Source organism: Somniosus microcephalus, chromosome 21, assembly GCF_052327205.1.
Source record: "Somniosus microcephalus isolate GS21.2 chromosome 21, FLI_Smic_1.0, whole genome shotgun sequence".
Taxonomy (NCBI): domain Eukaryota; kingdom Metazoa; phylum Chordata; class Chondrichthyes; order Squaliformes; family Somniosidae; genus Somniosus; species Somniosus microcephalus.
In genome coordinates, this window is record NC_141007.1 from 81,146,062 (window position 1) to 81,277,535 (window position 131,474).

Below are 131,474 nucleotides of genomic sequence, written 5' to 3' on the forward strand. Positions count from 1 at the left end.
AGGAGAAGGAGAAGGTGAAGTCTGGAGGGTGAAGCAGAAGAAGTAGAAGAAGGAGAATGAGAAGGTGAAGTCTGGAGGGTGAATCAGAAGAAGCAGAAGAAGTAGAAGGAGAAGTTGAAGTCTGGAGGGTGAATCAGAAGAAGTAGAAGAAGGAGAAGGCGAAGGTGAAGTCTGGAGGGTGAATCAGATGAAGCAGAAGAAGGAGAAGGAGAAGGTGAAGTCTGGAGGGTGAAGCAGAAGAAGAAGAAGAAGGAGAAGGAGAAGGTGAAGTCTGGAGGGTGAATCAGAAGAAGTAAAAGAAGGAGAAGGAGAAGGTGAAGTCAGGAGGGTGAAGCAGAAGAAGCAGAAGAAGGAGAAGGAGATAGTGAAGTCTGGAGGGTGAAGCAGAAGAAGCAGAAGAAGGAGAAGGTGAAGGTGAAGTCTGGAGGGTGAATCAGAAGAAGCAGAAGAAGGAGAAGGAGAAGGTGAAGACTGGAGGGTGAATCAGAAGAGGTAGAAGCAGGAGAAGGAGAAGGTGAAGTCTGGAGGGTGAATTAGAAGAAGTAGAAGAAGGAGAAGGAGAAGGCGAAGTCTGGAGGGTGAATCAGAAGAAGGAGAAGAAGGAGAAGGAGAAGGTGAAGTCTGGAGGGTGAATCAGAAGAGGTAGAAGAAGGAGAAGGAGAAGGTGAAGTATGGAGGGTGAATCAGAAGAAGCAGAAGAAGGAGAAGGAGAAGGTGAAGTCTGGAGGGTGAATCAGAAGAAGCAGAAGAAGGAGAAGGAGAAGATGAAGTCTGAAGGGTGAATCAGAAGAAGTAGATGAAGGAGAAGGAGAAGGTGAAGTCTGGAGGGTGAATCAGAAGAAGCAGAAGAAGGAGAAGGAGAAGGTGAAGTCTGGAGGGTGAATCAGAAGAAGCAGAAGAAGGAGAAGGAGAAGGTGAAGTCTGGAGGGTGAATCAGAAGAAGCAGAATAAGGAGATGGAGAAGGTGAAGTCTGGAGGGTGAATCAGAAGAAGCAGAAGAAGGAGAAGGAGAAGGTGATGTCTGGAGGGTGAATCAGAAGAAGAAGAAGAAGAAGGAGAAGGTGATGTCTGGAGGGTGAAGCAGAAGAAGTAGAAGAAGGAGAAGGAGAAGGTGAAGTCAGGAGGGTGAATCAGAAGAAGTAGAAGAAGGAGAAGGAGAAGGTGAAGTCAGGAGGGTGAATCAGAAGAAGCAGAAGAAGGAGAAGGAGAAGGTGAAGTCTGGAGGGTGAATCAGAAGAAGCAGAATAAGGAGATGGAGAAGGTGAAGTCTGGAGGGTGAATCAGAAGAAGCAGAAGAAGGAGAAGGAGAAGGTGAAGTCTGGAGGGTGAATCAGAAGAAGTAGAAGAAGGAGAAGGAGAAGGTGAAGTCAGGAGGGTGAATCAGAAGAAGTAGAAGAAGGAGAAGGAGAAGGTGAAGTCAGGAGGGTGAATCAGAAGAAGCAGAAGAAGGAGAAGGAGAAGGTGAAGTCTGGAGGGTGAATCAGAAGAATCAGAAGAAGGAGAAGGAGAAGGTGAAGTCTGGAGGGTGAATCAGAAGAAGCAGAAGAAAGAGAAGGAGAAGGTGGAGTCTGGAGGGTGAAGCAGAAGAAGCAGAAGAAGGAGAAGGAGAAGGTGAAGACTGGAGGGTGAATCAGAAGAAGTAGAAGAAGGAGAAGGAGAAGGTGAAGTCTGGAGGGTGTATCAGAAGAAGTAGAAGAAGGAGAAGGAGAAGGTGAAGTCTGGAGGGTGAATCAGAAGAAGCAGAAGAAGGAGAAGGAGAAGGTGAAGTCTGGAGGGTGAATCAGAAGAAGTAGAAGAAGGAGAAGGAGAAGGCGAAGTCTGTAGGGTGAATCAGAAGAAGCAGAAGAAGGAGAAGGAGAAGGTGAAGTCTGGAGGGTGAATCAGAAGAAGCAGTAGAAGGAGAAGGAGAAGATGAAGTCTGGAGGGTGAATCAGAAGAAGCAGAAGAAGGAGAAGGAGAAGGTGAAGTCTGGAGTGTGAATCAGATGAAGCAGAAGAAGGAGAAGGAGAAGGTGAAGTCTGGAGGGTGAAGCAGAAGAAGCAGAAGAAGGAGAAGGAGAAGGTGAAGTCTGGAGGGTGAATCAGAAGAAGCAGAATAAGGAGATGGAGAAGGTGAAGTCAGGAGGGTGAATCAGAAGAAGCAGAAGAAGGAGAAGGAGAAGGTGAAGTCTGGAGGGTGAACCAGAAGAAGAAGAAGAAGAAGGAGAAGGTGAAGTCTGGAGGGTGAAGCAGAAGAAGTAGAAGAAGGAGAAGGAGAAGGTGAAGTCAGGAGGGTGAATCAGAAGAAGTAGAAGAAGGAGAAGGAGAAGGTGAAGTCAGGAGGGTGAATCAGAAGAAGCAGAAGAAGGAGAAGGAGAAGGTGAAGTCTGGAGGGTGAATCAGAAGAAGCAGAAGAAGGAGATGGAGTTGGAGAAGTCTGGAGGGTGAATCAGAAGAAGCAGAAGAAGGAGAAGGAGAAGGTGAAGTCTGGAGGGTGAATCATCAGAAGAAGAAGAAGGAGAAGGAGAAGGTGAAGTCTGGAGGGTGAAGCAGAAGAAGTAGAAGAAGGAGAAGGAGAAGGTGAAGTCAGGAGGGTGAATCAGAAGACGTAGAAGAAGGAGAAGGAGAAGGTGAAGTCAGGAGGGTGAATCAGAAGAAGCAGAAGAAGGAGAAGGAGAAGGTGAAGTCTGGAGGGTGAACCAGAAGAATCAGAAGAAGGAGAAGGAGAAGGTGAAGTCTGGAGGGTGTATCAGAAGAAGCAGAAGAAAGAGAAGGAGAAGGTGAAGTCTGGAGGGTGAAGCAGAAGAAGCAGAAGAAGGAGAAGGAGAAGGTGAAGACTGGAGGGTGAATCAGAAGAAGTAGAAGAAGGAGAAGGAGAAGGTGAAGTCTGGAGGGTGTATCAGAAGAAGTAGAAGAAGGAGAAGGAGAAGGTGAAGTCTGGAGGGTGAATCAGAAGAAGCAGAAGAAGGAGAAGGAGAAGGTGAAGTCTGGAGGGTGAATCAGAAGAAGTAGAAGAAGGAGAAGGAGAAGGCGAAGTCTGGAGGGTGAATCAGAAGAAGCAGAAGAAGGAGAAGGAGAAGGTGAAGTCTGGAGGGTGAATCAGAAGAAGCAGTAGAAGGAGAAGGAGAAGATGAAGTCTGGAGGGTGAATCAGAAGAAGCAGAAGAAGGAGAAGGAGAAGGTGAAGTCTGGAGGGTGAATCAGATGAAGCAGAAGAAGGAGAAGGAGAAGGTGAAGTCTGGAGGGTGAAGCAGAAGAAGCAGAAGAAGGAGAAGGAGAAGGTGAAGTCTGGAGGGTGAATCAGAAGAAGTAGAAGAAGGAGAAGGAGAAGGTGAAGTCTGGAGGGTGAATCAGAAGAAGCAGAAGAAGTAGAAGGAGAAGGTGAAGTCAGGAGGGTGAATCAGAAGAAGCAGAAGAAGGAGAAGGAGAAGGTGAAGTCCGGAGGGTGAATCAGAAGAAGCAGAAGAAGGAGAAGGAGAAGGTTAAGACTGGAGGGTGAATCAGAAGAAGTAGAAGAAGGAGAAGGAGAAGGTGAAGTCTGGAGGGTGAATCAGAAGAAGTTGAAGAAGGAGAAGGAGAAGGCGAAGTCTGGAGGGTGAATCAGAAGAAGCAGAAGAAGGAGAAGGAGAAGGTGAAGTCTGGAGGGTGAATCAGAAGAAGTAGAAGAAGGAGAAGATGAACTCTGGAGGGTGAATCAGAAGAAGCAGAAGAAGGAGAAGGAGAAGGTGAAGTCTGGAGGGTGAATCAGAAGAAGCAGAAGAAGGAGAAGGAGAAGGTGAAGTCTGGAGGGTGAATCAGAAGAAGTAGAAGAAGGAGAAGGAGAAGGTGAAGTCTGGAGTGTGAATCAGAAGAAGTAGAAGAATGAGAAGGAGAAGGTGAAGTCTGGAGGGTGAATCAGAAGAAGCAGAAGAAGGAGAAGGAGAAGGTGAAGTCTGGAGGGTGAATCAGAAGAAGCAGAAGAAGGAGAAGGAGAAGGTGAAGTCAGGAGGGTGAATCAGAAGAAGCAGAAGAAGGAGAAGGAGAAGGTGAAGTCTGGAGGGTGAATCAGAAGAAGCAGAATAAGGAGATGGAGAAGGTGAAGTCTGGAGGGTGAATCAGAAGAAGCAGAAGAAGGAGAAGGAGAAGGTGAAGTCTGGAGGGTGAATCAGAAGAAGTAGAAGAAGGAGAAGGAGAAGGTGAAGTCAGGAGGGTGAATCAGAAGAAGTAGAAGAAGGAGAAGGAGAAGGTGAAGTCAGGAGGGTGAATCAGAAGAAGCAGAAGAAGGAGAAGGAGAAGGTGAAGTCTGGAGGGTGAATCAGAAGAATCAGAAGAAGGAGAAGGAGAAGGTGAAGTCAGGAGGGTGAAGCAGAAGAAGCAGAAGAAGGAGAAGGAGAAGGTGAAGTCTGGAGGGTGAAGCAGAAGAAGCAGAAGAAGGAGAAGGAGAAGGTGAAGTCTGGAGGGTGAATCAGAAGAAGCAGAAGAAGGAGAAGGAGAAGGTGAAGACTGGAGGGTGAATCAGAAGAGGTAGAAGAAGGAGAAGGAGAAGGTGAAGTCTGGAGGGTGAATTAGAAGAAGTAGAAGAAGGAGAAGGAGAAGGCGAAGTCTGGAGGGTGAATCAGAAGAAGTAGAAGAAGGAGAAGGAGAAGGTGAAGTCTGGAGGGTGAATCAGAAGAGGTAGAAGAAGGAGAAGGAGAAGGTGAAGTATGGAGGGTGAATCAGAAGAAGCAGAAGAAGGAGAAGGAGAAGGTGAAGTCTGGAGGGTGAATCAGAAGAAGCAGAAGAAGGAGAAGGAGAAGATGAAGTCTGGAGGGTGAATCAGAAGAAGTAGATGAAGGAGAAGGAGAAGGTGAAGTCTGGAGGGTGAATCAGAAGAAGCAGAAGAAGGAGAAGGAGAAGGTGAAGTCTGGAGGGTGAATCAGAAGAAGCAGAAGAAGGACAAGGAGAAGGTGAAGTCTGGAGGGTGAATCAGAAGAAGCAGAATAAGGAGATGGAGAAGGTGAAGTCTGGAGGGTGAATCAGAAGAAGCAGAAGAAGGAGAAGGAGATGGTGAAGTCTGGAGGGTGAATCAGAAGAAGAAGAAGAAGGAGAAGGAGAAGGTGAAGTCTGGAGGGTGAAGCAGAAGAAGTAGAAGAAGGAGAAGGAGAAGGTGAAGTCAGGAGGGTGAATCAGAAGAAGTAGAAGAAGGAGAAGGAGAAGGTGAAGTCAGGAGGGTGAATCAGAAGAAGCAGAAGAAGGAGAAGGAGAAGGTGAAGTCTGGAGGGTGAATCAGAAGAAGCAGAGTAAGGAGATGGGGAAGGTGAAGTCTGGAGTGTGAATCAGAAGAAGCAGAAGAAGGAGAAGGAGAAGGTGAAGTCTGGAGGGTGAATCAGAAGAAGAAGAAGAAGGAGAAGGAGAAGGTGAAGTCTGGAGGGTGAAGCAGAAGAAGTAAAAGAAGGAGAAGGAGAAGGTGAAGTCAGGAGGGTGAATCAGAAGAAGTAGAAGAAGGAGAAGGAGAAGGTGAAGTCAGGAGGGTGAATCAGAAGAAGTAGGAGAAGGAGAAGGTGAAGTCTGGAGGGTGAATCAGAAGAAGTAGAAGAAGGAGAAGGAGAAGGTGAAGTCTGGAAGGTGAATCAGAAGAAGCAGAAGAAGGAGAAGGAGAAGGTGAAGTCTGGAGGGTGAATCAGAAGAAGTAGAAGAAGGAGAAGGAGAAGGCGAAGTCTGGAGGGTGAATCAGAAGAAGCAGAAGAAGGAGAAGGAGAAGGTGAAGTCTGGAGGGTGAATCAGAAGAAGCAGTAGAAGGAGAAGGAGAAGATGAAGTCTGGAGGGTGAATCAGAAGAAGCAGAAGAAGGAGAAGGAGAAGGTGAAGTCTGGAGGGTGAATCAGATGAAGCAGAAGAAGGAGAAGGAGAAGGTGAAGTCTGGAGGGTGAAGCAGAAGAAGCAGAAGAAGGAGAAGGAGAAGGTGAAGTCTGGAGGGTGAATCAGAAGAAGTAGAAGAAGGAGAAGGAGAAGGTGAAGTCTGGAGGGTGAATCAGAAGAAGCAGAAGAAGTAGAAGGAGAAGGTGAAGTCTGGAGGGTGAATCAGAAGAAGTAGAAGAAGGAGAAGGAGAATGTGAAGTCTGGAGGGTGATTCAGAAGAAGCAGAAGAAGGAGAAGGAGAAGGTGAAGTCAGGAGGGTGAATCAGAAGAAGCAGAAGAAGGAGAAGGAGAAGGTGAAGTCCGGAGGGTGAATCAGAAGAAGCAGAAGAAGGAGAAGGAGAAGGTTAAGACTGGAGGGTGAATCAGAAGAAGTAGAAGAAGGAGAAGGAGAAGGTGAAGTCTGGAGGGTGAATCAGAAGAAGTTGAAGAAGGAGAAGGAGAAGGCGAAGTCTGGAGGGTGAATCAGAAGAAGCAGAAGAAGGAGAAGGAGAAGGTGAAGTCTGGAGCGTGAATCAGAAGAAGCAGAAGAAGGAGAAGATGAACTCTGGAGGGTGAATCAGAAGAAGCAGAAGAAGGAGAAGGAGAAGGTGAAGTCTGGAGGGTGAATCAGAAGAAGCAGAAGAAGGAGAAGGAGAAGGTGAAGTCTAGAGGGTGAATCAGAAGAAGTAGAAGAAGGAGAAGGAGAAGGTGAAGTCTGGAGTCTGAATCAGAAGAAGTAGAAGAATGAGAAGGAGAAGGTGAAGTCTGGAGGGTGAATCAGAAGAAGCAGAAGAAGGAGAAGGAGAAGGTGAAGTCTGGAGGGTGAATCAGAAGAAGCAGAAGAAGGAGAAGGAGAAGATGAGATCTGGAGGGTGAAGCAGAAGAAGTAGAAGAAGGAGAAGGAGAAGGTGAAGTCTGGCGGGTGAATCAGAAGAAGCAGAAGAAGGAGAAGGAGAAGTTGAAGTCTGGAGGGTGAATCAGAAGAAGCAGAAGAAGGAGAAGGAGAAGGTGAAGTCTGGAGTGTGAATCAGAAGAAGCAGAATAAGGAGAAGGAGAAGGTGAAGTCTGGAGGGTGAAGCAGAAGAAGCAGAAGAAGGAGAAGGAGAAGGTGAAGTCTGGAGGGTGAATCAGAAGAAGCAGAAGAAGGAGAAGGAGAAGGTGAAGACTGGAGGGTGAATCAGAAGAAGGAGAAGAAGGAGAAGGAGAAGGTGAAGTCAGGAGGGTGAAGCAGAAGAAGCAGAAGAAGGAGAAGGAGAAGGTGAAGTCTGGAGGGTGAAGCAGAAGAAGCAGAAGAAGGAGAAGGAGAAGGTGAAGTCTGGAGGGTGAATCAGAAGAAGTAGAAGAAGGAGAAGGAGAAGGTGAAGTCTGGAGGGTGAATCAGAAGAGGTAGAAGAAGGAGAAGGAGAAGGTGAAGTATGGAGGGTGAATCAGAAGAAGCAGAAGAAGGAGAAGGAGAAGGTGAAGTCTGGAGGGTGAATCAGAAGAAGCAGAAGAAGGAGAAGGAGAAGATGAAGTCTGGAGGGTGAATCAGAAGAAGCAGAAGAAGGAGAAGGAGATGGTGAAGTCTGGAGGGTGAATCAGAAGAAGAAGAAGAAGGAGAAGGAGAAGGTGAAGTCTGGAGGGTGAATCAGAAGAAGAAGAAGAAGGAGAAGGAGAAGGTGAAGTCTGGAGGGTGAAGCAGAAGAAGTAGAAGAAGGAGAAGGAGAAGGTGAAGTCAGGAGGGTGAATCAGAAGAAGTAGAAGTAGGAGAAGGAGAAGGTGAAGTCAGGAGGGTGAATCAGAAGAAGCAGAAGAAGGAGAAGGAGAAGGCGAAGTCTGGAGGGTGAATCAGAAGAAGTAGAAGAAGGAGAAGGAGAAGGTGAAGTCTGGAGGGTGAATCAGAAGAGGTAGAAGAAGGAGAAGGAGAAGGTGAAGTATGGAGGGTGAATCAGAAGAAGCAGAAGAAGGAGAAGGAGAAGGTGAAGTCTGGAGGGTGAATCAGAAGAAGCAGAAGAAGGAGAAGGAGAAGATGAAGTCTGGAGGGTGAATCAGAAGAAGTAGATGAAGGAGAAGGAGAAGGTGAAGTCTGGAGGGTGAATCAGAAGAAGCAGAAGAAGGAGAAGGAGAAGGTGAAGTCTGGAGGGTGAATCAGAAGAAGCAGAAGAAGGAGAAGGAGAAGGTGAAGTCTGGAGGGTGAATCAGAAGAAGCAGAATAAGGAGATGGAGAAGGTGAAGTCTGGAGGGTGAATCAGAAGAAGCAGAAGAAGGAGAAGGAGATGGTGAAGTCTGGAGGGTGAATCAGAAGAAGAAGAAGAAGGAGAAGGAGAAGGTGAAGTCTGGAGGGTGAATCAGAAGAAGAAGAAGAAGGAGAAGGAGAAGGTGAAGTCTGGAGGGTGAAGCAGAAGAAGTAGAAGAAGGAGAAGGAGAAGGTGAAGTCAGGAGGGTGAATCAGAAGAAGTAGAAGTAGGAGAAGGAGAAGGTGAAGTCAGGAGGGTGAATCAGAAGAAGCAGAAGAAGGAGAAGGAGAAGGTGAAGTCTGGAAGGTGAATCAGAAGAAGCAGAAGAAGGAGAAGGAGAAGGTGAAGTCTGGAGGGTGAATCAGAAGAAGTAGAAGAAGGAGAAGGAGAAGGCGAAGTCTGGAGGGTGAATCAGAAGAAGCAGAAGAAGGAGAAGGAGAAGGTGAAGTCTGGAGGGTGAATCAGAAGAAGCAGTAGAAGGAGAAGGAGAAGATGAAGTCTGGAGGGCGAATCAGAAGAAGCAGAAGAAGGAGAAGGAGAAGGTGAAGTCTGGAGGGTGATTCAGATGAAGCAGAAGAAGGAGAAGGAGAAGGTGAAGTCTGGAGGGTGAAGCAGAAGAAGCAGAAGAAGGAGAAGGAGAAGGTGAAGTCTGGAGGGTGAATCAGAAGAAGTAGAAGAAGGAGAAGGAGAAGGTGAAGTCTGGAGGGTGAATCAGAAGAAGCAGAAGAAGTAGAAGGAGAAGGTGAAGTCTGGAGGGTGAATCAGAAGAAGCAGAAGAAGGAGAAGGAGAAGGTGAAGTCTGGAGGGTGAATCAGAAGAAGTAGAAGAAGGAGAAGGAGAAGGTGAAGTCTGGAGGGTGAATCAGAAGAAGCAGAAGAAGTAGAAGGAGAAGGTGAAGTCTGGAGGGTGAATCAGAAGAAGTAGAAGAAGGAGAAGGAGAATGTGAAGTCTGGAGGGTGATTCAGAAGAAGCAGAAGAAGGAGAAGGAGAAGGTGAAGTCAGGAGGGTGAATCAGAAGAAGCAGAAGAAGGAGAAGGAGAAGGTGAAGTCCGGAGGGTGAATCAGAAGAAGCAGAAGAAGGAGAAGGAGAAGGTTAAGACTGGAGGGTGAATCAGAAGAAGTAGAAGAAGGAGAAGGAGAAGGTGAAGTCTGGAGGGTGAATCAGAAGAAGTTGAAGAAGGAGAAGGAGAAGGCGAAGTCTGGAGGGTGAATCAGAAGAAGCAGAAGAAGGAGAAGGAGAAGGTGAAGTCTGGAGCGTGAATCAGAAGAAGCAGAAGAAGGAGAAGATGAACTCTGGAGGGTGAATCAGAAGAAGCAGAAGAAGGAGAAGGAGAAGGTGAAGTCTGGAGGGTGAATCAGAAGAAGCAGAAGAAGGAGAAGGAGAAGGTGAAGTCTAGAGGGTGAATCAGAAGAAGTAGAAGAAGGAGAAGGAGAAGGTGAAGTCTGGAGTCTGAATCAGAAGAAGTAGAAGAATGAGAAGGAGAAGGTGAAGTCTGGAGGGTGAATCAGAAGAAGCAGAAGAAGGAGAAGGAGAAGGTGAAGTCTGGAGGGTGAATCAGAAGAAGCAGAAGAAGGAGAAGGAGAAGATGAAGTCTGGAGGGTGAAGCAGAAGAAGTAGAAGAAGGAGAAGGAGAAGGTGAAGTCTGGCGGGTGAATCAGAAGAAGCAGAAGAAGGAGAAGGAGAAGTTGAAGTCTGGAGGGTGAATCAGAAGAAGCAGAAGAAGGAGAAGGAGAAGGTGAAGTCTGGAGTGTGAATCAGAAGAAGCAGAATAAGGAGAAGGAGAAGGTGAAGTCTGGAGGGTGAAGCAGAAGAAGCAGAAGAAGGAGAAGGAGAAGGTGAAGTCTGGAGGGTGAATCAGAAGAAGCAGAAGAAGGAGAAGGAGAAGGTGAAGACTGGAGGGTGAATCAGAAGAAGGAGAAGAAGGAGAAGGAGAAGGTGAAGTCAGGAGGGTGAAGCAGAAGAAGCAGAAGAAGGAGAAGGAGAAGGTGAAGTCTGGAGGGTGAAGCAGAAGAAGCAGAAGAAGGAGAAGGAGAAGGTGAAGTCTGGAGGGTGAATCAGAAGAAGCAGAAGAAGGAGAAGGAGAAGGTGAAGACTGGAGGGTGAATCAGAAGAGGTAGAAGAAGGAGAAGGAGAAGGTGAAGTCTGGAGGGTGAATTAGAAGAAGTAGAAGAAGGAGAAGGAGAAGGCGAAGTCTGGAGGGTGAATCAGAAGAAGTAGAAGAAGGAGAAGGAGAAGGTGAAGTCTGGAGGGTGAATCAGAAGAGGTAGAAGAAGGAGAAGGAGAAGGTGAAGTATGGAGGGTGAATCAGAAGAAGCAGAAGAAGGAGAAGGAGAAGGTGAAGTCTGGAGGGTGAATCAGAAGAAGCAGAAGAAGGAGAAGGAGAAGATGAAGTCTGGAGGGTGAATCAGAAGAAGTAGATGAAGGAGAAGGAGAAGGTGAAGTCTGGAGGGTGAATCAGAAGAAGCAGAAGAAGGAGAAGGAGAAGGTGAAGTCTGGAGGGTGAATCAGAAGAAGCAGAAGAAGGAGAAGGAGAAGGTGAAGTCTGGAGGGTGAATCAGAAGAAGCAGAATAAGGAGATGGAGAAGGTGAAGTCTGGAGGGTGAATCAGAAGAAGCAGAAGAAGGAGAAGGAGATGGTGAAGTCTGGAGGGTGAATCAGAAGAAGAAGAAGAAGGAGAAGGAGAAGGTGAAGTCTGGAGGGTGAATCAGAAGAAGAAGAAGAAGGAGAAGGAGAAGGTGAAGTCTGGAGGGTGAAGCAGAAGAAGTAGAAGAAGGAGAAGGAGAAGGTGAAGTCAGGAGGGTGAATCAGAAGAAGTAGAAGTAGGAGAAGGAGAAGGTGAAGTCAGGAGGGTGAATCAGAAGGAGCAGAAGAAGGAGAAGGAGAAGGTGAAGTCTGGAAGGTGAATCAGAAGAAGCAGAAGAAGGAGAAGGAGAAGGTGAAGTCTGGAGGGTGAATCAGAAGAAGTAGAAGAAGGAGAAGGAGAAGGCGAAGTCTGGAGGGTGAATCAGAAGAAGCAGAAGAAGGAGAAGGAGAAGGTGAAGTCTGGAGGGTGAATCAGAAGAAGCAGTAGAAGGAGAAGGAGAAGATGAAGTCTGGAGGGCGAATCAGAAGAAGCAGAAGAAGGAGAAGGAGAAGGTGAAGTCTGGAGGGTGATTCAGATGAAGCAGAAGAAGGAGAAGGAGAAGGTGAAGTCTGGAGGGTGAAGCAGAAGAAGCAGAAGAAGGAGAAGGAGAAGGTGAAGTCTGGAGGGTGAATCAGAAGAAGTAGAAGAAGGAGAAGGAGAAGGTGAAGTCTGGAGGGTGAATCAGAAGAAGCAGAAGAAGTAGAAGGAGAAGGTGAAGTCTGGAGGGTGAATCAGAAGAAGTAGAAGAAGGAGAAGGAGAAGGTGAAGTCTGGAGGGTGAATCAGAAGAAGCAGAAGAAGGAGAAGGAGAAGGTGAAGTCAGGAGGGTGAATCAGAAGAAGCAGAAGAAGGAGAAGGAGAAGGTGAAGTCCGGAGGGTGAATCAGAAGAAGCAGAAGAAGGAGAAGGAGAAGGTTAAGACTGGAGGGTGAATCAGAAGAAGTAGAAGAAGGAGAAGGAGAAGGTGAAGTCTGGAGGGTGAATCAGAAGAAGTTGAAGAAGGAGAAGGAGAAGGTGAAGTCTGGAGGGTGAATCAGAAGAAGCAGAAGAAGGAGAAGGAGAAGGTGAAGTCTGGAGGGTGAATCAGAAGAAGCAGAAGAAGGAGAAGATGAACTCTGGAGGGTGAATCAGAAGAAGCAGAAGAAGGAGAAGGAGAAGGTGAAGTCTGGAGGGTGAATCAGAAGAAGCAGAAGAAGGAGAAGGAGAAGGTGAAGTCTGGAATGTGAATCAGAAGAAGTAGAAGAAGGAGAAGGAGAAGGTGAAGTCTGGAGGGTGAATCAGAAGAAGCAGAAGAAGGAGAAGGAGAAGGTGAAGTCTGGAGGGTGAATCAGAAGAAGCAGAAGAAGGAGAAGGAGAAGGTGAAGTCTGGAGGGTGAATCAGAAGAAGTAGAAGAAGGAGAAGGAGAAGGTGAAGTCTGGAGTGTGAATCAGAAGAAGTAGAAGAAGGAGAAGGAGAAGGTGAAGTCTGGAGGGTGAATCAGAAGAAGCAGAAGAAGGAGAAGGAGAAGGTGAAGTCTGGAGGGTGAATCAGAAGAAGCAGAAGAAGGAGAAGGAGAAGATGAAGTCTGGAGGGTGAAGCAGAAGAAGTAGAAGAAGGAGAAGGAGAAGGTGAAGTCTGGCGGGTGAATCAGAAGAAGCAGAAGAAGGAGAAGGAGAAGTGGAATTCTGGAGGGTGAATCAGAAGAAGCAGAAGAAGGAGAAGGAGAAGGTGAAGCCTGGAGTGTGAATCAGAAGAAGCAGAATAAGGAGAAGGAGAAGGTGAAGTCTGGAGGGTGAATCAGAAGAAGCAGAAGAAGGAGAAGGAGAAGGTGAAGTCTCGAGGGTGAATCAGAAGAAGTAGAAGAAGGAGAAGGAGAAGGTGAAGTCAGGAGGGTGAATCAGAAGAAGCAGAAGGAGAAGGTGAAGTCTGGAGGGTGAATCAGAAGAATCAGAAGAAGGAGAAGGAGAAGGTGAAGTCTGGAGGGTGAATCAGAAGAAGCAGAAGAAAGAGAAGGAGAAGGTGAAGTCTGGAGGGTGAAGCAGAAGAAGCAGAAGAAGGAGAAGGAGAAGCTGAAGACTGGAGGGTGAATCAGAAGATGTAGAAGAAGGAGAAGGAGAAGGTGAAGTCTGGAGGGTGAATCAGAAGAAGTAGAAGAAGGAGAAGGAGAAGGTGAAGTCTGGAGGGTGAATCAGAAGAAGCAGAAGAAGGAGAAGGAGAAGGTTAAGACTGGAGGGTGAATCAGAAGAAGTAGAAGAAGGAGAAGGAGAAGATGAAGTCTGGAGGGTGAATCAGAAGAAGTTGAAGAAGGAGAAGGAGAAGGCGAAGTCTGGAGGGTGAATCAGAAGAAGCAGAAGAAGGAGAAGGAGAAGGTGAAGTCTGGAGGGTGAATCAGAAGAAGCAGAAGAAGGAGAAGATGAACTCTGGAGGGTGAATCAGAAGAAGCAGAAGAAGGAGAAGGAGAAGGTGAAGTCTGGAGGGTGAATCAGAAGAAGCAGAAGAAGGAGAAGGAGAAGGTGAAGTCTGGAGGGTGAATCAGAAGAAGTAGAAGAAGGAGAAGGAGAAGGTGAAGTCTGGAGTGTGAATCAGAAGAAGTAGAAGAAGGAGAAGGAGAAGGTGAAGTCTGGAGGGTGAATCAGAAGAAGCAGAAGAAGGAGAAGGAGAAGTGGAATTCTGGAGGGTGAATCAGAAGAAGCAGAAGAAGGAGAAGGAGAAGGTGAAGCCTGGAATGTGAATCAGAAGAAGCAGAATAAGGAGAAGGAGAAGGTGAAGTCTGGAGGGTGAATCAGAAGAAGCAGAAGAAGGAGAAGGAGAAGGTGAAGTCTCGAAGGTGAATCAGAAGAAGTAGAAGAAGGAGAAGGAGAAGGTGAAGTCAGGAGGGTGAATCAGAAGAAGCAGAAGAAGGAGAAGGAGAAGGTGAAGTCTGGAGGGTGAATCAGAAGAAGTAGAAGAAGGAGAAGGCGAAGGTGAAGTCTGGAGGGTGAATCAGATGAAGCAGAAGAAGGAGAAGGAGAAGGTGAAGTCTGGAGGGTGAAGCAGAAGAAGAAGAAGAAGGAGAAGGAGAAGGTGAAGTCTGGAGGGTGAATCAGAAGAAGTAGAAGAAGGAGAAGGAGAAGGTGAAGTCAGGAGGGTGAAGCAGAAGAAGCAGAAGAAGGAGAAGGAGAAGGTGAAGTCTGGAGGGTGAAGCAGAAGAAGCAGAAGGAGAAGGAGAAGGTGAAGTCTGGAGGGTGAATCAGAAGAAGCAGAAGAAGGAGAAGGAGAAGGTGAAGACTGGAGGGTGAATCAGAAGAGGTAGAAGAAGGAGAAGGAGAAGGTGAAGTCTGGAGGGTGAATTAGAAGAAGTAGAAGAAGGAGAAGGAGAAGGCGAAGTCTGGAGGGTGAATCAGAAGAAGTAGAAGAAGGAGAAGGAGAAGGTGAAGTCTGGAGGGTGAATCAGAAGAGGTAGAAGAAGGAAAAGGAGAAGGTGAAGTATGGAGGGTGAATCAGAAGAAGCAGAAGAAGGAGAAGGAGAAGGTGAAGTCTGGAGGGTGAATCAGAAGAAGCAGAAGAAGGAGAAGGAGAAGATGAAGTCTGGAGGGTGAATCAGAAGAAGTAGAAGAAGGAGAAGGAGAAGGTGAAGTCTGGAGGGTGAATCAGAAGAAGCAGAAGAAGGAGAAGGAGAAGGTGAAGTCTGGAGGGTGAATCAGAAGAAGCAGAAGAAGGAGAAGGAGAAGGTGAAGTCTGGAGGGTGAATCAGAAGAAGCAGAATAAGGAGATGGAGAAGGTGATGTCTGGAGGGTGAATCAGAAGAAGCAGAAGAAGGAGAAGGAGAAGGTGAAGTCTGGAGGGTGAATCAGAAGAAGAAGAAGAAGGAGAAGGAGAAGTTGAAGTCTGGAGGGTGAAGCAGAAGAAGTAGAAGAAGGAGAAGGAGAAGGTGAAGTCAGGAGGGTGAATCAGAAGAAGTAGAAGAAGGAGAAGGAGAAGGTGAAGTCAGGAGGGTGAATCAGAAGAAGCAGAAGAAGGAGAAGGAGAAGGTGAAGTCTGGAGGGTGAATCAGAAGAAGCAGAATAAGGAGATGGAGAAGGTGAAGTCTGGAGGGTGAATCAGAAGAAGCAGAAGAAGGAGAAGGAGAAGGTGAAGTCTGGAGGGTGAAGCAGAAGAAGAAGAAGAAGGAGAAGGAGAAGGTGAAGTCTGGAGGGTGAATCAGAAGAAGCAGAAGAAGGAGAAGATGAACTCTGGAGGGTGAATCAGAAGAAGCAGAAGAAGGAGAAGGAGAAGGTGAATTCTGGAGGGTGAATCAGAAGAAGCAGAAGAAGGAGAAGGAGAAGGTGAAGTCTGGAGGGTGAATCAGAAGACGCAGAAGAAGGAGAAGGAGAAGGTGAAGTCTGGAGGGTGAATCAGAAGAAGCAGAAGAAGGAGAAGGAGAAGGTGAAGTCTGGAGGGTGAATCAGAAGAAGTAGAAGAAGGAGAAGAGAAGGTGAAGTCTGGAGTGTGAATCAGAAGAAGTAGAAGAAGGAGAAGGAGAAGGTGAAGTCTGGAGGGTGAATCAGAAGAAGCAGAAGAAGGAGAAGGAGAAGGTGAAGTCTGGAGGGTGAATCAGAAGAAGCAGAAGAAGGAGAAGGAGAAGATGAAGTCTGGAGGGTGAAGCAGAAGAAGTAGAAGAAGGAGAAGGAGAAGGTGAGGTCTGGCGGGTGAATCAGAAGAAGCAGAAGAAGGAGAAGGAGAAGTGGAATTCTGGAGGGTGAATCAGAAGAAGCAGAAGAAGGAGAAGGAGAAGGTGAAGCCTGGAGTGTGAATCAGAAGAAGCAGAATAAGGAGAAGGAGAAGGTGAAGTCTGGAGGGTGAATCAGAAGAAGCAGAAGAAGGAGAAGGAGAAGGTGAAGTCTCGAGGGTGAATCAGAAGAAGTAGAAGAAGGAGAAGGAGAAGGTGAAGTCAGGAGGGTGAATCAGAAGAAGCAGAAGAAGGAGAAGGAGAAGGTGAAGTCTGGAGGGTGAATCAGAAGAAGTAGAAGAAGGAGAAGGCGAAGGTGAAGTCTGGAGGGTGAATCAGATGAAGCAGAAGAAGGAGAAGGAGAAGGTGAAGTCTGGAGGGTGAAGCAGAAGAAGAAGAAGAAGGAGAAGGAGAAGGTGAAGTCTGGAGGGTGAATCAGAAGAAGTAGAAGAAGGAGAAGGAGAAGGTGAAGTCAGGAGGGTGAAGCAGAAGAAGCAGAAGAAGGAGAAGGAGAAGGTGAAGTCTGGAGGGTGAAGCAGAAGAAGCAGAAGGAGAAGGTGAAGTCTGGAGGGTGAATCAGAAGATGCAGAAGAAGGAGAAGGAGAAGGTGAAGACTGGAGGGTGAATCAGAAGAGGTAGAAGAAGGAGAAGGAGAAGGTGAAGTCTGGAGGGTGAATTAGAAGAAGTAGAAGAAGGAGAAGGAGAAGGCGAAGTCTGGAGGGTGAATCAGAAGAAGTAGAAGAAGGAGAAGGAGAAGGTGAAGTCTGGAGGGTGAATCAGAAGAGGTAGAAGAAGGAGAAGGAGAAGGTGAAGTAAGGAGGGTGAATCAGAAGAAGCAGAAGAAGGAGAAGGAGAAGGTGAAGTCTGGAGGGTGAATCAGAAGAAGCAGAAGAAGGAGAAGGAGAAGATGAAGTCTGGAGGGTGAATCAGAAGAAGTAGAAGAAGGAGAAGGAGACGGTGAAGTCTGGAGGGTGAATCAGAAGAAGCAGAAGAAGGAGAAGGAGAAGGTGAAGTCTGGAGGGTGAATCAGAAGAAGCAGAAGAAGGAGAAGGAGAAGGTGAAGTCTGGAGGGTGAATCAGAAGAAGCAGAATAAGGAGATGGAGAAGGTGATGTCTGGAGGGTGAATCAGAAGAAGCAGAAGAAGGAGAAGGAGAAGGTGAAGTCTGGAGGGTGAATCAGAAGAAGAAGAAGAAGGAGAAGGAGAAGGTGAAGTCTGGAGGGTGAAGCAGAAGAAGTAGAAGAAGGAGAAGGAGAAGGTGAAGTCAGGAGGGTGAATCAGAAGAAGTAGAAGAAGGAGAAGGAGAAGGTGAAGTCAGGAGGGTGAATCAGAAGAAGCAGAAGAAGGAGAAGGAGAAGGTGAAGTCTGGAGGGTGAATCAGAAGAAGCAGAACAAGGAGATGGAGAAGGTGAAGTCTGGAGGGTGAATCAGAAGAAGCAGAAGAAGGAGAAGGAGAAGGTGAAGTCTGGAGGATGAATCAGAAGAAGAAGAAGAAGGAGAAGGAGAAGGTGAAGTCTGGAGGGTGAAGCAGAAGAAGTAGAAAAAGGAGAAGGAGAAGGTGAAGTCAGGAGGGTGAATCAGAAGAAGTAGAAGAAGGAGAAGGAGAAGGTGAAGTCAGGAGGGTGAATCAGAAGAAGCAGAAGAAGGAGAAGGAGAAGGTGAAGTCTGGAGGGTGAATCAGAAGAAGAAGAAGAAGGAGAAGGAGAAGGTGCAGTCTGGAGGGTGAATCAGAAGAAGCAGTAGAAGGAGAAGGAGAAGATGAAGTCTGGAGGGTGAATCAGAAGAAGCAGAAGAAGGAGAAGGAGAAGGTGAAGTCTGGAGGGTGAATCAGATGAAGCAGAAGAAGGAGAAGGAGAAGGTGAAGTCTGGAGGGTGAAGCAGAAGAAGCAGAAGAAGGAGAAGGAGAAGGTTAAGTCTGGAGGGTGAATCAGAAGAAGTAGAAGAAGGAGAAGGAGAAGGTGAAGTCTGGAGGGTGAATCAGAAGAAGCAGAAGAAGTAGAAGGAGAAGGTGAAGTCTGGAGGGTGAATCAGAAGAAGTAGAAGAAGGAGAAGGAGAAGGTGAAGACTGGAGGGTGAATCAGAAGAGGTAAAAGAAGGAGAAGGAGAAGGTGAAGTCTGGAGGGTGAATTAGAAGAAGTAGAAGAAGGAGAAGGAGAAGGCGAAGTCTGGAGGGTGAATCAGAAGAAGTAGAAGAAGGAGAAGGAGAAGGTGAAGTCTGGAGGGTGAATCAGAAGAGGTAGAAGAAGGAGAAGGAGAAGGTGAAGTATGGAGGGTGAATCAGAAGAAGCAGAAGAAGGAGAAGGAGAAGGTGAAGTCTGGAGGGTGAATCAGAAGAAGCAGAAGAAGGAGAAGGAGAAGATGAAGTCTGGAGGGTGAATCAGAAGAAGTAGATGAAGGAGAAGGAGAAGGTGAAGTCTGGAGGGTGAATCAGAAGAAGCAGAAGAAGGAGAAGGAGAAGGTGAAGTCTGGAGGGTGAATCAGAAGAAGCAGAATAAGGAGATGGAGAAGGTGAAGTCTGGAGGGTGAATCAGAAGAAGCAGAAGAAGGAGAAGGAGATGGTGAAGTCTGGAGGGTGAATCAGAAGAAGAAGAAGAAGGAGAAGGAGAAGGTGAAGTCTGGAGGGTGAAGCAGAAGAAGTAGAAGAAGGAGAAGGAGAAGGTGAAGTCAGGAGGGTGAATCAGAAGAAGTAGAAGAAGGAGAAGGAGAAGGTGAAGTCAGGAGGGTGAATCAGAAGAAGCAGAAGAAGGAGAAGGAGAAGGTGAAGTCTGGAGGGTGAATCAGAAGAAGCAGAATAAGGAGATGGAGAAGGTGAAGTCTGGAGTGTGAATCAGAAGAAGCAGAAGAAGGAAAAGGAGAAGGTGAAGTCTGGAGGGTGAATCAGAAGAAGAAGAAGAAGGAGAAGGAGAAGGTGAAGTCTGGAGGGTGAAGCAGAAGAAGTAGAAGAAGGAGAAGGTGAAGGTGAAGTCAGGAGGGTGAATCAGAAGAAGTAGAAGTAGGAGAAGGAGAAGGTGAAGTCAGGAGGGTGAATCAGAAGAAGCAGAAGAAGGAGAAGGAGAAGGTGAAGTCTGGAAGGTGAATCAGAAGAAGCAGAAGAAGGAGAAGGAGAAGGTGATGTCTGGAGGGTGAATCAGAAGAAGCAGAAGAAGGAGAAGGAGAAGGTGAAGTATGGAGGGTGAATCAGATGAAGCAGAAGAAGGAGAAGGAGAAGGTGAAGTCTGGAGGGTGAAGCAGAAGAAGCAGAAGAAGGAGAAGGAGAAGGTGAAGTCTGGAGGGTGAATCAGAAGAAGTAGAAGAAGGAGAAGGAGAAGGTGAAGTCTGGAGGGTGAATCAGAAGAAGCAGAAAAGTAGAAGGAGAAGGTGAAGTCTGGAGGGTGAATCAGAAGAAGTAGAAGAAGGAGAAGGAGAAGGTGAAGTCTGGAGGGTGATTCAGAAGAAGTAGAAGAAGGAGAAGGAGAAGGTGAAGTCAGGAGGGTGAATCAGAAGAAGCAGAAGAAGGAGAAGGAGAAGGTGAAGTCCGGAGGGTGAATCAGAAGAAGCAGAAGAAGGAGAAGGAGAAGGTTAAGACTGGAGGGTGAATCAGAAGAAGTAGAAGAAGGAGAAGGAGAAGGTGAAGTCTGGAGGGTGAATCAGAAGAAGTTGAAGAAGGAGAAGGAGAAGGCGAAGTCTGGAGGGTGAATCAGAAGAAGCAGAAGAAGGAGAAGGAGAAGGTGAAGTCTGGAGGGTGAATCAGAAGAAGCAGAAGAAGGAGAAGATGAACTCTGGAGGGTGAATCAGAAGAAGCAGAAGAAGGAGAAGGAGAAGGTGAAGTCTGGAGGGTGAATCAGAAGAAGTAGAAGAAGGAGAAGGAGAAGGTAAAGTCTGGAGTGTGAATCAGAAGAAGTAGAAGAAGGAGAAGGAGAAGGTGAAGTCTGGAGGGTGAATCAGAAGAAGCAGAAGAAGGAGAAGGAGAAGGTGAAGTCTGGAGGGTGAATCAGAAGAAGCAGAAGAAGGAGAAGGAGAAGGTGAAGTCTGGAGGGTGAATCAGAAGAAGTAGAAGAAGGAGAAGGAGAAGGTGACGTCTGGAGTGTGAATCAGAAGAAGTAGAAGAAGGAGAAGGAGAAGGTGAAGTCTGGAGGGTGAATCAGAAGAAGCAGAAGAAGGAGAAGGAGAAGGTGAAGTCTGGAGGGTGAATCAGAAGAAGCAGAAGAAGGAGAAGGAGAAGATGAAGTCTGGAGGGTGAAGCAGAAGAAGTATAAGAAGGAGAAGGAGAAGGTGAAGTCTGGCGGGTGAATCAGAAGAAGCAGAAGAAGGTGAAGGAGAAGTGGAATTCTGGAGGGTGAATCAGAAGAAGCAGAAGAAGGAGAAGGAGAAGGTGAAGCCTGGAGTGTGAATCAGAAGAAGCAGAATAAGGAGAAGGAGAAGGTGAAGTCTGGAGGGTGAATCAGAAGAAGCAGAAGAAGGAGAAGGAGAAGGTGAAGTCTCGAGGGTGAATCAGAAGAAGTAGAAGAAGGAGAAGGAGAAGGTGAAGTCAGGAGGGTGAATCAGAAGAAGCAGAAGAAGGAGAAGGAGAAGGTGAAGTCTGGAGGGTGAATCAGAAGAATCAGAAGAAGGAGAAGGAGAAGGTGAAGTCTGGAGGGTGAATCAGAAGAAGCAGAAGAAAGAGAAGGAGAAGGTGAAGTCTGGAGGGTGAAGCAGAAGAAGCAGAAGAAGGAGAAGGAGAAGCTGAAGACTGGAGGGTGAATCAGAAGATGTAGAAGAAGGAGAAGGAGAAGGTGAAGTCTGGAGGGTGAATCAGAAGAAGTAGAAGAAGGAGAAGGAGAAGGTGAAGTCTGGAGGGTGAATCAGAAGAAGCAGAAGAAGGAGAAGGAGAAGGTTAAGACTGGAGGGTGAATCAGAAGAAGTAGAAGAAGGAGAAGGAGAAGATGAAGTCTGGAGGGTGAATCAGAAGAAGTTGAAGAAGGAGAAGGAGAAGCCGAAGTCTGGAGGGTGAATCAGAAGAAGCAGAAGAAGGAGAAGGAGAAGGTGAAGTCTGGAGGGTGAATCAGAAGAAGCAGAAGAAGGAGAAGATGAACTCTGGAGGGTGAATCAGAAGAAGCAGAAGAAGGAGAAGGAGAAGGTGAAGTCTGGAGGGTGAATCAGAAGAAGCAGAAGAAGGAGAAGGAGAAGGTGAAGTCTGGAGGGTGAATCAGAAGAAGTAGAAGAAGGAGAAGGAGAAGTTGAAGTCTGGAGTGTGAATCAGAAGAAGTAGAAGAAGGAGAAGGAGAAGGTGAAGTCTGGAGGGTGAATCAGAAGAAGCAGAAGAAGGAGAAGGAGAAGGTGAAGTCTGGAGGGTGAATCAGAAGAAGCAGAAGAAGGAGAAGGAGAAGGTGAAGTCTGGAGGGTGAATCAGAAGAAGTAGAAGAAGGAGAAGGAGAAGGTGAAGTCTGGAGTGTGAATCAGAAGAAGTAGAAGAAGGAGAAGGAGAAGGTGAAGTCTGGAGGGTGAATCAGAAGAAGCAGAAGAAGGAGAAGGAGAAGATGAAGTCTGGAGGGTGAAGCAGAAGAAGTAGAAGAAGGAGAAGGAGAAGGTGAAGTCTGGCGGGTGAATCAGAAGAAGCAGAAGAAGGAGAAGGAGAAGTGGAATTCTGGAGGGTGAATCAGAAGAAGCAGAAGAAGGAGAAGGAGAAGGTGAAGCCTGGAGTGTGAATCAGAAGAAGCAGAATAAGGAGAAGGAGAAGGTGAAGTCTGGAGGGTGAATCAGAAGAAGCAGAAGAAGGAGAAGGAGAAGGTGAAGTCTCGAGGGTGCATCAGAAGAAGTAGAAGAAGGAGAAGGAGAAGGTGAAGTCAGGAGGGTGAATCAGAAGAAGCAGAAGAAGGAGAAGGAGAAGGTGAAGTCTGGAGGGTGAATCAGAAGAAGTAGAAGAAGGAGAAAGCGAAGGTGAAGTCTGGAGGGTGAATCAGATGAAGCAGAAGAAGGAGAAGGAGAAGGTGAAGTCTGGAGGGTGAAGCAGAAGAAGCAGAAGAAGGAGAAAGAGAAGTTGAAGTCTGGAGGGTGAAGCAGAAGAAGCAGAAGGAGAAGGAGAAGGTGAAGTCTGTAGGGTGAATCAGAAGAAGCAGAAGAAGGAGAAGGAGAAGGTGAAGACTGGAGGGTGAATCAGAAGAGGTAGAAGAAGGAGAAGGAGAAGGTGAAGTCTGGAGGGTGAATTAGAAGAAGTAGAAGAAGGAGAAGGAGAAGGCGAAGTCTGGAGGGTGAATCAGAAGAAGTAGAAGAAGGAGAAGGAGAAGGTGAAGTCTGGAGGGTGAATCAGAAGAGGTAGAAGAAGGAGAAGGAGAAGGTGAAGTATGGAGGGTGAATCAGAAGAAGCAGAAGAAGGAGAAGGAGAAGGTGAAGTCTGGAGGGTGAATCAGAAGAAGCAGAAGAAGGAGAAGGAGAAGATGAAGTCTGGAGGGTGAATCAGAAGAAGTAGAAGAAGGAGAAGGAGAAGGTGAAGTCTGGAGGGTGAATCAGAAGAAGCAGAAGAAGGAGAAGGAGAAGGTGAAGTCTGGAGGGTGAATCAGAAGAAGAAGAAGAAGGAGAAGGAGAAGGTGAAGTCTGGAGGGTGAAGCAGAAGAAGTAGAAGAAGGAGAAGGAGAAGGTGAAGTCAGGAGGGTGAATCAGAAGAAGTAGAAGAAGGAGAAGGAGAAGGTGAAGTCAGGAGGGTGAATCAGAAGAAGCAGAAGAAGGAGAAGGAGAAGGTGAAGTCTGGAGGGTGAATCAGAAGAAGCAGAATAAGGAGATGGAGAAGGTGAAGTCTGGAGGGTGAATCAGAAGAAGCAGAAGAAGGAGAAGGAGAAGGTGAAGTCTGGAGGGTGAATCAGAAGAAGCAGAAGAAGGAGAAGGAGAAGGTGAAGCCTGGAGGTGAATCAGAAGAAGCAGAAGAAGGAGAAGGTGAGGTCTGGAGGGTGAATCAGAAGAAGCAGAAGAAGGAGAAGGAGAAGGTGAAGTCTGGAGGGTGAATCAGAAGAAGCAGAAGAAGGAGAAGGAGAAGGTGAAGTCTGGAGGGTGAATCAGAAGAAGCAGAAGAAGGAGAAGGAGAAGGTGAAGTCAGGAGGGTGAATCAGAAGAAGCAGAAGAAGGAGAAGGAGAAGGTGAAGTTAGGAGGGTGAATCAGAAGAAGCAGAAGAAGGAGAAGGAGAAGGTGAAGTCAGGGGGGTGAAGCAGAAGAAGTAGAAGAAGGAGAAGGAGAAGGTGAAGTCAGGAGGGTGAAGCAGAAGAAGCAGAAGAAGGAGAAGGAGAAGGTGAAGTCTGGAGGGCGCAGCAGAAGAAGCAGAAGAAGGAGAAGGAGAAGGTGAAGTCTGGAGGGTGAAGCAGAAGAAGCAGAAGAAGGAGAAGGAGAAGGTGAAGTCTGGAGGGTGAATCAGAAGAAGTAGAAGAAGGAGAATAAGAAGGTGAAGTCAGGAGGGTGAAGCAGAAGAAGCAGAAGAAGGAGAAGGAGAAGGTGAAGTCTGGAGGGTGAAGCAGAAGAAGCAGAAGAAGGAGAAGGAGAAGGTGAAGTCTGGAGGGTGAATCAGAAGAAGCAGAAGAAGGAGAAGGAGAAGGTGAAGTCTGGAGGGTGAATCAGAAGAAGCAGAAGAAGGAGAAGGAGAAGGTGAAGTCTGGAGGGTGAATCAGAAGAAGCAGAAGAAGTAGAAGGAGAAGTTGAATTCTGGAGGGTGAATCAGAAGAAGTAGAAGAAGGAGAAGGCGAAGGTGAAGTCTGGAGGGTGAATCAGATGAAGCAGAAGAAGGAGAAGGAGAAGGTGAAGTCTGGAGGGTGAAGCAGAAGAAGAAGAAGAAGGAGAAGGAGAAGGGGAAGTCTGGAGGGTGAATCAGAAGAAGTAGAAGAAGGAGAAGGAGAAGGTGAAGTCTGGAGGGTGAAGCAGAAGAAGCAGAAGAAGGAGAAGGAGAAGGTGAAGTCTGGAGGGTGAATCAGAAGAAACAGAAGAAGGAGAAGGAGAAGGTGAAGACTGGAGGGTGAATCAGACGAGGTAGAAGAAGGAGAAGGAGAAGGTGAAGTCTGGAGGGTGAATTAGAAGAAGTAGAAGAAGGAGAAGGAGAAGGCGAAGTCTGGAGGGTGAATCAGAAGAAGTAGAAGAAGGAGAAGGAGAAGGTGAAGTCTGGAGGGTGAATCAGAAGAGGTAGAAGAAGGAGAAGGAGAAGGTGAAGTATGGAGGGTGAATCAGAAGAAGCAGAAGAAGCAGAAGGAGAAGGTGAAGTCTGGAGGGTGAATCAGAAGAAGCAGAAGAAGGAGAAGGAGAAGATGAAGTCTGCAGGGTGAATCAGAAGAAGTAGAAGAAGGAGAAGGAGAAGGTGAAGTCTGGAGGGTGAATCAGAAGAAGCAGAAGAAGGAGAAGGAGAAGGTGAAGTCTGGAGGGTGAATCAGAAGAAGCAGAAGAAGGAGAAGGAGAAGGTGAAGTCTGGAGGGTGAATCAGAAGAAGCAGAATAAGGAGATGGAGAAGGTGAAGTCTGGAGGGTGAATCAGAAGAAGCAGAAGAAGGAGAAGGAAAAGGTGAAGTCTGGAGGGTGAATCAGAAGAAGAAGAAGAAGGAGAAGGAGAAGGTGAAGTCTGGAGGGTGAAGCAGAAGAAGTAGAAGAAGGAGAAGGAGATGGTGAAGTCAGGAGGGTGAATCAGAAGAAGTAGAAGAAGGAGAAGGAGAAGGTGAAGTCAGGGGGGTGAATCAGAAGAAGCAGAAGAAGGAGAAGGAGAAGGTGAAGTCTGGAGGGTGAATCAGAAGAAGCAGAATAAGGAGATGGAGAAGGTGAAGTCTGGAGGGTGAATCAGATGAAGCAGAAGAAGGAGAAGGAGAAGGTGAATTCTGGAGGGTGAATCAGAAGAAGAAGAAGAAGGAGAAGGAGAAGGTGAAGTCTGGAGGGTGAATCAGAAGAAGCAGAAGAAGGAGAAGGAGAAGGTGAAGTCTGGAGGGTGAATCAGAAGAAGTAGAAGAAGGAGAAGGAGAAGGTGAAGTCTGGAGTGTGAATCAGAAGAAGTAGAAGAAGGAGAAGGAGAAGGTGAAGTCTGGAGGGTGAATCAGAAGAAGCAGAAGAAGGAGAAGGAGAAGGTGAAGTCTGGAGGGTGAATCAGAAGAAGCAGAAGAAGGAGAAGGAGAAGGTGAAGTCTGGAGGGTGAATCAGAAGAAGTAGAAGAAGGAGAAGGAGAAGGTGAAGTCTGGAGTGTGAATCAGAAGAAGTAGAAGAAGGAGAAGGAGAAGGTGAAGTCTGGAGGGTGAATCAGAAGAAGCAGAAGAAGGAGAAGGAGAAGGTGAAGTCTGGAGGGTGAATCAGAAGAAGCAGAAGAAGGAGAAGGAGAAGATGAAGTCTGGAGGGTGAAGCAGAAGAAGTATAAGAAGGAGAAGGAGAAGGTGAAGTCTGGCGGGTGAATCAGAAGAAGCAGAAGAAGGAGAAGGAGAAGTGGAATTCTGGAGGGTGAATCAGAAGAAGCAGAAGAAGGAGAAGGAGAAGGTGAAGCCTGGAGTGTGAATCAGAAGAAGCAGAATAAGGAGAAGGAGAAGGTGAAGTCTGAAGGGTGAATCAGAAGAAGCAGAAGAAGGAGAAGGAGAAGGTGAAGTCTCGAGGGTGAATCAGAAGAAGTAGAAGAAGGAGAAGGAGAAGGTGAAGTCAGGAGGGTGAATCAGAAGAAGCAGAAGAAGGAGAAGGAGAAGGTGAAGTCTGGAGGGTGAATCAGAAGAATCAGAAGAAGGAGAAGGAGAAGGTGAAGTCTGGAGGGTGAATCAGAAGAAGCAGAAGAAAGAGAAGGAGAAGGTGAAGTCTGGAGGGTGAAGCAGAAGAAGCAGAAGAAGGAGAAGGAGAAGCTGAAGACTGGAGGGTGAATCAGAAGATGTAGAAGAAGGAGAAGGAGAAGGTGAAGTCTGGAGGGTGAATCAGAAGAAGTAGAAGAAGGAGAAGGAGAAGGAGAAGTCTGGAGGGTGAATCAGAAGAAGCAGAAGAAGGAGAAGGAGAAGGTTAAGACTGGAGGGTGAATCAGAAGAAGTAGAAAAAGGAGAAGGAGAAGATGAAGTCTGGAGGGTGAATCAGAAGAAGTTGAAGAAGGAGAAGGAGAAGGCGAAGTCTGGAGGGTGAATCAGAAGAAGCAGAAGAAGGAGAAGGAGAAGGTGAAGTCTGGAGGGTGAATCAGAAGAAGCAGAAGAAGGAGAAGATGAACTCTGGAGGGTGAATCAGAAGAAGCAGAAGAAGGAGAAGGAGAAGGTGAAGTCTGGAGGGTGAATCAGAAGAAGCAGAAGAAGGAGAAGGAGAAGGTGAAGTCTGGAGGGTGAATCAGAAGAAGTAGAAGAAGGAGAAGGAGAAGTTGAAGTCTGGAGTGTGAATCAGAAGAAGTAGAAGAAGGAGAAGGAGAAGGTGAAGTCTGGAGGGTGAATCAGAAGAAGCAGAAGAAGGAGAAGGAGAAGGTGAAGTCTGGAGGGTGAATCAGAAGAAGCAGAAGAAGGAGAAGGAGAAGGTGAAGTCTGGAGGGTGAATCAGAAGAAGTAGAAGAAGGAGAAGGAGAAGGTGAAGTCTGGAGTGTGAATCAGAAGAAGTAGAAGAAGGAGAAGGAGAAGGTGAAGTCTGGAGGGTGAATCAGAAGAAGCAGAAGAGGGAGAAGGAGAAGATGAAGTCTGGAGGGTGAAGCAGAAGAAGTAGAAGAAGGAGAAGGAGAAGGTGAAGTCTGGCGGGTGAATCAGAAGAAGCAGAAGAAGGAGAAGGAGAAGTGGAATTCTGGAGGGTGAATCAGAAGAAGCAGAAGAAGGAGAAGGAGAAGGTGAAGCCTGGAGTGTGAATCAGAAGAAGCAGAATAAGGAGAAGGAGAAGGTGAAGTCTGGAGGGTGAATCAGAAGAAGCAGAAGAAGGAGAAGGAGAAGGTGAAGTCTCGAGGGTGAATCAGAAGAAGTAGAAGAAGGAGAAGGAGAAGGTGAAGTCAGGAGGGTGAATCAGAAGAAGCAGAAGAAGGAGAAGGAGAAGGTGAAGTCTGGAGGGTGAATCAGAAGAAGTAGAAGAAGGAGAAAGCGAAGGTGAAGTCTGGAGGGTGAATCAGATGAAGCAGAAGAAGGAGAAGGAGAAGGTGAAGTCTGGAGGGTGAAGCAGAAGAAGAAGAAGAAGGAGAAGGAGAAGGTGAAGTCTGGAGGGTGAATCAGAAGAAGTAGAAGAAGGAGAAGGAGAAGGTGAAGTCAGGAGGGTGAAGCAGAAGAAGCAGAAGAAGGAGAAGGAGAAGGTGAAGTCTGGAGGGTGAAGCAGAAGAAGCAGAAGGAGAAGGAGAAGGTGAAGTCTGGAGGGTGAATCAGAAGAAGCAGAAGAAGGAGAAGGAGAAGGTGAAGACTGGAGGGTGAATCAGAAGAGGTAGAAGAAGGAGAAGGAGAAGGTGAAGTCTGGAGGGTGAATTAGAAGAAGTAGAAGAAGGAGAAGGAGAAGGCGAAGTCTGGAGGGTGAATCAGAAGAAGTAGAAGAAGGAGAAGGAGAAGGTGAAGTCTGGAGGGTGAATCAGAAGAGGTAGAAGAAGGAGAAGGAGAAGGTGAAGTATGGAGGGTGAATCAGAAGAAGCAGAAGAAGGAGAAGGAGAAGGTGAAGTCTGGAGGGTGAATCAGAAGAAGCAGAAGAAGGAGAAGGAGAAGATGAAGTCTGGAGGGTGAATCAGAAGAAGTAGAAGAAGGAGAAGGAGAAGGTGAAGTCTGGAGGGTGAATCAGAAGAAGCAGAAGAAGGAGAAGGAGAAGGTGAAGTCTGGAGGGTGAATCAGAAGAAGCAGAAGAAGGAGAAGGAGAAGGTGAAGTCTGGAGGGTGAATCAGAAGAAGCAGAATAAGGAGATGGAGAAGGTGATGTCTGGAGGGTGAATCAGAAGAAGCAGAAGAAGGAGAAGGAGAAGGTGAAGTCTGGAGGGTGAATCAGAAGAAGAAGAAGAAGGAGAAGGAGAAGGTGAAGTCTGGAGGGTGAAGCAGAAGAAGTAGAAGAAGGAGAAGGAGAAGGTGAAGTCAGGAGGGTGAATCAGAAGAAGTAGAAGAAGGAGAAGGAGAAGGTGAAGTCAGGAGGGTGAATCAGAAGAAGCAGAAGAAGGAGAAGGAGAAGGTGAAGTCTGGAGGGTGAATCAGAAGAAGCAGAATAAGGAGATGGAGAAGGTGAAGTCTGGAGGGTGAATCAGAAGAAGCAGAAGAAGGAGAAGGAGAAGGTGAAGTCTGGAGGGTGAATCAGAAGAAGCAGAAGAAGGAGAAGGAGAAGGTGAAGTCTGGAGGTGAATCAGAAGAAGCAGAAGAAGGAGAAGGAGAAGGTGAGGTCTGGAGGGTGAATCAGAAGAAGCAGAAGAAGGAGAAGGAGAAGGTGAAGTCTGGAGGGTGAATCAGAAGAAGCAGAAGAAGGAGAAGGAGAAGGTGAAGTCTGGAGGGTGAATCAGAAGAAGCAGAAGAAGGAGAAGGAGAAGGTGAAGTCAGGAGGGTGAATCAGAAGAAGCAGAAGAAGGAGAAGGAGAAGGTGAAGTTAGGAGGGTGAATCAGAAGAAGCAGAAGAAGGAGAAGGAGAAGGTGAAGTCAGGGGGGTGAAGCAGAAGAAGTAGAAGAAGGAGAAGGAGAAGGTGAAGTCAGGAGGGTGAAGCAGAAGAAGCAGAAGAAGGAGAAGGAGAAGGTGAAGTCTGGAGGGCGCAGCAGAAGAAGCAGAAGAAGGAGAAGGAGAAGGTGAAGTCTGGAGGGTGAAGCAGAAGAAGCAGAAGAAGGAGAAGGAGAAGGTGAAGTCTGGAGGGTGAATCAGAAGAAGTAGAAGAAGGAGAATAAGAAGGTGAAGTCAGGAGGGTGAAGCAGAAGAAGCAGAAGAAGGAGAAGGAGAAGGTGAAGTCTGGAGGGTGAAGCAGAAGAAGCAGAAGAAGGAGAAGGAGAAGGTGAAGTCTGGAGGGTGAATCAGAAGAAGCAGAAGAAGGAGAAGGAGAAGGTGAAGTCTGGAGGGTGAATCAGAAGAAGCAGAAGAAGGAGAAGGAGAAGGTGAAGTCTGGAGGGTGAATCAGAAGAAGCAGAAGAAGTAGAAGGTGAAGTTGAAGTCTGGAGGGTGAATCAGAAGAAGTAGAAGAAGGAGAAGGCGAAGGTGAAGTCTGGAGGGTGAATCAGATGAAGCAGAAGAAGGAGAAGGAGAAGGTGAAGTCTGGAGGGTGAAGCAGAAGAAGAAGAAGAAGGAGAAGGAGAAGGGGAAGTCTGGAGGGTGAATCAGAAGAAGTAGAAGAAGGAGAAGGAGAAGGTGAAGTCTGGAGGGTGAAGCAGAAGAAGCAGAAGAAGGAGAAGGAGAAGGTGAAGTCTGGAGGGTGAATCAGAAGAAGCAGAAGAAGGAGAAGGAGAAGGTGAAGACTGGAGGGTGAATCAGAAGAGGTAGAAGAAGGAGAAGGAGAAGGTGAAGTCTGGAGGGTGAATTAGAAGAAGTAGAAGAAGGAGAAGGAGAAGGCGAAGTCTGGAGGGTGAATCAGAAGAAGTAGAAGAAGGAGAAGGAGAAGGTGAAGTCTGGAGGGTGAATCAGAAGAGGTAGAAGAAGGAGAAGGAGAAGGTGAAGTATGGAGGGTGAATCTGAAGAAGCAGAAGAAGCAGAAGGAGAAGGTGAAGTCTGGAGGGTGAATCAGAAGAAGCAGAAGAAGGAGAAGGAGAAGATGAAGTCTGCAGGGTGAATCAGAAGAAGTAGAAGAAGGAGAAGGAGAAGGTGAAGTCTGGAGGGTGAATCAGAAGAAGCAGAAGAAGGAGAAGGAGAAGGTGAAGTCTGGAGGGTGAATCAGAAGAAGCAGAAGAAGAAGAAGGAGAAGGTGAAGTCTGGAGGGTGAATCAGACGAAGCAGAATAAGGAGATGGAGAAGGTGAAGTCTGGAGGGTGAATCAGAAGAAGCAGAAGAAGGAGAAGGAGAAGGTGAAGTCTGGAGGGTGAATCAGAAGAAGAAGAAGAAGGAGAAGGAGAAGGTGAAGTCTGGAGGGTGAAGCAGAAGAAGTAGAAGAAGGAGAAGGAGATGGTGAAGTCAGGAGGGTGAATCAGAAGAAGTAGAAGAAGGAGAAGGAGAAGGTGATGTCAGGGGGGTGAATCAGAAGAAGCAGAAGAAGGAGAAGGAGAAGGTGAAGTCTGGAGGGTGAATCAGAAGAAGCAGAATAAGGAGATGGAGAAGGTGAAGTCTGGAGGGTGAATCAGATGAAGCAGAAGAAGGAGAAGGAGAAGGTGAAGTCTGGAGGGTGAATCAGAAGAAGAAGAAGAAGGAGAAGGAGAAGGTGAAGTCTGGATGGTGAAGCAGAAGAAGTAGAAGAAGGAGCAGGAGAAGGTGAAGTCAGGAGGGTGAATCAGAAGAAGTAGAAGAAGGAGAAGGAGAAGGTGAGGTCAGGAGGGTGAATCAGAAGAAGCAGAAGAAGGAGAAGGAGAAGGTGATGTCTGGAGGGTGAATCAGAAGAATCAGAAGAAGGAGAAGGAGAAGGTGAAGTCTGGAGGGTGAATCAGAAGAAGCAGAAGAAAGAGAAGGAGAAGGTGAAGTCTGGAGGGTGAAGCAGAAGAAGCAGAAGAAGGAGAAGGAGAAGGTGAAGACTGGAGGGTGAATCAGAAGACGTAGAAGAAGGAGAAGGAGAAGGTGAAGTCTGGAGGGTGAATCAGAAGAAGTAGAAGAAGGAGAAGGAGAAGGTGAAGTCTGGAGGGTGAATCAGAAGAAGCAGAAGAAGGAGAAGGAGAAGGTGAAGTCTGGAGGGTGAATCAGAAATAGTAGAAGAAGGAGAAGGAGAAGGCGAAGTCTGGAGGGTGAATCAGAAGAAGCAGAAGAAGGAGAAGGAGAAGGTGAAGTCTGGAGGGTGAATCAGAAGAAGCAGTAGAAGGAGAAGGAGAAGATGAAGTCTGGAGGGTGAATCAGAAGAAGCAGAAGAAGGAGAAGGAGAAGGTGAAGTCTGGAGGGTGAATCAGATGAAGCAGAAGAAGGAGAAGGAGAAGGTGAAGTCTGGAGGGTGAAGCAAAAGAAGCAGAAGAAGGAGAAGGAGAAGGTGAAGTCTGGAGGGTGAATCAGAAGAAGTAGAAGAAGGAGAAGGAGAAGGTGAAGTCTGGATGGTGAATCAGAAGAAGCAGAAGAAGTAGAAGGAGAAGGTGAGGTCTGGAGGGTGAATCAGAAGAAGCAGAAGAAGGAGAAGGAGAAGGTGAAGTCTGGAGGGTGAATCAGAAGAAGCAGAAGAAGGAGAAGGAGAAGGTGAAGTCTGGAGGGTGAATCAGAAGAAGCAGAAGAAGGAGAAGGAGAAGGTGAAGTCAGGAGGGTGAACCAGAAGAAGCAGAAGAAGGAGAAGGAGAAGGTGAAGTTAGGAGGGTGAATCAGAAGAAGCAGAAGAAGGAGAAGCAGAAGGTGAAGTCAGGGGGGTGAAGCAGAAGAAGTAGAAGAAGGAGAAGGAGAAGGTGAAGTCAGGAGGGTGAAGCAGAAGAAGCAGAAGAAGGAGAAGGAGAAGGTGAAGTCTGGAGGGCGCAGCAGAAGCAGCAGAAGAAGGAGAAGGAGAAGGTGAAGTCTGGAGGGTGAAGCAGAAGAAGCAGAAGAAGGAGAAGGAGAAGGTGAAGTCTGGAGGGCGCAGCAGAAGCAGCAGAAGAAGGAGAAGGAGAAGGTGAAGTCTGGAGGGTGAATCAGAAGAAGCAGAAGAAGGAGAAGGAGAAGATGAAGTCTGGAGGGTGAAGCAGAAGAAGTAGAAGAAGGAGAAGGAGAAGGTGAAGTCTGGCGGGTGAATCAGAAGAAGCAGAAGAAGGAGAAGGAGAAGTGGAATTCTGGAGGGTGAATCAGAAGAAGCAGAAGAAGTAGAAGGAGAAGGTGAAGCCTGGAGTGTGAATCAGAAGAAGCAGAATAAGGAGAAGGAGAAGGTGAAGTCAGGAGGGTGAATCAGAAGAAGCAGAAGAAGGAGAAGGAGAAGGTGAAGTCTGGAGGGTGAATCAGAAGAATCAGAAGAAGGAGAAGGATAAGGTGAAGTCTGGAGGGTGAATCAGAAGAAGCAGAAGAAAGAGAAGGAGAAGGTGAAGTCTGGAGGGTGAATCAGAAGAAGTAGAAGAAGGAGAAGGAGAAGGTGAAGTCTGGAGGGTGAATCAGAAGAAGCAGAAGAAGTAGAAGGAGAAGGTGAAGTCTGGAGGGTGAATCAGAAGAAGTAGAAGAAGGAGAAGGAGAAGGTGAAGTCTGGAGGGTGAAGCAGAAGAAGCAGAAGAAGGAGAAGGAGAAGGTGAAGTCAGGAGGGTGAATCAGAAGAAGCAGAAGAAGGAGAACGAGAAGATGAAGTCTGGAGGGTGAATCAGAAGAAGCAGAGAAGAAGGAGAAGGAGAAGGTGAAGACTGGAGGGTGAATCAGAAGAAGTAGAAGAAGGAGAAGGAGAAGGTGAAGTCTGGAGGGTGAATCAGAAGAAGTAGAAGAAGGAGAAGGAGAAGGCGAAGTCTGGAGGGTGAATCAGAAGAAGCAGAAGAAGGAGAAGGAGAAGGTGAAGTCTGGAGGGTGAATCAGAAGAAGCAGAAGAAGGAGAAGGAGAAGATGAACTCTGGAGGGTGAATCAGAAGAAGCAGAAGAAGGAGAAGGAGAAGGTGAAGTCTGGAGGGTGAATCAGAAGAAGCAGAAGAAGGAGAAGGAGAAGGTGAAGTCTGGAGGGTGAATCAGAAGAAGTAGAAGAAGGAGAAGGAGAAGGTGAAGTCTGGAGTGTGAATCAGAAGAAGTAGAAGAAGGAGAAGGAGAAGGTGAAGTCAGGAGGGTGAATCAGAAGAAGCAGAAGAAGGAGAAGGAGAAGATGAAGTCTGGAGGGTGAATCAGAAGAAGCAGAAGAAGGAGAAGGAGAAGGTGAAGACTGGAGGGTGAATCAGAAGAAGTAGAAGAAGGAGAAGGAGAAGGTGAAGTCTGGAGGGTGAATCAGAAGAAGTAGAAAAAGGAGAAGGAGAAGGCGAAGTCTGGAGGGTGAATCAGAAGAAGCAGAAGAAGGAGAAGGAGAAGGTGAAGTCTGGAGGGTGAATCAGAAGAAGCAGAAGAAGGAGAAGGAGAAGATGAACTCTGGAGGGTGAATCAGAAGAAGCAGAAGAAGGAGAAGGAGAAGGTGAAGTCTGGAGGGTGAATCAGAAGAAGCAGAAGAAGGAGAAGGAGAAGGTGAAGTCTGGAGGGTGAATCAGAAGAAGTAGAAGAAGGAGAAGGAGAAGGTGAAGTCTGGAGTGTGAATCAGAAGAAGTAGAAGAAGGAGAAGGAGAAGGTGAAGTCTGGAGGGTGAATCAGAAGAAGCAGAAGAAGGAGAAGGAGAAGGTGAAGTCTGGAGGGTGAATCAGAAGAAGCAGAAGAAGGAGAAGGAGAAGATGAAGTCTGGAGGGTGAAGCAGAAGAAGTAGAAGAAGGAGAAGGAGAAGGTGAAGCCTGGAGTGTGAATCAGAAGAAGCAGAATAAGGAGAAGGAGAAGGTGAAGTCTGGAGGGTGAATCAGAAGAAGCAGAAGAAGGAGAAGGAGAAGGTGAAGTCTCGAGGGTGAATCAGAAGAAGTAGAAGAAGGAGAAGGAGAAGGTGAAGTCAGGAGGGTGAATCAGAAGAAGCAGAAGAAGGAGAAGGAGAAGGTGAAGTCTGGAGGGTGAATCAGAAGAATCAGAAGAAGGAGAAGGATAAGGTGAAGTCTGGAGGGTGAATCAGAAGAAGCAGAAGAAAGAGAAGGAGAAGGTGAAGTCTGGAGGGGGAAGCAGAAGAAGCAGAAGAAGGAGAAGGAGAAGCTGAAGTCTGGAGGGTGAATCAGAAGAAGCAGAAGAAGGAGAAGGAGAAGGTGAAGCCTGGAGTGTGAATCAGAAGAAGCAGAATAAGGAGAAGGAGAAGGTGAAGTCTGGAGGGTGAATCAGAAGAAGCAGAAGAAGGAGAAGGAGAAGGTGAAGTCTCGAGGGTGAATCAGAAGAAGTAGAAGAAGCAGAAGGAGAAGGTGAAGTCAGGAGGGTGAATCAGAAGAAGCAGAAGAAGGAGAAGGAGAAGGTGAAGTCTGGAGGGTGAATCAGAAGAATCAGAAGAAGTAGAAGGATAAGGTGAAGTCTGGAGGGTGAATCAGAAGAAGCAGAAGAAAGAGAAGGAGAAGGTGAAGTCTGGAGGGTGAAGCAGAAGAAGCAGAAGAAGGAGAAGGAGAAGCTGAAGACTGGAGGGTGAATCAGAAGATGTAGAAGAAGGAGAATGAGAAGGTGAAGTCTGGAGGGTGAATCAGAAGAAGTAGAAGAAGGAGAAGGAGAAGGTGAAGTCTGGAGGGTGAATCAGAAGAAGCAGAAGAAGGAGAAGGAGAAGGTGAAGTCTGGAGGTGAATCAGAAGAAGCAGAAGAAGGAGAAGGAGAAGGTGAAGTCTGGAGGGTGAATCAGAAGAAGCAGAAGAAGGAGAAGGAGAAGGTGAAGTCTGGAGGGTGAATCAGATGAAGCAGAAGAAGGAGAAGGAGAAGGTGAAGTCAGGAGGGTGAATCAGAAGAAGCAGAAGAAGGAGAAGGAGAAGGTGAAGTTAGGAGGGTGAATCAGAAGAAGCAGAAGAAGGAGAAGGAGAAGCTGAAGTCAGGGGGGTAAAGCAGAAGAAGTAGAAGAAGGAGAAGGAGAAGGTGAAGTCAGGAGGGTGAAGCAGAAGAAGCAGAAGAAGGAGAAGGAGAAGGTGAAGTCTGGAGGGCGCAGCAGAAGAAGCAGAAGAAGGAGAAGGAGAAGGTGAAGTCTGGAGGGTGAAGCAGAAGAAGCAGAAGAAGGAGAAGGAGAAGGTGAAGTCTGGAGGGTGAATCAGAAGAAGTAGAAGAAGGAGAATGAGAAGGTGAAGTCAGGAGGGTGAAGCAGAAGAAGCAGAAGAAGGAGAAGGAGAAGGTGAAGTCTGGAGGGTGAAGCAGAAGAAGCTGAAGAAGGAGAAGGAGAAGGTGAAGTCTGGAGGGTGAATCAGAAGAAGCAGAAGAAGGAGAAGGAGAAGGTGAAGTCTGGAGGGTGAATCAGAAGAAGCAGAAGAAGGAGAAGGAGAAGGTGAAGTCTGGAGGGTGAATCAGAAGAAGCAGAAGAAGTAGAAGGAGAAGTTGAAGTCTGGAGGGTGAATCAGAAGAAGTAGAAGAAGGAGAAGGCGAAGGTGAAGTCTGGAGGGTGAATCAGATGAAGCAGAAGAAGGAGAAGGAGAAGGTGAAGTCTGGAGGGTGAAGCAGAAGAAGAAGAAGAAGGAGAAGGAGAAGGTGAAGTCTGGAGGGTGAATCAGAAGAAGTAGAAGAAGGAGAAGGAGAAGGTGAAGTCAGGAGGGTGAAGCAGAAGAAGCAGAAGAAGGAGAAGGAGAAGGTGAAGTCTGGAGGGTGAAGCAGAAGAAGCAGAAGAAGGAGAACGAGAAGGTGAAGTCTGGAGGGTGAATCAGAAGAAGCAGAAGAAGGAGAAGGAGAAGGTGAAGACTGGAGGGTGAATCAGAAGAGGTAGAAGAAGGAGAAGGAGAAGGTGAAGTCTGGAGGGTGAATTAGAAGAAGTAGAAGAAGGAGAAGGAGAAGGCGAAGTCTGGAGGGTGAATCAGAAGAAGTAGAAGAAGGAGAAGGAGAAGGTGAAGTCAGGAGGGTGAATCAGAAGAGGAAGAAGAAGGAGAAGGAGAAGGTGAAGTATGGAGGGTGAATCAGAAGAAGCAGAAGAAGGAGAAGGAGAAGGTGAAGTCTGGAGGGTTAATCAGAAGAAGCAGAAGAAGGAGAAGGAGAAGATGAAGTCTGGAGGGTGAATCAGAAGAAGTAGAAGAAGGAGAAGGAGAAGCTGAAGACTGGAGGGTGAATCAGAAGATGTAGAAGAAGGAGAAGGAGAAGGTGAAGTCTGGAGGGTGAATCAGAAGAAGTAGAAGAAGGAGAAGGAGAAGGTGAAGTCTGGAGGGTGAAGCAGAAGAAGCTGAAGAAGGAGAAGGAGAAGGTGAAGTCTGGAGGGTGAATCAGAAGAAGCAGAAGAAGGAGAAGGAGAAGTTGAAGTCTGGAGGGTGAATCAGAAGAAGTAGAAGAAGGAGAAGGCGAAGGTGAAGTCTGGAGGGTGAATCAGATGAAGCAGAAGAAGGAGAAGGAGAAGGTGAAGTCTGGAGGGTGAAGCAGAAGAAGAAGAAGAAGGAGAAGGAGAAGGTGAAGTCTGGAGGGTGAATCAGAAGAAGTAGAAGAAGGAGAAGGAGAAGGTGAAGTCAGGAGGGTGAAGCAGAAGAAGAAGAAGAAGGAGAAGGAGAAGGTGAAGTCTGGAGGGTGAATCAGAAGAAGTAGAAGAAAGAGAAGGAGAAGGTGAAGTCAGGAGGGTGAAGCAGAAGAAGCAGAAGAAGGAGAAGGAGAAGGTGAAGTCTGGAGGGCGCAGCAGAAGAAGCAGAAGAAGGAGAAGGAGAAGGTGAAGTCTGGAGGGTGAAGCAGAAGAAGCAGAAGAAGGAGAAGGAGAAGGTGAAGTCTGGAGGGTGAATCAGAAGAAGTAGAAGAAGGAGAATGAGAAGGTGAAGTCAGGAGGGTGAAGCAGAAGAAGCAGAAGAAGGAGAAGGAGAAGGTGAAGTCTGGAGGGTGAAGCAGAAGAAGCTGAAGAAGGAGAAGGAGAAGGTGAAGTCTGGAGGGTGAATCAGAAGAAGCAGAAGAAGGAGAAGGAGAAGGTGAAGTCTGGAGGGTGAATCAGAAGAAGCAGAAGAAGGAGAAGGAGAAGGTGAAGTCTGGAGGGTGAATCAGAAGAAGCAGAAGAAGTAGAAGGAGAAGTTGAAGTCTGGAGGGTGAATCAGAAGAAGTAGAAGAAGGAGAAGGCGAAGGTGAAGTCTGGAGGGTGAATCAGATGAAGCAGAAGAAGGAGAAGGAGAAGGTGAAGTCTGGAGGGTGAAGCAGAAGAAGAAGAAGAAGGAGAAGGAGAAGGTGAAGTCTGGAGGGTGAATCAGAAGAAGTAGAAGAAGGAGAAGGAGAAGGTGAAGTCAGGAGGGTGAAGCAGAAGAAGAAGAAGAAGGAGAAGGAGAAGGTGAAGTCTGGAGGGTGAATCAGAAGAAGTAGAAGAAGGAGAAGGAGAAGGTGAAGTCAGGAGGGTGAAGCAGAAGAAGCAGAAGAAGGAGAAGGAGAAGGTGAAGTCTGGAGGGTGAAGCAGAAGAAGCAGAAGAAGGAGAACGAGAAGGTGAAGTCTGGAGGGTGAATCAGAAGAAGCAGAAGAAGGAGAAGGAGAAGGTGAAGACTGGAGGGTGAATCAGAAGAGGTAGAAGAAGGAGAAGGAGAAGGTGAAGTCTGGAGGGTGAATTAGAAGAAGTAGAAGAAGGAGAAGGAGAAGGCGAAGTCTGGAGGGTGAATCAGAAGAAGTAGAAGAAGGAGAAGGAGAAGGTGAAGTCAGGAGGGTGAATCAGAAGAGGTAGAAGAAGGAGAAGGAGAAGGTGAAGTATGGAGGGTGAATCAGAAGAAGCAGAAGAAGGAGAAGGAGAAGGTGAAGTCTGGAGGGTTAATCAGAAGAAGCAGAAGAAGGAGAATTAGAAGGTGAAGTCTGGAGGGTGAATCAGAAGAAGCAGAAGAAGGAGAAGGAGAAGGTGAAGTCTGGAGGGTGAATCAGAAGAAGCAGAAGAAGGAGAAGGAGAAGGTGAAGTCTGGAGGGTGAAGCAGAAGAAGTAGAAGAAGGAGAAGGAGAAGGTGAAGTCAGGAGGGTGAATCAGAAGCAGTAGAAGAAGGAGAAGGAGAAGGTGAAGTCAGGAGGGTGAATCAGAAGAAGCAGAAGAAGGAGAAGGAGAAGGTGAAGTCTGGAGGGTGAATCAGAAGAAGTAGAAGAAGGAGAAGGAGAAGGTGAAGTCTGGAGGGTGAATCAGAAGAAGCAGAAGAAGGAGAAGGAGAAGGTGAAGTCTGGAGGTGAATCAGAAGAAGCAGAAGAAGGAGAAGGAGAAGGTGAAGTCTGGAGGGTGAATCAGAAGAAGCAGAAGAAGGAGAAGGAGAAGGTGAAGTCTGGAGGGTGAATCAGATGAAGCAGAAGAAGGAGAAGGAGAAGGTGAAGTCAGGAGAGTGAATCAGAAGAAGCAGAAGAAGGAGAAGGAGAAGGTGAAGTTAGGAGGGTGAATCAGAAGAAGCAGAAGAAGGAGAAGGAGAAGCTGAAGTCAGGGGGGTGAAGCAGAAGAAGTAGAAGAAAGAGAAGGAGAAGGTGAAGTCAGGAGGGTGAAGCAGAAGAAGCAGAAGAAGGAGAAGGAGAAGGTGAAGTCTGGAGGGCGCAGCAGAAGAAGCAGAAGAAGGAGAAGGAGAAGGTGAAGTCTGGAGGGTGAAGCAGAAGAAGCAGAAGAAGGAGAAGGAGAAGGTGAAGTCTGGAGGGTGAATCAGAAGAAGTAGAAGAAGGAGAATGAGAAGGTGAAGTCAGGAGGGTGAAGCAGAAGAAGCAGAAGAAGGAGAAGGAGAAGGTGAAGTCTGGAGGGTGAAGCAGAAGAAGCTGAAGAAGGAGAAGGAGAAGGTGAAGTCTGGAGGGTGAATCAGAAGAAGCAGAAGAAGGAGAAGGAGAAGGTGAAGTCTGGAGGGTGAATCAGAAGAAGCAGAAGAAGGAGAAGGAGAAGGTGAAGTCTGGAGGGTGAATCAGAAGAAGCAGAAGAAGTAGAAGGAGAAGTTGAAGTCTGGAGGGTGAATCAGAAGAAGTAGAAGAAGGAGAAGGCGAAGGTGAAGTCTGGAGGGTGAATCAGATGAAGCAGAAGAAGGAGAAGGAGAAGGTGAAGTCTGGAGGGTGAAGCAGAAGAAGAAGAAGAAGGAGAAGGAGAAGGTGAAGTCTGGAGGGTGAATCAGAAGAAGTAGAAGAAGGAGAAGGAGAAGGTGAAGTCAGGAGGGTGAAGCAGAAGAAGCAGAAGAAGGAGAAGGAGAAGGTGAAGTCTGGAGGGTGAAGCAGAAGAAGCAGAAGAAGGAGAACGAGAAGGTGAAGTCTGGAGGGTGAATCAGAAGAAGCAGAAGAAGGAGAAGGAGAAGGTGAAGACTGGAGGGTGAATCAGAAGAGGTAGAAGAAGGAGAAGGAGAAGGTGAAGTCTGGAGGGTGAATTAGAAGAAGTAGAAGAAGGAGAAGGAGAAGGCGAAGTCTGGAGGGTGAATCAGAAGAAGTAGAAGAAGGAGAAGGAGAAGGTGAAGTCAGGAGGGTGAATCAGAAGAGGTAGAAGAAGGAGAAGGAGAAGGTGAAGTATGGAGGGTGAATCAGAAGAAGCAGAAGAAGGAGAAGGAGAAGGTGAAGTCTGGAGGGTTAATCAGAAGAAGCAGAAGAAGGAGAAGGAGAAGATGAAGTCTGGAGGGTGAATCAGAAGAAGTAGAAGAAGGAGAATTAGAAGGTGAAGTCTGGAGGGTGAATCAGAAGAAGCAGAAGAAGGAGAAGGAGAAGGTGAAGTCTGGAGGGTGAATCAGAAGAAGCAGAAGAAGGAGAAGGAGAAGGTGAAGTCTGGAGGGTGAAGCAGAAGAAGTAGAAGAAGGAGAAGGAGATGGTGAAGTCAGGAGGGTGAATCAGAAGAAGTAGAAGAAGGAGAAGGAGAAGGTGAAGTCAGGAGGGTGAATCAGAAGAAGCAGAAGAAGGAGAAGGAGAAGGTGAAGTCTGGAGGGTGAATCAGAAGAAGCAGAATAAGGAGATGGAGAAGGTGAAGTCTGGAGGGTGAATCAGAAGAAGCAGAAGAAGGAGAAGGAGAAGATGAAGTCTGGAGGGTGAATCAGAAGAAGTAGAAGAAGGAGAAGGAGAAGGTGAAGTCTGGAGGGTGAATCAGAAGAAGCAGAAGAAGGAGAAGGAGAAGGTGAAGTCTGGAGGGTGAAGCAGAAGAAGTAGAAGAAGGAGAAGGAGAAGGTGAAGTCAGGAGGGTGAATCAGAAGAAGTAGAAGAAGGAGAAGGAGAAGGTGAAGTCAGGAGGGTGAATCAGAAGAAGCAGAAGAAGGAGAAGGAGAAGGTGAAGTCTGGAGGGTGAATCAGAAGAAGCAGAATAAGGAGATGGAGAAGGTGAAGTCTGGAGGGTGAATCAGAAGAAGCAGAAGAAGGAGAAGGAGAAGGTGAAGTCTGGAGGGTGAATCAGAAGAAGAAGTAGAAGGAGAAGGAGAAGGTGAAGTCTGGAGGGTGAAGCAGAAGAAGTAGAAGAAGGAGAAGGAGAAGGTGAAGTCAGGAGGGTGAATCAGAAGAAGTAGAAGAAGGAGAAGGAGAAGGTGAAGTCAGGAGGGTGAATCAGAAGAAGCAGAAGAAGGAGAAGGAGAAGGTGAAGTCTGGAGGGTGAATCAGAAGAAGAAGAAGAAGGAGAAGGAGAAGGTGAAGTCTGGAGGGTGAATCAGAAGAAGCAGTAGAAGGAGAAGGAGAAGATGAAGTCTGGAGGGTGAATCAGAAGAAGCAGAAGAAGGAGAAGGAGAAGGTGAAGTCTGGAGGGTGAATCAGATGAAGCAGAAGAAGGAGAAGGAGAAGGTGAAGTCTGGAGGGTGAAGCAGAAGAAGCAGAAGAAGGAGAAGGAGAAGGTGAAGTCTGGAGGGTGAATCAGAAGAAGTAGAAGAAGGAGAAGGAGAAGGTGAAGTCTGGAGGGTGAATCAGAAGAAGCAGAAGAAGTAGAAGGAGAAGGTGAAGTCTGGAGGGTGAATCAGAAGAAGTAGAAGAAGGAGAAGGAGAAGGTGAAGTCTGGAGGGTGAAGCAGAAGAAGCAGAAGAAGGAGAAGGAGAAGGTGAAGTCAGGAGGGTGAATCAGATGAAGCAGAAGAAGGAGAAGGAGAAGGTGAAGTCTGGAGGGTGAATCAGAAGAAGCAGAAGAAGGAGAAGGAGAAGGTGAAGACTGGAGGGTGAATCAGAAGATGTAGAAGAAGGAGAAAGAGAAGGTGAAGTCTGGAGGGTGAATCAGAAGAAGTAGAAGAAGGAGAAGGGGAAGGCGAAGTCTGGAGGGTGAATCAGAAGAAGCAGAAGAAGGAGAAGGAGAAGGTGAAGTCTGGAGGGTGAATCAGAAGAAGCAGAAGAAGGAGAAGGAGAAGATGAACTCTGGAGGGTGAATCAGAAGAAGCAGAAGAAGGAGAAGGAGAAGGTGAAGTCTGGAGGGTGAATCAGAAGAAGCAGAAGAAGGAGAAGGAGAAGGTGAAGTCTGGAGGGTGAATCAGAAGAAGCAGAAGAAGGAGAAGGAGAAGGTGAAGTCTGGAGGGTGAAGCAGAAGAAGTAGAAGAAGGAGAAGGAGAAGGTGAAGTCAGGAGGGTGAATCAGAAGAAGTAGAAGAAGGAGAAGGAGAAGGTGAAGTCAGGAGGGTGAATCAGAAGAAGCAGAAGAAGGAGAAGGAGAAGGTGAAGTCTGGAGGGTGAATCAGAAGAAGCAGAATAAGGAGATGGAGAAGGTGAAGTCTGGAGGGTGAATCAGAAGAAGCAGAAGAAGGAGAAGGAGAAGATGAAGTCTGGAGGGTGAATCAGAAGAAGTAGAAGAAGGAGAAGGAGAAGGTGAAGTCTGGAGGGTGAATCAGAAGAAGCAGAAGAAGGAGAAGGAGAAGGTGAAGTCTGGAGGGTGAATCAGAAGAAGCAGAAGAAGGAGAAGGAGAAGGTGAAGTCTGGAGGGTGAAGCAGAAGAAGTAGAAGAAGGAGAAGGAGAAGGTGAAGTCAGGAGGGTGAATCAGAAGAAGTAGAAGAAGGAGAAGGAGAAGGTGAAGTCAGGAGGGTGAATCAGAAGAAGCAGAAGAAGGAGAAGGAGAAGGTGAAGTCTGGAGGGTGAATCAGAAGAAGCAGAATAAGGAGATGGAGAAGGTGAAGTCTGGAGGGTGAATCAGAAGAAGCAGAAGAAGGAGAAGGAGAAGGTGAAGTCTGGAGGGTGAATCAGAAGAAGAAGGAGAAGGAGAAGGAGAAGGTGAAGTCTGGAGGGTGAAGCAGAAGAAGTAGAAGAAGTTGAAGGAGAAGGTGAAGTCAGGAGGGTGAATCAGAAGAAGCAGAAGAAGGAGAAGGAGAAGGTGAAGTCTGGAGGGTGAATCAGATGAAGCAGAAGAAGGAGAAGGAGAAGGTGAAGTCTGGAGGGTGAAGCAGAAGAAGCAGAAGAAGGAGAAGGAGAAGGTGAAGTCTGGAGGGTGAATCAGAAGAAGTAGAAGAAGGAGAAGGAGAAGGTGAAGTCTGGAGGGTGAATCAGAAGAAGCAGAAGAAGTAGAAGGAGAAGGTGAAGTCTGGAGGGTGAATCAGAAGAAGTAGAAGAAGGAGAAGGAGAAGGTGAAGTCTGGAGGGTGAAGCAGAAGAAGCAGAAGAAGGAGAAGGAGAAGGTGAAGTCAGGAGGGTGAATCAGATGAAGCAGAAGAAGGAGAAGGAGAAGGTGAAGTCTGGAGGGTGAATCAGAAGAAGCAGAAGAAGGAGAAGGAGAAGGTGAAGACTGGAGGGTGAATCAGAAGAAGTAGAAGAAGGAGAAAGAGAAGGTGAAGTCTGGAGGGTGAATCAGAAGAAGTAGAAGAAGGAGAAGGAGAAGGCGAAGTCTGGAGGGTGAATCAGAAGAAGCAGAAGAAGGAGAAGGAGAAGGTGAAGTCTGGAGGGTGAATCAGAAGAAGCAGAAGAAGGAGAAGGAGAAGATGAACTCTGGAGGGTGAATCAGAAGAAGCAGAAGAAGGAGAAGGAGAAGGTGAAGTCTGGAGGGTGAATCAGAAGAAGCAGAAGAAGGAGAAGGAGAAGGTGAAGTCTGGAGGGTGAATCAGAAGAAGTAGAAGAAGGAGAAGGAGAAGGTGAAGTCTGGAGTGTGAATCAGAAGAAGTAGAAGAAGGAGAAGGAGAAGGTGAAGTCTGGAGGGTGAATCAGAAGAAGCAGAAGAAGGAGAAGGAGAAGGTGAAGTCTGGAGGGTGAATCAGAAGAAGCAGAAGAAGGAGAAGGAGAAGATGAAGTCTGGAGGGTGAAGCAGAAGAAGTAGAAGAAGGAGAAGGAGAAGGTGAAGTCTGGCGGGTGAATCAGAAGAAGCAGAAGAAGGAGAAGGAGAAGTGGAATTCTGGAGGGTGAATCAGAAGAAGCAGAAGAAGGAGAAGGAGAAGGTGAAGCCTGGAGTGTGAATCAGAAGAAGCAGAATAAGGAGAAGGAGAAGGTGAAGTCTGGAGGGTGAATCAGAAGATGCAGAAGAAGGAGAAGGAGAAGGTGAAGTCTCGAGGGTGAATCAGAAGAAGTAGAAGAAGGAGAAGGAGAAGGTGAAGTCAGGAGGGTGAATCAGAAGAAGCAGAAGAAGGAGAAGGAGAAGGTGAAGTCTGGAGGGTGAATCAGAAGAATCAGAAGAAGGAGAAGGATAAGGTGAAGTCTGGAGGGTGAATCAGAAGAAGCAGAAGAAAGAGAAGGAGAAGGTGAAGTCTGGAGGGTGAAGCAGAAGAAGCAGAAGAAGGAGAAGGAGAAGGTGAAGACTGGAGGGTGAATCAGAAGATGTAGAAGAAGGAGAAGGAGAAGGTGAAGTCTGGAGGGTGAATCAGAAGAAGTAGAAGAAGGAGAAGGAGAAGGTGAAGTCTGGAGGGTGAATCAGAAGAAGCAGAAGAAGGAGAAGGAGAAGGTGAAGTCTGGAGGTGAATCAGAAGAAGCAGAAGAAGGAGAAGGAGAAGGTGAGGTCTGGAGGGTGAATCAGAAGATGCAGAAGAAGGAGATGGAGAAGGTGAATGTCTGGAGGGTGAATCAGAATAAGCAGAAGAAGGAGAAGGAGAAGGTGAAGTCAGGAGGGTGAATCAGAAGAAGCAGAAGAAGGAGAAGGAGTAGGTGAAGTTAGGAGGGTGAATCAGAAGAAGCAGAAGAAGGAGAAGGAGAAGGTGAAGTCAGGGGGGTGAAGCAGAAGAAGTAGAAGAAGGAGAAGGAGAAGGTGAAGTCAGGAGGGTGAAGCAGAAGAAGCAGAAGAAGGAGAAGGAGAAGGTGAAGTCTGGAGGGCGCAGCAGAAGAAGCAGAAGAAGGAGAAGGAGAAGGTGAAGTCTGGAGGGTGAAGCAGAAGAAGCAGAAGAAGGAGAAGGAGAAGGTGAAGTCTGGAGGGTGAATCAGAAGAAGTAGAAGAAGGAGAATAAGAAGGTGAAGTCAGGAGGGTGAAGCAGAAGAAGCAGAAGAAGGAGAAGGAGAAGGTGAAGTCTAGAGGGTGAAGCAGAAGAAGCAGAAGAAGGAGAAGGAGAAGGTAAAGTCTGGAGGGTGAATCAGAAGAAGCAGAAGAAGGAGAAGGAGAAGGTGAAGTCTGGAGGGTGAATCAGAAGAAGCAGAAGAAGGAGAAGGAGAAGGTGAAGTCTGGAGGGTGAATCAGAAGAAGCAGAAGAAGTAGAAGGAGAAGTTGAAGTCTGGAGGGTGAATCAGAAGAAGTAGAAGAAGGAGAAGGCGAAGGTGAAGTCTGGAGGGTGAATCAGATGAAGCAGAAGAAGGAGAAGGAGAAGGTGAAGTCTGGAGGGTGAAGCAGAAGAAGAAGAAGAAGGAGAAGGAGAAGGGGAAGTCTGGAGGGTGAATCAGAAGAAGTAGAAGAAGGAGAAGGAGAAGGTGAAGTCTGGAGGGTGAATTAGAAGAAGTAGAAGAAGGAGAAGGAGAAGGCGAAGTCTGGAGGGTGAATCAGAAGAAGTAGAAGAAGGAGAAGGAGAAGGTGAAGTCTGGAGGGTGAATCAGAAGAGGTAGAAGAAGGAGAAGGAGAAGGTGAAGTATGGAGGGTGAATCAGAAGAAGCAGAAGAAGCAGAAGGAGAAGGTGAAGTCTGGAGGGTGAATCAGAAGAAGCAGAAGAAGGAGAAGGAGAAGATGAAGTCTACAGGGTGAATCAGAAGAAGTAGAAGAAGGAGAAGGAGAAGGTGAAGTCTGGAGGGTGAATCAGAAGAAGCAGAAGAAGGAGAAGGAGAAGGTGAAGTCTGGAGGGTGAATCAGAAGAAGCAGAAGAAGGAGAAGGAGAAGGTGAAGTCTGGAGGGTGAATCAGAAGAAGCAGAATAAGGAGATGGAGAAGGTGAAGTCTGGAGGGTGAATCAGAAGATGCAGAAGAAGGAGAAGGAGAAGGTGAAGTCTGGAGGGTGAATCAGAAGAAGAAGAAGAAGGAGAAGGAGAAGGTGAAGTCTGGAGGGTGAAGCAGAAGAAGTAGAAGAAGGAGAAGGAGAAGGTGAAGTCAGGAGGGTGAATCAGAAGAAGTAGAAGAAGGAGAAGGAGAAGGTGAAGTCAGGAGGGTGAATCAGAAGAAGCAGAAGAAGGAGAAGGAGAAGGTGAAGTCAGGGGGGTGAAGCAGAAGAAGTAGAAGAAGGAGAAGGAGAAGGTGAAGTCAGGAGGGTGAAGCAGAAGAAGCAGAAGAAGGAGAAGGAGAAGGTGAAGTCTGGAGGGCGCAGCAGAAGCAGCAGAAGAAGGAGAAGGAGAAGGTGAAGTCTGGAGGGTGAAGCAGAAGAAGCAGAAGAAGGAGAAGGAGAAGGTGAAGTCTGGAGGGTGAATCAGAAGAAGTAGAAGAAGGAGAATGAGAAGGTGAAGTCAGGAGGGTGAATCAGAAGAAGCAGAAGAAGGAGAAGGAGAAGATGAAGTCTGGAGGGTGAAGCAGAAGAAGTAGAAGAAGGAGAAGGAGAAGGTTAAGTCTGGCGGGTGAATCAGAAGAAGCAGAAGAAGGAGAAGGAGAAGTGGAATTCTGGAGGGTGAATCAGAAGAAGCAGAAGAAGGAGAAGGAGAAGGTGAAGACTGGAGTGTGAATCAGAAGAAGCAGAATAAGGAGAAGGAGAAGGTGAAGTCAGGAGGGTGAATCAGAAGAAGCAGAAGAAGGAGAAGGAGAAGGTGAAGTCTGGAGGGTGAATCAGAAGAATCAGAAGAAGGAGAAGGATAAGGTGAAGTCTGGAGGGTGAATCAGAAGAAGCAGAAGAAAGAGAAGGAGAAGGTGAAGTCTGGAGGGTGAATCAGAAGAAGTAGAAGAAGGAGAAGGAGAAGGTGAAGTCTGGAGGGTGAATCAGAAGAAGCAGAAGAAGTAGAAGGAGATGGTGAAGTCTGGAGGGTGAATCAGAAGAAGTAGAAGAAGGAGAAGGAGAAGGTGAAGTCTGGAGGGTGAAGCAGAAGAAGCAGAAGAAGGAGAAGGAGAAGGTGAAGTCTGGAGGGTGAGTCAGAAGAAGCAGAAGAAGGAGAAGGAGAAGGTGAAGTCTGGAGGGTGAATCAGAAGAAGTAGAAGAAGGAGAAGGAGAAGGTGAAGTCTGGAGTGTGAATCAGAAGAAGTAGAAGAAGGAGAAGGAGAAGGTGAAGTCTGGAGGGTGAATCAGAAGAAGCAGAAGAAGGAGAAGGAGAAGGTGAAGTCTGGAGGGTGAATCAGAAGAAGCAGAAGAAGGAGAAGGAGAAGATGAAGTCTGGAGGGTGAAGCAGAAGAAGTAGAAGAAGGAGAAGGAGAAGGTGAAGTCTGGCGGGTGAATCAGAAGAAGCAGAAGAAGGAGAAGGAGAAGTGGAATTCTGGAGGGTGAATCAGAAGAAGCAGAAGAAGGAGAAGGAGAAGGTGAAGCCTGGAGTGTGAATCAGAAGAAGCAGAATAAGGAGAAGGAGAAGGTGAAGTCTGGAGGGTGAATCAGAAGATGCAGAAGAAGGAGAAGGAGAAGGTGAAGTCTCGAGGGTGAATCAGAAGAAGTAGAAGAAGGAGAAGGAGAAGGTGAAGTCAGGAGGGTGAATCAGAAGAAGCAGAAGAAGGAGAAGGAGAAGGTGAAGTCTGGAGGGTGAAGCAGAAGAAGCAGAAGAAGGAGAAGGAGAAGGTGAAGTCTGGAGGGTGAATCAGAAGAAGCAGAAGAAGGAGAAGGAGAAGGTGAAGACTGGAGGGTGAATCAGAAGAGGTAGAAGAAGGAGAAGGAGAAGGTGAAGTCTGGAGGGTGAATTAGAAGAAGTAGAAGAAGGAGAAGGAGAAGGCGAAGTCTGGAGGGTTAATCAGAAGAAGTAGAAGAAGGAGAAGGAGAAGGTGAAGTCTGGAGGGTGAATCAGAAGAGGTAGAAGAAGGAGAAGGAGAAGGTGAAGTATGGAGGGTGAATCAGAAGAAGCAGAAGAAGGAGAAGGAGAAGGTGAAGTCTGGAGGGTGAATCAGAAGAAGCAGAAGAAGGAGAAGGAGAAGGTGAAGTCTGGAGGGTGAAGCAGAAGAAGCAGAAGAAGGAGAAGGAGAAGGTGAAGTCTGGAGGGTGAATCAGAAGAAGCAGAAGAAGGAGAAGGAGAAGGTGAAGACTGGAGGGTGAATCAGAAGAGGTAGAAGAAGGAGAAGGAGAAGGTGAAGTCTGGAGGGTGAATTAGAAGAAGTAGAAGAAGGAGAAGGAGAAGGCGAAGTCTGGAGGGTGAATCAGAAGAAGTAGAAGAAGGAGAAGGAGAAGGTGAAGTCTGGAGGGTGAATCAGAAGAGGTAGAAGAAGGAGAAGGAGAAGGTGAAGTATGGAGGGTGAATCAGAAGAAGCAGAAGAAGGAGAAGGAGAAGGTGAAGTCTGGAGGGTGAATCAGAAGAAGCAGAAGAAGGAGAAGGAGAAGATGAAGTCTGGAGGGTGAATCAGAAGAAGTAGAAGAAGGAGAAGGAGAAGGTGAAGTCTGGAGGGTGAATCAGAAGAAGCAGAAGAAGGAGAAGGAGAAGGTGAAGTCTGGAGGGTGAATCAGAAGAAGCAGAAGAAGGAGAAGGAGAAGGTGAAGTCTGGAGGGTGAATCAGAAGAAGCAGAATAAGGAGATGGAGAAGGTGAAGTCTGGAGGGTGAATCAGAAGAAGCAGAAGAAGGAGAAGGAGAAGGTTAAGTCTGGAGGGTGAATCAGAAGAAGAAGAAGAAGGAGAAGGAGAAGGTGAAGTCTGGAGGGTGAAGCAGAAGAAGTAGAAGAAGGAGAAGGAGAAGTTGAAGTCAGGAGGGTGAATCAGAAGAAGTAGAAGAAGGAGAAGGAGAAGGTGAAGTCAGGAGGGTGAATCAGAAGAAGCAGAAGAAGGAGAAGGAGAAGGTGAAGTCTGGAGGGTGAATCAGAAGAAGCAGAATAAGGAGATGGAGAAGGTGAAGTCTGGAGGGTGAATCAGAAGAAGCAGAAGAAGGAGAAGGAGAAGGTGAAGTCTGGAGCGTGAATCAGAAGAAGAAGAAGAAGGAGAAGGAGAAGGTGAAGTCTGGAGGGTGAAGCAGAAGAAGTAGAAGAAGGAGAAGGAGAAGGTGAAGTCAGGAGGGTGAATCAGAAGAAGTAGAACAAGGAGAAGGAGAAGGTGAAGGCAGGAGGGTGAATCAGAAGAAGCAGAAGAAGGAGAATGAGAAGGTGAAGTCTGGAGGGTGAATCAGAAGAAGAAGAAGAAGGAGAAGGAGAAGGTGAAGTCTGGAGGGTGAATCAGAAGAAGCAGTAGAAGGAGAAGGAGAAGATGAAATCTGGAGGGTGAATCAGAAGAAGCAGAAGAAGGAGAAGGAGAAGGTGAAGTCTGGAGGGTGAATCAGATGAAGCAGAAGAAGGAGAAGGAGAAGGTGAAGTCTGGAGGGTGAAGCAGAAGAAGCAGAAGAAGGAGAAGGAGAAGATGAAGTCTACAGGGTGAATCAGAAGAAGTAGAAGAAGGAGAAGGAGAAGGTGAAGTCTGGAGGGTGAATCAGAAGAAGCCGAAGAAGGAGAAGGAGAAGGTGAAGTCTGGAGGGTGAATCAGAAGAAGCAGAAGAAGGAGAAGGAGAAGGTGAAGTCTGGAGGGTGAATCAGAAGAAGCAGAATAAGGAGATGGAGAAGGTGAAGTCTGGAGGGAGAATCAGAAGATGCAGAAGAAGGAGAAGGAGAAGGTGAAGTCTGGAGGGTGAATCAGAAGAAGAAGAAGAAGGAGAAGGAGAAGGTGAAGTCTGGAGGGTGAAGCAGAAGAAGTAGAAGAAGGAGAAGGAGAAGGTGAAGTCAGGAGGGTGAATCAGAAGAAGTAGAAGAAGGAGAAGGAGAAGGTGAAGTCAGGAGGGTGAATCAGAAGAAGCAGAAGAAGGAGAAGGAGAAGGTGAAGTCAGGGGGGTGAAGCAGAAGAAGTAGAAGAAGGAGAAGGAGAAGGTGAAGTCAGGAGGGTGAAGCAGAAGAAGCAGAAGAAGGAGAAGGAGAAGGTGAAGTCTGGAGGGCGCAGCAGAAGCAGCAGAAGAAGGAGAAGGAGAAGGTGAAGTCTGGAGGGTGAAGCAGAAGAAGCAGAAGAAGGAGAAGGAGAAGGTGAAGTCTGGAGGGTGAATCAGAAGAAGTAGAAGAAGGAGAATGAGAAGGTGAAGTCAGGAGGGTGAATCAGAAGAAGCAGAAGAAGGAGAAGGAGAAGATGAAGTCTGGAGGGTGAAGCAGAAGAAGTAGAAGAAGGAGAAGGAGAAGGTTAAGTCTGGCGGGTGAATCAGAAGAAGCAGAAGAAGGAGAAGGAGAAGTGGAATTCTGGAGGGTGAATCAGAAGAAGCAGAAGAAGGAGAAGGAGAAGGTGAAGACTGGAGTGTGAATCAGAAGAAGCAGAATAAGGAGAAGGAGAAGGTGAAGTCAGGAGGGTGAATCAGAAGAAGCAGAAGAAGGAGAAGGAGAAGGTGAAGTCTGGAGGGTGAATCAGAAGAATCAGAAGAAGGAGAAGGATAAGGTGAAGTCTGGAGGGTGAATCAGAAGAAGCAGAAGAAAGAGAAGGAGAAGGTGAAGTCTGGAGGGTGAATCAGAAGAAGTAGAAGAAGGAGAAGGAGAAGGTGAAGTCTGGAGGGTGAATCAGAAGAAGCAGAAGAAGTAGAAGGAGATGGTGAAGTCTGGAGGGTGAATCAGAAGAAGTAGAAGAAGGAGAAGGAGAAGGTGAAGTCTGGAGGGTGAAGCAGAAGAAGCAGAAGAAGGAGAAGGAGAAGGTGAAGTCTGGAGGGTGAATCAGATGAAGCAGAAGAAGGAGAAGGAGAAGGTGAAGTCTGGAGGGTGAATCAGAAGAAGTAGAAGAAGGAGAAGTAGAAGGTGAAGTCTGGAGTGTGAATCAGAAGAAGTAGAAGAAGGAGAAGGAGAAGGTGAAGTCTGGAGGGTGAATCAGAAGAAGCAGAAGAAGGAGAAGGAGAAGGTGAAGTCTGGAGGGTGAATCAGAAGAAGCAGAAGCAGGAGAAGGAGAAGATGAAGTCTGGAGGGTGAAGCAGAAGAAGTAGAAGAAGGAGAAGGAGAAGGTGAAGTCTGGCGGGTGAATCAGAAGAAGCAGAAGAAGGAGAAGGAGAAGTGGAATTCTGGAGGGTGAATCAGAAGAAGCAGAAGAAGGAGAAGGAGAAGGTGAAGCCTGGAGTGTGAATCAGAAGAAGCAGAATAAGGAGAAGGAGAAGGTGAAGTCTGGAGGGTGAATCAGAAGATGCAGAAGAAGGAGAAGGAGAAGGTGAAGTCTCGAGGGTGAATCAGAAGAAGTAGAAGAAGGAGAAGGAGAAGGTGAAGTCAGGAGGGTGAATCAGAAGAAGCAGAAGAAGGAGAAGGAGAAGGTGAAGTCTGGAGGGTGAATCAGAAGAATCAGAAGAAGGAGAAGGATAAGGTGAAGTCTGGAGGGTGAATCAGAAGAAGCAGAAGAAAGAGAAGGAGAAGGTGAAGTCTGGAGGGTGAAGCAGAAGAAGCAGAAGAAGGAGAAGGAGAAGGTGAAGACTGGAGGGTGAATCAGAAGATTTAGAAGAAGGAGAAGGAGAAGGTGAAGTCTGGAGGGTGAATCAGAAGAAGTAGAAGAAGGAGAAGGAGAAGGTGAAGTCTGGAGGGTGAATCAGAAGAAGCAGAAGAAGGAGAAGGAGAAGGTGAAGTCTGGAGGTGAATCAGAAGAAGCAGAAGAAGGAGAAGGAGAAGGTGAGGTCTGGAGGGTGAATCAGAAGAAGCAGAAGAAGGAGAAGGAGAAGGTGAATGTCTGGAGGGTGAATCAGAAGAAGCAGAAGAAGGAGAAGGAGAAGGTGAAGTCAGGAGGGTGAATCAGAAGAAGCAGAAGAAGGAGAAGGAGAAGGTGAAGTTAGGAGGGTGAATCAGAAGAAGCAGAAGAAGGAGAAGGAGAAGGTGAAGTCAGGGGGGTGAAGCAGAAGAAGTAGAAGAAGGAGAAGGAGAAGGTGAAGTCAGGAGGGTGAAGCAGAAGAAGCAGAAGAAGGAGAAGGAGAAGGTGAAGTCTGGAGGGCGCAGCAGAAGAAGCAGAAGAAGGAGAAGGAGAAGGTGAAGTCTGGAGGGTGAAGCAGAAGAAGCAGAAGAAGGAGAAGGAGAAGGTGAAGTCTGGAGGGTGAATCAGAAGAAGTAGAAGAAGGAGAATAAGAAGGTGAAGTCAGGAGGGTGAAGCAGAAGAAGCAGAAGAAGGAGAAGGAGAAGGTGAAGTCTAGAGGGTGAAGCAGAAGAAGCAGAAGAAGGAGAAGGAGAAGGTAAAGTCTGGAGGGTGAATCAGAAGAAGCAGAAGAAGGAGAATGAGAAGGTGAAGTCTGGAGGGTGAATCAGAAGAAGCAGAAGAAGGAGAAGGAGAAGGTGAAGTCTGGAGGGTGAATCAGAAGAAGCAGAAGAGTAGAAGGAGAAGTTGAAGTCTGGAGGGTGAATCAGAAGAAGTAGAAGAAGGAGAAGGCGAAGGTGAAGTCTGGAGGGTGAATCAGATGAAGCAGAAGAAGGAGAAGGAGAAGGTGAAGTCTGGAGGGTGAAGCAGAAGAAGAAGAAGAAGGAGAAGGAGAAGGGGAAGTCTGGAGGGTGAATCAGAAGAAGTAGAAGAAGGAGAAGGAGAAGGTGAAGTCTGGAGGGTGAATTAGAAGAAGTAGAAGAAGGAGAAGGTGAAGGCGAAGTCTGGAGGGTGAATCAGAAGAAGTAGAAGAAGGAGAAGGAGAAGGTGTAGTCTGGAGGGTGAATCAGAAGAGCTAGAAGAAGGAGAAGGAGAAGATGAAGTATGGAGGGTGAATCAGAAGAAGCAGAAGAAGCAGAAGGAGAAGGTGAAGTCTGGAGGGTGAATCAGAAGAAGCAGAAGAAGGAGAAGGAGAAGATGAAGTCTGCAGGGTGAATCAGAAGAAGTAGAAGAAGGAGAAGGAGAAGGTGAAGTCTGGAGGGTGAATCAGAAGAAGCAGAAGAAGGAGAAGGAGAAGGTGAAGTCTGGAGGGTGAATCAGAAGAAGCAGAAGAAGGAGAAGGAGAAGGTGAAGTCTGGAGGGTGAATCAGAAGAAGCAGAATAAGGAGATGGAGAAGGTGAAGTCTGGAGGGTGAATCAGAAGAAGCAGAAGAAGGAGAAGGAGAAGGTGAAGTCTGGAGGGTGAATCAGAAGAAGAAGAAGAAGGAGAAGGAGAAGGTGAAGTCTGGAGGGTGAAGCAGAAGAAGTAGAAGAAGGAGAAGGAGAAGGTGAAGTCAGGAGGGTGAATCAGAAGAAGTAGAAGAAGGAGAAGGAGAAGGTGAAGTCAGGAGGGTGAATCAGAAGAAGCAGAAGAAGGAGAAGGAGAAGGTGAAGTCACGGGGGTGAAGCAGAAGAAGTAGAAGAAGGAGAAGGAGAAGGTGAAGTTCAGGAGGGTGGAGCAGAAGAAGCAGAAGAAGGAGAAGGAGAAGGTGAAGTCTGGAGGGCGCAGCAGAAGCAGCAGAAGAAGGAGAAGGAGAAGGTGAAGTCTGGAGGGTGAAGCAGAAGAAGCAGAAGAAGGAGAAGGAGAAGGTGAAGTCTGGAGGGTGAATCAGAAGAAGTAGAAGAAGGAGAATGAGAAGGTGAAGTCAGGAGGGTGAATCAGAAGAAGCAGAAGAAGGAGAAGGAGAAGATGAAGTCTGGAGGGTGAAGCAGAAGAAGTAGAAGAAGGAGAAGGAGAAGGTGAAGTCTGGCGGGTGAATCAGAAGAAGCAGAAGAAGGAGAAGGAGAAGTGGAATTCTGGAGGGTGAATCAGAAGAAGCAGAAGAAGGAGAAGGAGAAGGTGAAGCCTGGAGTGTGAATCAGAAGAAGCAGAATAAGGAGAAGGAGAAGGTGAAGTCAGGAGGGTGAATCAGAAGAAGCAGAAGAAGGAGAAGGAGAAGGTGAAGTCTGGAGGGTGAATCAGAAGAATCAGAAGAAGGAGAAGGATAAGGTGAAGTCTGGAGGGTGAATCAGAAGAAGCAGAAGAAAGAGAAGGAGAAGGTGAAGTCTGGAGGGTGAAGCAGAAGAAGTAGAAGAAGGAGAAGGAGAAGGTGAAGTCAGGAGGGTGAATCAGAAGAAGTAGAAGAAGGAGAAGGAGAAGGTGAAGTCAGGAGGGTGAATCAGAAGAAGCAGAAGAAGGAGAAGGAGAAGGTGAAGTCACGGGGGTGAAGCAGAAGAAGTAGAAGAAGGAGAAGGAGAAGGTGAAGTTCAGGAGGGTGGAGCAGAAGAAGCAGAAGAAGGAGAAGGAGAAGGTGAAGTCTGGAGGGCGCAGCAGAAGCAGCAGAAGAAGGAGAAGGAGAAGGTGAAGTCTGGAGGGTGAAGCAGAAGAAGCAGAAGAAGGAGAAGGAGAAGGTGAAGTCTGGAGGGTGAATCAGAAGAAGTAGAAGAAGGAGAATGAGAAGGTGAAGTCAGGAGGGTGAATCAGAAGAAGCAGAAGAAGGAGAAGGAGAAGATGAAGTCTGGAGGGTGAAGCAGAAGAAGTAGAAGAAGGAGAAGGAGAAGGTGAAGTCTGGCGGGTGAATCAGAAGAAGCAGAAGAAGGAGAAGGAGAAGTGGAATTCTGGAGGGTGAATCAGAAGAAGCAGAAGAAGGAGAAGGAGAAGGTGAAGCCTGGAGTGTGAATCAGAAGAAGCAGAATAAGGAGAAGGAGAAGGTGAAGTCAGGAGGGTGAATCAGAAGAAGCAGAAGAAGGAGAAGGAGAAGGTGAAGTCTGGAGGGTGAATCAGAAGAATCAGAAGAAGGAGAAGGATAAGGTGAAGTCTGGAGGGTGAATCAGAAGAAGCAGAAGAAAGAGAAGGAGAAGGTGAAGTCTGGAGGGTGAATCAGAAGAAGTAGAAGAAGGAGAAGGAGAAGGTGAAGTCTGGAGGGTGAATCAGAAGAAGCAGAAGAAGTAGAAGGAGAAGGTGAAGACTGGAGGGTGAATCAGAAGAAGTAGAAGAAGGAGAAGGAGAAGGTGAAGTCTGGAGGGTGAATCAGAAGAAGCAGAAGAAGGAGAAGGAGAAGGTGAAGTCTGGAGGGTGAATCAGAAGAAGCAGAAGAAGTAGAAGGAGAAGTTGAAGTCTGGAGGGTGAATCAGATGAAGCAGAAGAAGGAGAAGGAGAAGGAGAAGGTGAAGTCTGGAGGGTGAATCAGAAGAAGCAGAAGAAGTAGAAGGAGAAGTTGAAGTCTGGAGGGTGAATCAGAAGAAGTAGAAGAAGGAGAAGGCGAAGGTGAAGTCTGGAGGGTGAATCAGATGAAGCAGAAGAAGGAGAAGGAGAAGGTGAAGTCTGGAGGGTGAAGCTGAAGAAGAAGAAGAAGGAGAAGGAGAAGGTGAAGTCTGGAGGGTGAATCAGAAGAAGTAGAAGAAGGAGAAGAAGAAGGTGAAGTCAGGAGGGTGAAGCAGAAGAAGCAGAAGAAGGAGAAGGAGAAGGTGAAGTCTGGAGGGTGAAGCAGAAGAAGCAGAAGAAGGAGAAGGAGAAGGTGAAGTCTGGAGGGTGAATCAGAAGAAGCAGAAGAAGGAGAAGGAGAAGGTGAAGACTGGAGGGTGAATCAGAAGAGGTAGAAGAAGGAGAAGGAGAAGGTGAAGTCTGGAGGGTGAATTAGAAGAAGTAGAAGAAGGAGAAGGAGAAGGCGAAGTCTGGAGGGTGAATCAGAAGAAGTAGAAGAAGGAGAAGGAGAAGGTGAAGTCTGGAGGGTGAATCAGAAGAGGTAGAAGAAGGAGAAGGAGAAGGTGAAGTATGGAGGGTGAATCAGAAGAAGCAGAAGAAGGAGAAGGAGAAGGTGAAGTCTGGAGGGTGAATCAGAAGAAGCAGAAGAAGGAGAAGGAGAAGATGAAGTCTGGAGGGTGAATCAGAAGAAGTAGAAGAAGGAGAAGGAGAAGGTGAAGTCTGGAGGGTGAATCAGAAGAAGCAGAAGAAGGAGAAGGAGAAGGTGAAGTCTGGAGGGTGAATCAGAAGAAGCAGAAGAAGGAGAAGGAGAAGGTGAAGTCTGGAGGGTGAATCAGAAGAAGCAGAATAAGGAGATGGAGAAGGTGAAGTCTGGAGGGTGAATCAGAAGAAGCAGAAGGAGGAGAAGGAGAAGGTGAAGTCTGGAGGGTGAATCAGAAGAAGAAGAAGAAGGAGAAGGAGAAGGTGAAGTCTGGAGGGTGAAGCAGAAGAAGTAGAAGAAGGAGAAGGAGAAGTTGAAGTCAGGAGGGTGAATCAGAAGAAGTAGAAGAAGGAGAAGGAGAAGGTGAAGTCAGGAGGGTGAATCAGAAGAAGCAGAAGAAGGAGAAGGAGAAGGTGAAGTCTGGAGGGTGAATCAGAAGAAGCAGAATAAGGAGATGGAGAAGGTGAAGTCTGGAGGGTGAATCAGAAGAAGCAGAAGAAGGAGAAGGAGAAGGTGAAGTCTGGAGCGTGAATCAGAAGAAGAAGAAGAAGGAGAAGGAGAAGGTGAAGTCTGGAGGGTGAAGCAGAAGAAGTAGAAGAAGGAGAAGGAGAAGGTGAAGTCAGGAGGGTGAATCAGAAGAAGTAGAAGAAGGAGAAGGAGAAGGTGAAGGCAGGAGGGTGAATCAGAAGAAGCAGAAGAAGGAGAAGGAGAAGGTGAAGTCTGGAGGGTGAATCAGAAGAAGAAGAAGAAGGAGAAGGAGAAGGTGAAGTCTGGAGGGTGAATCAGAAGAAGCAGTAGAAGGAGAAGGAGAAGATGAAATCTGGAGGGTGAATCAGAAGAAGCAGAAGAAGGAGAAGGAGAAGGTGAAGTCTGGAGGGTGAATCAGATGAAGCAGAAGAAGGAGAAGGAGAAGGTGAAGTCTGGAGGGTGAAGCAGAAGAAGCAGAAGAAGGAGAAGGAGAAGGTGAAGTCTGGAGGGTGAATCAGAAGAAGTAGAAGAAGGAGAAGGAGAAGGTGAAGTCTGGAGGGTGAATCAGAAGAAGCAGAAGAAGTAGAAGGAGAAGGTGAAGTCTGGAGGGTGAATCAGAAGAAGTAGAAGTAGGAGAAGGAGAAGGTGAAGTCTGGAGGGTGAAGCAGTAGAAGCAGAAGAAGGAGAAGGAGAAGGTGAAGTCAGGAGGGTGAATCAGAAGAAGCAGAAGAAGGAGAAGGAGAAGGTGAAGTCTGGAGGGTGAATCAGAAGAAGCAGAAGAAGGAGAAGGAGAAGGTGAAGACTGGAGGGTGAATCAGAAGAAGTAGAAGAAGGAGAAGGAGAAGGTGAAGTCTGGAGGGTGAATCAGAAGAAGTAGAAGAAGGAGAAGGAGAAGGCGAAGTCTGGAGGGTGAATCAGAAGAAGTAGAAGAAGGAGAAGGAGAAGGTGAAGTCTGGAGGGTGAATGAGAAGAAGCAGAAGAAGGAGAAGGAGAAGATGAACTCTGGAGGGTGAATCAGAAGAAGGAGAAGGAGAAGGTGAAGTCTGGAGGGTGAATCAGAAGAAGCAGAAGAAGGAGAAGGAGAAGGTGAAGTATGGAGGGTGAATCAGAAGAAGTAGAAGAAGGAGAAGGAGAAGGTGAAGTCTGGAGTGTGAATCAGAAGAAGTAGAAGAAGGAGAAGGAGAAGGTGAAGTCTGGAGGGTGAATCAGAAGAAGCAGAAGAAGGAGAAGGAGAAGGTGAAGTCTGGAGGGTGAATCAGAAGAAGCAGAAGAAGGAGAAGGAGAAGATGAAGTCTGGAGGGTGAAGCAGAAGAAGTAGAAGAAGGAGAAGGAGAAGGTGAAGTCTGGCGGGTGAATCAGAAGAAGCAGAAGAAGGAGAAGGAGAAGTGGAATACTGGAGGGTGAATCAGAAGAAGCAGAAGAAGGAGAAGGAGAAGGTGAAGCCTGGAGTGTGAATCAGAAGAAGCAGAATAAGGAGAAGGAGAAGGTGAAGTCTGGAGGGTGAATCAGAAGAAGCAGAAGAAGGAGAAGGAGAAGGTGAAGTCTCGAGGGTGAATCAGAAGAAGTAGAAGAAGGAGAAGGAGAAGGTGAAGTCTGGAGGGTGAATCAGAAGAATCAGAAGAAGGAGAAGGATAAGGTGAAGTCTGGAGGGTGAATCAGAAGAAGCAGAAGAAAGAGAAGGAGAAGGTGAAGTCTGGAGGGTGAAGCAGAAGAAGCAGAAGAAGGAGAAGGAGAAGGTGAAGACTGGAGGGTGAATCAGAAGAAGTAGAAGAAGGAGAAGGAGAAGGTGAAGTCTGGAGGGTGAATCAGAAGAAGTAGAAGAAGGAGAAGGAGAAGGCGAAGTCTGGAGGGTGAATCAGAAGAAGTAGAAGAAGGAGAAGGAGAAGGTGAAGTCTGGAGGGTGAATCAGAAGAAGCAGTAGAAGGAGAAGGAGAAGATGAAGTCTGGAGGGTGAATCAGAAGAAGCAGAAGAAGGAGAAGGAGAAGGTGAAGTCTGGAGGGTGAATCAGATGAAGCAGAAGAAGGAGAAGGAGAAGGTGAAGTCTGGAGGGTGAAGCAGAAGAAGCAGAAGAAGGAGAAGGAGAAGGTGAAGTCTGGAGGGTGAATCAGAAGAAGTAGAAGAAGGAGAAGGAGAAGGTGAAGTCTGGAGGGTGAATCAGAAGAAGCAGAAGAAGTAGAAGGAGAAGGTGAAGTCTGGAGGGTGAATCAGAAGAAGTAGAAGAAGGAGAAGGAGAAGGTGAAGTCTGGAGGGTGAAGCAGAAGAAGCAGAAGAAGGAGAAGGAGAAGGTGAAGTCAGGAGGGTGAATCAGAAGAAGCAGAAGAAGGAGAAGGAGAAGGTGAAGTCTGGAGGGTGAATCAGAAGAAGCAGAAGAAGGAGAAGGAGAAGGTGAAGACTGGAGGGTGAATCAGAAGAAGTAGAAGAAGGAGAAGGAGAAGGTGAAGTCTGGAGGGTGAATCAGAAGAAGTAGAAGAAGGAGAAGGAGAAGGCGAAGTCTGGAGGGTGAATCAGAAGAAGTAGAAGAAGGAGAAGGAGAAGGTGAAGTCTGGAGGGTGAATGAGAAGAAGCAGAAGAAGGAGAAGGAGAAGATGAACTCTGGAGGGTGAATCAGAAGAAGCAGAAGAAGGAGAAGGAGAAGGTGAAGTCTGGAGGGTGAATCAGAAGAAGCAGAAGAAGGAGAAGGTGAAGTCTGGAGGGTGAATCAGAAGAAGTAGAAGAAGGAGAAGGAGAAGGTGAAGTCTGGAGTGTGAATCAGAAGAAGTAGAAGAAGGAGAAGGAGAAGGTGAAGTCTGGAGGGTGAATCAGAAGAAGCAGAAGAAGGAGAAGGAGAAGGTGAAGTCTGGAGGGTGAATCAGAAGAAGCAGAAGAAGGATAAGGAGAAGATGAAGTCTGGAGGGTGAAGCAGAAGAAGTAGAAGAAGGAGAAGGAGAAGGTGAAGTCTGTCGGGTGAATCAGAAGAAGCAGAAGAAGGAGAAGGAGAAGTGGAATTCTGGAGGGTGAATCAGAAGAAGCAGAAGAAGGAGAAGGAGAAGGTGAAGCCTGGAGTGTGAATCAGAAGAAGCAGAATAAGGAGAAGGAGAAGGTGAAGTCTGGAGGGTGAATCAGAAGAAGCAGAAGAAGGAGAAGGAGAAGGTGAAGTCTCGAGGGTGAATCAGAAGAAGTAGAAGAAGGAGAAGGAGAAGGTGAAGTCTGGAGGGTGAATCAGAAGAATCAGAAGAAGGAGAAGGATAAGGTGAAGTCTGGAGGGTGAATCAGAAGAAGCAGAAGAAAGAGAAGGAGAAGGTGAAGTCTGGAGGGTGAAGCAGAAGAAGCAGAAGAAGGAGAAGGAGAAGGTGAAGACTGGAGGGTGAATCAGAAGAAGTAGAAGAAGGAGAAGGAGAAGGTGAAGTCTGGAGGGTGAATCAGAAGAAGTAGAAGAAGGAGAAGGAGAAGGCGAAGTCTGGAGGGTGAATCAGAAGAAGTAGAAGAAGGAGAAGGAGAAGGTGAAGTCTGGAGGGTGAATCAGAAGAAGCAGAAGAAGGAGAAGGAGAAGATGAACTCTGGAGGGTGAATCAGAAGAAGCAGAAGAAGGAGAAGGAGAAGGTGAAGTCTGGAGGGTGAATCAGAAGAAGCAGAAGAAGGAGAAGGAGAAGGTGAAGTCTGGAGGGTGAATCAGAAGAAGTAGAAGAAGGAGAAGGAGAAGGTGAAGTCTGGAGTGTGAATCAGAAGAAGTAGAAGAAGGAGAAGGAGAAGGTGAAGTCTGGAGGGTGAATCAGAAGAAGCAGAAGAAGGAGATGGAGAAGGTGAAGTCTGGAGGGTGAATCAGAAGAAGCAGAAGAAGGAGAAGGAGAAGATGAAGTCTGGAGGGTGAAGCAGAAGAAGTAGAAGAAGGAGAAGGAGAAGGTGAAGTCTGGCGGGTGAATCAGAAGAAGCAGAAGAAGGAGAAGGAGAAGTGGAATTCTGGAGGGTGAATCAGAGGAAGCAGAAGAAGGAGAAGGAGAAGGTGAAGCCTGGAGTGTGAATCAGAAGAAGCAGAATAAGGAGAAGGAGAAGGTGAAGTCTGGAGGGTGAATCAGAAGAAGCAGAAGAAGGAGAAGGAGAAGGTGAAGTCTCGAGGGTGAATCAGAAGAAGTAGAAGAAGGAGAAGGAGAAGGTGAAGTCTGGAGGGTGAATCAGAAGAATCAGAAGAAGGAGAAGGATAAGGTGAAGTCTGGAGGGTGAATCAGAAAAAGCAGAAGAAAGAGAAGGAGAAGGTGAAGTCTGGAGGGTGAAGCAGAAGAAGCAGAAGAAGGAGAAGGAGAAGGTGAAGACTGGAGGGTGAATCAGAAGATGTAGAAGAAGGAGAAGGAGAAGGTGAAGTCTGGAGGGTGAATCAGAAGAAGTAGAAGAAGGAGAAGGAGAAGGTGAAGTCTGGAGGGTGAATCAGAAGAAGCAGAAGAAGGAGAAGGAGAAGGTGAAGTCTGGAGGAGAATCAGAAGAAGCAGAAGAAGGAGAAGGAGAAGGTGAGGTCTGGAGGGTGAATCAGAAGAAGCAGAAGAAGGAGAAGGAGAAGGTGAAGTCTGGAGGGTGAATCAGAAGAAGCAGAAGAAGGAGAAGGAGAAGGTGAAGTCTGGAGGGTGAATTAGAAGAAGCAGAAGAAGGAGAAGGAGAAGGTGAAGTCAGGAGGGTGAATCAGAAGAAGCAGAAGAAGGAGAAGGAGAAGGTGAAGTTAGGAGGGTGAATCAGAAGAAGCAGAAGAAGGAGAAGGAGAAGGTGAAGTCAGGGGGGTGAAGCAGAAGAAGTAGAAGAAGGAGAAGGAGAAGGTGAAGTCAGGAGGGTGAAGCAGAAGAAGCAGAAGAAGGAGAAGGAGAAGGTGAAGTCTGGAGGGCGCAGCAGAAGAAGCAGAAGAAGAAGAAGGAGAAGGTGAAGTCTGGAGGGTGAAGCAGAAGAAGCAGAAGAAGGAGAAGGAGAAGGTGAAGTCTGGAGGGTGAATCAGAAGAAGTAGAAGAAGGAGAATAAGAAGGTGAAGTCAGGAGGGTGAAGCAGAAGAAGCAGAAGAAGGAGAAGGAGAAGGTGAAGTCTGGAGGGTGAAGCAGAAGAAGCAGAAGAAGGAGAAGGAGAAGGTAAAGTCTGGAGGGTGAATCAGAAGAAGCAGAAGAAGGAGAAGGAGAAGGTGAAGTCTGGAGGGTGAATCAGAAGAAGCAGAAGAAGGAGAAGGAGAAGGTGAAGTCTGGAGGGTGAATCAGAAGAAGCAGAAGAAGTAGAAGGAGAAGTTGAAGTCTGGAGGGTGAATCAGAAGAAGTAGAAGAAGGAGAAGGCGAAGGTGAAGTCTGGAGGGTGAATCAGATGAAGCAGAAGAAGGAGAAGGAGAAGGTGAAGTCTGGAGGGTGAAGCAGAAGAAGAAGAAGAAGGAGAAGGAGAAGGGGAAGTCTGGAGGGTGAATCAGAAGAAGTAGAAGAAGGAGAAGGAGAAGGTGAAGTCAGGAGGGTGAAGCAGAAGAAGCAGAAGAAGGAGAAGGAGAAGGTGAAGTCTGGAGGGTGAAGCAGAAGAAGCAGAAGAAGGAGAAGGAGAAGGTGAAGTCTGGAGGGTGAATCAGAAGAAGCAGAAGAAGGAGAAGGAGAAGGTGAAGACTGTAGGGTGAATCAGAAGAGGTAGAAGAAGGAGAAGGAGAAGGTGAAGTCTGGAGGGTGAATTAGAAGAAGTAGAAGAAGGAGAAGGAGAAGGCGAAGTCTGGAGGGTGAATCAGAAGAAGTAAAAAAGGAGAAGTAGAAGGTGAAGTCTGGAGGGTGAATCAGAAGAGGTAGAAGAAGGAGAAGGAGAAGGTGAAGTATGGAGGGTGAATCAGAAGAAGCAGAAGAAGCAGAAGGAGAAGGTGAAGTCTGGAGGGTGAATCAGAAGAAGCAGAAGAAGGAGAAGGAGAAGATGAAGTCTGCAGGGTGAATCAGAAGAAGTAGAAGAAGGAGAAGGAGAAGGTGAAGTCTGGAGGGTGAATCAGAAGAAGCAGAAGAAGGAGAAGGAGAAGGTGAAGTCTGGAGGGTGAATCAGAAGAAGCAGAAGAAGGAGAAGGAGAAGGTGAAGTCTGGAGGGTGAATCAGAAGAAGCAGAATAAGGAGATGGAGAAGGTGAAGTCTGGAGGGTGAATCAGAAGAAGCAGAAGAAGGAGAAGGCGAAGGTGAAGTCTGGAGGGTGAATCAGAAGAAGAAGAAGAAGGAGAAGGAGAAGGTGAAGTCTGGAGGGTGAAGCAGAAGAAGTAGAAGAAGGAGAAGGAGAAGGTGAACTCAGGAGGGTGAATCAGAAGAAGTAGAAGAAGGAGAAGGAGAAGGTGAAGTCAGGAGGGTGAATCAGAAGAAGCAGAAGAAGGAGAAGGAGAAGGTGAAGTCTGGAGGGCGCAGCAGAAGAAGCAGAAGAAGGAGAAGGAGAAGGTGAAGTCTGGAGGGTGAAGCAGAAGAAGCAGAAGAAGGAGAAGGAGAAGGTGAAGTCTGGAGGGCGCAGCAGAAGAAGCAGGAGAAGGAGAAGGAGAAGGTGAAGTCTGGAGGGTGAAGCAGAAGAAGCAGAAGTAGGAGAAGGAGAAGGTGAAGTCTGGAGGGTGAATCAGAAGAAGTAGAAGAAGGAGAATAAGAAGGTGAAGTCTGGAGGTGAATCAGAAGAAGCAGAAGAAGGAGAAGGAGAAGGTGAGGTCTGGAGGGTGAATCAGAAGAAGCAGAAGAAGGAGAAGGAGAAGGTGAAGTCTGGAGGGTGAATCAGAAGAAGCAGAAGAAGGAGAAGGAGAAGGTGAAGTCTGGAGGGTGAATCAGAAGAAGCAGAAGAAGGAGAAGGAGAAGGTGAAGTCAGGAGGGTGAATCAGAAGAAGCAGAAGAAGGAGAAGGAGAAGGTGAAGTTAGGAGGGTGAATCAGAAGAAGCAGAAGAAGGAGAAGGAGAAGGTGAAGTCAGGGGGGTGAAGCAGAAGAAGTAGAAGAAGGAGAAGGAGAAGGTGAAGTCAGGAGGGTGAAGCAGAAGAAGCAGAAGAAGGAGAAGGAGAAGGTGAAGTCTGGAGGGCGCAGCAGAAGAAGCAGAAGAAGGAGAAGGAGAAGGTGAAGTCTGGAGGGTGAAGCAGAAGAAGCAGAAGTAGGAGAAGGAGAAGGTGAAGTCTGGAGGGTGAATCAGAAGAAGTAGAAGAAGGAGAATAAGAAGGTGAAGTCAGGAGGGTGAAGCAGAAGAAGCAGAAGAAGGAGAAGGAGAAGGTGAAGTCTGGAGGGTGAAGCAGAAGAAGCAGAAGAAGGAGAAGGAGAAGGTAAAGTCTGGAGGGTGAATCAGAAGAAGCAGAAGAAGGAGAAGGAGAAGGTGAAGTCTGGATGGTGAATCAGAAGAAGCAGAAGAAGTAGAAGGAGAAGTTGAAGTCTGGAGGGTGAATCAGAAGAAGTAGAAGAAGGAGAAGGCGAAGGTGAAGTCTGGAGGGTGAATCAGATGAAGCAGAAGAAGGAGAAGGAGAAGGTGAAGTCTGGAGGTTGAAGCAGAAGAAGAAGAAGAAGGAGAAGGAGAAGGGGAAGTCTGGAGGGTGAATCAGAAGAAGTAGAAGAAGGAGAAGGAGAAGGTGAAGTCAGGAGGGTGAAGCAGAAGAAGCAGAAGAAGGAGAAGGAGAAGGTGAAGTCTGGAGGGTGAAGCAGAAGAAGCAGAAGAAGGAGAAGGAGAAGGTGAAGTCTGGAGGGTGAATCAGAAGAAGCAGAAGAAGGAGAAGGAGAAGGTGAAGACTGTAGGGTGAATCAGAAGAGGTAGAAGAAGGAGAAGGAGAAGGTGAAGTCTGGAGGGTGAATTAGAAGAAGTAGAAGAAGGAGAAGGAGAAGGCGAAGTCTGGAGGGTGAATCAGAAGAAGTAAAAAAGGAGAAGGAGAAGGTGAAGTCTGGAGGGTGAATCAGAAGAGGTAGAAGAAGGAGAAGGAGAAGGTGAAGTATGGAGGGTGAATCAGAAGAAGCAGAAGAAGCAGAAGGAGAAGGTGAAGTCTGGAGGGTGAATCAGAAGAAGCAGAAGAAGGAGAAGGAGAAGATGAAGTCTGCAGGGTGAATCAGAAGAAGTAGAAGAAGGAGAAGGAGAAGGTGAAGTCTGGAGGGTGAATCAGAAGAAGCAGAAGAAGGAGAAGGAGAAGGTGAAGTCTGGAGGGTGAATCAGAAGAAGCAGAATAAGGAGATGGAGAAGGTGAAGTCTGGAGGGTGAATCAGAAGAAGCAGAAGAAGGAGAAGGCGAAGGTGAAGTCTGGAGGGTGAATCAGAAGAAGAAGAAGAAGGAGAAGGAGAAGGTGAAGTCTGGAGGGTGAAGCAGAAGAAGTAGAAGAAGGAGAAGGAGAAGGTGAAGTCAGGAGGGTGAATCAGAAGAAGTAGAAGAAGGAGAAGGAGAAGGTGAAGTCAGGAGGGTGAATCAGAAGAAGCAGAAGAAGGAGAAGGAGAAGGTGAAGTCTGGAGGGTGAATCAGAAGAAGCAGAATAAGGAGATGGAGAAGGTGAAGTCTGGAGGGTGAATCAGAAGAAGCAGAAGAAGGAGAAGGAGAAGGTGAAGTCTGGAGGGTGAATCAGAAGAAGAAGAAGAAGGAGAAGGAGAAGGTGAAGTCTGGAGGGTGAAGCAGAAGAAGTAGAAGAAGGAGCAGGAGAAGGTGAAGTCAGGAGGGTGAATCAGAAGAAGTAGAAGAAGGAGAAGGAGAAGGTGAAGTCAGGAGGGTGAATCAGAAGAAGCAGAAGAAGGAGAAGGAGAAGGTGAAGTCTGGAGGGTGAATCAGAAGAATCAGAAGAAGGAGAAGGAGAAGGTGAAGTCTGGAGGGTGAATCAGAAGAGGCAGAAGAAAGAGAAGGAGAAGGTGAAGTCGTGAGGTTGAAGCAGAAGAAGCAGAAGAAGGAGAAGGAGAAGGTGAAGACTGGAGGGTGAATCAGAAGAAGCAGTAGAAGGAGAAGGAGAAGATGAAGTCTAGAGGGTGAATCAGAAGAAGCAGAAGAAGGAGAAGGAGAAGGTGAAGTCTGGAGGGTGAATCAGATGAAGCAGAAGAAGGAGAAGGAGAAGGTGAAGTCTGGAGGGTGAAGCAGAAGAAGCAGAAGAAGGAGAAGGAGAAGGTGAAGTCTGGAGGGTGAATCAGAAGAAGTAGAAGAAGGAGAAGGAGAAGGTGAAGTCTGGAGGGTGAATCAGAAGAAGCAGAAGAAGTAGAAGGACAAGGTGAGGTCTGGAGGGTGAATCAGAAGAAGCAGAAGAAGGAGAAGGAGAAGGTGAAGTCAGGAGGGTGAATCAGAAGAAGCAGAAGAAGGAGAAGGAGAAGGTGAAGTTAGGAGGGTGAATCAGAAGAAGCAGAAGAAGGAGAAGGAGAAGGTGAAGTCAGGGGGGTGAAGCAGAAGAAGTAGAAGAAGGAGAAGGAGAAGGTGAAGTCAGGAGGGTGAAGCAGAAGAAGCAGAAGAAGGAGAAGGAGAAGGTGAAGTCTGGAGGGCGCAGCAGAAGCAGCAGAAGAAGGAGAAGGAGAAGGTGAAGTCTGGAGGGTGAAGCAGAAGAAGCAGAAGAAGGAGAAGGAGAAGGTGAAGTCTGGAGGGTGAATCAGAAGAAGTAGAATAAGGAGAATGAGAAGGTGAAGTCAGGAGGGTGAATCAGAAGAAGCAGAAGAAGGAGAAGGAGAAGATGAAGTCTGGAGGGTGAAGCAGAAGAAGTAGAAGAAGGAGAAGGAGAAGGTGAAGTCTGGCGGGTGAATCAGAAGAAGCAGAAGAAGGAGAAGGAGAAGTGTAATTCTGGAGGGTGAATCAGAAGAAGCAGATGAAGGAGAAGGAGGAGGTGAAGCCTGGAGTGTGAATCAGAAGAAGCAGAATAAGGAGAAGGAGAAGGTGAAGTCAGGAGTGTGAATCAGAAGAAGCAGTAGAAGGAGAAGGAGAAGATGAAGTCTAGAGGGTGAATCAGAAGAAGCAGAAGAAGGAGAAGGAGAAGGTGAAGTCTGGAGGGTGAATCAGATGAAGCAGAAGAAGGAGAAGGAGAAGGTGAAGTCTGGAGGGTGAAGCAGAAGAAGCAGAAGAAGGAGAAGGAGAAGGTGAAGTCTGGAGGGTGAATCAGAAGAAGTAGAAGAAGGAGAAGGAGAAGGTGAAGTCTGGAGGGTGAATCAGAAGAAGCATAAGAAGTAGAAGGACAAGGTGAGGTCTGGAGGGTGAATCAGAAGAAGCAGAAGAAGGAGAAGGAGAAGGTGAAGTCTGGAGGGTGAATCAGAAGAAGCAGAAGAAGGAGAAGGAGAAGGTGAAGTCTGGAGGGTGAATCAGAAGAAGCAGAAGAAGGAGAAGGAGAAGGTGAAGTCAGGAGGGTGAATCAGAAGAAGCAGAAGAAGGAGAAGGAGAAGGTGAAGTTAGGAGGGTGAATCAGAAGAAGCAGAAGAAGGAGAAGGAGAAGGTGAAGTCAGGGGGGTGAAGCAGAAGAAGTAGAAGAAGGAGAAGGAGAAGGTGAAGTCAGGAGGGTGAAGCAGAAGAAGCAGAAGAAGGAGAAGGAGAAGGTGAAGTCTGGAGGGCGCAGCAGAAGCAGCAGAAGAAGGAGAAGGAGAAGGTGAAGTCTGGAGGGTGAAGCAGAAGAAGCAGAAGAAGGAGAAGGAGAAGGTGAAGTCTGGAGGGTGAATCAGAAGAAGTAGAAGAAGGAGAATGAGAAGGTGAAGTCAGGAGGGTGAATCAGAAGAAGCAGAAGAAGGAGAAGGAGAAGATGAAGTCTGGAGGGTGAAGCAGAAGAAGTAGAAGAAGGAGAAGGAGATGGTGAAGTCTGGCGGGTGAATCAGAAGAAGCAGAAGAAGGAGAAGGAGAAGTGGAATTCTGGAGGGTGAATCAGAAGAAGCAGATGAAGGAGAAGGAGGAGGTGAAGCCTGGAGTGTGAATCAGAAGAAGCAGAATAAGGAGAAGGAGAAGGTGAAGTCAGGAGGGTGAATCAGAAGAAGCAGAAGAAGGAGAAGGAGAAGGTGAAGTCTGGAGGGTGAATCAGAAGAATCAGAAGAAGGAGAAGGATAAGGTGAAGTCTGGAGGGTGAATCAGAAGAAGCAGAAGAAAGAGAAGGAGAAGGTGAAGTCTGGAGGGTGAATCAGAAGAAGTAGAAGAAGGAGAAGGAGAAGGTGAAGTCAGGAGGGTGAAGCAGAAGAAGCAGAAGAAGGAGAAGGAGAAGGTGAAGTCTGGAGGGTGAAGCAGAAGAAGCAGAAGAAGGAGAAGGAGAAGGTGAAGTCTGGAGGGTGAATCAGAAGAAGCAGAAGAAGGAGAAGGAGAAGGTGAAGACTGGAGGATGAATCAGAAGAGGTAGAAGAAGGAGAAGGAGAAGGTGAAGACTGGAGGGTGAATCAGAAGAAGTAGAAGAAGGAGAAGGAGTAGGTGAAGTCTGGAGGGTGAATCAGAAGAAGTAGAAGAAGGAGAAGGAGAAGGTGAAGTCTGGAGGGTGAATCAGAAGAAGCAGAAGAAGGAGAAGGAGAAGGTGAAGACTGGAGGGTGAAGCAGAAGAAGCAGAAGAAGGAGAAGGAGAAGGTGAAGACTGGAGGGTGAATCAGAAGAAGTAGAAGAAGGAGAAGGAGTAGGTGAAGTCTGGAGGGTGAATCAGAAGAAGTAGAAGAAGGAGAAGGAGAAGGTGAAGTCTGGAGGGTGAATCAGAAGAAGCAGAAGAAGGAGAAGGAGAAGGTGAAGTCTGGAGGGTGAATCAGAAGAAGTAGAAGAAGGAGAAGGAGAAGGCGAAGTCTGGAGGGTGAATCAGAAGAAGCAGAAGAAGGAGAAGGAGAAGGTGAAGTCTGGCGGGTGAATCAGAAGAAGCAGTAGAAGGAGAAGGAGAAGATGAAGTCTAGAGGGTGAATCAGAAGAACCAGAAGAAGGAGAAGGAGAAGGTGAAGTCTGGAGGGTGAATCAGATGAAGCAGAAGAAGGAGAAGGAGAAGGTGAAGTCTGGAGGGTGAAGCAGAAGAAGCAGAAGAAGGAGAAGGAGAAGTTGAAGTCTGGATGGTGAATCAGAAGAAGTAGAAGAAGGAGAAGGAGAAGGTGAAGTCTGGAGGGTGAATCAGAAGAAGCAGAAGAAGTAGAAGGACAAGGTGAGGTCTGGAGGGTGAATCAGAAGAAGCAGAAGAAGGAGAAGGAGAAGGTGAAGTCTGGAGGGTGAATCAGAAGAAGCAGAAGAAGGAGAAGGAGAAGGTGAAGTCTGGAGGGTGAATCAGAAGAAGCAGAAGAAGGAGAAGGAGAAGGTGAAGTCAGGAGGGTGAATCAGAAGAAGCAGAAGAAGGAGAAGGAGAAGGTGAAGTCTGGAGGGTGAATCAGAAGAAGCAGAATAAGGAGATGGAGAAGGTGAAGTCTGGAGGGTGAATCAGAAGAAGCAGAAGAAGGAGAAGGCGAAGGTGAAGTCTGGAGGGTGAATCAGAAGAAGAAGAAGAAGGAGAAGGAGAAGGTGAAGTCTGGAGGGTGAAGCAGAAGAAGTAGAAGAAGGAGAAGGAGAAGGTGAAGTCAGGAGGGTGAATCAGAAGAAGTAGAAGAAGGAGAAGGAGAAGGTGAAGTCAGGAGGGTGAATCAGAAGAAGCAGAAGAAGGAGAAGGAGAAGGTGAAGTCTGGAGGGCGCAGCAGAAGAAGCAGAAGAAGGAGAAGGAGAAGGTGAAGTCTGGAGGGTGAAGCAGAAGAAGCAGAAGAAGGAGAAGGAGAAGGTGAAGTCTGGAGGGCGCAGCAGAAGAAGCAGAAGAAGGAGAAGGAGAAGGTGAAGTCTGGAGGGTGAAGCAGAAGAAGCAGAAGTAGGAGAAGGAGAAGGTGAAGTCTGGAGGGTGAATCAGAAGAAGTAGAAGAAGGAGAATAAGAAGGTGAAGTCTGGAGGTGAATCAGAAGAAGCAGAAGAAGGAGAAGGAGAAGGTGAGGTCTGGAGGGTGAATCAGAAGAAGCAGAAGAAGGAGAAGGCGAAGGTGAAGTCTGGAGGGTGAATCAGAAGAAGAAGAAGAAGGAGAAGGAGAAGGTGAAGTCTGGAGGGTGAAGCAGAAGAAGTAGAAGAAGGAGAAGGAGAAGGTGAACTCAGGAGGGTGAATCAGAAGAAGTAGAAGAAGGAGAAGGAGAAGGTGAAGTCAGGAGGGTGAATCAGAAGAAGCAGAAGAAGGAGAAGGAGAAGGTGAAGTCTGGAGGGCGCAGCAGAAGAAGCAGAAGAAGGAGAAGGAGAAGGTGAAGTCTGGAGGGTGAAGCAGAAGAAGCAGAAGAAGGAGAAGGAGAAGGTGAAGTCTGGAGGGCGCAGCAGAAGAAGCAGGAGAAGGAGAAGGAGAAGGTGAAGTCTGGAGGGTGAAGCAGAAGAAGCAGAAGTAGGAGAAGGAGAAGGTGAAGTCTGGAGGGTGAATCAGAAGAAGTAGAAGAAGGAGAATAAGAAGGTGAAGTCTGGAGGTGAATCAGAAGAAGCAGAAGAAGGAGAAGGAGAAGGTGAGGTCTGGAGGGTGAATCAGAAGAAGCAGAAGAAGGAGAAGGAGAAGGTGAAGTCTGGAGGGTGAATCAGAAGAAGCAGAAGAAGGAGAAGGAGAAGGTGAAGTCTGGAGGGTGAATCAGAAGAAGCAGAAGAAGGAGAAGGAGAAGGTGAAGTCAGGAGGGTGAATCAGAAGAAGCAGAAGAAGGAGAAGGAGAAGGTGAAGTTAGGAGGGTGAATCAGAAGAAGCAGAAGAAGGAGAAGGAGAAGGTGAAGTCAGGGGGGTGAAGCAGAAGAAGTAGAAGAAGGAGAAGGAGAAGGTGAAGTCAGGAGGGTGAAGCAGAAGAAGCAGAAGAAGGAGAAGGAGAAGGTGAAGTCTGGAGGGCGCAGCAGAAGAAGCAGAAGAAGGAGAAGGAGAAGGTGAAGTCTGGAGGGTGAAGCAGAAGAAGCAGAAGTAGGAGAAGGAGAAGGTGAAGTCTGGAGGGTGAATCAGAAGAAGTAGAAGAAGGAGAATAAGAAGGTGAAGTCAGGAGGGTGAAGCAGAAGAAGCAGAAGAAGGAGAAGGAGAAGGTGAAGTCTGGAGGGTGAAGCAGAAGAAGCAGAAGAAGGAGAAGGAGAAGGTAAAGTCTGGAGGGTGAATCAGAAGAAGCAGAAGAAGGAGAAGGAGAAGGTGAAGTCTGGATGGTGAATCAGAAGAAGCAGAAGAAGTAGAAGGAGAAGTTGAAGTCTGGAGGGTGAATCAGAAGAAGTAGAAGAAGGAGAAGGCGAAGGTGAAGTCTGGAGGGTGAATCAGATGAAGCAGAAGAAGGAGAAGGAGAAGGTGAAGTCTGGAGGTTGAAGCAGAAGAAGAAGAAGAAGGAGAAGGAGAAGGGGAAGTCTGGAGGGTGAATCAGAAGAAGTAGAAGAAGGAGAAGGAGAAGGTGAAGTCAGGAGGGTGAAGCAGAAGAAGCAGAAGAAGGAGAAGGAGAAGGTGAAGTCTGGAGGGTGAAGCAGAAGAAGCAGAAGAAGGAGAAGGAGAAGGTGAAGTCTGGAGGGTGAATCAGAAGAAGCAGAAGAAGGAGAAGGAGAAGGTGAAGACTGTAGGGTGAATCAGAAGAGGTAGAAGAAGGAGAAGGAGAAGGTGAAGTCTGGAGGGTGAATTAGAAGAAGTAGAAGAAGGAGAAGGAGAAGGCGAAGTCTGGAGGGTGAATCAGAAGAAGTAAAAAAGGAGAAGGAGAAGGTGAAGTCTGGAGGGTGAATCAGAAGAGGTAGAAGAAGGAGAAGGAGAAGGTGAAGTATGGAGGGTGAATCAGAAGAAGCAGAAGAAGCAGAAGGAGAAGGTGAAGTCTGGAGGGTGAATCAGAAGAAGCAGAAGAAGGAGAAGGAGAAGATGAAGTCTGCAGGGTGAATCAGAAGAAGTAGAAGAAGGAGAAGGAGAAGGTGAAGTCTGGAGGGTGAATCAGAAGAAGCAGAAGAAGGAGAAGGAGAAGGTGAAGTCTGGAGGGTGAATCAGAAGAAGCAGAATAAGGAGATGGAGAAGGTGAAGTCTGGAGGGTGAATCAGAAGAAGCAGAAGAAGGAGAAGGCGAAGGTGAAGTCTGGAGGGTGAATCAGAAGAAGAAGAAGAAGGAGAAGGAGAAGGTGAAGTCTGGAGGGTGAAGCAGAAGAAGTAGAAGAAGGAGAAGGAGAAGGTGAAGTCAGGAGGGTGAATCAGAAGAAGTAGAAGAAGGAGAAGGAGAAGGTGAAGTCAGGAGGGTGAATCAGAAGAAGCAGAAGAAGGAGAAGGAGAAGGTGAAGTCTGGAGGGTGAATCAGAAGAAGCAGAATAAGGAGATGGAGAAGGTGAAGTCTGGAGGGTGAATCAGAAGAAGCAGAAGAAGGAGAAGGAGAAGGTGAAGTCTGGAGGGTGAATCAGAAGAAGAAGAAGAAGGAGAAGGAGAAGGTGAAGTCTGGAGGGTGAAGCAGAAGAAGTAGAAGAAGGAGCAGGAGAAGGTGAAGTCAGGAGGGTGAATCAGAAGAAGTAGAAGAAGGAGAAGGAGAAGGTGAAGTCAGGAGGGTGAATCAGAAGAAGCAGAAGAAGGAGAAGGAGAAGGTGAAGTCTGGAGGGTGAATCAGAAGAATCAGAAGAAGGAGAAGGAGAAGGTGAAGTCTGGAGGGTGAATCAGAAGAGGCAGAAGAAAGAGAAGGAGAAGGTGAAGTCGTGAGGTTGAAGCAGAAGAAGCAGAAGAAGGAGAAGGAGAAGGTGAAGACTGGAGGGTGAATCAGAAGAAGCAGTAGAAGGAGAAGGAGAAGATGAAGTCTAGAGGGTGAATCAGAAGAAGCAGAAGAAGGAGAAGGAGAAGGTGAAGTCTGGAGGGTGAATCAGATGAAGCAGAAGAAGGAGAAGGAGAAGGTGAAGTCTGGAGGGTGAAGCAGAAGAAGCAGAAGAAGGAGAAGGAGAAGGTGAAGTCTGGAGGGTGAATCAGAAGAAGTAGAAGAAGGAGAAGGAGAAGGTGAAGTCTGGAGGGTGAATCAGAAGAAGCAGAAGAAGTAGAAGGACAAGGTGAGGTCTGGAGGGTGAATCAGAAGAAGCAGAAGAAGGAGAAGGAGAAGGTGAAGTCAGGAGGGTGAATCAGAAGAAGCAGAAGAAGGAGAAGGAGAAGGTGAAGTTAGGAGGGTGAATCAGAAGAAGCAGAAGAAGGAGAAGGAGAAGGTGAAGTCAGGGGGGTGAAGCAGAAGAAGTAGAAGAAGGAGAAGGAGAAGGTGAAGTCAGGAGGGTGAAGCAGAAGAAGCAGAAGAAGGAGAAGGAGAAGGTGAAGTCTGGAGGGCGCAGCAGAAGCAGCAGAAGAAGGAGAAGGAGAAGGTGAAGTCTGGAGGGTGAAGCAGAAGAAGCAGAAGAAGGAGAAGGAGAAGGTGAAGTCTGGAGGGTGAATCAGAAGAAGTAGAATAAGGAGAATGAGAAGGTGAAGTCAGGAGGGTGAATCAGAAGAAGCAGAAGAAGGAGAAGGAGAAGATGAAGTCTGGAGGGTGAAGCAGAAGAAGTAGAAGAAGGAGAAGGAGAAGGTGAAGTCTGGCGGGTGAATCAGAAGAAGCAGAAGAAGGAGAAGGAGAAGTGTAATTCTGGAGGGTGAATCAGAAGAAGCAGATGAAGGAGAAGGAGGAGGTGAAGCCTGGAGTGTGAATCAGAAGAAGCAGAATAAGGAGAAGGAGAAGGTGAAGTCAGGAGTGTGAATCAGAAGAAGCAGTAGAAGGAGAAGGAGAAGATGAAGTCTAGAGGGTGAATCAGAAGAAGCAGAAGAAGGAGAAGGAGAAGGTGAAGTCTGGAGGGTGAATCAGATGAAGCAGAAGAAGGAGAAGGAGAAGGTGAAGTCTGGAGGGTGAAGCAGAAGAAGCAGAAGAAGGAGAAGGAGAAGGTGAAGTCTGGAGGGTGAATCAGAAGAAGTAGAAGAAGGAGAAGGAGAAGGTGAAGTCTGGAGGGTGAATCAGAAGAAGCATAAGAAGTAGAAGGACAAGGTGAGGTCTGGAGGGTGAATCAGAAGAAGCAGAAGAAGGAGAAGGAGAAGGTGAAGTCTGGAGGGTGAATCAGAAGAAGCAGAAGAAGGAGAAGGAGAAGGTGAAGTCTGGAGGGTGAATCAGAAGAAGCAGAAGAAGGAGAAGGAGAAGGTGAAGTCAGGAGGGTGAATCAGAAGAAGCAGAAGAAGGAGAAGGAGAAGGTGAAGTTAGGAGGGTGAATCAGAAGAAGCAGAAGAAGGAGAAGGAGAAGGTGAAGTCAGGGGGGTGAAGCAGAAGAAGTAGAAGAAGGAGAAGGAGAAGGTGAAGTCAGGAGGGTGAAGCAGAAGAAGCAGAAGAAGGAGAAGGAGAAGGTGAAGTCTGGAGGGCGCAGCAGAAGCAGCAGAAGAAGGAGAAGGAGAAGGTGAAGTCTGGAGGGTGAAGCAGAAGAAGCAGAAGAAGGAGAAGGAGAAGGTGAAGTCTGGAGGGTGAATCAGAAGAAGTAGAAGAAGGAGAATGAGAAGGTGAAGTCAGGAGGGTGAATCAGAAGAAGCAGAAGAAGGAGAAGGAGAAGATGAAGTCTGGAGGGTGAAGCAGAAGAAGTAGAAGAAGGAGAAGGAGATGGTGAAGTCTGGCGGGTGAATCAGAAGAAGCAGAAGAAGGAGAAGGAGAAGTGGAATTCTGGAGGGTGAATCAGAAGAAGCAGATGAAGGAGAAGGAGGAGGTGAAGCCTGGAGTGTGAATCAGAAGAAGCAGAATAAGGAGAAGGAGAAGGTGAAGTCAGGAGGGTGAATCAGAAGAAGCAGAAGAAGGAGAAGGAGAAGGTGAAGTCTGGAGGGTGAATCAGAAGAATCAGAAGAAGGAGAAGGATAAGGTGAAGTCTGGAGGGTGAATCAGAAGAAGCAGAAGAAAGAGAAGGAGAAGGTGAAGTCTGGAGGGTGAATCAGAAGAAGTAGAAGAAGGAGAAGGAGAAGGTGAAGTCAGGAGGGTGAAGCAGAAGAAGCAGAAGAAGGAGAAGGAGAAGGTGAAGTCTGGAGGGTGAAGCAGAAGAAGCAGAAGAAGGAGAAGGAGAAGGTGAAGTCTGGAGGGTGAATCAGAAGAAGCAGAAGAAGGAGAAGGAGAAGGTGAAGACTGGAGGATGAATCAGAAGAGGTAGAAGAAGGAGAAGGAGAAGGTGAAGACTGGAGGGTGAATCAGAAGAAGTAGAAGAAGGAGAAGGAGTAGGTGAAGTCTGGAGGGTGAATCAGAAGAAGTAGAAGAAGGAGAAGGAGAAGGTGAAGTCTGGAGGGTGAATCAGAAGAAGCAGAAGAAGGAGAAGGAGAAGGTGAAGACTGGAGGGTGAAGCAGAAGAAGCAGAAGAAGGAGAAGGAGAAGGTGAAGACTGGAGGGTGAATCAGAAGAAGTAGAAGAAGGAGAAGGAGTAGGTGAAGTCTGGAGGGTGAATCAGAAGAAGTAGAAGAAGGAGAAGGAGAAGGTGAAGTCTGGAGGGTGAATCAGAAGAAGCAGAAGAAGGAGAAGGAGAAGGTGAAGTCTGGAGGGTGAATCAGAAGAAGTAGAAGAAGGAGAAGGAGAAGGCGAAGTCTGGAGGGTGAATCAGAAGAAGCAGAAGAAGGAGAAGGAGAAGGTGAAGTCTGGCGGGTGAATCAGAAGAAGCAGTAGAAGGAGAAGGAGAAGATGAAGTCTAGAGGGTGAATCAGAAGAACCAGAAGAAGGAGAAGGAGAAGGTGAAGTCTGGAGGGTGAATCAGATGAAGCAGAAGAAGGAGAAGGAGAAGGTGAAGTCTGGAGGGTGAAGCAGAAGAAGCAGAAGAAGGAGAAGGAGAAGTTGAAGTCTGGATGGTGAATCAGAAGAAGTAGAAGAAGGAGAAGGAGAAGGTGAAGTCTGGAGGGTGAATCAGAAGAAGCAGAAGAAGTAGAAGGACAAGGTGAGGTCTGGAGGGTGAATCAGAAGAAGCAGAAGAAGGAGAAGGAGAAGGTGAAGTCTGGAGGGTGAATCAGAAGAAGCAGAAGAAGGAGAAGGAGAAGGTGAAGTCTGGAGGGTGAATCAGAAGAAGCAGAAGAAGGAGAAGGAGAAGGTGAAGTCAGGAGGGTGAATCAGAAGAAGCAGAAGAAGGAGAAGGAGAAGGTGAAGTCTGGAGGGTGAATCAGAAGAAGCAGAATAAGGAGATGGAGAAGGTGAAGTCTGGAGGGTGAATCAGAAGAAGCAGAAGAAGGAGAAGGCGAAGGTGAAGTCTGGAGGGTGAATCAGAAGAAGAAGAAGAAGGAGAAGGAGAAGGTGAAGTCTGGAGGGTGAAGCAGAAGAAGTAGAAGAAGGAGAAGGAGAAGGTGAAGTCAGGAGGGTGAATCAGAAGAAGTAGAAGAAGGAGAAGGAGAAGGTGAAGTCAGGAGGGTGAATCAGAAGAAGCAGAAGAAGGAGAAGGAGAAGGTGAAGTCTGGAGGGCGCAGCAGAAGAAGCAGAAGAAGGAGAAGGAGAAGGTGAAGTCTGGAGGGTGAAGCAGAAGAAGCAGAAGAAGGAGAAGGAGAAGGTGAAGTCTGGAGGGCGCAGCAGAAGAAGCAGAAGAAGGAGAAGGAGAAGGTGAAGTCTGGAGGGTGAAGCAGAAGAAGCAGAAGTAGGAGAAGGAGAAGGTGAAGTCTGGAGGGTGAATCAGAAGAAGTAGAAGAAGGAGAATAAGAAGGTGAAGTCTGGAGGTGAATCAGAAGAAGCAGAAGAAGGAGAAGGAGAAGGTGAGGTCTGGAGGGTGAATCAGAAGAAGCAGAAGAAGGAGAAGGAGAAGGTGAAGTCTGGAGGGTGAATCAGAAGAAGCAGAAGAAGGAGAAGGAGAAGGTGAAGTCTGGAGGGTGAATCAGAAGAAGCAGAAGAAGGAGAAGGAGAAGGTGAAGTCAGGAGGGTGAATCAGAAGAAGCAGAAGAAGGAGAAGGAGAAGGTGAAGTTAGGAGGGTGAATCAGAAGAAGCAGAAGAAGGAGAAGGAGAAGGTGAAGTCAGGGGGGTGAAGCAGAAGAAGTAGAAGAAGGAGAAGGAGAAGGTGAAGTCAGGAGGGTGAAGCAGAAGAAGCAGAAGAAGGAGAAGGAGAAGGTGAAGTCTGGAGGGCGCAGCAGAAGAAGCAGAAGAAGGAGAAGGAGAAGGTGAAGTCTGGAGGGTGAAGCAGAAGAAGCAGAAGTAGGAGAAGGAGAAGGTGAAGTCTGGAGGGTGAATCAGAAGAAGTAGAAGAAGGAGAATAAGAAGGTGAAGTCAGGAGGGTGAAGCAGAAGAAGCAGAAGAAGGAGAAGGAGAAGGTGAAGTCTGGAGGGTGAAGCAGAAGAAGCAGAAGAAGGAGAAGGAGAAGGTAAAGTCTGGAGGGTGAATCAGAAGAAGCAGAAGAAGGAGAAGGAGAAGGTGAAGTCTGGATGGTGAATCAGAAGAAGCAGAAGAAGTAGAAGGAGAAGTTGAAGTCTGGAGGGTGAATCAGAAGAAGTAGAAGAAGGAGAAGGCGAAGGTGAAGTCTGGAGGGTGAATCAGATGAAGCAGAAGAAGGAGAAGGAGAAGGTGAAGTCTGGAGGTTGAAGCAGAAGAAGAAGAAGAAGGAGAAGGAGAAGGGGAAGTCTGGAGGGTGAATCAGAAGAAGTAGAAGAAGGAGAAGGAGAAGGTGAAGTCAGGAGGGTGAAGCAGAAGAAGCAGAAGAAGGAGAAGGAGAAGGTGAAGTCTGGAGGGTGAAGCAGAAGAAGCAGAAGAAGGAGAAGGAGAAGGTGAAGTCTGGAGGGTGAATCAGAAGAAGCAGAAGAAGGAGAAGGAGAAGGTGAAGACTGTAGGGTGAATCAGAAGAGGTAGAAGAAGGAGAAGGAGAAGGTGAAGTCTGGAGGGTGAATTAGAAGAAGTAGAAGAAGGAGAAGGAGAAGGCGAAGTCTGGAGGGTGAATCAGAAGAAGTAAAAAAGGAGAAGGAGAAGGTGAAGTCTGGAGGGTGAATCAGAAGAGGTAGAAGAAGGAGAAGGAGAAGGTGAAGTATGGAGGGTGAATCAGAAGAAGCAGAAGAAGCAGAAGGAGAAGGTGAAGTCTGGAGGGTGAATCAGAAGAAGCAGAAGAAGGAGAAGGAGAAGATGAAGTCTGCAGGGTGAATCAGACGAAGTAGAAGAAGGAGAAGGAGAAGGTGAAGTCTGGAGGGTGAATCAGAAGAAGCAGAAGAAGGAGAAGGAGAAGGTGAAGTCTGGAGGGTGAATCAGAAGAAGCAGAATAAGGAGATGGAGAAGGTGAAGTCTGGAGGGTGAATCAGAAGAAGCAGAAGAAGGAGAAGGCGAAGGTGAAGTCTGGAGGGTGAATCAGAAGAAGAAGAAGAAGGAGAAGGAGAAGGTGAAGTCTGGAGGGTGAAGCAGAAGAAGTAGAAGAAGGAGAAGGAGAAGGTGAAGTCAGGAGGGTGAATCAGAAGAAGTAGAAGAAGGAGAAGGAGAAGGTGAAGTCAGGAGGGTGAATCAGAAGAAGCAGAAGAAGGAGAAGGAGAAGGTGAAGTCTGGAGGGTGAATCAGAAGAAGCAGAATAAGGAGATGGAGAAGGTGAAGTCTGGAGGGTGAATCAGAAGAAGCAGAAGAAGGAGAAGGAGAAGGTGAAGTCTGGAGGGTGAATCAGAAGAAGAAGAAGAAGGAGAAGGAGAAGGTGAAGTCTGGAGGGTGAAGCAGAAGAAGTAGAAGAAGGAGCAGGAGAAGGTGAAGTCAGGAGGGTGAATCAGAAGAAGTAGAAGAAGGAGAAGGAGAAGGTGAAGTCAGGAGGGTGAATCAGAAGAAGCAGAAGAAGGAGAAGGAGAAGGTGAAGTCTGGAGGGTGAATCAGAAGAATCAGAAGAAGGAGAAGGAGAAGGTGAAGTCTGGAGGGTGAATCAGAAGAGGCAGAAGAAAGAGAAGGAGAAGGTGAAGTCTGGAGGTTGAAGCAGAAGAAGCAGAAGAAGGAGAAGGAGAAGGTGAAGACTGGAGGGTGAATCAGAAGAAGCAGTAGAAGGAGAAGGAGAAGATGAAGTCTAGAGGGTGAATCAGAAGAAGCAGAAGAAGGAGAAGGAGAAGGTGAAGTCTGGAGGGTGAATCAGATGAAGCAGAAGAAGGAGAAGGAGAAGGTGAAGTCTGGAGGGTGAAGCAGAAGAAGCAGAAGAAGGAGAAGGAGAAGGTGAAGTCTGGAGGGTGAATCAGAAGAAGTAGAAGAAGGAGAAGGAGAAGGTGAAGTCTGGAGGGTGAATCAGAAGAAGCAGAAAAAGTAGAAGGACAAGGTGAGGTCTGGAGGGTGAATCAGAAGAAGCAGAAGAAGGAGAAGGAGAAGGTGAAGTCTGGAGGGTGAATCAGAAGAAGCAGAAGAAGGAGAAGGAGAAGGTGAAGTCTGGAGGGTGAATCAGAAGAAGCAGAAGAAGGAGAAGGAGAAGGTGAAGTCAGGAGGGTGAATCAGAAGAAGCAGAAGAAGGAGAAGGAGAAGGTGAAGTTAGGAGGGTGAATCAGAAGAAGCAGAAGAAGGAGAAGGAGAAGGTGAAGTCAGGGGGGTGAAGCAGAAGAAGTAGAAGAAGGAGAAGGAGAAGGTGAAGTCAGGAGGGTGAAGCAGAAGAAGCAGAAGAAGGAGAAGGAGAAGGTGAAGTCTGGAGGGCGCAGCAGAAGCAGCAGAAGAAGGAGAAGGAGAAGGTGAAGTCTGGAGGGTGAAGCAGAAGAAGCAGAAGAAGGAGAAGGAGAAGGTGAAGTCTGGAGGGTGAATCAGAAGAAGTAGAATAAGGAGAATGAGAAGGTGAAGTCAGGAGGGTGAATCAGAAGAAGCAGAAGAAGGAGAAGGAGAAGATGAAGTCTGGAGGGTGAAGCAGAAGAAGTAGAAGAAGGAGAAGGAGAAGGTGAAGTCTGGCGGGTGAATCAGAAGAAGCAGAAGAAGGAGAAGGAGAAGTGTAATTCTGGAGGGTGAATCAGAAGAAGCAGATGAAGGAGAAGGAGGAGGTGAAGCCTGGAGTGTGAATCAGAAGAAGCAGAATAAGGAGAAGGAGAAGGTGAAGTCAGGAGTGTGAATCAGAAGAAGCAGTAGAAGGAGAAGGAGAAGATGAAGTCTAGAGGGTGAATCAGAAGAAGCAGAAGAAGGAGAAGGAGAAGGTGAAGTCTGGAGGGTGAATCAGATGAAGCAGAAGAAGGAGAAGGAGAAGGTGAAGTCTGGAGGGTGAAGCAGAAGAAGCAGAAGAAGGAGAAGGAGAAGGTGAAGTCTGGAGGGTGAATCAGAAGAAGTAGAAGAAGGAGAAGGAGAAGGTGAAGTCTGGAGGGTGAATCAGAAGAAGCATAAGAAGTAGAAGGACAAGGTGAGGTCTGGAGGGTGAATCAGAAGAAGCAGAAGAAGGAGAAGGAGAAGGTGAAGTCTGGAGGGTGAATCAGAAGAAGCAGAAGAAGGAGAAGGAGAAGGTGAAGTCTGGAGGGTGAATCAGAAGAAGCAGAAGAAGGAGAAGGAGAAGGTGAAGTCAGGAGGGTGAATCAGAAGAAGCAGAAGAAGGAGAAGGAGAAGGTGAAGTTAGGAGGGTGAATCAGAAGAAGCAGAAGAAGGAGAAGGAGAAGGTGAAGTCAGGGGGGTGAAGCAGAAGAAGTAGAAGAAGGAGAAGGAGAAGGTGAAGTCAGGAGGGTGAAGCAGAAGAAGCAGAAGAAGGAGAAGGAGAAGGTGAAGTCTGGAGGGCGCAGCAGAAGCAGCAGAAGAAGGAGAAGGAGAAGGTGAAGTCTGGAGGGTGAAGCAGAAGAAGCAGAAGAAGGAGAAGGAGAAGGTGAAGTCTGGAGGGTGAATCAGAAGAAGTAGAAGAAGGAGAATGAGAAGGTGAAGTCAGGAGGGTGAATCAGAAGAAGCAGAAGAAGGAGAAGGAGAAGATGAAGTCTGGAGGGTGAAGCAGAAGAAGTAGAAGAAGGAGAAGGAGATGGTGAAGTCTGGCGGGTGAATCAGAAGAAGCAGAAGAAGGAGAAGGAGAAGTGGAATTCTGGAGGGTGAATCAGAAGAAGCAGATGAAGGAGAAGGAGGAGGTGAAGCCTGGAGTGTGAATCAGAAGAAGCAGAATAAGGAGAAGGAGAAGGTGAAGTCAGGAGGGTGAATCAGAAGAAGCAGAAGAAGGAGAAGGAGAAGGTGAAGTCTGGAGGGTGAATCAGAAGAATCAGAAGAAGGAGAAGGATAAGGTGAAGTCTGGAGGGTGAATCAGAAGAAGCAGAAGAAAGAGAAGGAGAAGGTGAAGTCTGGAGGGTGAATCAGAAGAAGTAGAAGAAGGAGAAGGAGAAGGTGAAGTCAGGAGGGTGAAGCAGAAGAAGCAGAAGAAGGAGAAGGAGAAGGTGAAGTCTGGAGGGTGAAGCAGAAGAAGCAGAAGAAGGAGAAGGAGAAGGTGAAGTCTGGAGGGTGAATCAGAAGAAGCAGAAGAAGGAGAAGGAGAAGGTGAAGACTGGAGGATGAATCAGAAGAGGTAGAAGAAGGAGAAGGAGAAGGTGAAGACTGGAGGGTGAATCAGAAGAAGTAGAAGAAGGAGAAGGAGTAGGTGAAGTCTGGAGGGTGAATCAGAAGAAGTAGAAGAAGGAGAAGGAGAAGGTGAAGTCTGGAGGGTGAATCAGAAGAAGCAGAAGAAGGAGAAGGAGAAGGTGAAGACTGGAGGGTGAAGCAGAAGAAGCAGAAGAAGGAGAAGGAGAAGGTGAAGACTGGAGGGTGAATCAGAAGAAGTAGAAGAAGGAGAAGGAGTAGGTGAAGTCTGGAGGGTGAATCAGAAGAAGTAGAAGAAGGAGAAGGAGAAGGTGAAGTCTGGAGGGTGAATCAGAAGAAGCAGAAGAAGGAGAAGGAGAAGGTGAAGTCTGGAGGGTGAATCAGAAGAAGTAGAAGAAGGAGAAGGAGAAGGCGAAGTCTGGAGGGTGAATCAGAAGAAGCAGAAGAAGGAGAAGGAGAAGGTGAAGTCTGGCGGGTGAATCAGAAGAAGCAGTAGAAGGAGAAGGAGAAGATGAAGTCTAGAGGGTGAATCAGAAGAACCAGAAGAAGGAGAAGGAGAAGGTGAAGTCTGGAGGGTGAATCAGATGAAGCAGAAGAAGGAGAAGGAGAAGGTGAAGTCTGGAGGGTGAAGCAGAAGAAGCAGAAGAAGGAGAAGGAGAAGTTGAAGTCTGGATGGTGAATCAGAAGAAGTAGAAGAAGGAGAAGGAGAAGGTGAAGTCTGGAGGGTGAATCAGAAGAAGCAGAAGAAGTAGAAGGACAAGGTGAGGTCTGGAGGGTGAATCAGAAGAAGCAGAAGAAGGAGAAGGAGAAGGTGAAGTCTGGAGGGTGAATCAGAAGAAGCAGAAGAAGGAGAAGGAGAAGGTGAAGTCTGGAGGGTGAATCAGAAGAAGCAGAAGAAGGAGAAGGAGAAGGTGAAGTCAGGAGGGTGAATCAGAAGAAGCAGAAGAAGGAGAAGGAGAAGGTGAAGTTAGGAGGGTGAATCAGAAGAAGCAGAAGAAGGAGAAGGAGAAGGTGAAGTCAGGGGGGTGAAGCAGAAGAAGTAGAAGAAGGAGAAGGAGAAGGTGAAGTCAGGAGGGTGAAGCAGAAGAAGCAGAAGAAGGAGAAGGAGAAGGTGAAGTCTGGAGGGCGCAGCAGAAGCAGCAGAAGAAGGAGAAGGAGAAGGTGAAGTCTGGAGGGTGAAGCAGAAGAAGCAGAAGAAGGAGAAGGAGAAGGTGAAGTCTGGAGGGTGAATCAGAAGAAGTAGAAGAAGGAGAATGAGAAGGTGAAGTCAGGAGGGTGAATCAGAAGAAGCAGAAGAAGGAGAAGGAGAAGATGAAGTCCGGAGGGTGAAGCAGAAGAAGTAGAAGAAGGAGAAGGAGAAGGTGAAGTCTGGCGGGTGAATCAGAAGAAGCAGAAGAAGGAGAAGGAGAAGTGGAATTCTGGAGGGTGAATCAGAAGAAGCAGATGAAGGAGAAGGAGAAGGTGAAGCCTGGAGTGTGAATCAGAAGAAGCAGAATAAGGAGAAGGAGAAGGTGAAGTCTGGAGGGTGAATCAGAAGAAGCAGAAGAAAGAGAAGGCGAAGGTGAAGTCTGGAGGGTGAATCAGAAGAAATAGAAGAAGGAGAAGGAGAAGGTGAAGTCAGGAGGGTGAAGCAGAAGAAGCAGAAGAAGGAGAAGGAGAAGGTGAAGTCTGGAGGGTGAAGCAGAAGAAGCAGAAGAAGGAGAAGGAGAAGGTGAAGTCTGGAGGGTGAATCAGAAGAAGCAGAAGAAGGAGAAGGAGAAGGTGAAGACTGGAGGATGAATCAGAAGAGGTAGAAGAAGGAGAAGGAGAAGGTGAAGACTGGAGGGTGAATCAGAAGAAGTAGAAGAAGGAGAAGGAGTAGGTGAAGTCTGGAGGGTGAATCAGAAGAAGTAGAAGAAGGAGAAGGAGAAGGTGAAGTCTGGAGGGTGAATCAGAAGAAGCAGAAGAAGGAGAAGGAGAAGGTGAAGACTGGAGGGTGAAGCAGAAGAAGCAGAAGAAGGAGAAGGAGAAGGTGAAGACTGGAGGGTGAATCAGAAGAAGTAGAAGAAGGAGAAGGAGTAGGTGAAGTCTGGAGGGTGAATCAGAAGAAGTAGAAGAAGGAGAAGGAGAAGGTGAAGTCTGGAGGGTGAATCAGAAGAAGCAGAAGAAGGAGAAGGAGAAGGTGAAGTCTGGAGGGTGAATCAGAAGAAGTAGAAGAAGGAGAAGGAGAAGGCGAAGTCTGGAGGGTGAATCAGAAGAAGCAGAAGAAGGAGAAGGAGAAGGTGAAGTCTGGCGGGTGAATCAGAAGAAGCAGTAGAAGGAGAAGGAGAAGATGAAGTCTAGAGGGTGAATCAGAAGAACCAGAAGAAGGAGAAGGAGAAGGTGAAGTCTGGAGGGTGAATCAGATGAAGCAGAAGAAGGAGAAGGAGAAGGTGAAGTCTGGAGGGTGAAGCAGAAGAAGCAGAAGAAGGAGAAGGAGAAGTTGAAGTCTGGATGGTGAATCAGAAGAAGTAGAAGAAGGAGAAGGAGAAGGTGAAGTCTGGAGGGTGAATCAGAAGAAGCAGAAGAAGTAGAAGGACAAGATGAGGTCTGGAGGGTGAATCAGAAGAAGCAGAAGAAGGAGAAGGAGAAGGTGAAGTCTGGAGGGTGAATCAGAAGAAGCAGAAGAAGGAGAAGGAGAAGGTGAAGTCTGGAGGGTGAATCAGAAGAAGCAGAAGAAGGAGAAGGAGAAGGTGAAGTCAGGAGGGTGAATCAGAAGAAGCAGAAGAAGGAGAAGGAGAAGGTGAAGTTAGGAGGGTGAATCAGAAGAAGCAGAAGAAGGAGAAGGAGAAGGTGAAGTCAGGGGGGTGAAGCAGAAGAAGTAGAAGAAGGAGAAGGAGAAGGTGAAGTCAGGAGGGTGAAGCAGAAGAAGCAGAAGAAGGAGAAGGAGAAGGTGAAGTCTGGAGGGCGCAGCAGAAGCAGCAGAAGAAGGAGAAGGAGAAGGTGAAGTCTGGAGGGTGAAGCAGAAGAAGCAGAAGAAGGAGAAGGAGAAGGTGAAGTCTGGAGGGTGAATCAGAAGAAGTAGAAGAAGGAGAATGAGAAGGTGAAGTCAGGAGGGTGAATCAGAAGAAGCAGAAGAAGGAGAAGGAGAAGATGAAGTCTGGAGGGTGAAGCAGAAGAAGTAGAAGAAGGAGAAGGAGAAGGTGAAGTCTGGCGGGTGAATCAGAAGAAGCAGAAGAAGGAGAAGGAGAAGTGGAATTCTGGAGGGTGAATCAGAAGAAGCAGATGAAGGAGAAGGAGAAGGTGAAGCCTGGAGTGTGAATCAGAAGAAGCAGAATAAGGAGAAGGAGAAGGTGAAGTCTGGAGGGTGAATCAGAAGAAGCAGAAGAAAGAGAAGGAGAAGGTGAAGTCTGGAGGGTGAATCAGAAGAAGTAGAAGAAGGAGAAGGAGAAGGTGAAGTCAGGAGGGTGAAGCAGAAGAAGCAGAAGAAGGAGAAGGAGAAGGTGAAGTCTGGAGGGTGAAGCAGAAGAAGCAGAAGAAGGAGAAGGAGAAGGTGAAGTCTGGAGGGTGAATCAGAAGAAGCAGAAGAAGGAGAAGGAGAAGGTGAAGACTGGAGGATGAATCAGAAGAGGTAGAAGAAGGAGAAGGAGAAGGTGAAGACTGGAGGGTGAATCAGAAGAAGTAGAAGAAGGAGAAGGAGTAGGTGAAGTCTGGAGGGTGAATCAGAAGAAGTAGAAGAAGGAGAAGGAGAAGGTGAAGTCTGGAGGGTGAATCAGAAGAAGCAGAAGAAGGAGAAGGAGAAGGTGAAGACTGGAGGGTGAAGCAGAAGAAGCAGAAGAAGGAGAAGGAGAAGGTGAAGACTGGAGGGTGAATCAGAAGAAGTAGAAGAAGGAGAAGGAGTAGGTGAAGTCTGGAGGGTGAATCAGAAGAAGTAGAAGAAGGAGAAGGAGAAGGTGAAGTCTGGAGGGTGAATCAGAAGAAGCAGAAGAAGGAGAAGGAGAAGGTGAAGTCTGGAGGGTGAATCAGAAGAAGTAGAAGAAGGAGAAGGAGAAGGCGAAGTCTGGAGGGTGAATCAGAAGAAGCAGAAGAAGGAGAAGGAGAAGGTGAAGTCTGGCGGGTGAATCAGAAGAAGCAGTAGAAGGAGAAGGAGAAGATGAAGTCTAGAGGGTGAATCAGAAGAACCAGAAGAAGGAGAAGGAGAAGGTGAAGTCTGGAGGGTGAATCAGATGAAGCAGAAGAAGGAGAAGGAGAAGGTGAAGTCTGGAGGGTGAAGCAGAAGAAGCAGAAGAAGGAGAAGGAGAAGGTGAAGTCTGGATGGTGAATCAGAAGAAGTAGAAGAAGGAGAAGGAGAAGGTGAAGTCTGGAGGGTGAATCAGAAGAAGCAGAAGAAGTAGAAGGACAAGGTGAGGTCTGGAGGGTGAATCAGAAGAAGCAGAAGAAGGAGAAGGAGAAGGTGAAGTCTGGAGGGTGAATCAGAAGAAGCAGAAGAAGGAGAAGGAGAAGGTGAAGTCTGGAGGGTGAATCAGAAGAAGCAGAAGAAGGAGAAGGAGAAGGTGAAGTCAGGAGGGTGAATCAGAAGAAGCAGAAGAAGGAGAAGGAGAAGGTGAAGTTAGGAGGGTGAATCAGAAGAAGCAGAAGAAGGAGAAGGAGAAGGTGAAGTCAGGGGGGTGAAGCAGAAGAAGTAGAAGAAGGAGAAGGAGAAGGTGAAGTCAGGAGGGTGAAGCAGAAGAAGCAGAAGAAGGAGAAGGAGAAGGTGAAGTCTGGAGGGCGCAGCAGAAGCAGCAGAAGAAGGAGAAGGAGAAGGTGAAGTCTGGAGGGTGAAGCAGAAGAAGCAGAAGAAGGAGAAGGAGAAGGTGAAGTCTGGAGGGTGAATCAGAAGAAGTAGAAGAAGGAGAATGAGAAGGTGAAGTCAGGAGGGTGAATCAGAAGAAGCAGAAGAAGGAGAAGGAGAAGATGAAGTCTGGAGGGTGAAGCAGAAGAAGTAGAAGAAGGAGAAGGAGAAGGTGAAGTCTGGCGGGTGAATCAGAAGAAGCAGAAGAAGGAGAAGGAGAAGTGGAATTCTGGAGGGTGAATCAGAAGAAGCAGATGAAGGAGAAGGAGAAGGTGAAGCCTGGAGTGTGAATCAGAAGAAGCAGAATAAGGAGAAGGAGAAGGTGAAGTCAGGAGGGTGAATCAGAAGAAGCAGAAGAAGGAGAAGGAGAAGGTGAAGTCTGGAGGGTGAATCAGAAGAATCAGAAGAAGGAGAAGGATAAGGTGAAGTCTGGAGGGTGAATCAGAAGAAGCAGAAGAAAGAGAAGGAGAAGGTGAAGTCTGGAGGGTGAATCAGAAGAAGTAGAAGAAGGAGAAGGAGAAGGTGAAGTCAGGAGGGTGAAGCAGAAGAAGCAGAAGAAGGAGAAGGAGAAGGTGAAGTCTGGAGGGTGAAGCAGAAGAAGCAGAAGAAGGAGAAGGAGAAGGTGAAGTCTGGAGGGTGAATCAGAAGAAGCAGAAGAAGGAGAAGGAGAAGGTGAAGACTGGAGGGTGAATCAGAAGAGGTAGAAGAAGGAGAAGGAGAAGGTGAAGTCTGGAGGGTGAATTAGAAGAAGTAGAAGAAGGAGAAGGAGAAGGCGAAGTCTGGAGGGTGAATCAGAAGAAGTAGAAGAAGGAGAAGGAGAAGGTGAAGTCTGGAGGGTGAATCAGAAGAGGTAGAAGAAGGAGAAGGAGAAGGTGAAGTATGGAGGGTTAATCAGAAGAAGCAGAAGAAGCAGAAGGAGAAGGTGAAGTCTGGAGGGTGAATCAGAAGAAGCAGAAGAAGGAGAAGGAGAAGAGGAAGTCTGGAGGGTGAATCAGAAGAAGTAGAAGAAGGAGAAGGAGAAGGTGAAGTCTGGAGGGTGAATCAGAAGAAGCAGAAGAAGGAGACGGAGAAGGTGACGTTTGGAGGCTGAATCAGAAGAAGCAGAAGAAGGAGAAGGAGAAGGTGAAGTCTGGAGGGTGAATCAGAAGAAGCAGAATAAGGAGATGGAGAAGGTGAAGTCTGGAGGGTGAATCAGAAGAAGCAGAAGAAGGAGAAGGAGAAGGTGAAGTCTGGAGGGTGAATCAGAAGTAGTAGAAGAAGGAGAAGGAGAAGGTGAAGTCAGGAGGGTGAATCAGAAGAAGCAGAAGAAGGAGAAGGAGAAGGTGAAGTCAGGAGGGTGAATCAGAAGAAGCAGAAGAAGGAGAAGGAGAAGGTGAAGTCTGGAGGGTGAATCAGAAGAAGCAGAATAAGGAGATGGAGAAGGTGAAGTCTGGAGGGTGACTCAGAAGAAGCAGAAGAAGGAGAAGGAGAAGGTGAAGTCTGGAGGGTGAAGCAGAAGAAGTAGAAGAAGGAGAAGGAGAAGGTGAAGTCAGGAGGGTGAATCAGAAGAAGCAGAAGAAGGAGAAGGAGAAGGTGAAGTCAGGAGGGTGAATCAGAAGAAGCAGAAGAAGGAGAAGGAGAAGGTGAAGTCTGGAGGGTGAATCAGAAGAAGCAGAATAAGGAGATGGAGAAGGTGAAGTCTGGAGGGTGAATCAGAAGAAGCAGAAGAAGGAGAAGGAGAAGGTGAAGTCTGGAGGGTGAATCAGAAGAAGAAGAAGAAGGAGAAGGAGAAGGTGAAGTCTGGAGGGTGAGGCAGAAGAAGTAGAAGAAGGAGAAGGAGAAGGTGAAGTCAGGAGGGTGAATCAGAAGAAGTAGAAGAAGGAGAAGGAGAAGGTGAAGTCAGGAGGGTGAATCAGAAGAAGCAGAAGAAGGAGAAGGAGAAGGTGAAGTCTGGAGGGTGAATCAGAAGAATCAGAAGAAGGAGAAGGAGAAGGTGAAGTCCGGAGGGTGAATCAGAAGAAGCAGAAGAAAGAGAAGGAGAAGGTGAAGTCTGGAGGGTGAAGCAGAAGAAGCAGAAGAAGGAGAAGGAGAAGGTAAAGACTGGAGGGTGAATCAGAAGAAGTAGAAGAAGGAGAAGGAGAAGGTGAAGTCTGGAGGGTGAATCAGAAGAAGTAGAAGAAGGAGAAGGAGAAGGTGAAGACTGGAGGGTGAATCAGAAGAGGTAGAAGAAGGAGAAGGAGAAGGTGAAGTCTGGAGGGTGAATTAGAAGAAGTAGAAGAAGGAGAAGGAGAAGGCGAAGTCTGGAGGGTGAATCAGATGAAGTAGAAGAAGGAGAAGGAGAAGGTGAAGTCTGGAGGGTGAATCAGAAGAGGTAGAAGAAGGAGAAGGAGAAGGTGAAGTATGGAGGGTGAATCAGAAGAAGCAGAAGAAGCAGAAGGAGAAGGTGAAGTCTGGAGGGTGAATCAGAAAAAGCAGAAGAAGGAGAAGGAGAAGATGAAGTCTGCTGGGTGAATCAGAAGAAGGAGAAGGAGAAGGTGAAGTCTGGAGGGTGAATCAGAAGAAGCAGAAGAAGGAGAAGGAGAAGGTGAAGTCTGGAGGGTGAATCAGAAGAAGCAGAAGAAGGAGAAGGAGAAGGTGAAGTCTGGAGGGTGAATCAGAAGAAGCAGAATAAGGAGATGGAGAAGGTGAAGTCTGGAGGGTGAATCAGAAGAAGAAGAAGGAGAAGGAGAAGGTGAAGTCTGGAGGGTGAAGCAGAAGAAGTAGAAGAAGGAGAAGGAGAAGGTGAAGTCAGGAGGGTGAATCAGAAGAAGTAGAAGAAGGAGAAGGAGAAGGTGAAGTCAGGAGGGTGAATCAGAAGAAGCAGAAGAAGGAGAAGGAGAAGGTGAAGTCTGGAGGGTGAATCAGAAGAAGCAGAATAAGGAGATGGAGAAGGTGAAGTCTGGAGGGTGAATCAGAAGAAGCAGAAGAAGGAGAAGGAGAAGGTGAAGTCTGGAGGGTGAATCAGAAGAAGAAGAAGAAGGAGAAGGAGAAGGTGAAGTCTGGAGGGTGAAGCAGAAGAAGTAGAAGAAGGAGCAGGAGAAGGTGAAGTCAGGAGGGTGAATCAGAAGAAGTAGAAGAAGGAGAAGGAGAAGGTGAAGTCAGGAGGGTGAATCAGAAGAAGCAGAAGAAGGAGAAGTAGAAGGTGAAGTCTGGAGGGTGAATCAGAAGAATCAGAAGAAGGAGAAGGAGAAGGTGAAGTCTGGAGGGTGAATCAGAAGAAGCAGAAGAAAGAGAAGGAGAAGGTGAAGTCTGGAGGGTGAAGCAGAAGAAGCAGAAGAAGGAGAAGGAGAAGGTGAAGACTGGAGGGTGAATCAGAAGAAGTAGAAGAAGGAGAAGGAGAAGGTGAAGTCTGGAGGGTGAATCAGAAGAAGTAGAAGAAGGAGAAGGAGAAGGTGAAGTCTGGAGGGTGAATCAGAAGAAGCAGAAGAAGGAGAAGGAGAAGGTGAAGTCTGGAGGGTGAATCAGAAGAAGTAGAAGAAGGAGAAGGAGAAGGCGAAGTCTGGAGGGTGAATCAGAAGAAGCAGAAGAAGGAGAAGGAGAAGGTGAAGTCTGGAGGGTGAATCAGAAGAAGCAGTAGAAGGAGAAGGAGAAGATGAAGTCTGGAGGGTGAATCAGAAGAAGCAGAAGAAGGAGAAGGAGAAGGTGAAGTCTGGAGGGTGAATCAGATGAAGCAGAAGAAGGAGAAGGAGAAGGTGAAGTCTGGAGGGTGAAGCAGAAGAAGCAGAAGAAGGAGAAGGAGAAGGTGAAGTCTGGAGGGTGAATCAGAAGAAGTAGAAGAAGGAGAAGGAGAAGGTGAAGTCTGGAGGGTGAATCAGAAGAAGCAGAAGAAGTAGAAGGAGAAGGTGAGGTCTGGAGGGTGAATCAGAAGAAGCAGAAGAAGGAGAAGGAGAAGGTGAAGTCTGGAGGGTGAATCAGAAGAAGCAGAAGAAGGAGAAGGAGAAGTTGAAGTCTGAAGGGTGAATCAGAAGAAGCAGAAGAAGGAGAAGGAGAAGGTGAAGTCAGGAGGGTGAATCAGAAGAAGCAGAAGAAGGAGAAGGAGAAGGTGAAGTTAGGAGGGTAAATCAGAAGAAGCAGAAGAAGGAGAAGGAGAAGGTGAAGTCAGGGGGGTGAAGCAGAAGAAGTAGAAGAAGGAGAAGGAGAAGGTGAAGTCAGGAGGGTGAAGCAGAAGAAGCAGAAGAAGGAGAAGGAGAAGGTGAAGTCTGGAGGGCGCAGCAGAAGAAGCAGAAGAAGGAGAAAGAGAAGGTGAAGTCTGGAGGGTGAATCAGAAGAAGCAGAAGAAGGAGAAGGAGAAGGTGAAGTCTGGAGGGTGAATCAGAAGAAGTAGAAGAAGGAGAAGGAGAAGGCGAAGTCTGGAGGGTGAATCAGAAGAAGCAGAAGAAGGAGAAGGAGAAGGTGAAGTCTGGAGGGTGAATCAGAAGAAGCAGTAGAAGGAGAAGGAGAAGATGAAGTCTGGAGGGTGAATCAGAAGAAGCAGAAGAAGGAGAAGGAGAAGGTGAAGTCTGGAGGGTGAATTAGATGAAGCAGAAGAAGGAGAAGTAGAAGGTGAAGTCTGGAGGGTGAAGCAGAAGAAGCAGAAGAAGGAGAAGGAGAAGGTGAAGTCTGGAGGGTGAATCAGAAGAAGTAGAAGAAGGAGAATGAGAAGGTGAAGTCTGGAGGGTGAATCAGAAGAAGCAGAAGAAGTAGAAGGAGAAGGTGAGGTCTGGAGGGTGAATCAGAAGAAGCAGAAGAAGGAGAAGGAGAAGGTGAAGTCTGGAGGGTGAATCAGAAGAAGCAGAAGAAGGAGAAGGAGAAGGTGAAGTCTGAAGGGTGAATCAGAAGAAGCAGAAGAAGGAGAAGGAGAAGGTGAAGTCAGGAGGTTGAATCAGAAGAAGCAGAAGAAGGAGAAGGAGAAGGTGAAGTTAGGAGGGTGAATCAGAAGAAGCAGAAGAAGGAGAAGGAGAAGGTGAAGTCAGGGGGGTGAAGCAGAAGAAGTAGAAGAAGGAGAAGGAGAAGGTGAAGTCAGGAGGGTGAAGCAGAAGAAGCAGAAGAAGGAGAAGGAGAAGGTGAAGTCTGGAGGGCGCAGCAGAAGAAGCAGAAGAAGGAGAAGGAGAAGGTGAAGTCTGGAGGGTGAAGCAGAAGAAGCAGAAGAAGGAGAAGGAGAAGGTGAAGTCTGGAGGGTGAATCAGAAGAAGTAGAAGAAGGAGAATGAGAAGGTGAAGTCAGGAGGGTGAATCAGAAGAAGCAGAAGAAGGAGAAGGAGAAGATGAAGTCTGGAGGGTGAAGCAGAAGAAGTAGAAGAAGGAGAAGGAGAAGGTGCAGTCTGGCGGGTGAATCAGAAGAAGCAGAAGAAGGAGAAGGAGAAGTGGAATTCTGGAGGGTGAATCAGAAGAAGCAGAAGAAGGAGAAGGAGAAGGTGAAGCCTGGAGTGTGAATCAGAAGAAGCAGAATAAGGAGAAGGAGAAGGTGAAGTCAGGAGGGTGAATCAGAAGAAGCAGAAGAAGGAGAAGGAGAACGTGAAGTCTGGAGGGTGAATCAGAAGAATCAGAAGAAGGAGAAGGAAAAGGTGAAGTCTGGAGGGTGAATCAGAAGAAGCAGAAGAAAGAGAAGGAGAAGGTGAAGTCTGGAGGGTGAATCAGAAGAAGTAGAAGAAGGAGAAGGAGAAGGTGAAGTCAGGAGGGTGAAGCAGAAGAAGCAGAAGAAGGAGAAGGAGAAGGTGAAGTCTGGAGGGTGAAGCAGAAGAAGCAGAAGAAGGAGAAGGAGAAGGTGAAGTCTGGAGGGTGATTCAGAAGAAGCAGAAGAAGGAGAAGGAGAAGGTGAAGACTGGAGGGTGAATCAGAAGAGGTAGAAGAAGGAGAAGGAGAAGGTGAAGTCTGGAGGGTGAATTAGAAGAAGTAGAAGGAGAAGGAGAAGGCGAAGTCTGGAGGGTGAATCAGAAGAAGTAGAAGAAGGAGAAGGAGAAGGTGAAGTCTGGAGGGTGAATCAGAAGAGGTAGCAGAAGGAGAAGGAGAAGGTGAAGTATGGAGGGTGAATCAGAAGAAGCAGAAGAAGCAGAAGGAGAAGGTGAAGTCTGGAGGGTGAATCAGAAGAAGCAGAAGAAGGAGAAGGAGAAGATGAAGTCTGGAGGGTGAATCAGAAGAAGTAGAAGAAGGAGAAGGAGAAGGTGAAGTCTGGAGGGTGAATCAGAAGAAGCAGAAGAAGGAGAAGGAGAAGGTGAAGTCTGGAGGGTGAATCAGAGGAAGCAGAAGAAGGAGAAGGAGAAGGTGAAGTCTGGAGGGTGAATCAGAAGAAGCAGAATAAGGAGATGGAGAAGGTGAAGTCTGGAGGGTGAATCAGAAGAAGCAGAAGAAGGAGAAGGAGAAGGTGAAGTCTGGAGGGTGAATCAGAAGAAGAAGAAGAAGGAGAAGGAGAAGGTCACGTCTGGAGGGTGAAGCAGAAGAAGTAGAAGAAGGAGAAGGAGAAGGTGAAGTCAGGAGGGTGAATCAGAAGAAGCAGAAGAAGGAGAAGGAGAAGGTGAAGTCAGGAGGGTGAATCAGAAGAAGCAGAAGAAGGAAAAGGAGAAGGTGAAGTCTGGAGGGTGAATCAGAAGAAGCAGAAGAAGGAGAAGGAGAAGGTGAAGTCTGGAGGGTGAATCAGAAGAAGAAGAAGAAGGAGAAGGAGAAGGTGAAGTCTGGAGGGTGATGCAGAAGAAGCAGAAGAAGGAGAAGGAGAAGGTGAAGTCAGGAGGGTGAATCAGAAGAAGTAGAAGAAGGAGAAGGAGAAGGTGAAGTCATGAGGGTGAATCAGAAGAAGCAGAAGAAGGAGAAGGAGAAGGTGAAGTCTGGAGGGTGAATCAGAAGAATCAGAAGAAGGAGAAGGAGAAGGTGAAGTCTGGAGGGTGAATCAGAAGAAGCAGAAGAAGGAGAAGGAGAAGGTGAAGTCTGGAGGGTGAAGCAGAAGAAGTAGAAGAAGGAGAAGGAGAAGGTGAAGTCAGGAGGGTGAATCAGAAGAAGCAGAAGAAGGAGAAGGAGAAGGTGAAGTCAGGAGGGTGAATCAGAAGAAGCAGAAGAAGGAGAAGGAGAAGGTGAAGTCTGGAGGGTGAATCAGAAGAAGCAGAATAAGGAGATGGAGAAGGTGAAGTCTGGAGGGTGAATCAGAAGAATCAGAAGAAGGAGAAGGAGAAGGTGAAGTCTGGAGGGTGAATCAGAAGAAGCAGAAGAAAGAGAAGGAGAAGGTGAAGTCTGGAGGGTGAAGCAGAAGAAGCAGAAGAAGGAGAAGGAGAAGGTGAAGACTGGAGGGTGAATCAGAAGAAGTAGAAGAAGGAGAAGGAGAAGGTGAAGTCTGGAGGGTGAATCAGAAGAAGTAGAAGAAGGAGAAGGAGAAGGTGAAGTCTGGAGGGTGAATCAGAAGAAGCAGAAGAAGGAGAAGGAGAAGGTGAAGTCTGGAGGGTGAATCAGAAGAAGTAGAAGAAGGAGAAGGAGAAGGCGAAGTCTGGAGGGTGAATCAGAAGAAGCAGAAGAAGGAGAAGGAGAAGGTGAAGTCTGGAGGGTGAATCAGAAGAAGCAGTAGAAGGAGAAGGAGAAGATGAAGTCTGGAGGGTGAATCAGAAGAAGCAGAAGAAGGAGAAGGAGAAGGTGAAGTCTGGAGGGTGAATCAGATGAAGCAGAAGAAGGAGAAGGAGAAGGTGAAGTCTGGAGGGTGAAGCAGAAGAAGCAGAAGAAGGAGAAGGAGAAGGTGAAGTCTGGAGGGTGAATCAGAAGAAGTAGAAGAAGGAGAAGGAGAAGGTGAAGTCTGGAGGGTGAATCAGAAGAAGCAGAAGAAGTAGAAGGAGAAGGTGAGGTCTGGAGGGTGAATCAGAAGAAGCAGAAGAAGGAGAAGGAGAAGGTGAAGTCTGGAGGGTGAATCAGAAGAAGCAGAAGAAGGAGAAGGAGAAGGTGAAGTCTGAAGGGTGAATCAGAAGAAGCAGAAGAAGGAGAAGGAGAAGGTGAAGTCAGGAGGGTGAATCAGAAGAAGCAGAAGAAGGAGAAGGAGAAGGTGAAGTTAGGAGGGTAAATCAGAAGAAGCAGAAGAAGGAGAAGGAGAAGGTGAAGTCAGGGGGGTGAAGCAGAAGAAGTAGAAGAAGGAGAAGGAGAAGGTGAAGTCAGGAGGGTGAAGCAGAAGAAGCAGAAGAAGGAGAAGGAGAAGGTGAAGTCTGGAGGGCGCAGCAGAAGAAGCAGAAGAAGGAGAAAGAGAAGGTGAAGTCTGGAGGGTGAATCAGAAGAAGCAGAAGAAGGAGAAGGAGAAGGTGAAGTCTGGAGGGTGAATCAGAAGAAGTAGAAGAAGGAGAAGGAGAAGGCGAATTCTGGAGGGTGAATCAGAAGAAGCAGAAGAAGGAGAAGGAGAAGGTGAAGTCTGGAGGGTGAATCAGAAGAAGCAGTAGAAGGAGAAGGAGAAGATGAAGTCTGGAGGGTGAATCAGAAGAAGCAGAAGAAGGAGAAGGAGAAGGTGAAGTCTGGAGGGTGAATTAGATGAAGCAGAAGAAGGAGAAGTAGAAGGTGAAGTCTGGAGGGTGAAGCAGAAGAAGCAGAAGAAGGAGAAGGAGAAGGTGAAGTCTGGAGGGTGAATCAGAAGAAGTAGAAGAAGGAGAATGAGAAGGTGAAGTCTGGAGGGTGAATCAGAAGAAGCAGAAGAAGTAGAAGGAGAAGGTGAGGTCTGGAGGGTGAATCAGAAGAAGCAGAAGAAGGAGAAGGAGAAGGTGAAGTCTGGAGGGTGAATCAGAAGAAGCAGAAGAAGGAGAAGGAGAAGGTGAAGTCTGAAGGGTGAATCAGAAGAAGCAGAAGAAGGAGAAGGAGAAGGTGAAGTCAGGAGGTTGAATCAGAAGAAGCAGAAGAAGGAGAAGGAGAAGGTGAAGTTAGGAGGGTGAATCAGAAGAAGCAGAAGAAGGAGAAGGAGAAGGTGAAGTCAGGGGGGTGAAGCAGAAGAAGTAGAAGAAGGAGAAGGAGAAGGTGAAGTCAGGAGGGTGAAGCAGAAGAAGCAGAAGAAGGAGAAGGAGAAGGTGAAGTCTGGAGGGCGCAGCAGAAGAAGCAGAAGAAGGAGAAGGAGAAGGTGAAGTCTGGAGGGTGAAGCAGAAGAAGCAGAAGAAGGAGAAGGAGAAGGTGAAGTCTGGAGGGTGAATCAGAAGAAGTAGAAGAAGGAGAATGAGAAGGTGAAGTCAGGAGGGTGAATCAGAAGAAGCAGAAGAAGGAGAAGGAGAAGATGAAGTCTGGAGGGTGAAGCAGAAGAAGTAGAAGAAGGAGAAGGAGAAGGTGCAGTCTGGCGGGTGAATCAGAAGAAGCAGAAGAAGGAGAAGGAGAAGTGGAATTCTGGAGGGTGAATCAGAAGAAGCAGAAGAAGGAGAAGGAGAAGGTGAAGCCTGGAGTGTGAATCAGAAGAAGCAGAATAAGGAGAAGGAGAAGGTGAAGTCAGGAGGGTGAATCAGAAGAAGCAGAAGAAGGAGAAGGAGAACGTGAAGTCTGGAGGGTGAATCAGAAGAATCAGAAGAAGGAGAAGGAAAAGGTGAAGTCTGGAGGGTGAATCAGAAGAAGCAGAAGAAAGAGAAGGAGAAGGTGAAGTCTGGAGGGTGAATCAGAAGAAGTAGAAGAAGGAGAAGGAGAAGGTGAAGTCAGGAGGGTGAAGCAGAAGAAGCAGAAGAAGGAGAAGGAGAAGGTGAAGTCTGGAGGGTGAAGCAGAAGAAGCAGAAGAAGGAGAAGGAGAAGGTGAAGTCTGGAGGGTGATTCAGAAGAAGCAGAAGAAGGAGAAGGAGAAGGTGAAGACTGGAGGGTGAATCAGAAGAGGTAGAAGAAGGAGAAGGAGAAGGTGAAGTCTGGAGGGTGAATTAGAAGAAGTAGAAGGAGAAGGAGAAGGCGAAGTCTGGAGGGTGAATCAGAAGAAGTAGAAGAAGGAGAAGGAGAAGGTGAAGTCTGGAGGGTGAATCAGAAGAGGTAGCAGAAGGAGAAGGAGAAGGTGAAGTATGGAGGGTGAATCAGAAGAAGCAGAAGAAGCAGAAGGAGGAGGTGAAGTCTGGAGGGTGAATCAGAAGAAGCAGAAGAAGGAGAAGGAGAAGATGAAGTCTGGAGGGTGAATCAGAAGAAGTAGAAGAAGGAGAAGGAGAAGGTGAAGTCTGGAGGGTGAATCAGAAGAAGCAGAAGAAGGAGAAGGAGAAGGTGAAGTCTGGAGGGTGAATCAGAGGAAGCAGAAGAAGGAGAAGGAGAAGGTGAAGTCTGGAGGGTGAATCAGAAGAAGCAGAATAAGGAGATGGAGAAGGTGAAGTCTGGAGGGTGAATCAGAAGAAGCAGAAGAAGGAGAAGGAGAAGGTGAAGTCTGGAGGGTGAATCAGAAGAAGAAGAAGAAGGAGAAGGAGAAGGTCACGTCTGGAGGGTGAAGCAGAAGAAGTAGAAGAAGGAGAAGGAGAAGGTGAAGTCAGGAGGGTGAATCAGAAGAAGCAGAAGAAGGAGAAGGAGAAGGTGAAGTCAGGAGGGTGAATCAGAAGAAGCAGAAGAAGGAAAAGGAGAAGGTGAAGTCTGGAGGGTGAATCAGAAGAAGCAGAAGAAGGAGAAGGAGAAGGTGAAGTCTGGAGGGTGAATCAGAAGAAGAAGAAGAAGGAGAAGGAGAAGGTGAAGTCTGGAGGGTGATGCAGAAGAAGCAGAAGAAGGAGAAGGAGAAGGTGAAGTCAGGAGGGTGAATCAGAAGAAGTAGAAGAAGGAGAAGGAGAAGGTGAAGTCATGAGGGTGAATCAGAAGAAGCAGAAGAAGGAGAAGGAGAAGGTGAAGTCTGGAGGGTGAATCAGAAGAATCAGAAGAAGGAGAAGGAGAAGGTGAAGTCTGGAGGGTGAATCAGAAGAAGCAGAAGAAGGAGAAGGAGAAGGTGAAGTCTGAAGGGTGAATCAGAAGAAGCAGAAGAAGGAGAAGGAGAAGGTGAAGTCAGGAGGTTGAATCAGAAGAAGCAGAAGAAGGAGAAGGAGAAGGTGAAGTTAGGAGGGTGAATCAGAAGAAGCAGAAGAAGGAGAAGGAGAAGGTGAAGTCAGGGGGGTGAAGCAGAAGAAGTAGAAGAAGGAGAAGGAGAAGGTGAAGTCAGGAGGGTGAAGCAGAAGAAGCAGAAGAAGGAGAAGGAGAATGTGAAGTCTGGAGGGCGCAGCAGAAGAAGCAGAAGAAGGAGAAGGAGAAGGTGAAGTCTGGAGGGTGAAGCAGAAGAAGCAGAAGAAGGAGAAGGAGAAGGTGAAGTCTGGAGGGTGAATCAGAAGAAGTAGAAGAAGGAGAATGAGAAGGTGAAGTCAGGAGGGTGAATCAGAAGAAGCAGAAGAAGGAGAAGGAGAAGATGAAGTCTGGAGGGTGAAGCAGAAGAAGTAGAAGAAGGAGAAGGAGAAGGTGCAGTCTGGCGGGTGAATCAGAAGAAGCAGAAGAAGGAGAAGGAGAAGTGGAATTCTGGAGGGTGAATCAGAAGAAGCAGAAGAAGGAGAAGGAGAAGGTGAAGCCTGGAGTGTGAATCAGAAGAAGCAGAATAAGGAGAAGGAGAAGGTGAAGTCAGGAGGGTGAATCAGAAGAAGCAGAAGAAGGAGAAGGAGAACGTGAAGTCTGGAGGGTGAATCAGAAGAATCAGAAGAAGGAGAAGGAAAAGGTGAAGTCTGGAGGGTGAATCAGAAGAAGCAGAAGAAAGAGAAGGAGAAGGTGAAGTCTGGAGGGTGAATCAGAAGAAGTAGAAGAAGGAGAAGGAGAAGGTGAAGTCAGGAGGGTGAAGCAGAAGAAGCAGAAGAAGGAGAAGGAGAAGGTGAAGTCTGGAGGGTGAAGCAGAAGAAGCAGAAGAAGGAGAAGGAGAAGGTGAAGTCTGGAGGGTGATTCAGAAGAAGCAGAAGAAGGAGAAGGAGAAGGTGAAGACTGGAGGGTGAATCAGAAGAGGTAGAAGAAGGAGAAGGAGAAGGTGAAGTCTGGAGGGTGAATTAGAAGAAGTAGAAGGAGAAGGAGAAGGCGAAGTCTGGAGGGTGAATCAGAAGAAGTAGAAGAAGGAGAAGGAGAAGGTGAAGTCTGGAGGGTGAATCAGAAGAGGTAGCAGAAGGAGAAGGAGAAGGTGAAGTATGGAGGGTGAATCAGAAGAAGCAGAAGAAGCAGAAGGAGAAGGTGAAGTCTGGAGGGTGAATCAGAAGAAGCAGAAGAAGGAGAAGGAGAAGATGAAGTCTGGAGGGTGAATCAGAAGAAGTAGAAGAAGGAGAAGGAGAAGGTGAAGTCTGGAGGGTGAATCAGAAGAAGCAGAAGAAGGAGAAGGAGAAGGTGAAGTCTGGAGGGTGAATCAGAGGAAGCAGAAGAAGGAGAAGGAGAAGGTGAAGTCTGGAGGGTGAATCAGAAGAAGCAGAATAAGGAGATGGAGAAGGTGAAGTCTGGAGGGTGAATCAGAAGAAGCAGAAGAAGGAGAAGGAGAAGGTGAAGTCTGGAGGGTGAATCAGAAGAAGAAGAAGAAGGAGAAGGAGAAGGTCACGTCTGGAGGGTGAAGCAGAAGAAGTAGAAGAAGGAGAAGGAGAAGGTGAAGTCAGGAGGGTGAATCAGAAGAAGCAGAAGAAGGAGAAGGAGAAGGTGAAGTCAGGAGGGTGAATCAGAAGAAGCAGAAGAAGGAAAAGGAGAAGGTGAAGTCTGGAGGGTGAATCAGAAGAAGCAGAAGAAGGAGAAGGAGAAGGTGAAGTCTGGAGGGTGAATCAGAAGAAGAAGAAGAAGGAGAAGGAGAAGGTGAAGTCTGGAGGGTGATGCAGAAGAAGCAGAAGAAGGAGAAGGAGAAGGTGAAGTCAGGAGGGTGAATCAGAAGAAGTAGAAGAAGGAGAAGGAGAAGGTGAAGTCATGAGGGTGAATCAGAAGAAGCAGAAGAAGGAGAAGGAGAAGGTGAAGTCTGGAGGGTGAATCAGAAGAATCAGAAGAAGGAGAAGGAGAAGGTGAAGTCTGGAGGGTGAATCAGAAGAAGCAGAAGAAGGAGAAGGAGAAGGTGAAGTCTGGAGGGTGAAGGAGAAGAAGTAGAAGAAGGAGAAGGAGAAGGTGAAGTCAGGAGGGTGAATCAGAAGAAGCAGAAGAAGGAGAAGGAGAAGGTGAAGTCAGGAGGGTGAATCAGAAGAAGCAGAAGAAGGAGAAGGAGAAGGTGAAGTCTGGAGGGTGAATCAGAAGAAGCAGAATAAGGAGATGGAGAAGGTGAAGTCTGGAGGGTGAATCAGAAGAAGCAGAAGAAGGAGAAGGAGAAGGTGAAGTCTGGAGGGTGAGGCAGAAGAAGTAGAAGAAGGAGAAGGAGAAGGTGAAGTCAGGAGGGTGAATCAGAAGAAGTAGAAGAAGGAGAAGGAGAAGGTGAAGTCAGGAGGGTGAATCAGAAGAAGCAGAAGAAGGAGAAGGAGAAGGTGAAGTCTGGAGGGTGAATCAGAAGAATCAGAAGAAGGAGAAGGAGAAGGTGAAGTCCGGAGGGTGAATCAGAAGAAGCAGAAGAAAGAGAAGGAGAAGGTGAAGTCTGGAGGGTGAAGCAGAAGAAGCAGAAGAAGGAGAAGGAGAAGGTAAAGACTGGAGGGTGAATCAGAAGAAGTAGAAGAAGGAGAAGGAGAAGGTGAAGTCTGGAGGGTGAATCAGAAGAAGTAGAAGAAGGAGAAGGAGAAGGTGAAGACTGGAGGGTGAATCAGAAGAGGTAGAAGAAGGAGAAGGAGAAGGTGAAGTCTGGAGGGTGAATTAGAAGAAGTAGAAGAAGGAGAAGGAGAAGGCGAAGTCTGGAGGGTGAATCAGATGAAGTAGAAGAAGGAGAAGGAGAAGGTGAAGTCTGGAGGGTGAATCAGAAGAGGTAGAAGAAGGAGAAGGAGAAGGTGAAGTATGGAGGGTGAATCAGAAGAAGCAGAAGAAGCAGAAGGAGAAGGTGAAGTCTGGAGGGTGAATCAGAAGAAGCAGAAGAAGGAGAAGGAGAAGATGAAGTCTGCAGGGTGAATCAGAAGAAGTAGAAGAAGGAGAAGGAGAAGGTGAAGTCTGGAGGGTGAATCAGAAGAAGCAGAAGAAGGAGAAGGAGAAGGTGAAGTCTGGAGGGTGAATCAGAAGAAGCACAAGAAGGAGAAGGAGAAGGTGAAGTCTGGAGGGTGAATCAGAAGAAGCAGAATAAGGAGATGGAGAAGGTGAAGTCTGGAGGGTGAATCAGAAGAAGCAGAAGAAGGAGAAGGAGAAGGTGAAGTCTGGAGGGTGAATCAGAAGAAGAAGAAGGTAAAGGAGAAGGTGAAGTCTCGAGGGTGAAGCAGAAGAAGTAGAAGAAGGAGAAGGAGAAGGTGAAGTCAGGAGGGTGAATCAGAAGAAGTAGAAGAAGGAGAAGGAGAAGGTGAAGTCAGGAGGGTGAATCAGAAGAAGCAGAAGAAGGAGAAGGAGAAGGTGAAGTCTGGAGGGTGAATCAGAAGAAGCAGAATAAGGAGATGGAGAAGGTGAAGTCTGGAGGGTGAATCAGAAGAAGCAGAAGAAGGAGAAGGAGAAGGTGAAGTCTGGAGGGTGAATCAGAAGAAGAAGAAGAAGGAGAAGGAGAAGGTGAAGTCTGGAGGGTGAAGCAGAAGAAGTAGAAGAAGGAGCAGGAGAAGGTGATGTCAGGAGGGTGAATCAGAAGAAGTAGAAGAAGGAGAAGGAGAAGGTGAAGTCAGGAGGGTGAATCAGAAGAAGCAGAAGAAGGAGAAGTAGAAGGTGAAGTCTGGAGGGTGAATCAGAAGAATCAGAAGAAGGAGAAGGAGAAGGCGAAGTCTGGAGGGTGAATCAGAAGAAGCAGAAGAAAGAGAAGGAGAAGGTGAAGTCTGGAGGGTGAAGCAGAAGAAGCAGAAGAAGGAGAAGGAGAAGGTGAAGACTGGAGGGTGAATCAGAAGAAGTAGAAGAAGGAGAAGGAGAAGGTGAAGTCTGGAGGGTGAATCAGAAGAAGTAGAAGAAGGAGAAGGAGAAGGTGAAGTCTGGAGGGTGAATCAGAAGAAGCAGAAGAAGGAGAAGGAGAAGGTGAAGTCTGGAGGGTGAATCAGAAGAAGTAGAAGAAGGAGAAGGAGAAGGCGAAGTCTGGAGGGTGAATCAGAAGAAGCAGAAGAAGGAGAAGGAGAAGGTGAAGACAGGAGGGTGAATCAGAAGAAGTAGAAGAAGGAGAAGGAGAAGGTGAAGTCAGGAGGGTGAATCAGAAGAAGCAGAAGAAGGAGAAGGAGAAGGTGAAGTCTGGAGGGTGAATCAGAAGAATCAGAAGAAGGAGAAGGAGAAGGTGAAGTCCGGAGGGTGAATTAGAAGAAGCAGAAGAAAGAGAAGGAGAAGGTGAAGTCTGGAGGGTGAAGCAGAAGAAGCAGAAGAAGGAGAAGGAGAAGGTAAAGACTGGAGGGTGAATCAGAAGAAGTAGAAGAAGGAGAAGGAGAAGGTGAAGTCTGGAGGGTGAATCAGAAGAAGTAGAAGAAGGAGAAGGAGAAGGTGAAGACTGGAGGGTGAATCAGAAGAGGTAGAAGAAGGAGAAGGAGAAGGTGAAGTCTGGAGGGTGAATTAGAAGAAGTAGAAGAAGGAGAAGGAGAAGGCGAAGTCTGGAGGGTGAATCAGATGAAGTAGAAGAAGGAGAAGGAGAAGGTGAAGTCTGGAGGGTGAATCAGAAGAGGTAGAAGAAGGAGAAGGAGAAGGTGAAGTATGGAGGGTGAATCAGAAGAAGCAGAAGAAGCAGAAGGAGAAGGTGAAGTCTGGAGGGTGAATCAGAAGAAGCAGAAGAAGGAGAAGGAGAAGATGAAGTCTGCAGGGTGAATCAGAAGAAGTAGAAGAAGGAGAAGGAGAAGGTGAAGTCTGGAGGGTGAATCAGAAGAAGCAGAAGAAGGAGAAGGAGAAGGTGAAGTCTGGAGGGTGAATCAGAAGAAGCAGAAGAAGGAGAAGGAGAAGGTGAAGTCTGGAGGGTGAATCAGAAGAAGCAGAATAAGGAGATGGAGAAGGTGAAGTCTGGAGGGTGAATCAGAAGAAGCAGAAGAAGGAGAAGGAGAAGGTGAAGTCTGGAGGGTGAATCAGAAGAAGAAGAAGGAGAAGGAGAAGGTGAAGTCTGGAGGGTGAAGCAGAAGAAGTAGAAGAAGGAGAAGGAGAAGGTGAAGTCAGGAGGGTGAATCAGAAGAAGTAGAAGAAGGAGAAGGAGAAGGTGAAGTCAGGAGGGTGAATCAGAAGAAGCAGAAGAAGGAGAAGGAGAAGGTGAAGTCTGGAGGGTGAATCAGAAGAAGCAGAATAAGGAGATGGAGAAGGTGAAGTCTGGAGGGTGAATCAGAAGAAGCAGAAGAAGGAGAAGGAGAAGGTGAAGTCTGGAGGGTGAATCAGAAGAAGAAGAAGAAGGAGAAGGAGAAGGTGAAGTCTGGAGGGTGAAGCAGAAGAAGTAGAAGAAGGAGCAGGAGAAGGTGAAGTCAGGAGGGTGAATCAGAAGAAGTAGAAGAAGGAGAAGGAGAAGGTGAAGTCAGGAGGGTGAATCAGAAGAAGCAGAAGAAGGAGAAGTAGAAGGTGAAGTCTGGAGGGTGAATCAGAAGAATCAGAAGAAGGAGAAGGAGAAGGTGAAGTCTGGAGGGTGAATCAGAAGAAGCAGAAGAAAGAGAAGGAGAAGGTGAAGTCTGGAGGGTGAAGCAGAAGAAGCAGAAGAAGGAGAAGGAGAAGGTGAAGACTGGAGGGTGAATCAGAAGAAGTAGAAGAAGGAGAAGGAGAAGGTGAAGTCTGGAGGGTGAATCAGAAGAAGTAGAAGAAGGAGAAGGAGAAGGTGAAGTCTGGAGGGTGAATCAGAAGAAGCAGAAGAAGGAGAAGGAGAAGGTGAAGTCTGGAGGGTGAATCAGAATAAGTAGAAGAAGGAGAAGGAGAAGGCGAAGTCTGGAGGATGAATCAGAAGAAGCAGAAGAAGGAGAAGGAGAAGGTGAAGTCTGGAGGGTGAATCAGAAGAAGCAGTAGAAGGAGAAGGAGAAGATGAAGTCTGGAGGGTGAATCAGAAGAAGCAGAAGAAGGAGAAGGAGAAGGTGAAGTCTGGAGGGTGAATCAGATGAAGCAGAAGAAGGAGAAGGAGAAGGTGATGTCTGGAGGGTGAAGCAGAAGAAGCAGAAGAAGGAGAAGGAGAAGGTGAAGTCTGGAGGGTGAATCAGAAGAAGTAGAAGAAGGAGAAGGAGAAGGTGAAGTCTGGAGGGTGAATCAGAAGAAGCAGAAGAAGTAGAAGGAGAAGGTGAGGTCTGGAGGGTGAATCAGAAGAAGCAGAAGAAGGAGAAGGAGAAGGTGAAGTCTGGAGGGTGAATCAGAAGAAGCAGAAGAAGGAGAAGGAGAAGGTGAAGTCTGAAGGGTGAATCAGAAGAAGCAGAAGAAGGAGAAGGAGAAGGTGAAGTCAGGAGGGTGAATCAGAAGAAGCAGAGGAAGGAGAAGGAGAAGGTGAAGTTAGGAGGGTGAATCAGAAGAAGCAGAAGAAGGAGAAGGAGAAGGTGAAGTCAGGGGGGTGAAGCAGAAGAAGTAGAAGAAGGAGAAGGAGAAGGTGAAGTCAGGAGGGTGAAGCAGAAGAAGCAGAAGAAGGAGAAGGAGAAGGTGAAGTCTGGAGGGCGCAGCAGAAGAAGCAGAAGAAGGAGAAGGAGAAGGTGAAGTCTGGAGGGTGAAGCAGAAGAAGCAGAAGAAGGAGAAGGAGAAGGTGAAGTCTGGAGGGTGAATCAGAAGAAGTAGAAGAAGGAGAATGAGAAGGTGAAGTCAGGAGGGTGAATCAGAAGAAGCAGAAGAAGGAGAAGGAGAAGATGAAGTCTGGAGGGTGAAGCAGAAGAAGTAGAAGAAGGAGAAGGAGAAGGTGAAGTCTGGCGGGTGAATCAGAAGAAGCAGAAGAAGGAGAAGGAGAAGTGGAATTCTGGAGGGTGAATCAGAAGAAGCAGAAGAAGGAGAAGGAGAAGGTGAAGTCAGGAGGGTGAATCAGAAGAAGCAGAAGAAGGAGAAGGAGAAGGTGAAGTCTGGAGGGTGAATCAGAAGAATCAGAAGAAGGAGAAGGAAAAGGTGAAGTCTGGAGGGTGAATCAGAAGAAGCAGAAGAAAGAGAAGGAGAAGGTGAAGTCTGGAGGGTGAATCAGAAGAAGTAGAAGAAGGAGAAGGAGAAGGTGAAGTCAGGAGGGTGAAGCAGAAGAAGCAGAAGAAGGAGAAGGAGAAGGTGAAGTCTGGAGGGTGAAGCAGAAGAAGCAGAAGAAGGAGAAGGAGAAGGTGAAGTCTGGAGGGTGATTCAGAAGAAGCAGAAGAAGGAGAAGGAGAAGGTGAAGACTGGAGGGTGAATCAGAAGAGGTAGAAGAAGGAGAAGCTGAAGTCTGGAGGGTGAATTAGAAGAAGTAGAAGAAGGAGAAGGAGAAGGCGAAGTCTGGAGGGTGAATCAGAAGAAGTAGAAGAAGGAGAAGGAGAAGGTGAAGTCTGGAGGGTGAATCAGAAGAGGTAGAAGAAGGAGAAGGAGAAGGTGAAGCATGGAGGGTGAATCAGAAGAAGCAGAAGAAGCAGAAGGAGAAGGTGAAGTCTGGAGGGTGAATCAGAAGAAGCAGAAGAAGGAGAAGGAGAAGATGAAGTCTGGAGGGTGAATCAGAAGAAGTAGAAGAAGGAGAAGGAGAAGGTGAAGTCTGGAGGGTGAATCAGAAGAAGCAGAAGAAGGAATAGGAGAAGGTGAAGTTTGGAGGGTGAATCAGAGGAAGCAGAAGAAGGAGAAGGAGAAGGTGAAGTCTGGAGGGTGAATCAGAAGAAGCAGAATAAGGAGATGGAGAAGGTGAAGTCTGGAGGGTGAATCAGAAGAAGCAGAAGAAGGAGAAGGAGAAGGTGAAGTCTGGAGGGTGAATCAGAAGAAGAAGAAGAAGGAGAAGGAGAAGGTGAAGTCTGGAGGGTGAAGCAGAAGAAGTAGAAGAAGGAGAAGGAGAAGGTGAAGTCAGGAGGGTGAATCAGAAGAAGCAGAAGAAGGAGAAGGAGAAGGTGAAGGCAGGAGGGTGAATCAGAAGAAGCAGAAGAAGGAAAAGGAGAAGGTGATGTCTGGAGGGTGAATCAGAAGAAGCAGAAGAAGGAGAAGGAGAAGGTGAAGTCTGGAGGGTGAATCAGAAGAAGAAGAAGAAGGAGAAGGAGAAGGTGAAGTCTGGAGGGTGAAGCAGAAGAAGTAGAAGAAGGAGAAGGAGAAGGTGAAGTCAGGAGGGTGAATCAGAAGAAGCAGAAGAAGGAGAAGGAGAAGGTGAAGGCAGGAGGGTGAATCAGAAGAAGCAGAAGAAGGAAAAGGAGAAGGTGATGTCTGGAGGGTGAATCAGAAGAAGCAGAAGAAGGAGAAGGAGAAGGTGAAGTCTGGAGGGTGAATCAGAAGAAGAAGAAGAAGGAGAAGGTGAAGGTGAAGTCTGGAGGGTGATGCAGAAGAAGCAGAAGAAGGAGAAGGAGAAGGTGAAGTCAGGAGGGTGAATCAGAAGAAGTAGAAGAAGGAGAAGGAGAAGGTGAAGTCAGGAGGGTGAATCAGAAGAAGCAGAAGAAGGAGAAGGAGAAGGTGAAGTCTGGAGGGTAAATCAGAAGAATCAGAAGAAGGAGAAGGACAAGGTGAAGTCTGGAGGGTGAATCAGAAGAAGCAGAAGAAAGAGAAAGAGAAGGTGAAGTCTGGAGGGTGAAGCAGAAGAAGCAGAAGATGGAGAAGACGAAGGTGAAGTCTGGCGGGTGAATCAGAAGAAGCAGAAGAAGGAGAAGGAGAAGTGGAATTCTGGAGGGTGAATCAGAAGAAGCAGAAGAAGGAGAAGGAGAAGGTGAAGCCTGGAGTGTGAATCAGAAGAAGCAGAATAAGGAGAAGGAGAAGGTGAAGTCAGGAGGGTGAATCAGAAGAAGCAGAAGAAGGAGAAGGAGAAGGTGAAGTCTGGAGGGTGAATCAGAAGAATCAGAAGAAGGAGAAGGAAAAGGTGAAGTCTGGAGGGTGAATCAGAAGAAGCAGAAGAAAGAGAAGGAGAAGGTGAAGTCTGGAGGGTGAATCAGAAGAAGTAGAAGAAGGAGAAGGAGAAGGTGAAGTCAGGAGGGTGAAGCAGAAGAAGCAGAAGAAGGAGAAGGAGAAGGTGAAGTCTGGAGGGTGAAGCAGAAGAAGCAGAAGAAGGAGAAGGAGAAGGTGAAGTCTGGAGTGTGATTCAGAAGAAGCAGAAGAAGGGGAAGGAGAAGGTGAAGACTGGAGGGTGAATCAGAAGAGGTAGAAGAAGGAGAAGGAGAAGGTGAAGTCTGGAGGGTGAATTAGAAGAAGTAGAAGAAGGAGAAGGAGAAGGCGAAGTCTGGAGGGTGAATCAGAAGAAGTAGAAGAAGGAGAAGGAGAAGGTGAAGTCTGGAGGGTGAATCAGAAGAGGTAGAAGAAGGAGAAGGAGAAGGTGAAGTATGGAGGGTGAATCAGAAGAAGCAGAAGAAGCAGAAGGAGAAGGTGAAGTCTGGAGGGTGAATCAGAAGAAGCAGAAGAAGGAGAAGGAGAAGATGAAGTCTGGAGGGAGAATCAGAAGAAGTAGAAGAAGGAGAAGGAGAAGGTGAAGTCTGGAGGGTGAATCAGAAGAAGCAGAAGAAGGAGAAGGAGAAGGTGAAGTCTGGAGGGTGAATCAGAGGAAGCAGAAGAAGGAGAAGGAGAAGGTGAAGTCTGGAGGGTGAATCAGAAGAAGCAGAATAAGGAGATGGAGAAGGTGAAGTCTGGAGGGTGAATCAGAAGAAGCAGAAGAAGGAGAAGGAGAAGGTGAAGTCTGGAGGGTGAATCAGAAGAAGAAGAAGAAGGAGAAGGAGAAGGTGAAGTCTGGAGGGTGAAGCAGAAGAAGTAGAAGAAGGAGAAGGAGAAGGTGAAGTCAGGAGGGTGAATCAGAAGAAGCAGAAGAAGGAGAAGGAGAAGGTGAAGTCAGGAGGGTGAATCAGAAGAAGCAGAAGAAGGAAAAGGAGAAGGTGAAGTCTGGAGGCTGAATCAGAAGAAGCAGAAGAAGGAGAAGGAGAAGGTGAAGTCTGGAGGGTGAATCAGAAGAAGAAGAAGAAGGAGAAGGAGAAGGTGAAGTCTGGAGGGTGATGCAGAAGAAGCAGAAGAAGGAGAAGGAGAAGGTGAAGTCAGGAGGGTGAATCAGAAGAATTAGAAGAAGGAGAAGGAGAAGGTGAAGTCAGGAGGGTGAATCAGAAGAAGCAGAAGAAGGAGAAGGAGAAGGTGAAGTCTGGAGGGTGAATCAGAAGAATCAGAAGAAGGAGAAGGAGAAGGTGAAGTCTGGAGGGTGAATCAGAAGAAGCAGAAGAAAGAGAAGGAGAAGGTGAAGTCTGGAGGGTGAAGCAGAAGAAGCAGAAGATGGAGAAGACGAAGGTGAAGACTGGAGGGTGAATCAGAAGAAGTAGAAGAAGGAGAAGGAGAAGGTGAAGTCTGGAGGGTGAATCAGAAGAAGCAGAAGAAGGAGAAGGAGAAGGTGAAGTCTGGAGGGTGAATCAGAAGAAGTAGAAGAAGGAGAAGGAGAAGGCGAAGTCTGGAGGGTGAATCAGAAGAAGCAGAAGAAGGAGTAGGAGAAGGTGAAGTCTGGAGGGTGAATCAGAAGAAGCAGTAGAAGGAGAAGGAGAAGATGAAGTCTGGAGGGTGAATCAGAAGAAGCAGAAGAAGGAGAAGGAGAAGGTGAAGTCTGGAGGGTGAATCAGATGAAGCAGAAGAAGGAGAAGGAGAAGGTGAAGTCTGGAGGGTGAAGCAGAAGAAGCAGAAGAAGGAGAAGGAGAAGGTGAAGTCTGGAGGGTGAATCAGAAGAAGTAGAAGAAGGAGAAGGAGAAGGTGAAGCCTGGAGTGTGAATCAGAAGAAGCAGAAGAAGTAGAAGGAGAAGGTGAGGTCTGGAGGGTGAATCAGAAGAAGCAGAAGAAGGAGAAGGAGAAGGTGAAGTCTGGAGGGTGAATCAGAAGAAGTAGAAGAAGGAGAAGGAGAAGGTGAAGCCTGGAGTGTGAATCAGAAGAAGCAGAAGATGGAGAAGACGAAGGTGAAGTCTGGCGGGTGAATCAGAAGAAGCAGAAGAAGGAGAAGGAGAACTGGAATTCTGGAGGGTGAATCAGAAGAAGCAGAAGAAGGAGAAGGAGAAGGTGAAGCCTGGAGTGTGAATCAGAAGAAGCAGAATAAGGAGAAGGAGAAGGTGAAGTCAGGAGGGTGAAGCAGAAGAAGCAGAAGAAGGAGAAGGAGAAGGTGAAGTCTGGAGGGTGAAGCAGAAGAAGCAGAAGAAGGAGAAGGAGAAGGTGAAGTCTGGAGTGTGATTCAGAAGAAGCAGAAGAAGGGGAAGGAGAAGGTGAAGACTGGAGGGTGAATCAGAAGAGGTAGAAGAAGGAGAAGGAGAAGGTGAAGTCTGGAGGGTGAATTAGAAGAAGTAGAAGAAGGAGAAGGAGAAGGCGAAGTCTGGAGGGTGAATCAGAAGAAGTAGAAGAAGGAGAAGGAGAAGGTGAAGTCTGGAGGGTGAATCAGAAGAGGTAGAAGAAGGAGAAGGAGAAGGTGAAGTATGGAGGGTGAATCAGAAGAAGCAGAAGAAGCAGAAGGAGAAGGTGAAGTCTGGAGGGTGAATCAGAAGAAGCAGAAGAAGGAGAAGGAGAAGATGAAGTCTGGAGGGAGAATCAGAAGAAGTAGAAGAAGGAGAAGGAGAAGGTGAAGTCTGGAGGGTGAATCAGAAGAAGCAGAAGAAGGAGAAGGAGAAGGTGAAGTCTGGAGGGTGAATCAGAGGAAGCAGAAGAAGGAGAAGGAGAAGGTGAAGTCTGGAGGGTGAATCAGAAGAAGCAGAATAAGGAGATGGAGAAGGTGAAGTCTGGAGGGTGAATCAGAAGAAGCAGAAGAAGGAGAAGGAGAAGGTGAAGTCTGGAGGGTGAATCAGAAGAAGAAGAAGAAGGAGAAGGAGAAGGTGAAGTCTGGAGGGTGAAGCAGAAGAAGTAGAAGAAGGAGAAGGAGAAGGTGAAGTCAGGAGGGTGAATCAGAAGAAGCAGAAGAAGGAGAAGGAGAAGGTGAAGTCAGGAGGGTGAATCAGAAGAAGCAGAAGAAGGAAAAGGAGAAGGTGAAGTCTGGAGGCTGAATCAGAAGAAGCAGAAGAAGGAGAAGGAGAAGGTGAAGTCTGGAGGGTGAATCAGAAGAAGAAGAAGAAGGAGAAGGAGAAGGTGAAGTCTGGAGGGTGATGCAGAAGAAGCAGAAGAAGGAGAAGGAGAAGGTGAAGTCAGGAGGGTGAATCAGAAGAAGTAGAAGAAGGAGAAGGAGAAGGTGAAGTCAGGAGGGTGAATCAGAAGAAGCAGAAGAAGGAGAAGGAGAAGGTGAAGTCTGGAGGGTGAATCAGAAGAATCAGAAGAAGGAGAAGGAGAAGGTGAAGTCTGGAGGGTGAATCAGAAGAAGCAGAAGAAAGAGAAGGAGAAGGTGAAGTCTGGAGGGTGAAGCAGAAGAAGCAGAAGATGGAGAAGACGAAGGTGAAGACTGGAGGGTGAATCAGAAGAAGTAGAAGAAGGAGAAGGAGAAGGTGAAGTCTGGAGGGTGAATCAGAAGAAGTAGAAGAAGGAGAAGGAGAAGGTGAAGTCTGGAGGGTGAATCAGAAGAAGCAGAAGAAGGAGAAGGAGAAGGTGAAGTCTGGAGGGTGAATCAGAAGAAGTAGAAGAAGGAGAAGGAGAAGGCGAAGTCTGGAGGGTGAATCAGAAGAAGCAGAAGAAGGAGTAGGAGAAGGTGAAGTCTGGAGGGTGAATCAGAAGAAGCAGTAGAAGGAGAAGGAGAAGATGAAGTCTGGAGGGTGAATCAGAAGAAGCAGAAGAAGGAGAAGGAGAAGGTGAAGTCTGGAGGGTGAATCAGATGAAGCAGAAGAAGGAGAAGGAGAAGGTGAAGTCTGGAGGGTGAAGCAGAAGAAGCAGAAGAAGGAGAAGGAGAAGGTGAAGTCTGGAGGGTGAATCAGAAGAAGTAGAAGAAGGAGAAGGAGAAGGTGAAGCCTGGAGTGTGAATCAGAAGAAGCAGAAGAAGTAGAAGGAGAAGGTGAGGTCTGGAGGGTGAATCAGAAGAAGCAGAAGAAGGAGAAGGAGAAGGTGAAGTCTGGAGGGTGAATCAGAAGAAGCAGAAGAAGGAGAAGGAGAAGGTGAAATCAGGAGGGTGAATCAGAAGAAGCAGAAGAAGGAGAAGGAGAAGGTGAAGTTAGGAGGGTGAATCAGAAGAAGCAGAAGAAGGAGAAGGAGAAGGTGAAGTCAGGGGGTGAAGCAGAAGAAGTAGAAGAAGGAGAAGGAGAAGGTGAAGTCAGGAGGGTGAAGCAGAAGAAGCAGAAGAAGGAGAAGGAGAAGGTGAAGTCTGGAGGGCGCAGCAGAAGAAGCAGAAGAAGGAGAAGGAGAAGGTGAAGTCTGGAGGGTGAAGCAGAAGAAGCAGAAGAAGGAGAAGGAGAAGGTGAAGTCTGGAGGGTGAATCAGAAGAAGTAGAAGAAGGAGAATGAGAAGGTGAAGTCAGGAGGGTGAAGCAGAAGAAGCAGAAGAAGGAGAAGGAGAAGGTGAAGTCTGGAGGGTGAATCAGATGAAGCAGAAGAAGGAGAAGGAGAAGGTGAAGTCTGGAGGGTGAAGCAGAAGAAGCAGAAGAAGGAGAAGGAGAAGGTGAAGTCTGGAGGGTGAATCAGAAGAAGTAGAAGAAGGAGAATAAGAAGGTGAAGTCAGGAGGGTGAAGCAGAAGAAGCAGAAGAAGGAGAAGGAGAAGGTGAAGTCTGGAGGGAGAAGCAGAAGAAGCAGAAGAAGGAGAATGAGAAGGTGAAGTCAGGAGGGTGAAGCAGAAGAAGCAGAAGAAGGAGAAGGAGAAAGTGGAGTCTGGAGGGTGAATCAGAAGAAGCAGAAGAAGGAGAAGGAGAAGGTGAAGTCTGGAGGGTGAATCAGAAGAAGCAGAAGAAGGAGAAGGAGAAGGTGAAGTCTGGAGGGTGAATCAGAAGAAGCTGAATAAGGAGAAGGAGAAGGTGATGTCTGGAGGGTGAATCAGAAGAAGCAGAAGAAGGAGAAGGAGAAGGTGAAGTCTGGAGGGTGAATCAGAAGAAGCAGAAGAAGGAGAAGGAGAAGGTGAGGTCTGGAGGGTGAATCAGAAGAAGCAGAAGAAGGAGAAGGAGAAGGTGAAGTCTGGAGGGTGAATCAGAAGAAGCAGAAGAAGGAGAAGGAGAAGGTGAAGCCTGGAGGGTGAATCAGAAGAAGTAGAAGAAGTAGAAGGAGAAGGTGAAGTCAGGAGGGTGAATCAGAAGAAGCAGAAGAAGGAGAAGGAGATGGTGAAGTTAGGAGGGTGAATCACAAGAAGCAGAAGAAGGAGAAGGAGAAGGTGAAGACTGGAGGGTGAATCAGAAGAAGTAGAAGAAGGAGAAGGAGAAGGTGAAGTCTGGAGGGTGAATCAGAAGAAGTAGAAGAAGGAGAAGGAGAAGGCGAAGTCTGGAGGGTGAATCAGAAGAAGCAGAAGAAGGAAAAGGAGAAGGTGAAGGCTGGAGGGTGAATCAGAAGAAGCAGAAGAAGGAGAAGGAGAAGATGAAGTCTGGAGGGTGAATCAGAAGAAGTAGAAGAAGGAGAAGGAGAAGTTGAGGTCTGGAGGGTGAATCAGAAGAAGCAGAAGAAGGAGAAGGAGAAGGTGAAGTCTGAAGGGTGAATCAGAAGAAGCAGAAGAAGGAGAAGGAGAAGGTGAAGTCTGGAGGGTGAATCAGAAGAAGCAGAAGAAGGAGAAGGAGAAGGTGAAGTCTGGAGGGTGAATCAGAAGAAGCAGAAGAAGGAGAAGGAGAAGGTGAAGTCTGGAGGGTGAATCAGAAGAAGTAGAAGAAGGAGAAGGAGAAGGTGAAGTCTGGAGGGTGAATCAGAAGAAGTAGAAGAAGGAGAAGGAGAAGGTGAAGTCTGGAGGGTGAATCAGAAGAAGCAGTAGAAGGAGAAGGAGAAGGTGAAGTCTGGAGGGTGAATCAGAAGAAGCAGAAGAAGGAGAAGGAGAAGGTGAAGTCTGGAGGGTGAATCAGAAGAAGCTGAATAAGGAGAAGGAGAAGGTGAAGTCTGGAGGGTGAATCAGAAGAAGCAGAAGAATGAGAAGGAGAAGGGGAAGTCTGGAGGGTGAATCAGAAGAAGTAGAAGAAGGAGAAGGAGATGGTTAAGTCTGGAGGGTGAATCAGAAGAAGCAGAAGAAGGAGAAGGGGAAGGTGAAGTCTGGAGGGTGAATCAGAAGAAGCAGAAGAAGGAGAAGGAGAAGATGAAGTCTGGAGGGTGAATCAGAAGAGGCAGAAGAAGGAGAAGGAGAAGGTGAAGTTAGGAGGGTGAATCAGAAGAAGCAGAAGAAGGAGAAGGAGAAGGTTAAGTCAGGGGGGTGAAGCAGAAGAAGTAGAAGAAGGAGAAGGAGAAGGTGAAGTCAGGAGGGAGAAGCAGAAGAAGCAGAAGAAGGAGAAGGAGAAGGTGAAGTCTGGAGGGCGCAGCAGAAGAAGCAGAAGAAGGAAAAGGAGAAGGTGAAGATTGGAGGGTAAAGCAGAAGAAGCAGAAGAAGGAGAAGGAGAAGGTGAAGTCTGGAGGGTGAAGCAGAAGAAGCAGAAGAAGGAGAAGGAGAAGGTGAAGTCTGGAGGGCGAAGCAGAAGAAGCAGAAGAAGGAGAAGGAGAAAGTGAAGTCTGGAGGGTGAAGCAGAAGAAGCAGAAGAAGCAGAAGGAGAAGGTGAAGTCTGGAGGGTGAATCAGTAGAAGTAGAAGAAGGAGAAGGAGAAGGTGAAGTCAGGAGGGTGAATGAGAAGAAGCAGAAGAAGGAGAAGGAGAAGGTGAAGTCTGGAGGGTGAAGCAGAATAAGCAGAAGAAGGAGAAGGAGAAGGTGAAGTCTGGAGGGTGAAGCAGAAGAAGCAGAAGAAGGAGAAGGAGATGGTGAAGGCAGGAGGGTGAATCAGAAGAAGTCGAAGAAGGAGAAGGAGAAGGTGAAGTCTGGAGGGTGAATCAGAAGAAGTAGAAGAAGGAGAAGGAGAAGGTGAAGTCAGGGTGGTGAAGCAGAAGAAGTAGAAGAAGGAGAAGGAGAAGGTGAAGTCAGGAGGGTGAAGCAGAACAAGCAGAAGAAGGAGAAGGAGAAGGTGAAATCTGGAGGGCGCAGCAGAAGAAGCAGAAGAAGGAGAAGGAGAAGGTGAAGTCTGGAGGGTGAAGCAGAAGAAGCAGAAGAAGGAGAAGGAGAAGGTGAAGTCTGGAGGGTGAATCAGAAGAAGCAGAAGAAGGAGAAGGAGAAGGTGAAGTCTGGAGGGTGAATCAGAAGAAGTAGAAGAAGGAGAAGGAGATGGTGAAGTCTGGAGGGTGAATCAGAAGAAGCAGAAGAAGGAGAAGGAGAAGGTGAAGTCTGGAGGGTGAATCAGAAGAAGGAGAAGGAGGAGGTGAAGTCTGGAGGGTGAATCAGAAGAAGCAGAAGAAGGAGAAGGAGAAGGTGAAGTCTGGAGGGTGAATCAGAAGAAGCAGAAGAAGTAGAAGGAGAAGGTGAAGTCTGGAGGGTGAATCAGAAGAAGTAGAAGAAGGAGAAGTAGAAGGTGAAGTCTGGAGGGTGAATCAGAAGAAGCAGAAGAAGGAGAAGGAGAAGGTGAAGTCAGGAGTGTGAATCAGAAGAAGCAGAAGAAGGAGAAGGAGAAGGTGAAGTCTGGAGGGTGAATCAGAAGAAGCAGAAGAAGGAGAAGGAGAAGGTGAAGACTGGAGGGTGAATCAGAAGAAGTAGAAGAAGGAGAAGGAGACGGTGAAGTCTGGAGGGTGAATCAGAAGAAGAAGAAGAAGGAGAAGGAGAAGGCGAAGTCTGGAGGGTGAATCAGAAGAAGCAGAAGAAGGAGAAGGAGAAGGTGAAGTCTGGAGGGTGAATCAGAAGAAGCAGAAGAAGGAGAAGGAGAAGATGAAGTCTGGAGGGTGAATCAGAAGAAGTAGAAGAAGGAGAAGGAGAAGGTGAGGTCTGGAGGGTGAATCAGAAGAAGCAGAGGAAGGAGAAGGAGAAGGTGAAGTCTGACGGGTGAATCAGAAGAAGCAGAAGAAGGAGAAGGAGAAGGTGAAGCCTGAAGGGTGAATCAGAAGAAGCAGAAGAAGGAGAAGGAGAAGGTGAAGTCTGGAGGGTGAATCAGACGAAGCAGAATAAGGAGAAGGAGAAGGTGAAGTCTGGAGGGTGAATCAGAAGAAGTAGAAGAAGGAGAAGGAGAAGGTGAAGTCTGGAGGGTGAATCAAGAGAAGTAGAAGAAGGAGAAGGAGAAGGTGAAGTCTGGAGGGTGAATCAGAAGAAGCAGAAGAAGGAGAAGGAGAAGGTGAAGTCTGGAGGGTGAATCAGAAGAAGCAGAAGAAGGAGAAGGAGAAGGTAAAGACTGGAGGGTGAATCAGAAGAAGTAGAAGAAGGAGAAGGAGAAGGTGAAGTCTGGAGGGTGAATCAGAAGAAGTAGGAGAAGGAGAAGGAGAAGGCGAAGTCTGGAGAGTGAATCAGAAGAAGTAAAGAAGGAGAAGGAGAAGGTGAAGTCTGGAGGGTGAATCAGAAGAAGCAGAAGAAGGAGAAGGAGAAGATGAAGTCTGGAGGGTGAATCAGAAGAAGCAGAAGAAGGAGAAGGAGAAGGTGAAGTCTGGAGGGTGAATCAGAAGAAGCAGAAGAAGGAGAAGGAGAAGGTGAAGACTGGAGGGTGAATCAGAAGAAGTAGAAGAAGGAGAAGGAGAAGGTGAAGTCTGGAGGGTGAATCAGAAGAAGTAGAAGAAGGAGAAGGAGAAGGCGAAGTCTGGAGGGTGAATCAGAAGAAGCAGAAGAAGGAGAAGGAGAAGGTGAAGTCTGGAGGCCGAATCAGAAGAAGCAGAAAAAGGAGAAGGGGAAGATGAAGTCTGGAGGGTGAAACAGAAGAAGGAGAAGAAGGAGAAGGAGAAGGTGAGGTCTGGAGGGTGAATCAGAAGAAGCAGAAGAAGGAGAAGGAGAAGGTCAAGTCTGAAGGGTGAATCTGAAGAAGCAGAAGAAGGAGAAGGAGAAGGTGAAGTCTGAAGGGTGAATCAGAAGAAGCAGAAGAAGGAGAAGGAGAAGGTGAAGTCTGGAGGGTGAATTAGAAGAAGGAGAAGAAGGAGAAGGAGAAGGTGAAGTCTGGAGGGTGAATCAGAAGAAGTAGAAGAAGGAGAAGGGGAAGGTGAAGTCTGGAGGTTGAATCAGAAGAAGTAGAAGAAGGAGAAGGAGAAGGTGAAGTCTGGAGGGTGAATCAGAAGAAGCAGAAGAAGGAGAAGGAGAAGGTGAAGTCTGGAGGGTGAATCGGAAGAAGCAGAAGAAGGAGAAGGAGAAGATGAAGTCTGGAGGGTGAATCAGAAGAAGCAGAAGAAGGAGAAGGAGAAGGTGAAGACTGGAGGGTGAATCAGAAGAAGTACAAGAAGGAGAAGGAGACGGTGAAGTCTGGAGGGTGAATCAGAAGAAGAAGAAGAAGGAGAAGGCGAAGTCTGGAGGGTGAATCAGAAGAAGCAGAAGAAGGAGAAGGAGAAGGTGAAGTCTGGAGGGTGAATCAGAAGAAGCAGAAGAAGGAGAAGGAGAAGATGAAGTCTGGAGGGTGAATCAGAAGAAGTAGAAGAAGGAGAAGGAGAAGGTGAGGTCTGGAGGGTGAATCAGAAGAAGCAGAGGAAGGAGAAGGAGAAGGTGAAGTCTGACGGGTGAATCAGAAGAAGCAGAAGAAGGAGAAGGAGAAGGTGAAGCCTGAAGGGTGAATCAGAAGAAGCAGATGAAGGAGAAGGAGAAGGTGAAGTCTGGAGGGTGAATCAGACGAAGCAGAATAAGGAGAAGGAGAAGGTGAAGTCTGGAGGGTGAATCAGAAGAAGTAGAAGAAGGAGAAGGAGAAGGTGAAGTCTGGAGGGTGAATCAAGAGAAGTAGAAGGAGAAGGAGAAGGTGAAGTCTGGAGGGTGAATCAGAAGAAGCAGAAGAAGGAGAAGGAGAAGGTGAAGTCTGGTGGGTGAATCAGAAGAAGCAGAAGAAGGAGAAGGAGAAGGTGAAGTCTGGAGGGTGAATCAGAAGAAGCAGAAGAAGGAGAAGGAGAAGGTGAAGTCTGGAGGGTGAATCAGAAGAAGAAGAAGAAGGAGAAGGAGAAGGTGAAGTCTGGAGGGTGAAGCAGAAGAAGTAGAAGAAGGAGAAGAAGAAGGTGAAGTCAGGAGGGTGAATCAGAAGAATCAGAAGAAGGAGAAGGAGAAGGTGAATTCAGGAGGGTGAATCAGAAGAAGCAGAAGAAGGAGAAGGAGAAGGTGAAGTCTGACGGGTGAATCAGAAGAATCAGAAGAAGGAGGAGGAGAAGGTGAAGTCTGGAGGGTGAATCAGAAGAAGCAGAAGAAAGAGAAGGAGAAGGTGAAGGCTGGAGGGTGAAGCAGAAGAAGCAGAAGAAGGAGAAGGAGAAGGTGAAGACTGGAGGGTGAATCAGAAGAAGTAGAAGAAGGAGAAGGAGAAGGTGAAGTCTGGAGGGTGAATCAGAAGAAGTAGAAGAAGGAGAAGGAGATGGTGAAGTCTGGAGGGTGAATCAGAAGAAGCAGAAGAAGGGGAAGGGAAGGTGAAGTCTGGAGGGTGAATCAGAAGAAGGAGAAGAGGGAGAAGGAGAAGATGAAGTCTGGAGGGTGAATCAGAAGAAGTAGAAGAAGGAGAAGGAGAAGGTGAGGTCTGGAGGGTGAATCAGAAGAAGCAGAAGAAGGAGAAGGAGAAGGTGAAGTCTGGAGGGTGAATCAGAAGAAGCAGAAGAAGGAGAAGGAGAAGGTGAAGTCTGGAGGGTGAATCAGAAGAAGCAGAAAAGGAGAAGGAGAAGGTGAAGTAAGGAGGGTGAATCAGAAGAAGCAGAAGAAGGAGAAGGAGAAGGTGAAGTTAGGAGGGTGAATCAGAAGAAGCAGAAGAAGGAGAAGGAGAAGGTGAAGTCAGGGTGGTGAAGCAGAAGAAGTAGAAGAAGGAGAAGGAGAAGGTGGAGTCAGGAGGGTGAAGCAGAACAAGCAGAAGAAGGAGAAGGAGAAGGTGAAATCTGGAGGGCGCAGCAGAAGAAGCAGAAGAAGGAGAAGGAGAAGGTGAAGTCTGGAGGGTGAAGCAGAAGAAGCAGAAGAAGGAGAAGGAGAAGGTGAAGTCTGGAGGGTGAATCAGAAGAAGTAGAAGAAGGAGAAGGAGAAGGTGAAGTCTGGAGGGTGAATCAGAAGAAGCAGAAGAAGGAGAAGGAGAAGGTGAAGTCTGGAGGGTGAATCAGAAGAAGCAGAAGAAGGAGAAGGAGAAGGTGAAGTCAGGAGGGTGAATCAGAAGAAGCAGAAGAAGGAGAAGGAGAAGGTCAAGCCTGGAGGGTGAATCAGAAGAAGCAGAAGAAGGAGAAGGAGAAGGTGAAGACTGGAGGGTGAATCAGAAGAAGTAGAAGAAGGAGAAGGAGAAGGCGAAGTCTGGAGGGTGAATCAGAAGAAGCAGAAGAAGGAAAAGGAGAAGGTGAAGGCTGGAGGGTGAATCAGAAGAAGCAGAAGAAGGAGAAGGAGAAGATGAAGTCTGGAGGGTGAATCAGAAGAAGTAGAAGAAGGAGAAGGAGAAGTTGAGGTCTGGAGGGTGAATCAGAAGAAGCAGAAGAAGGAGAAGGAGAAGGTGAAGTCTGAAGGGTGAATCAGAAGAAGCAGAAGAAGGAGAAGGAGAAGGTGAAGTCTGGAGGGTGAATCAGAAGAAGCAGAAGAAGGAGAAGGAGAAGGTGAAGTCTGGAGGGTGAATCAGAAGAAGCAGAAGAAGGAGAAGGAGAAGGTGAAGTCTGGAGGGTGAATCAGAAGAGGCAGAAGAAGGAGAAGGAGAAGGTGAAGTTAGGAGGGTGAATCAGAAGAAGCAGAAGAAGGAGAAGGAGAAGGTTAAGTCAGGGGGGTGAAGCAGAAGAAGTAGAAGAAGGAGAAGGAGAAGGTGAAGTCAGGAGGGTGAAGCAGGAGAAGCAGAAGAAGGAGAAGGAGAAGGTGAAGTCTGGAGGGCGCAGCAGAAGAAGCAGAAGAAGGAAAAGGAGAAGGTGAAGATTGGAGGGTAAAGCAGAAGAAGCAGAAGAAGGAGAAGGAGAAGGTGAAGTCTGGAGGGTGAATCAGAAGAAGTAGAAGAAGGAGAAGGAGAAGGTGAAGTCAGGAGGTTGAAGCAGAAGAAGCAGAAGAAGGAGAAGGAGAAGGTGAAGTCTGGAGGGTGAAGCAGAAGAAGCAGAAGAAGGAGAAGGAGAAGGTGAAGTCTGGAGGGCGAAGCAGAAGAAGCAGAAGAAGGAGAAGGAGAAAGTGAAGTCTGGAGGGTGAAGCAGAAGAAGCAGAAGAAGGAGAAGGAGAAGGTGAAGTCTGGAGGGTGAATCAGTAGAAGTAGAAGAAGGAGAAGGAGAAGGTGAAGTCAGGAGGGTGAATCAGAAGAAGCAGAAGAAGGAGAAGGAGAAGGTGAAGTCTGGAGGGTGAAGCAGAATAAGCAGAAGAAGGAGAAGGAGAAGGTGAAGTCTGGAGGGTGAAGCAGAAGAAGCAGAAGAAGGAGAAGGAGATGGTGAAGGCAGGAGGGTGAATCAGAAGAAGTCGAAGAAGGAGAAGGAGAAGGTGAAGTCTGGAGGGTGAATCAGAAGTAGTAGAAGAAGGAGAAGGAGAAGGTGAAGTCTGGAGGGTGAATCAGAAGAAGTAGAAGAAGGAGAAAGAGAAGGTGAAATCTGGAGGGTGAATCAGAAGAAGCAGAAGAAGGAGAAGGAGAAGGTGAAGTCTGGAGGGAGAAGCAGAAGAAGTAGAAGAAGGAGAAGGAGAAGGTGAAGTCTGGAGGGTGAATCAGAAGAAGTAGAAGAAGAAGAAGGAGAAGGTGAAGTCTGGAGGGTGAATCAGAAGAAGTAGAAGAAGGAGAAGGAGAAGGTGAAGTCTGGAGGGTGAATCAGAAGAAGCAGAAAAATGAGAAGGAGAAGGTGAAGTCTGGAGGGTGAATCAGAAGAAGTAGAAGAAGGAGAAGGAGAAGGTGTAGTCTGGAGGGTGAATCAAAAGAAGTAGACGAAGGAGAAGGAGAAGGTGAAGTCTGGAGGGTGAATCAGAAGAAGCAGAAGAAGGAGAAGGAGAAGGTGAAGTCTGGAGGGTGAATCAGAAGAAGTAGAAGAAGGAGAAGGAGATGGTGAAGTCTGGAGGGTGAATCAGAAGAAGCAGAAGAAGGAGAAGGAGAAGGTGAAGTCTGGAGGGTGAATCAGAAGAAGCAGAAGAAGGAGAAGGAGGAGGTGAAGTCTGGAGGGTGAATTAGAAGAAGCAGAAGAAGGAGAAGGAGAAGGTGAAGTCTGGAGGGTGAATCAGAAGAAGCAGAAGAAGTAGAAGGAGAAGGTCAAGTCTGGAGGGTGAATCAGAAGAAGTAGAAGAAGGAGAAGGAGAAGGTGAAGTCTGGAGGGTGAAGCAGAAGAAGTAGAAGAAGGAGAAGGAGAAGGGGAAGTCAGGAGGGTGAATCAGAAAAAGTAGAAGAAGGAGAAGGAGAAGGGGAAGTCAGGAGGTTGAATCAGAAGAAGCAGAAGAAGGAGAAGGAGAAGGTGAAGTCTGGAGGGTGAATCAGAAGAATCAGAAGAAGGAGAAGGAGAAGGTGAAGTCTGCAGGGTGAATCAGAAGAAGCAGAAGAAAGAGAAGGAGAAGGTGAAGTCTGGAGGGTGAAGCAGAAGAAGCAGAAGAAGGAGAAGGAGAAGGTGAAGACTGGAGGGTGAATCAGAAGAAGTAGAAGAAGGAGAAGGAGAAGGTGAAGTCTGGAGGGTGAATCGGAAGAAGCAGAAGAAGGAGAAGGAGAAGGTGAAGTCTGGAGGGTGAATCAGAAGAAGCAGAAGAAGGAGAAGGAGAAGAAGAAGTCTGGAGGGTGAATCAGAAGAAGTAGAAGAAGGGAAGGAGAAAGTGGAGTCTGGAGGGTGAATCAGAAGAAGCAGAAGAAGGAGAAGGAGAAGGTGAAGTCTGGAGGGTGAATCAGAAGAAGCAGAAGAAGGAGAAGGAGAAGGTGAAGTCTGGAGGGTGAATCAGAAGAAGCTGAATAAGGAGAAGGAGAAGGTGATGTCTGGAGGGTGAATCAGAAGAAGCAGAAGAAGGAGAAGGAGAAGGTGAAGTCTGGAGGGTGAATCAGAAGAAGCAGAAGAAGGAGAAGGAGAAGGTGAGGTCTGGAGGGTGAATCAGAAGAAGCAGAAGAAGGAGAAGGAGAAGGTGAAGTCTGGAGGGTGAATCAGAAGAAGCAGAAGAAGGAGAAGGAGAAGGTGAAGCCTGGAGGGTGAATCAGAAGAAGTAGAAGAAGTAGAAGGAGAAGGTGAAGTCAGGAGGGTGAATCAGAAGAAGCAGAAGAAGGAGAAGGAGATGGTGAAGTTAGGAGGGTGAATCACAAGAAGCAGAAGAAGGAGAAGGAGAAGGTGAGGTCTGGAGGGTGAATCAGAAGAAGCAGAAGAAGGAGAAGGAGAAGGTGAAGTCTGGAGGGTGAATCAGAAGAAGCAGAAGAAGGAGAAGGAGAAGGTGAAGTCAGGGGGGTGTAGCAGAAGAAGTAGAAGAAGGAGAAGGAGAAGGTGAAGTCAGGAGGGTGCAGCAGAAGAAGCAGAAGAAGGAGAAGGAGAAGGTGAAGTCTGGAGGGCGCAGCAGAAGGAGCAGAAGAAGGAGAAGGAGAAGGTGAAGTCTGGAGGGTGTAGCAGAAGAAGCAGAAGAAGGAGAAGGAGAAGGTGAAGTCTGGAGGGTGAATCAGAAGAAGTAGAAGAAGGAGAAGGAGAAGGTGAAGTCAGGAGGGTGAAGCAGAAGAAGCAGAAGAAGGAGAAGGAGAAGGTGAAGTCTGGAGGGCGAAGCAGAAGAAGCAGAAGAAGGAGATGGAGAAGGTGAAGTCTGGAGGGTGAAGCAGAAGAAGCAGAAGAAGGAGAAGGAGAAGGTGAAGTCAGCAGGGTGAATCAGAAGAAGTAGAAGAAGGAGAAGGAGAAGGTGAAGTCTGGAGGGTGAATCAGAAGAAGTAGAAGAAGGAGAAGGAGAAGGTGAAGTCTGGAGGGTGAATCAGAAGAAGTAGAAGAAGGAGAAGGAGAAGGTGAAGTCAGGACGGTGAATCAGAAGAAGCAGAAGAAGGAGAAGGAGAAGGTGAAGTCTGGAGGGAGAAGCAGAAGAAGTAGAAGAAGGAGAAGGAGAAGGTGAAGTCTGGAGGGTGAATCAGAAGAAGTAGAAGAAGGAGAAGGAGAAGGTGAAGTCTGGAGGGTGAATCAGAAGAAGTAGAAGAAGGAGAAGGAGAATGTGAAGTCTGGAGGGTGAATCAGAAGAAGCAGAAGAAGGAGAAGGAGAAGGTGAAGTCTGGAGGGTGAATCAGAAGAAGTAGAAGAAGGAGAAGGAGAAGGTGTAGTCTGGAGGGTGAATCAAAAGAAGTAGACGAAGGAGAAGGAGAAGGTGAAGTCTGGAGGGTGAATCAGAAGAAGCAGAAGAAGGAGAAGGAGATGTTGAAGTCTGGAGGGTGAATCAGAAGAAGTAGAAGAAGGAGAAGGAGAAGGTGAAGTCTGGAGGGTGAATCAGAAGAAGCAGAAGAAGCAGAAGGAGAAGGTGAAGTCTGGAGGGTGAATCAGAAGAAGCAGAAGAAGGAGAAGGAAAAGGTGAAGTCTGGAGGGTGAATAGAAGAAGCAGAAGAAGGAGAAGGAGAAGGTGAAGTCTGGAGGGTGAATCAGAAGAAGCAGAAGAAGTAGAAGGAGAAGGTGAAGTCTGGAGGGTGAATCAGAAGAAGTAGAAGAAGGAGAAGGAGAAGGTGAAGTCTGGAGGGTGAATCAGAAGAAGCAGAAGAAGGAGAAGGAGAAGGTGAAGTCAGGAGGGTGAATCAGAAGAAGCAGAAGAAGGAGAACGAGAAGGTGAAGTCTGGAGGGTGAATCAGAAGAAGCAGAAGCAGGAGAAGGAGAAGGTGAAGACTGGAGGGTGAATCAGAAGAAGTAGAAGAAGGAGAAGGAGAAGGTGAAGTCTGGAGGGTGAATCAGAAGAAGTAGAAGAAGGAGAAGGAGAATGCGAAGTCTGGAGGGTGAATCAGAAGAAGCAGAAGAAGGAGAAGGAGAAGGTGAAGTCTGGAGGGTGAATCAGAAGAAGCAGAAGAAGGAGAAGGAGAAGGTGAAGTCTGGAGGGTGAATCAGAAGAAGCAGAAGAAGGAGAAGGAGAAGGTGAAGCCTGGAGGGTGAATAAGAAGAAGCAGAATAAGGAGAAGGAGAAGGTGAAGTCTGGAGGGTGAATCAGAAGAAGCAGAAGAAGGAGAAGGAGAAGGTGAAGTCTGGAGGGTGAATCAGAAGAAGTAGAAGAAGGAGAAGGAGAAGGTGAAGTCTGGAGGGTGAAGCAGAAGAAGTAGAAGAAGGAGAAGGAGAAGGTGAAGTCAGGAGGGTGAATCAGAAGAAGTAGAAGAAGGAGAAGGAGAAGGTGAAGTCAGAAGGTTGAATCAGAAGAAGCAGAAGAAGGAGAAGGAGAAGGTGAAGTCTGGAGGGTGAATCAGAAGAATCAGAAGAAGGAGAAGGAGAAGGTGAAGTCTGGAGGGTGAATCAGAAGAAGCAGAAGAAAGAGAAGGAGAAGGTGAAGTCTGGAGGGTGAAGCAGAAGAAGCAGAAGAAGGAGAAGGAGAAGGTGAAGACTGGAGGGTGAATCAGAAGAAGTAGAAGAAGGAGAAGGAGAAGGTGAAGTCTGGAGGGTGAATCGGAAGAAGCAGAAGAAGGAGAAGGAGATGGTGAAGTCTGGAGGATGAATCAGAAGAGGCAGAAGAAGGAGAAGGAGAAGAAGAAGTCTGGAGGGTGAATCAGAAGAAGTAGAAGAAGGGAAGGAGAAAGTGGAGTCTGGAGGGTGAATCAGAAGAAGCAGAAGAAGGAGAAGGAGAAGGTGAAGTCTGGAGGGTGAATCAGAAGAAGCAGAAGAAGGAGAAGGAGAAGGTGAAGTCTGGAGGGTGAATCAGAAGAAGCTGAATAAGGAGAAGGAGAAGGTGAAGTCTGGAGGGTGAATCAGAAGAAGCAGAAGAAGGAGAAGGAGAAGGTGAAGTCTGGAGGGTGAATCAGAAGAAGCAGAAGAAGGAGAAGGAGAAGGTGAGGTCTGGAGGGTGAATCAGAAGAAGCAGAAGAAGGAGAAGGAGAAGGTGAAGTCTGGAGGGTGAATCAGAAGAAGCAGAAGAAGGAGAAGGAGAAGGTGAAGCCTGGAGGGTGAATCAGAAGAAATAGAAGAAGGAGAAGGAGAAGGTGAAGTCAGGAGGGTGAATCAGAAGAAGCAGAAGAAGGAGAAGGAGATGGTGAAGTTAGGAGGGTGAATCACAAGAAGCAGAAGAAGGAGAAGGAGAAGGTGAAGTCAGGGGGGTGTAGCAGAAGAAGTAGAAGAAGGAGAAGGAGAAGGTGAAGTCAGGAGGGTGCAGCAGAAGAAGCAGAAGAAGGAGAAGGAGAAGGTGAAGTCTGGAGGGCGCAGCAGAAGAAGCAGAAGAAGGAGAAGGAGAAGGTGAAGTCTGGAGGGTGAAGCAGAAGAAGCAGAAGAAGGAGAAGGAGAAGGTGAAGTCTGGAGGGTGAATCAGAAGAAGTAGAAGAAGGAGAAGGAGAAGGTGAAGTCAGGAGGGTGAAGCAGAAGAAGCAGAAGAAGGAGAAGGAGAAGGTGAAGTCTGGAGGGTGAAGCAGAAGAAGCAGAAGAAGGAGAAGGAGAAGGTGAAGTCTGGAGGGCGAAGCAGAAGAAGCAGAAGAAGGAGAAGGAAAAGGTGAAGTCTGGAGGGTGAAGCAGAAGAAGCAGAAGAAGGAGAAGGAGAAGGTGAAGTCAGGAGGGTGAATCAGAAGAAGTAGAAGAAGGAGAAGGAGAAGGTGAAGTCTGGAGGGTGAATCAGAAGAAGTAGAAGAAGGAGAAGGAGAAGGTGAAGTCTGGAGGGTGAATCAGAAGAAGTAGAAGAAGGAGAAGAAGAAGGTGAAGTCTGGAGGGTGAATCAGAAGAAGCAGAAGAAGGAGAAGGAGAAGGTGAAGTCTGGAGGGAGAAGCAGAAGAAGTAGAAGAAGGAGAAGGAGAAGGTGAAGTCTGGAGGGTGAATCAGAAGAAGTAGAAGAAGGAGAAGGAGAAGGTGAAGTCTGGAGGGTGAATCAGAAGAAGTAGAAGAAGGAGAAGGAGAATGTGAAGTCTGGAGGGTGAATCAGAAGAAGCAGAAGAAGGAGAAGGAGAAGGTGAAGTCTGGAGGGTGAATCAGAAGAAGTAGAAGAAGGAGAAGGAGAAGGTGTAGTCTGGAGGGTGAATCAAAAGAAGTAGACGAAGGAGAAGGAGAAGGTGAAGTCTGGAGGGTGAAGCAGAAGAAGCAGAAGAAGGAGAAGGAGATGTTGAAGTCTGGAGGGTGAATCAGAAGAAGTAGAAGAAGGAGAAGGAGAAGGTGAAGTCTGGAGGGTGAATCAGAAGAAGCAGAAGAAGCAGAAGGAGAAGGTGAAGTCTGGAGGGTGAATCAGAAGAAGCAGAAGAAGGAGAAGGAGAAGGTGAAGTCTGGAGGGTGAATAGAAGAAGCAGAAGAAGGAGAAGGAGAAGGTGAAGTCTGGAGGGTGAATCAGAAGAAGCAGAAGAAGTAGAAGGAGAAGGTGAAGTCTGGAGGGTGAATCAGAAGAAGTAGAAGAAGGAGAAGGAGAAGGTGAAGTCTGGAGGGTGAATCAGAAGAAGCAGAAGAAGGAGAAGGAGAAGGTGAAGTCAGGAGGGTGAATCAGAAGAAGTAGAAGAAGGAGAAGGAGAAGGTGAGGTCTGGAGGGTGAATCAGAAGAAGCAGAAGAAGGAGAAGGAGAAGGTGAAGTCTGAAGGGTGAATCAGAAGAAGCAGATGAAGGAGAAGGAGAAGGTGAAGTCTGGAGGGTGAAGCAGAAGAAGCAGAAGAAGGAGAAGGAGTAGGTGAAGACTGGAGGGTGAATCAGAAGAAGTAGAAGAAGGAGAAGGAGAAGGTGAAGTCTGGAGGCTGAATCGGAAGAAGCAGAAGAAGGAGAAGGAGAAGTTGAAGTCTGGAGGGTGAATCAGAAGAAGCAGAAGAAGGAGAAGGAGAAGAAGAAGTCTGGAGGGTGAATCAGAAGAAGTAGAAGAAGGAGAAGGAGAAAGTGGAGTCTGGAGGGTGAATCAGAAGAAGCAGAAGAAGGAGAAGGAGATGGTGAAGTCTGGAGGGTGAATCAGAAGAAGCAGAAGAAGGAGAAGGAGAAGGTGAAGTCTGGAGGGTGAATCAGAAGAAGCTGAATAAGGAGAAGGAGAAGGTGAAGTCTGGAGGGTGAATCAGAAGAAGCAGAAGAAGGAGAAGGAGAAGGTGAAGTCTGGAGGGTGAATCAGAAGAAGCAGAAGAAGGAGAAGGAGAAGATTAAGTCTGGAGGGTGAATCAGAAGAAGTAGAAGAAGGAGAAGGAGAAGGTGAGGTCTGGAGGGTGAATCAGAATAAGCAGAAGAAGGAGAAGGAGAAGGTGAAGTCTGGAGGGAGAAGCAGAAGAAGTAGAAGAAGGAGAAGGAGAAGGTGAAGTCTGGAGGGAGAATCAGAAGAAATAGAAGAAGGAGAAGGAGAAGGTGAAGTCTGGAGGGTGAATCAGAAGAAGTAGAAGAAGGAGAAGGAGAATGTGAAGTCTGGAGGGTGAATCAGAAGAAGCAGAAGAAGGAGAAGGAGAAGGTGAAGTCTGGAGGGTGAATCAGAAGAAGTAGAAGAAGGAGAAGGAGAAGGTGTAGTCTGGAGGGTGAATCAAAAGAAGTAGACGAAGGAGAAGGAGAAGGTGAAGTCTGGAGGGTGAATCAGAAGAAGCAGAAAAAGGAGAAGGAGATGTTGAAGTCTGGAGGGTGAATCAGAAGAAGTAGAAGAAGGAGAAGGAGAAGGTGAAGTCTGGAGGGTGAATCAGAAGAAGCAGAAGAAGCAGAAGGAGAAGGAGAAGTCTGGAGGGTGAATCAGAAGAAGCAGAAGAAGGAGAAGGAGAAGGTGAAGTCTGGAGGGTGAATAGAAGAAGCAGAAGAAGGAGAAGGAGAAGGTGAAGTCTGGAGGGTGAATCAGAAGAAGTAGAAGGAGAAGGTGAAGTCTGGAGGGTGAATCAGAAGAAGTAGAAGAAGGAGAAGGAGAAGGTGAAGTCTGGAGGGTGAATCAGAAGAAGCAGAAGAAGAAGAAGGAGAAGGTGAAGTCAGGAGGGTGAATCAGAAGAAGCAGAAGAAGCAGAAGGAGAAGGTGAAGTCTGGAGGGTGAATCAGAAGAAGCAGAAGAAGGAGAAGGAGAAGGTGAAGACTGGAGGGTGAATCAGAAGAAGTAGAAGAAGGAGAAGGAGAAGGTGAAGTCTGGAGGGTGAATCAGAAGAAGTAGAAGAAGGAGAAGGAGAAGGCGAAGTCTGGAGGGTGAATCAGAAGAAGCAGAAGAAGGAGAAGGAGAAGGTGAAGTCTGGAGGGTGAATCAGAAGAAGCAGAAGAAGGAGAAGGAGAAGGTGAAGCCTGGAGGGTGAATCAGAAGAAGTAGAAGAAGGAGAAGGAGAAGGTGAAGTCAGGAGGGTGAATCAGAAGAAGCAGAAGAAGGAGAAGGAGATGGTGAAGTTAGGAGGGTGAATCACAAGAAGCAGAAGAAGGAGAAGGAGAAGGTGAAGTCAGGGGGGTGTAGCAGAAGAAGTAGAAGAAGGAGAAGGAGAAGGTGAAGTCAGGAGGGTGTAGCAGAAGAAGCAGAAGAAGAAGAATGAGAAGGTGAAGTCTGGAGGGCGCAGCAGAAGAAGCAGAAGAAGGAGAAGGAGAAGGTGAAGTCTGGAGGGTGTAGCAGAAGAAGCAGAAGAAGGAGAAGGAGAAGGTGAAGTCTGGAGGGTGAATCAGAAGAAGTAGAAGAAGGAGAAGGAGAAGGTGAAGTCAGGAGGGTGAAGCAGAAGAAGCAGAAGAAGGAGAAGGAGAAGGTGAAGTCTGGAGGGCGAAGCAGAAGAAGCAGAAGAAGGAGAAGGAGAAGGTGAAGTCTGGAGGGTGAAGCAGAAGAAGCAGAAGAAGGAGAAGGAGAAGGTGAAGTCAGCAGGGTGAATCAGAAGAAGTAGAAGAAGGAGAAGGAGAAGGTGAAGTCTGGAGGGTGAATCAGAAGAAGTAGAAGAAGGAGAAGGAGAAGGTGAAGTCTGGAGGGTGAATCAGAAGAAGTAGAAGAAGGAGAAGGAGAAGGTGAAGTCTGGAGGGTGAATCAGAAGAAGCAGAAGAAGGAGAAGGAGAAGGTGAAGTCTGGAGGGAGAAGCAGAAGAAGTAGAAGAAGGAGAAGGAGAAGGTGAAGTCTGGAGGGTGAATCAGAAGAAGTAGAAGAAGGAGAAGGAGAATGTGAAGTCTGGAGGGTGAATCAGAAGAAGCAGAAGAAGGAGAAGGAGAAGGTGAAGTCTGGAGGGTGAATCAGAAGAAGTAGAAGAAGGAGAAGGAGAAGGTGTAGTCTGGAGGGTGAATCAAAAGAAGTAGACGAAGGAGAAGGAGAAGGTGAAGTCTGGAGGGTGAATCAGAAGAAGCAGAAGAAGGAGAAGGAGATGTTGAAGTCTGGAGGGTGAATCAGAAGAAGTAGAAGAAGGAGAAGGAGAAGGTGAAGTCTGGAGGGTGAATCAGAAGAAGCAGAAGAAGCAGAAGGAGAAGGTGAAGTCTGGAGGGTGAATCAGAAGAAGCAGAAGAAGGAGAAGGAAAAGGTGAAGTCTGGAGTGTGAATAGAAGAAGCAGAAGAAGGAGAAGGAGAAGGTGAAGTCTGGAGGGTGAATCAGAAGAAGCAGAAGAAGTAGAAGGAGAAGGTGAAGTCTGGAGGGTGAATCAGAAGAAGTACAAGAAGGAGAAGGAGAAGGTGAAGTCTGGAGGGTGAATCAGAAGAAGCAGAAGAAGGAGAAGGAGAAGGTGAAGTCAGGAGGGTGAATCAGAAGAAGCAGAAGAAGGAGAAGGAGAAGGTGAAGTCTGGAGGGTGAATCAGAAGAAGCAGAAGAAGGAGAAGGAGAAGGTGAAGACTGGAGGGTGAATCAGAAGAAGTAGAAGAAGGAGAAGGAGAAGGTGATGTCTGGAGGGTGAATCAGAAGAAGTAGAAGAAGGAGAAGGAGAATGCGAAGTCTGGAGGGTGAATCAGAAGAAGCAGAAGAAGGAGAAGGAGAAGGTGAAGTCTGGAGGGTGAATCAGAAGAAGCAGAAGAAGGAGAAGGAGAAGGTGAAGTCTGGAGGGTGAATCAGAAGAAGCAGAAGAAGGAGAAGGAGAAGGTGAAGCCTGGAGGGTGAATAAGAAGAAGCAGAATAAGGAGAAGGAGAAGGTGAAGTCTGGAGGGTGAATCAGAAGAAGCAGAAGAAGGAGAAGGAGAAGGTGAAGTCTGGAGGGTGAATCAGAAGAAGTAGAAGAAGGAGAAGGAGAAGGTGAAGTCTGGAGGGTGAAGCAGAAGAAGTAGAAGAAGGAGAAGGAGAAGGTGAAGTCAGGAGGGTGAATCAGAAGAAGTAGAAGAAGGAGAAGGAGAAGGTGAAGTCAGGAGGTTGAATCAGAAGAAGCAGAAGAAGGAGAAGGAGAAGGTGAAGTCTGGAGGGTGAATCAGAAGAATCAGAAAAAGGAGAAGGAGAAGGTGAAGTCTGGAGGGTGAATCAGAAGAAGCAGAAGAAAGAGAAGGAGAAGGTGAAGTCTGGAGGGTGAAGCAGAAGAAGCAGAAGAAGGAGAAGGAGAAGGTGAAGACTGGAGGGTGAATCAGAAGAAGTAGAAGAAGGAGAAGGAGAAGGTGAAGTCTGGAGGGTGAATCAGAAGAAGCAGAAGAAGGAGAAGGAGAAGGTGAAGTCTGGAGGGTGAATCAGAAGAAGCAGAAGAAGGAGAAGGAGAAGGTGAAGTCTGGAGGGTGAATCAGAAGAAGCTGAATAAGGAGAAGGAGAAGGTGAAGTCTGGAGGGTGAATCAGAAGAAGCAGAAGAAGGAGAAGGAGAAGGTGAAGTCTGGAGGGTGAATCAGAAGAAGCAGAAGAAGGAGAAGGAGAAGGTGAGGTCTGGAGGGTGAATCAGAAGAAGCAGAAGAAGGAGAAGGAGAAGGTGAAGTCTGGAGGGTGAATCAGAAGAAGCAGAAGAAGGAGAAGGAGAAGGTGAAGCCTGGAGGGTGAATCAGAAGAAATAGAAGAAGGAGAAGGAGAAGGTGAAGTCAGGAGGGTGAATCAGAAGAAGCAGAAGAAGGAGAAGGAGATGGTGAAGTTAGGAGGGTGAATCACAAGAAGCAGCAGAAGGAGAAGGAGAAGGTGAAGTCAGGGGGGTGCAGCAGAAGAAGTAGAAGAAGGAGAAGGAGAAGGTGAAGTCAGGAGGGTGCAGCAGAAGAAGCAGAAGAAGGAGAAGGAGAAGGTGAAGTCTGGAGGGCGCAGCAGAAGAAGCAGAAGAAGGAGAAGGAGAAGGTGAAGTCTGGAGGGTGAAGCAGAAGAAGCAGAAGAAGGAGAAGGAGAAGGTGAAGTCTGGAGGGTGAATCAGAAGAAGTAGAAGAAGGAGAAGGAGAAGGTGAAGTCAGGAGGGTGAAGCAGAAGAAGCAGAAGAAGGAGAAGGAGAAGGTGAAGTCTGGAGGGTGAAGCAGAAGAAGCAGAAGAAGGAGAAGGAGAAGGTGAAGTCTGGAGGGCGAAGCAGAAGAAGCAGAAGAAGGAGAAGGAGAAGGTGAAGTCTGGAGGGTGAAGCAGAAGAAGCAGAAGAAGGAGAAGGAGAAGGTGAAGTCAGGAGGGTGAATCAGAAGAAGTAGAAGAAGGAGAAGGAGAAGGTGAAGTCTGGAGGGTGAATCAGAAGAAGTAGAAGAAGGAGAAGGAGAAGGTGAAGTCTGGAGGGTGAATCAGAAGAAGTAGAAGAAGGAGAAGAAGAAGGTGAAGTCTGGAGGGTGAATCAGAAGAAGCAGAAGAAGGAGAAGGAGAAGGTGAAGTCTGGAGGGAGAAGCAGAAGAAGTAGAAGAAGGAGAAGGAGAAGGTGAAGTCTGGAGGGTGAATCAGAAGAAGTAGAAGAAGGAGAAGGAGAAGGTGAAGTCTGGAGGGTGAATCAGAAGAAGTAGAAGAAGGAGAAGGAGAATGTGAAGTCTGGAGGGTGAATCAGAAGAAGCAGAAGAAGGAGAAGGAGAAGGTGAAGTCTGGAGGGTGAATCAGAAGAAGTAGAAGAAGGAGAAGGAGAAGGTGTAGTCTGGAGGGTGAATCAAAAGAAGTAGACGAAGGAGAAGGAGAAGGTGAAGTCTGGAGGGTGAATCAGAAGAAGCAGAAGAAGGAGAAGGAGATGTTGAAGTCTGGAGGGTGAATCAGAAGAAGTAGAAGAAGGAGAAGGAGAAGGTGAAGTCTGGAGGGTGAATCAGAAGAAGCAGAAGAAGCAGAAGGAGAAGGTGAAGTCTGGAGGGTGAATCAGAAGAAGCAGAAGAAGGAGAAGGAGAAGGTGAAGTCTGGAGGGTGAATAGAAGAAGCAGAAGAAGGAGAAGGAGAAGGTGAAGTCTGGAGGGTGAATCAGAAGAAGCAGAAGAAGTAGAAGGAGAAGGTGAAGTCTGGAGGGTGAATCAGAAGAAGTAGAAGAAGGAGAAGGAGAAGGTGAAGTCTGGAGGGTGAATCAGAAGAAGCAGAAGAAGGAGAAGGAGAAGGTGAAGTCAGGAGGGTGAATCAGAAGAAGCAGAAGAAGGAGAAGGAGAAGGTGAAGTCCGGAGGGTGAATCAGAAGAAGCAGAAGAAGGAGAAGGAGAAGGTGAAGACTGGAGGGTGAATCAGAAGAAGTAGAAGAAGGAGAAGGAGAAGGTGAAGTCTGGAGGGTGAATCAGAAGAAGTAGAAGAAGGAGAAGGAGAAGGCGAAGTCTGGAGGGTGAATCAGAAGAAGCAGAAGAAGGAGAAGGAGAAGGTGAAGTCTGGAGGGTGAATCAGAAGAAGCAGAAGAAGGAGAAGGAGAAGATGAAGTCTGGAGGGTGAATCAGAAGAAGTAGAAGAAGGAGAAGGAGAAGGTGAGGTCTGGAGGGTGAATCAGAAGAAGCAGAAGAAGGAGAAGGAGAAGGTGAAGTCTGAAGGGTGAATCAGAAGAAGCAGATGAAGGAGAAGGAGAAGGTGAAGTCTGGAGGGTGAAGCAGAAGAAGCAGAAGAAGGAGAAGGAGAAGGTGAAGACTGGAGGGTGAATCAGAAGAAGTAGAAGAAGGAGAAGGAGAAGGTGAAGTCTGGAGGCTGAATCGGAAGAAGCAGAAGAAGGAGAAGGAGAAGGTGAAGTCTGGAGGGTGAATCAGAAGAAGCAGAAGAAGGAGAAGGAGAAGAAGAAGTCTGGAGGGTAAATCAGAAGAAGTAGAAGAAGGAGAAGGAGAAAGTGGAGTCTGGAGGGTGAATCAGAAGAAGCAGAAGAAGGAGAAGAAGATGGTGAAGTCTGGAGGGTGAATCAGAAGAAGCAGAAGAAGGAGAAGGAGAAGGTGAAGTCTGGAGGGTGAATCAGAAGAAGCTGAATAAGGAGAAGGAGAAGGTGAAGTCTGGAGGGTGAATCAGAAGAAGCAGAAGAAGGAGAAGGAGAAGGTGAAGTCTGGAGGGTGAATCAGAAGAAGCAGAAGAAGGAGAAGGAGAAGATTAAGTCTGGAGTGTGAATCAGAAGAAGTAGAAGAAGGAGAAGGAGAAGGTGAGGTCTGGAGGGTGAATCAGAATAAGCAGAAGAAGGAGAAGGAGAAGGTGAAGTCTGGAGGGAGAAGCAGAAGAAGTAGAAGAAGGAGAAGGAGAAGGTGAAGTCTGGAGGGAGAATCAGAAGAAATAGAAGAAGGAGAAGGAGAAGGTGAAGTCTGGAGGGTGAATCAGAAGAAGTAGAAGAAGGAGAAGGAGAATGTGAAGTCTGGAGGGTGAATCAGAAGAAGCAGAAGAAGGAGAAGGAGAAGGTGAAGTCTGGAGGGTGAATCAGAAGAAGTAGAAGAAGGAGAAGGAGAAGGTGTAGTCTGGAGGGTGAATCAAAAGAAGTAGACGAAGGAGAAGGAGAAGGTGAAGTCTAGAGGGTGAATCAGAAGAAGCAGAAAAAGGAGAAGGAGATGTTGAAGTCTGGAGGGTGAATCAGAAGAAGTAGAAGAAGGAGAAGGAGAAGGTGAAGTCTGGAGGGTGAATCAGAAGAAGCAGAAGAAGCAGAAGGAGAAGGTGAAGTCTGGAGGGTGAATCAGAAGAAGCAGAAGAAGGAGAAGGAGAAGGTGAAGTCTGGAGGGTGAATAGAAGAAGCAGAAGAAGGAGAAGGAGGAGGTGAAGTCTGGAGGGTGAATCAGAAGAAGCAGAAGAAGTAGAAGGAGAAGGTGAAGTCTGGAGGGTGAATCAGAAGAAGTAGAAGAAGGAGAAGGAAAAGGTGATGTCTGGAGGGTGAATCAGAAGAAGCAGAAGAAGGAGAAGGAGAAGGTGAAGTCAGGAGGGTGAATCAGAAGAAGCAGAAGAAGCAGAAGGAGAAGGTGAAGTCTGGAGGGTGAATCAGAAGAAGCAGAAGAAGGAGAAGGAGAAGGTGAAGACTGGAGGGTGAATCAGAAGAAGTAGAAGAAGGAGAAGGAGAAGGTGAAGTCTGGAGGGTGAATCAGAAGAAGTAGAAGAAGGAGAAGGAGAAGGCGAAGTCTGGAGGGTGAATCAGAAGAAGCAGAATAAGGAGAAGGAGAAGGTGAAGTCTGGAGGGTGAATCAGAAGAAGCAGAAGAAGGAGAAGGAGAAGATGAAGTCTGGAGGGTGAATCAGAAGAAGTAGAAGAAGGAGAAGGAGAAGGTGAGGTCTGGAGGGTGAATCAGAAGAAGCAGAAGAAGGAGAAGGAGAAGGTGAAGTCTGAAGGGTGAATCAGAAGAAGCAGAAGAAGGAGAAGGAGAAGGTGAAGTCTGGAGGGTGAATCAGAAGAATCAGAAGAAGGAGAAGGAGAAGGTGAAGTCAGGAGGTTGAATCAGAAGAAGCAGAAGAAGGAGAAGGAGAAGGTGAAGTCTGGAGGGTGAATCAGAAGAATCAGAAGAAGGAGAAGGTGAAGTCTGGAGGGCGAATCAGAAGAAGCAGAAGAAAGAGAAGGAGAAGCTGAAGTCTGGAGGGTGAAGCAGAAGAAGCAGAAGAAGGAGAAGGAGAAGGTGAAGACTGGAGGGTGAATCAGAAGAAGTAGAAGAAGGAGAAGGAGAAGGTGAAGTCTGGAGGGTGAATCAGAAGAAGCAGAAGAAGGAGAAGGAGAAGAAGATGTCTGGAGGGTGAATCAGAAGAAGTAGAAGAAGGAGAAGGAGAAAGTGGAGTCTGGAGGGTGAATCAGAAGAAGCAGAAGAAGGAGAAGGAGAAGGTGAAGTCTGGAGGGTGAATCAGAAGAAGCAGAAGAAGGAGAAGGAGAAGGTGAAGTCTGGAGGGTGAATCAGAAGAAGCTGAATAAGGAGAAGGAGAAGGTGAAGTCTGGAGGGTGAATCAGAAGAAGCAGAAGAAGGAGAAGGAGAAGGTGAAGTCTGGAGGGTGAATCAGAAGAAGCAGAAGAAGGAGAAGGAGAAGATTAAGTCTGGAGGGTGAATCAGAAGAAGTAGAAGAAGGAGAAGGAGAAGGTGAGGTCTGGAGGGTGAATCAGGAGAAGCAGAAGAAGGAGAAGTAGAAGGTGAAGTCTGGAGGGTGAATCAGAAGAAGCAGAAGAAGGAGAAGGAGAAGGTGAGGCCTGGAGGGTGAATCAGAAGAAGCAGAAGAAGGAGAAGGAGAAGGTGAAGTCAGGAGGGTGAATCAGAAGAAGCAGAAGAAGGAGAAGGAGATGGTGAAGTTATGAGGGTGAATCACAAGAAGCAGAAGAAGGAGAAGGAGAAGGTGAAGTCAGAGGGGTGTAGCAGAAGAAGTAGAAGAATGAGAAGGAGAAGGTGAAGTCAGAAGGGTGCAGCAGAAGAAGCAGAAGAAGGAGAATGAGAAGGTGAAGTCTGGAGGGTGAATCAGAAGAAGCAGAAGAAGTAGAAGGAGAAGGTGAAGTCTGGAGGGTGAATCAGAAGAAGCAGAAGAGGGAGAAGGAGAAGGTGAAGTCAGGAGGGTGAATCAGAAGAAGCAGAAGAAGGAGAAGGAGAAGGTGAAGTCTGGAGGGTGAATCAGAAGAAGCAGAAGAAGGAGAAGGAGAAGGTGAAGACTGGAGGGTGAATCAGAAGAAGTAGAAAAAGGAGAAGGAGACGGTGAAGTCTGGAGAGTGAATCAGAAGAAGTAGAAGAAGGAGAAGGAGAAGGCGAAGTCTGGAGGGTGAATCGGAAGAAGCAGAAGAAGGAGAAGGAGAAGGTGAAGTCTGGAGGGTGAATCAGAAGAAGCAGAAGAAGGAGAAGGAGAAGATGAAGTCTGGAGGGTGTATCAGAAGAAGTAGAAGAAGGAGAAGGAGAAGGTGAGGTCTGGAGGGTGAATCAGAAGAAGCAGAAGAAGGAGAAGGAGAAGGTGAAGTCTGGAGTGTGAATCAGAAGAAGCAGAAGAAGGAGAAGGAGAAGGGGAAGCCTGGAGGGTGAATCAGAAGAAGCAGAATAAGGAGAAGGAGAAGGTGAAGTCTGGAGGGTGAATCAGAAGAAGCAGAAGAAGGAGAAGGAGAAGGTGAAGTCTGGAGGGTGAATCAGAAGAAGTAGAAGAAGGAGAAGGAGAAGGTGAAGTC